Source organism: Coloeus monedula (genome assembly GCF_965178545.1).
Source record: "Coloeus monedula genome assembly, chromosome: 1".
In the NCBI taxonomy this organism is placed as follows: Eukaryota; Metazoa; Chordata; class Aves; order Passeriformes; family Corvidae; genus Coloeus; species Coloeus monedula.
The window spans coordinates 26,006,085-26,135,379 of NC_138781.1; the positions used below are offsets into that span (position 1 = coordinate 26,006,085).

The window sequence follows — 129,295 nt, forward strand, 5'->3', positions numbered from 1 at the left end:
GGACTTTGAACACTCAAACTTTGTGATCTCTTTCATCCAGCTATTCTTTCAGGAGCCTGGATACCCTAAAAAGATTAGCTAGGACATTAATTTTTAAACTTCCACAGATCAGTTTTCCAATTAATAAAATGAAGTCGTTATCTTCAAAAGAAAACAAATGTGCCTGTGAAATTCTTGCTGTATTTATTTCAATTTCCCTTGCTCACATTTCTACACATCCCACTGAATAACAAGTACAGCAACCACCACTAATACTAATGAAATAAGTGAAACTGGGAGTTTTTTCAGTCTTATCCAAGCCTGTGCACTTGACAAAGGCCATTCTGCCATCAAAAGAAGAGTCACCTTCCTTACTTAAAAGGCTTTTTATTTTGAATGCCTCAATTAATGAATGACCAAAGTGAAAGACCTGGTGGGCCAACTGGACCTACTGGATCCTCTCCGCCTTTTTCACCTTGAAAATATATGGCATTTGAATACAGCAACTTGCATTGTGTTTTTAACGTGGAATTGTATAAAATTAAGTGATAATCCCAACATACACAAAGAACAAAAGTATGATCTGTGCAAACAAAAGAATTTTCAGTAGAAATACTAAAACCTGGAGGAAACAGTCTTGCAACCTGTGCCCAAAACTTCAGCAATCATGCTGCTGAATCTGTATAATTTAGAATCTTTTTAAAGAGACATGTATTTTACATAGACTGAGAAGTATGAACTCCAGCTTCAAACGCCCTATGTAATGAATACTTTCTTCTCTTACCAAAAATCAGATAAAGCAATACTACTGGGTATGCATTATGGCATGGAGGAGTACAACACTACATCTGAAACAGTCTGCTAGGCTCCATTAAGCAACAGCTTCTGCAAGTTTAAGTAACCATAATCCAAACAAGTACTAATGTTAAAAATAGCAATGACAGAATATATACTTTTTTCTTTTTCTGTAAAGGGAGGAGCAGCAGTAGACTTAAATAACTAAATTAGTATTTGACATGTCTTTAAAAATCAGTGTTAACATCGCATTGCAATAGACAAAAAAAACCTCTGGCAGTATTTAGGTGTTTCTGCATTCCTGAAAGGATTTAGCCATTTTGGCTAGTTCCTGTAGCCAGACATGACACAAATACAACAAATCTCAGAGATTAACATAAACTAAATGAAAAGCCAGCCTTCCAGGAATCAAATATGAAAAAGCATAACAAAGTTGTAGGGAAAAAAGAGCTTCCAGTTAATATCTCAAAAAATATTAACTAACCATGGTATAACTTGATCTCTTACGAATTTTAACATATCTTTAAAGAAGAAAATAAGCTCAAAATGGAGCTTCCACTGTACAAAGTCTTTACATGATCAAAAATTCTTGACTAACTCAGAGACTTGTACATAGAGCAAACTTGGAATATTTTGCAGTCAGAACAAAAAAGAAAAAAAAATACATCATCCATGAAGATAAATTGCTGAAAATAGTTCAAAATATAACTGCATAAAAACAATTGTCACATATAAATTCACATTAGAAAAAAGCAGATCTTACAAGGAATATCACAGGGACTGATCACAAATGTGTGCAATGCCTTAGAGGCCAAAAAATGTAGGATTAAAATGAGACTTGATGAAAGTCAAGCTGAGTTAGATCCTTAATGATTTGGGGGTTTAAATGTGTAAGTTTATTTTACCATATCAGTTGCAAGGAATAAGGAAATATAAAAAGCAGCTGTTATGCAATGGTGATGAAGAGATTAAAAATTAGGTACAACCTCAAAACTAAGAAAATATTGTGTATTATTTACAAATAAAGATGCTGCTATTGGACAAAGACACAAATGTGGAGACAGCTACATGCAAATGGAAAGGATAAATCAGAGCATGGAAAACAGAAGCAAAGATCCAAGAGTTTAAAAGGTTCAGAAACATTAGAGGAACTCACAACCTCACTAATGAAATACTGCTGCAGTATTTATTTTGAGATCAACATAGAAAATAAAATTTCTGCGTGTGGTAGAATGATCAAATAGAAAACATCTATGTCCCAACAGTTCATGTGATCTGGGACACAGTGGTCTCTCAGGTAGTAACATTCTTTTGCATTCTGAAACACCAAATAGATCTTGGTTTTCTATTAACTTACTTTGCACCTGTCATTGTAGTAGCAGCATTTACTGGTTCAAAATATAATATTTAATTTTTAAATTTCTCTGAATCTTTCTTGTGCCAAAGACACAGGAAGTACCTCTTCTGTAGCTTGTGTATTTGTTAGTTGTGTATCTGGACCATCATTAGGACTCAAGAAATGAGTAAGATGTCTGACAGTTCAGCTGCTGGTGTCAGTTAAGCTGCTGATTCTCTAGTACCTAAAAAACTTACTCTTAGAATCAAAGTTAGATGATGTGATTACTGCAAGTATTAACTACATTTATAAACTGAACTCCCATACTTTCCCATGGAAATATGTTAGGAACACACAAACTGAATTTCATCTTTGTTATAAAAAGAACCTCCAGGTGATTATTTGAAACACATGTGAAAAAGCCACTATGTTCCACTTCAATGGCCGCAGAGGAAATGGAATGATGAAAATGAAACAGATAAGCATGAAAATCCAGGCTGCCAATTTTGCCTTTGATATATGATAGACTATTTAATCTGAATTACTTTTCATTTTTCCACATATTTGGGCTATTTTATTTATTAAAACAACTGCTGAGCTCTTAAAGATTACTGTTACTAAGGAAAAAAACAACTGTTCTATGAGGAAAAGTGCTCTTAAAATGGAAGGAATATTACAATTAAATCTGAGACAACTAGTTGTTGCACCATTACACAACATTTGTGGCTTAAATTAATGAACCCTGTGAAAATTTAACACATAAAATGTAGCTCTTTGGATAATACAAATTCTCCACTATGCTTAGAGACAAGAAAAAAGACAACAGACATTGACACAAATCATGTTCAAACACATTTTTAAACTAAAGGCACTGAATATTATTGAAAAGAGATTATTGAAATATGGATGAACAATGGTTTATCATACATTTTCTTAAAAATGTTTTGCTAAGTTATAAAAACATTGGAAAGGCCATTAAAATTTATATGCCATAATTCAAAAGAGAAAGTAGGAAAATATTCAATAAGGAAGCCAAAGTATATGCATTTCCTTTCTTTTATGAGAAAAGAAGCAAGAGAAGAAGTAAGGAACTAATGTCCTAAAGTAAGGAACTAATGTCCTGACTCTAACAGTGCTGAAGGAAACTTTAAAAATGTGGTATTTAAATATTTCCAGGCCAAATATCACTGTTTCTGTATGAAGAAGGAAGTTATTTTGAGACAATCTGAAATTGTCTAATTAGTACTTCAGTTTTTAATTTTTATTTCAAAAAATTTTAAAGCGCATTGAAAACAAAAGGAAAAAGGTGGAACTTCACATTTCCATGGCTTGCAGAAAAACAGGTTGTAAAATCCTAATCACCTAGGAGTGAGGAAATACGGTTTTGGGTTTTTTTTTTCAGGTAATTTGTATGTAAGAAAATTTCATTACTGTGTCATCAAATACTGGAAGAAGTTGCTCAGAGATGGTATGCAGTCCCAAAATCCCGTACTTTGGCTGTTTGAGCAGGTCTCCAGCAAGAGGGTGGAGGGCTAGACTGGATATGAGGGAGAAATTATGTACTGTGAGGGTGCTGAGGAACTGGAACAGGCTGCCCAGAGAAGCTGGGATGTCTCAACCCTGCAAGTGTTCAAGGCCAGGCTGGACGGGGCTCTGGGCAACGTGGTACACTGGGAGGTGTCCATGGCAGAGGGCTGCTATTAGATGCTCTTTGTGGACACAGAACCGCAGAATGTTTCAGGCCGGCAGTAGGTGCTCTGGCGCAACCCCGCTGCTCCGCAGGGCCATCCCAGAGCACACTCCGGGGCCCCGAGGCCGCCCGCAGCTCTCCGGCCCGGCCCGGCAGGGGGCGCTGCGGTGCCCGCGGCGCGCGGGGCGGGGCGGGGCACGCGACCGTCCCGCGCGCCAATGGGAGGGAGGAGAGCGGACAGGGCCCGGAAGCGCGCGCGCGGCGCCGCCCAGCGGAAACGCCCCCTCGGGCGCTGCTTCCGCTTCCCCGGCGCAGCCGGAAGCCCCTGCGCTTCCCGTTCCCCCTGCCCGGGCGGCGGGGCCGGCTGGCGGCGCCGGGCTGCGGCCTCCGCGGGCTGGTGAGCGGCTGCCGCGCCCGGGAACGGAGGGAGGGAGCGTGGGAGGGTGGCGGTCTCACGGCTCCGGTCCGCTCTTGCGGCCGCCTCCGCCTTCCGTGTCTCCTGCCGGGAACGGGCTGCGGCCGGGGGCTCTGCGCCCCCTCGGAGGCGGGCGGGGGCAGGCGGGGCGGTGGCCTGCAGGCACACAGAAGCGGCCCAAGTAGAGTAAATAATGCTGTTTTTTCATACCTCCGAATCTTGCATGTCCCTTTCCAGAGTGATGGAAGAGGTGTATAGGATCTGTGGGGTCTGTTGGCATGTAGGCACGTGCAGTGATTCTGGGCATGCAGCTACCGAAAGTGTAAATGGAGTTTTGACAGTAATGTGCCTGTTTGAATGTTGCTGGGCCAGATACGAACGGAGACGTGGTAACATTGGGGCGGGAGCTGGGATTAGGAGCTGTACAGTAAGATGACAATTTGCATTTCTGTTGAAATCTTCCAAGATAGAAAGCCTTTATAGGCTGTGGAACGGGCTTTAGACAAAACAGACGGAGTCTAATTTTTGTCACTTTTTAATTAGGCAGGGAAATTCTTTTCTAGATGTTTGAGGGAGTGGCGCTTTCCCAGCGGCACACCCTGACACAGCGCATCTCGGGTAATGTGTTCTTGCTTAATACTGGTGTGGAGTTTGTAAACACAGCAAATCCTGTTGTCATCAGTTTGTAGGTGGCCGTGTTGGTTCTGTCTCAGTACATACATACCAGCAAAAACCAACATGTGCTGTGAGGAGAACGCTTAAGGATTTGGCTTGAAGTCTGTTATGAGTTAAACCCTTGAGCTAAAAGTCATTTGGTTTTGTTGGTTTAATGATTATTTCAGATTGAAAAAGAACTTGGGTTTTGATAACATTCCTACAAATTATTTTCTCAACAGTTTCCATATGCATGGATATCACCTGAATCTTCTTCCCAGAGCTTAATTTGTGTGTCAATTTACCCTAGCCATGAGTGGCTCCAAACCTGATATCCTGTGGGCCCCACACCATGTTGACAGATTTGTTGTGTGCGATTCGGAACTGAGCCTTTATCACATTGACTCTGCTGTAAGTTCAGAGCTCAAGGCAGGGTCCTTGCGGTTGTCAGAAGAAACTACAGCTACACTACTGTCAATAAATTCGGATACACCATACATGAAATGTGTGGCTTGGTATCCCAAGTACGATCCTGAATGTCTCCTTGCTGTTGGACAGGCCAATGGCCGAGTGGTACTTACCAGCCTCGGGCAAGATCACAACTCAAAATCTAAAGATTTGATAGGCAAAGAGTTTGTTCCCAAACACGCCCGGCAATGCAATACCCTCGCGTGGAACCCACTGGATAGCAATTGGCTTGCTGCTGGCTTAGATAAACATCGGGCTGACTTTTCAGTACTGATCTGGGATATCAGCAGCAAATATGCCCCAGAGACTGCAGTTGCTACAGAGAAAGTAAGGCTTTCAGCAGGAGATGCGGAAGCAGGCCTGGTAGTAACAAAACCACTGTACGAATTAGGACAGAATGATGCTTGTCTGTCTCTCTGTTGGCTTCCACGGGATCAGAAGCTGCTGTTGGCTGGAATGCATCGAAATCTGGCTATCTTTGATCTTAGGAACACAAGCCAAAAAATATTTGTAAACACCAAGGCTGTCCAAGGAGTGACTGTTGATCCCTATTTCCACGATCGTGTTGCTTCCTTCTATGAAGGTCAGGTTGCCATATGGGATTTAAGAAAGTTTGAAAAGCCTGTTTTGACCTTGACAGAGCAACCAAAACCCTTAACAAAAGTTGCATGGTGTCCAACAAGGACTGGACTGTTAGCTACTTTAACAAGGGATAGTAATATCATTAGACTGTATGACATGCAGCATACTCCCACACCTATTGGAGATGAAACTGAGCCAACAATAATTGAAAGAAGTGTCCAACCATGTGAAAATTACATTGCTTCATTTGCCTGGCATCCCACAAATCAAAATCGAATGGTAGTAGTGACTCCCAACAGGACTATGTCTGACTTCACAGTGTTTGAAAGAATTTCTCTTGCGTGGAGCCCCGTGACATCCTTAATGTGGGCTTGTGGACGACATTTGTATGAGTGTACAGAAGAAGGAAAGGCTAGTTCCTTGGAAAAAGATATAGCAACCAAAATGCGGCTCAGAGCTCTGTCAAGGTACGGTCTTGATACCGAACAAGTTTGGAGAAATCACCTCCTAGCTGGAAATGAAGATCCTCAGCTGAAATCGCTTTGGTACACTCTGCATTATATCCTTTATTTTATTGTAGTTTTTGTCCTAAGGAAGTAATATACCTTTATATGTAAACTACTTACATAAAATGCATTAAAATCTTTAAATACAATGCAACGTCCTGTAAATACCTTGCATATCTTAACAGGATGTGACTTTAAATTTTTAAAAACATTTTTTGGGAAAAATTAAACTTCCTATACATGAAAATACTTATGAAGCAGTATACTGAAGATATGGATCAAAAACTTACAGGAAACAAAGGTCCCTTAGTTTATGCTGGCATTAAATCAATTGTGAAGTCATCTTTGGGTAAGAATGTTCCAACTTTGCTAAGTACTGTTGTATAATGCTTGAAAAATGACGCACTCATGCGTTGTCTTTGGCAATTGTTCAAAGATGCTATTTAAAAATATTGAAACAAAGTATTTCTGTTTGTGTTTTAATAATGTAAGTTAACAGTAATTTCCAGAGTTTTCAGTGTTCTTTGAAAGTTAGTAATTGTAAAAGCATAGTATCCTCAGAGGAAAATCTTTGAACTATTTAAAACATTTGAGTTTTGAAGTTTTGACTATGGCACTAGGTATTCTTGCTCCCTGCATAACTATTATATTTTTCAAAGCTCCACATCAGGCTGTAGTTCTAGAAAGGTGACTTTGCTGTCACTGCTAGTGTATTAAGTACATTTATACAACTATGTTTAAATAAGCTGGCCTGTTCTGAAGCAGTGATCACCCCTGGTTTGTCACATTCTGCCTCTCATGCTCGCTGAAGTTTTTCTTAGTATAATTTATTATTTGAATATTTCCTTCTGATTTCAATATATGTCTTATTAATAAATATGCTCCTTGGAGCAAAAAATGAGTCTTCAGTGGTGGGAAAGCTTCTAACACATTGATGCTGGCTGAGAACTGGTAGAGCAGATGCTTGACCCTGTATTATGTATCTTCAATGTGAACATACTGAAAACTCCTGTCAAATGTAACAAATGGTAGAAGAAAGAAAAAAGACTGATGAATATGTGTCAAACTTAGGTGCATAATTTTTAGCAGATCAAAATAATTTTGTGGTTGCTGCTTCTTACCATGGAGTTTTAAGCAATGTTGAAGTACTAAAATGTGATACTCAGCTTTTGGACCCTGCTTTATGATTGAAATCAAAGTGTTGTGTTGTGATGGCGATTGAAATTGTGATTTAAGCATAATTCAACTTATTTCCCATTTCTAGGAACAACAGAGAACCTCAGGCACAGCAGGAGTGGATCTGATAGACAGGCAGATATTATTCAGTATCTGAGTGAGGAGAGATCTTTGGCTTTGCAGCTTTGTGGGTGGATAAAGAAGGGAACAGACTTAGATGTGGAACCTTTCCTAAATTCATTGGAACAGGAAGGAGACTGGGAGCGAGCTGCTGCTGTAGCACTTTTCAACTTGGACATACGGCGAGCAATACAAATTCTGAATAAAGGGGCTTCCTCAGGAAAAGGTGTGTATTGTGTTTAGTCTTTTATTTTGGCTCTGTATTACATTAGATTTTTTCTGTTAACAGAATTACGGAAGATAGTTGGGAAGAGATGCCTGTTGTATTATGAAATTATTACTTGAAGCACTTGCATTGGAGCTTGGCAAATCCTGGTATTTCACTCATCAGACTACCATATGCCATACTGTCTAGTTAAAATAGATCATATGTTTCAGAATTTCATACTGATAAAAAACCCAGAAAGACATATGTTCAGAACTAGGGATTCTTTTTACTTCGATGGAATTGCTGGGGGAAAGAGTGTCTGTCTGTGCTTTCCATAGGGAGGATTCAGAGTGAAGACATGCTACTTTCAAATTTAAGAATAAAATTGAACTTTCTGACAGAATGAGTATTTAGATCAAATAGTTTTTGCGTTTTTAGGAAACTTCTTAGCTTGAAACTTTTATATAAAATTGCCATCCTCCAGCTAGGTCTGTCACACGATGGCTGGATATACATTCCTGTCTTTTCACTTCTGTGGATATGAATTATGATAATGAAAATCTTTTATGATAGTTATTTCAAAATACCACAAGCAGTGTGATGTTGTTTAAAGAGGTTGTCATGCATGTAGGTGCTAACTTACCTGAACAGAGGCATTTAAAGCAGAAGCTACTATACATGGTAGTGTATGCACATTAATTTCAGGTAGTGTTAATTCTACTGCATTTTGTGTTGCATCCTGACCAAACATTGTGTTTCAGATGGATGCTTTTATTTACAGTTTTAACTGGATTTTTTTAAAGTCCTTAACTTGAATAATATTATTTCACTGATTCCTTTGCATAAAACAGGTGATCTAAACCTTAATGTAGTAGCAATGGCTCTATCAGGCTACACAGATGAGAAGAACTCACTTTGGAGAGAAATGTGCAGTACTCTAAGACTGCAATTGAACAATCCCTATTTGTGTGCTATGTTTGCTTTCCTGACGAGTGAGTCTGGTTCATATGATGGTGTTTTGGTGAGTAAATTTCTTTATGTTAGGTTAAAATTTCTTTATGCAAGAGGAGCGTGTAGATATATGCACATATGTAGGGGGAGTCCTATATACTCCAAGAATTGATCAAATCAGAATGTATTCTTTTATTCTGGTGCTGGCAAATAGCATTTCTTTCTGCTAAACAGACATTTCATATTTGGTGAATGTTATGTTAGTAAACAAATCATGCACGAACAACGAAAATATCCATTATAGTTAACACATTTTTTTAGAGGAATTTGGTTTTTAGTATGGAGTTACTAAACCACTAGAAATACATTATCAAAATAATATAAGCAGTGGAAAGAAACAGAAGAGAGATCAATAATAGAATTGCAAAAAACAGACTAAATGCAGGGAAGTTTGCAGGACTTCCATCAAGCTATATTTGCATTGAATTATATTTTCTTTTCCCTTGCTTACTTGTTAAAATAATTTCACTGTGTTGAAACAGTAAATAGAATATTCCAGGTCTTCTGAAACTGATACAGAATTACCATTTAAAAGGCAAACTAAATCTTTAATCATGAGATAGTTTGAGCCTTTGGAGGAGTTAACATACTTGATTCCTGGTTAGAGAACAGTAGAAATACTTGATTCAGTAGGAATTATTTAGCCCAGGAGAGGACTCCTGTAATGCAGCAGCGCAGTTGGCCCAAAGCTGTTGAAAGCGAAGCTGTCATAATTTGATGCTTTTAGGGTAATGAAAAACAAAAATGGTTAGAATCCCAGAGGAGAGAAACCTGGATCTTTTTTTTTTTTTTTTTTTTCTGTCTTTGAGAGAGAGTATTGTTGTTCTCTGGATGTTGGGTAGTAATTTTATAGGGGTTTTTATTGATGAACTGGCAACTTCCACATGATAGGTGCTGTTTGTTTTTAATTTTAATTTTTCCTTCAGTGAGAAACCTGTTAAAATTTGAATGAAAGAGATTTTGCCAAGTGCATCTTGTTTTGGCAGTGTCAGTCACAATTTCTAATCTGAGAATATCAGGAGGGAAAAATATGGGCACAGCTAAGTGTGAGAATTAATACAGAGAAGTATTTTTTTTCTTCAGTGTTGCATCTAGTGAAATGATTAAAAAGCAGAAGGTAAATATTGATGCACTGCTGAAGCTCAAGTGTTAATATACTTATGATAAATTTGTTCTGGATGTTTACTTTGTGTTTGCTTGGGGTGTTTTGTTGCTTTGTTTGTTAACTTTTATTTGCAATTTAAGGAAGGAATGGAGTGGTCAGGCTAGTTATTTTGTAAATATAGTAAAGGAAGCTTGATTTGTTTTTCTTCTTCCTGTGACTTGGTGGGACTCTTGGCTATACATGCTGGAAGCACTAACTTCTCTACAGGACTTGCAAAGTTTATTTTTGTAGAGTTTCATAAACCTTGTAGGATGTGTTGTACCAGGCTTTCCTGGGAGATTGTTCCTGTATCTGCAGTCTTCTTCTGATACCCGTATCTGAGTACAAACAAGTAAGCTGATATTTAGAGTTAGCTTTCTCCTGATGTCATGCTTTCTTTGTACACAATCAATTTCATTGTATTTGTTAGATGGTAGTGCAAGTGCCCTGATTTTACAATGTATTGGAAAAATGGAAACATGCGTCTGATGTTGGTATTCCTATTTTTCTCTCTAAAGTATGAAAATAATGTAGCTGTACGAGACAGAGTGGCATTTGCTTGCAAGTTCCTCAATGATGCTCAGGTAAGTTTGTGGTTGCACATTTAAACAAACTTTTATACTGGGCTTAATTCAGAGGCAGAAGAAACTGGGCTAGAGGGGTGAACAGTAGAAATAATGAGTCGTGAGTGATTTGTTTTTTCTTGTCACAGTAGTATATAAGGTATGGTATCTGGTTTTTAGTTTGTATTTTCAGCACGATTTTTGATTTGGTTGTTGGTTGGTTGGTTTGGGGGCTTTACTGGTTTTATTGTTGTTTTGGAAGTTTTTGTGAGTATTCATTACATGGTAGTTTAAATGCAATTGCATCAACTGTACACCTGTTCTACTGGATGATATTTCTACTTAGTATTTATTTCCAGGCTTTAATGTTCTCTCAAATTAAGGTTTGGTTTTACATCAGGAATGTTCTATTTTAAATTCACCAAAGTATTCTAACACATAACCTCTCTTTGCATTTTCTATCAGGAAGCTTAAAGTTTGTGTATAAACATGTGGTTTCATGCACTGTCATACAATATAGTAATTTAACTTTTTCTGCATAACATCCAGCAACACAGCATTCTGTTAGCAGCAGACACTGTTTTTACTTATATATTTCTTCATACATATTTTTTATAGCTCAACAGGTTTATTGAAAAGCTGACAAATGAAATGAAAGAGGCTGGGAATTTGGAGGGAATACTGTTAACAGGGCTGACAAAAGATGGAGTTGACTTGATGGAAAGTTATGTTGACAGAACTGGAGATGTCCAGACAGCAAGCTATTGCATGCTACAGGTTAGTGTTTCACTCCAAAATAAAGTTTATGGAGGAAAACTAAACATAGTTTCTTTATCAGCATAGTGTTGAATTTTGTGAACTAAGAATTATTTTCTGTACTAAATTGGGACAATTGGGGTTTTTTTTTGTGGAGTCATCGGAAACTCAGTGTTAACTAACAAGCATGTGTCTTCACCCTCTCTGGTTGAGATAGCTTGAGGAGATAGCAGGGGAAAGAGACAGAAGAAAATCAGTCCTTTTCACTAGCTGAGCTGGGAATACCCATTTATCTGCTTATTGCTGGTGTGTTTCCTGATGTTTTCATTATTTTTTTTTTGCTTTCAGGATTTTGGTAGAGAACAAAGGTGAGGGGTTTGTTTGTTTGTTTGTAGGCTTTGGGTTTTTGTTTTTTTTTTTATAAGGGGCTTACCTTGGCCATTACACAGTAGCAGCTATTGCCAGCAGTGTATTTAACTGCATATGCAATCATGACAGTGATATAGACTGTGATATGTGACAGAACTTTCAAATCCTTCATCTCACAGATGTAAGTTCTTAGGAAGACATGGCAGCACAAGTATTTTCAACCAGAGAGAAACTGAAGAAAATCTTTATCAAACTCACATTACAGTTTACAGAAAATTCATCTTCTTCAGGATAAATGACACTATATTATTTTTTATATCTTGTAGTACACTTTGTAAAGCCTTTTGAAAAACTGAGTAATATGTATTGTGTGTCTTCAGTGTATAGCTGACATTTTTTCCTGCCTGCTTTAGGGTTCTCCATCAGATGTACTTAAGGATGAAAGGGTTCAGTACTGGATTGAGAACTACAGGAATCTTTTAGATGCTTGGAGGTTTTGGCATAAACGTGCAGAATTTGATATCCACAGAAGTAAGCTGGATCCCAGCTCAAAGCCTTTAGCCCAGGTAAATATAAAACTTATATGAAGTATGACCAGTCCAGAAAGGAATGTGGCATGGTACTTCCGTAAAAAAAAACCTTGCTGGCCATATCTGGGTTTTCATGAGGATTTATGTGCAAAAGAAAGATTTCAACTAAGCCTGCCCTAATAAAAAGAGGTGTCATTTTTTTTTTCAAGTAACAGGTCTTTCAGAAACTGTAACCGTATCAACACTTTACTTCTGGGGAAACCGGAAACTCTTTTGATTTTTTTTGATACATCAGAGATGTATCATCCAGCTGAATTCAGTGTCAGGGTGAGACTGATGCTGAAACCATGGAACTAGTTCAAATTACCTTTAATTGAAAAAAACTCAAAGCTGTTTTGAAGCCCTTGAACCTGACACTAAAGTGAACAGCAGCAACTTTCATTATCAGTTCTGAACATACGCTGACCCAAAAACTAACGCCCTTCCCAAATGCTATCTTCTTAACATCTGGTGGCAGTTTTAGCCAACGTGGTCTTACCGTTTACTCTCTTGTGTCTGCTAAGTATGTTCATTACAGGCTTTGGGGCCTGGGAGTTTCTGAGGAAAGCTGGTTTTGAATTCATTTATCAGTCACAGCTGTTTAAGCAGAGCTGTTCCAAGTGGGAGGGAGTTGAGTTTACTGCTCCTTCCTTATGTGGTTAACGTAAACAGCCCCTAAAGAGTTTAAAATATGTGCTCCTTGGTACAGTCACAAGTCACAACTTGTGAAGGATGCAGATAAATAATATTAGAGAAATCCTTATGTTGGGGACTGTAGTGTGAGTCATCTGACTGTAAGGAGGGAGAGACCAGACTTTATATAGTAAGTAGAATAAACCTAATTTCTTCCATTACTGAAGATACGGCTTTTATTATCTTAAATAATGTATTTCAAAGTTTTAACAGTTGTGCTTGTTTTTATGTGCGTTTGAAGTAAGTGAGCATAATTAAGGCCTACTTCTCAGGGCTGTGTGCCTCATCTATAAGCCAAGATGTTAAAAACTCCTTCACAAGTAGCTTTGGCTTACCAGGGCACTCTCTAGAATATCTGGTAAATAAATGTTTACTAGTATTACATACTAGCTTGAATGGATTCACTCACAGGTGTAGCAAAAGTGGAACCAAACCAAAAAATTAATGGGCATTTGTTCTCTTTAGGTGTTTGTGAGTTGCAATTTCTGTGGGAAATCAATCTCTTACAGCTGTTCAGCTATTCCTCATCAGGGGCGAGGTTTTAGCCAATATGGAGTCAGCGGTTCACCAACCAAGTCAAAAGTTACGAGCTGCCCTGGTTGCCGTAAGCCCCTTCCCCGCTGCGCACTTTGCCTGATAAATATGGGAACACCAGTTTCCAGCTGTCCAGGTATGACACAGTGGGTTTTAGTTATTCAGCTACAGTACTAGTTAAATTAGCAGTTCCTATTGGAAGATCTTCTGTTGCACTTTTTTTTTTCTATTTGTGATTATACTGTAAATATTCATACTCATCATTTTGAAGGGAGAAGGATCATAATTGAGAATTTGTTTACATACCATCTAATTTTATGATGAAACCTTTGTTTCAATTCTTAAGGGTCAGACAGTATGCATAGTTACTTGGTTCTGGCAGTTTTCTGTGAAATTGTCAGTCAAATTCCATGGTTAGATAGAGGTAGAGATCCAAGTATTGTGGGGGTCAGTATTGTGAGCTTTACAACTGAAAGAAATAGGGAGTGTGTTTTCTTGAGATTAATTGTAGGGATGCTACACAAATCTTCGAATATAAATGAATTAATTTTTAGGTGGAAGAGGAAGAGAGATGTGTGCTTTCTGTTACTAAGATGAAAGAAAGCAGGGGTCAGGCTCTCACAGCTAAGAGATATTATGACTAGAATATTTTAGTTCTTAATGCCTTTGGCTCAGCATTATATAATGTCTAAATGAAAAGGATTTTGACCATATTTTTAAGTCAGTCTTGTTACAGAGCCATGAGCAGCTGTACAGTTGTCATGTTTATTTATCTCTTCTCATTCTTTCACTGATCTTTGTTATGACTTCTATATTTTACTTGTTCCAATTCATAACTTAGATATTGTTGATTTTCTTTTTTTAAAGCAGAAGATTTCATGTGCAGCAGAATAGGCCCATAATTCACTGGAACGTAAATCAATAAAGCATAAATCACCATTGAAGGATATTCTGTCTGTAAAACTTGTTTAATAGGCAAGTTTAGCACGTCCATGAGATGTGAAGCAACAGCTCAGCAGTCTTAATTTTTTTGACATTCTTCCATGTCTTAATATTTTTACTGACTTCTCTTTTAAAATCAGGCTGCTTTTTCACACAATATCCCTAATTTCAAAACTATTTTAGTGATGTTGCTGGAACTGAAATATAAATGTAGTGTAATGATTTATAGCCATATTTGTGGGGGTGGGTTTTTCTCTGCACAGGAGGATCCAAGTCAGATGAAAAAGTGGATCTTAGCAAAGACAAGAAGTTAGCCCAGTTCAACAACTGGTTTACTTGGTGTCACAACTGTCGGCATGGTGGACATGCTGGTCATATGCTGAGCTGGTTCAGGTAAGTTCATGTTAAATTTTTGTTATTTCACATATGTGTGCTGCACTGAGTAGAACACGCCTCCTTCCCTGTATCTATCATTATAAAGTTTAAATAATAAAACTATGATACTGAGTTTTTCTGAGATACTACACCTCTGCACATAGTTAAATGTATAATTGCAAAATTATTTTACCTCTTTTCTTTTTTGGCTGTTGCTATTTAGGGACCATACCGAGTGCCCAGTTTCTGCCTGCTCTTGTAAGTGTATGCAGCTGGATACAACAGGGAATCTCGTTCCAGCAGAGACTGTCCAGGCATAAATACTATTAGAAAATGTGTGGCTCTCTAAGGGATGTCCATCATAGTCCAAGCATATATTTTAGACAAAGGTAATTTGTGACTTATTGTGAAAAAATAAATTGCTATCAGAGTAGTAAAATGATGTGTGTTATGACTGTGCTTGGTAGAAACAGGTATTCCTGAAGTGAGCCTCTAGGTACAGTGTGTGGCCCTTATACAGAGGACTGAAGAAAAGCACTCCTGGAATTGTGGACTCTTTGGATTTGCTAAGATCCAAAGACCTTTATTAAAAAAGTTTTCAGGATAATGCTGATTGGCCCCAAAGCTGAGTTTATATGCTGTGAAAGCAGACCTTCAAAATAAACACTTGAAAAGTGTCCTTCAGAAGATGGCAAAGTGGTGCTGTGGATTCCTCTGTTCATTGTTTGATCACACTCTCTTGTATGCAAATGATTGTTTCCTTATAAGTTCATTCAAAGTGCCACTGTCAACTGTATTCTAAAGATTTTTTTTTAAGAAAAATCCATTTCTTTCTGTTCCCAGGTTTTATGGTAAAGCAACATCTTTGCAATTCAGGTTCTTACTTAACCAGCCTACATATCTAGCTGATGCAAATTTTAATGCTTAAGAGTGGGGGTTTTCTCTTCTAGCAATGACTGTATCCTAGAGAAGAGTTCCCTGAGAAGTCATGTGACTGTTTCAGTGCAGAGTGCAGGTAAACTATAGGAGGTTGTATCTGATAACTTCTTAACTTAGTACTGTGAAGGTCTGAAATCTCAAGGACTGGAGACTTGTAAATACGTAAGTTTTAAACTGCGTGCAGAGTTTTGACTACAGAAGTATTTGCAGACTTTGAGATAATCAGCATTTCCCTGTACTTCAGAAATATACTGGGAAGTGTGGAATCAACCTGTATAAATCCTGCTTCTGGTCACTAGTGGACACTCATCTACTCCCAAAAGGCTGTGCAATTCTAAGTAATTGGTCAGAGTACTTCTAGATGTGTTACCTGCTGGAATTAAGATTATTTATTGACTTGAGAGAGCGTCAATGATACTTTGCTAATACTGTACTATGAGCTAATTGGTATTGTTGTCCTTGACTTTGTAGGCAACAAAATTCACACAAATTAGGGAAAAAAACCAAACCTGTTTTAAGGTATGTGATAATAACATCAGTTTACTTGGTGTGTGTTTATTTACAATATATGAGTTACTCAACACTTGTGTGCTATGAAATACTAAATGGAATGCTAGCAATAAACTGGTACTGTTTGCCAGGACTGTGAAAATTGGTGTTTTAAAAGAGAATATATTGTAATATACCACTCATTCTCTGTGTTCTAGTGTAGTTTCAAGAAGATAAAATGTGGAAGTGTTTTCTGTGGGTGTACAAGATTACATGCAGGACTTTGGGTTATATTTTCTGATTTAGTATTAATGTTGTAATGCATCTGCATTTATTTTGATCTAAAATTGGCAAAGATCTTTTTTTAAATTAAAAATCTAAGAGGTACTTGATATTTTTAGGCATGGGAGGGAGAGCAGTTCCTTTTTTTTCCTTTTTAGAATATTTATTTCTCTTTCCAGTATTTTTGCACACTTCATGTTGCTGTTGAAGAGCTCTTCAAAATGTTCTCCATTTATAAATGTAAACTGGGGCTTACTGTATGATACCCTATTTATATAAATACAGGCAATAAAGCTTTTGCTTTATGGAAATTAGGATTTTTAAGTGTCAAGTGTTTGGTTTTTATTCTTGTGTAGTATCATTCGATAAATTTTCCTGATAATTTCCATGTTGAGGTGAATGCAACTACCAATATAAAGTGTCTCGTTTCCTCATGTAAAGAAAAATCATCTATAACGTTTTCACCTCGACTATAACTGTGTGTCAAATTCTATCAAGTTAAATTACGTGGTCACTTTAATTAATACTCATCTTTGAAATGTTTTGAATTAAGAATATGCATATTCTGGCACAGTATCACTGTGAGTTTTGGCTGTTGCAATTAGTAATCAGGCTTTCAGGTCAGTAATTACACTGTTTGCAAAATTTACAAAGCAAGAGCTGTATGTTTTTTAATTACCAGATTTTTTTTCCTTGTTTTGCTTTAGAATTAATAAAACTGTAATTCTGGGGGTGATTTCTTGTTTTCTAACAAAAAGTGTAGCTACAAACCTTTTATTAGCTGCAGTTACTTTTACGTTTAGTGTTGCCTGGTATATCTCAGCTCAACTCTGCTGAAGGTGGCCTTGAATGCTAAAATGTCTTGATCCTGTGGCTCATGCTGATTACATTTCATTGTTTTAATTTCATTAGATGCTCCAGCCTTGTAGCCCTTCCTTGATTAAGCAGAAGCACTTTATCATCACACACACAGGCCCCTTGCTCACGAGCACTACACATGTTGTGCATGTGTCCATGCCCAAGCCAGGACAGCAGAGCAGGGTGAGCCAAGAGCCCAGCAAACAGGTACCAAGTCTCAGAAGTCAGTAATGAGTGGAGGGGGGGCAGTCCTGTTCCAAATAGCATAAACTTGTAGAAGTCTGTTTTGATTACAGCATTCACTTCGTACCCTCCTTCTCCTCTACCAGGTTCCCTCAATTCACCAGCCTCCTCCCAAAAAAGCCACCAGCTCCTCTTCACACCTTCCATTACTGGGCTGCTGTTGGCCCTGGCTTTGGTGACATCCCTCTCTGGTGTTTATGATACAGTTTCCCTGGTGTCTCCCCTTCAGTCAGCGACCCACGATGCCCCTACTTCCCGTTTTATTATCTATGAGGTCTGGCAGTTTCTCACCTTTCACTGTGTGTGTGATGCCTGGGGCCCTGTTAACCGTCAGGGCTAGTTGACAGCAGGCCCCATGGTTATGTCTTTCCCTTGGTATCTGTAGTGGCTGGCAGTTTTCCGTGTGGTAATGTAGGAAATTATGCTGGTAAATGCATATATGACCTGAGCACTACTCTAATACCAAAAATGTTTTACAATTCCTTGCATTGCTGTCTGGTTTGTACAGCCACATAGCCAGCACAGGTCATTTATTCACAGAGCCTCTGTAGAGAAGCAGATGAATAAAAAGCGCATAGGGGAAACTTTTAGTTGTGTACAGATTGCCCAGCCACCTTTCACTGCTGCAGGACTGCATGAACAAGAAGAGTCTTGACTGACAAAGGGAAACCAGCCTTTCCCACTTGCTGTATTCAAACTTTCCCTCACAAGACCTCATACCCCAGGCTGGTCTTTGTGAAGTGCTAAAGCCACCTAGTGGCAGGCTGCTCCATTGGGCATGGGTGGTCTGGGTAACTAACTGTACATAACATTTCACAGAGTATTATGTACACACACAAAATACAAATTTTCTAAAGCAGAATGGAACAAAATATTTTTAAATGCTAGGAAAATATGCATGCAGTTATTAAGAATGACATTTGATTCTACTGAGCACTAAAATTGTTTGGTGACAGAGCATGGTATCATGCCACATGGACCTTCTGTTCTGTTTGCTGTAGGAGACTGATTCCTACTTCAGAAGACCTCCTTCCTAGTGACAGTAACTGTGTCACTGTCTGTCTTCTAGGTGGGGAGAAAAAAATAGATCCCCTGTTAACTTGATCATCTCTCCAGTTTGTAGTGAGCTCAATGTGTAAGTTTTTGAAAACATATTCCTTGACTGAAAAAAAGAGATGTCTATAAAGGTACTTATTAAATCTAGCTACTAAACCTGAAACCTGTTTGTACAAAAGCTTAATGAACGTGGCTAAGGCTTATTTAAAATACTTTGAAATACTTCATTAATTCCCAGAGAATATTTCCAAATTTCAATTTTACTTTGGTTGTGTTACCTCAAGTGATGCAAACATTTTGCAGTGTTGTAAGTAGTCTGGATAGTAACAAAATTTGGGACTGTGTGGCAGTTGCTATGGTTAGTCACCATGACAAGCTGGCTGAATCCTGGTACTGCTGCTTAGACTCCAACCAAGAATGAAGGTTGTGATGAGAAGTCAACTGTGCTTGAAATCCCCAAGCCTAATTAGACATCTTCCAAGTGTTTAGCATCAGTGCAAAGGCAAGAACCTTGTATTCCACTTTGTTAAATTTAACTGTGTCAGGTAAAAGAGAACAGGAATCGCCACATATCACTGAAAATAGCACTCAACATTTAATGCTGACATGAACAGTTAAATGTAGTGAATCTTTTTTATTGAAGATGCATTTTCAAGATGCAAAATACCCCCCCATTCAACAAATTTGTATCAAAGCAAATTAAATCAAAAATCTTTATATTAAAACCCCACCAATTTTTTTCCATACAAGTTTCCTGTAATGTATCCTAGACCCTCTACCAAGTAGAAAAGGATGCTTATAAAATTTCAGTTTCTGACAAGTCTAATCTTGCAGAACACTCCTCATAGATGCAAAAGGGTTAAATATATACAGTGAGTGAGACACTCACAAAGTGTTCTCCTTGCTGAATAAATATATTTGCAAAGAAAATACTCTTCATAGGCAATACTTAGCACGTGTAACAGTGTCTTTTCAGTATATTTGTTGAAAATAAATGCAACTGTTACCATGCTGTCAAGCAAGAAACCACGGTACTGTTAGAAGCTCTAAATATATGCTAATAAAAATCAAGTGTTCCTCCCAGTACCAAACGGGAAGTATTCAGGGAATTCATGAATAATTTTTAGTGCTTCATTGTAGAGTTCCAGATCTGAAAAAGGGTAAAGAAAATGGTTATGATGCACAAGCTCAATTCCCCACAAGTCAATGATAACATTTAAGTACAGGTTATTTTAAAGCAGTGTAGCTGAGTGATTCCAGTCTCCCTCAAGCTTCCATTTTCCCAAGGCAGGAACACTCATTGCTTGTTTTCTGGAAGGTTATTTTTAGGCCTGCTAGCTGCACTACCACACAAGATTCAGGGCAAGGTGAGAACCACGTGGTCAGGAGTGGGAGAACAATCTGGCCACAGCAATGATCTAGACTGGCTCCAGCTTTGAGTCACTCCCTACAGTTCAACTGTAAACCACAGTATTTGGTACAGAACTTTTCTCATGACACTCTTCTTTTCTACACCCCGCTCCTTATCTGGCATCTTGAAGAAAGACCTTGTCCATAAGGAAAGGTAATCAGGCTTTCCCTTCTTATTTACTGAAGATGAGTTCAGAACTCAAAATGAATTTGCCATAATGTATATTCTTACTCACCAAATAAACTTTTATCTTCTCTGAACTGGACATATGATGCACACATGATGGTTGCCTGATTTGTTACTCTTCCCACCACTTCAATAACCCCTGAAATCTCCTCATCCAGCTAGAAAACACATCAAAAATGAAATCAGTAACACTAAATTAGCTGCTGCCTTTACTGCACAGCACTTAAGCTAGGAACTCTCCACAACTGACGGTTTGTTCATGACAGATTCTGTTCCATGTCAAACAATACAGTACTACTGAAAAGACCTGTCACCCTCCCCCCTAAAAAAACCCACAAAAACCTTGATCCACTAAGAGATTTACAGGTTTTGTAATAGCCAAGTCAATGCCAAAACAAAAAATATGAAGAAGCATCTGAGGAAAGATACCAGTTTGTAAGTATATAAAACTGTCATTTAGTCACTGAACAGAGACTAATCTAGGGCACAGAGAGCAGAACAATTCTGATTTTAAAGCACTGCATTCAAACCTGTGTCAGTTATGGAACTCTGTAAGAGCTAAGGAGGTATCACACACTCCAGAGAGCAGTTCCAGCGTTCCACATTCAGGAGGTATATTTGGAAATTATTTCTTAAGTAATCTGTCAGTAAGTGTTCAGAATACAAAGATACTGACACTAATAAGCCTTTGGTTGAACAAAGTAAAAAAAGGCTAAAAATTCTATCTTACTCCAAAATAATATAGCTTGAACATTTTCTTTAAGATACAAATTTTAACAGTGCAGTACTATTTTGGTAATGTTCTTCCAATACCTAAGTCTTATTTTTCACTTTCTAGTAAGTCTTCTGGAATAATTCCCTCCCCATAATTTTGGGGTCGAAAGAGGGAACTACACATGCACAAACAGAGAAATATATTGAAAGGGAAAAATGTTAGAAAGCATTTTGATTAGCAAATCTAGACGTTTCCCCACTGACATTGGGTGAACTGGAGAGATGAACCTGGCCTCATATTTTTGCACACACCAGTTTCTCCCAAGGCAGTGGAGCACAGACTGAAGTGCCCAGCACTACAGCTGTGCATTTATGGAATTCAAGCACTTACACTGTTATTATAGAATATTATAGAATCATTGGTCAGATGCTAACATCTGAATTTTTAACAACCCAAGGCAGGAAATGTTTTCACAAACTCAAGAAAGAGGTATGAGACATTTTGTTGTGGTTTGAAGTCAGCAATCTTCAATTTGTAAGACAAAACTCTTCTGTATCAAACTGCATTTTTCATCGACAAGGACAGACTCTTGTCTTGAAAGACAGAGAGAGTACCATATGCAATTATTTCCCATGGAGATGGCAAGGTTTCTCAGCATTTAACAACTCATTCAGAGAGGAGAATGTAAATATACACATGCGCTGAGTCAAGCTAGAGCATTTGTCATCACAATTTAAATAATTCTTTAATTACAACATTTCTTGGTGGAAAAAACATACTTAGAATCAGAAGAAAACACCAAAGTGTTACTCCTTCAGTGGTAGGTGATAACAAAGGAAGCAGTATTTTCGTTCAGCCGTTCTAATTATATCTTACACCCATTGCATTAATTGCTTAGGGGTTTTTTAAGAAAGAATGCTTCAAGCTAACTATGGAGTTTACTGAAACGCTATGACAAGTGTTCTAAGAGAATGTAGCAATGTTAACTTAAAAAACTCTTGAAAACACCATATTCTTTTTGATTATAAAAGCAGTAAGAAAATGGGAGACTGAATTTACAGTAAAACTAATAAACGTAGCAGAATATATTACACTGTGAACAACTAATAGAGTAAGAGAAAATAACCAAAAAGGGATGTGTCTGACAAGGAACGAGTTCTGTCTCTTAACACCAGCTGAAAATTGATAAAGACCAAGGCAGCTCATGGGTAAGAGAGCTACAGGTTAGCTGAAAGATGCAAGAAAGAGAGGCAATGAAATACAGGTGGAAAAACTCAAAACAGGGTAGGCATGCACAGGTTTCAGAAAAGACAAAACCTCCGGAATCCACAAGAGGCGACATCATTTCCAAAGCATTCCGTAACTTACAGGCTCGCTCAGCTCCACAGTCGTATGCTTGCCGAGTCCATCTGAAAGCACGACAAGCTTCCCACTAGGATGAATCTACAAAAGAACACTTAAGTCTACAAAAGACATTAGGCCTGTGCGCTCTAAAGGCACCTGGAAGCGTCACAGAAAAGCTTTGGCCGCCTCAGCCAGTTCTTTCCTGCAAAGCTCCGTCCGCCTCCCGCCCTGCTCCCAGGCCGGCTGGAGCCGCCGAGCTGCCCTGGGGACGGCGCCAGCCTCTCCACACAGAGCGACGGGGCAGCCACATCCCCGCTCCCAGACCCCGCCGAGCGCCCCACGAACCTTCTCGACGCGCCCCACGAAGCAGACGGGCTGCCCGATGTGCTGCGCCAGCTGCCCCGTGCCGATGCGCGGCCGCGGCACCTCGTGGATGTCGCCCATCACCGGCACCGCTTCCCGCCTTCCGCGGACCGAGGGAGGGACGGCAGCGCCGGGTACGGGCGGTCGGGGCGGGACTTCCCCTCCGCCCGAGGCGACCCGGAAGCGGAGGCGGAGGTTGGTGAGAGCGGCGGCGGCGGCGGCGGCAGCGGGCGGGTGGGTGACGGAGGGGCGGCTGACGGAGGGGCGGCTGTCGATGCTGCCGCGGCGGGGAGGGCGGCGGGGGCCGAGCGCTGGGGTGGCGGGGGGAGCCGGCCGTCAGCTTCCAGCCCTGTCCTGTCCTTTAAATCGCCCCATATTTCCCCTCCCCGGCGTTTTCCCTCTCCCTTCAGATAGTGGGTCCCCTCAGGTGTAATTTGGCAGCGTGCCCTAGCAGCCAAGAGGGCAAAAGGCGTCCTGGGGTGCATCAAGCACAGTGCAAACAGGGGTGATTTTCCCGCTGTAGTCAGCGCTGGTGTGGCCTCACCTGGAATATTGTGTAGTTGTGGGCTCTGCAGCTACATCCAAAGCTGAAGCAGTGGTGAAGGGAATGTCCTGTGAGAAACAGCTAAGGACTTCGGGTTTGTCTGGTTTGGAGAGAAGGAGGCTGAGGGTTGTCCGCATCACTCTACTCCTTCCTGAGGAGGGAAAGTGGAGACGGGATGCTGATCTCTTCTGCCTGGTATTCCAGGGTATGTGGTAATGATTCAAAGCTGCACCAGAAGAGGTTTAGACTGAACATTAGGAAGCATTTCTTTACTGAGAGGGTGGTCAAACACTGGAACAGGCTTTCTAGAGAGGTGGTCGATGCCTCAAGCCTGTCAGCTTTTAAGAGGCATTTGGGCAATGCCCTTAATAATATGCTTTAGCTTCTGAGATCCTCCCTGAAGGGGTCAGGCAGTTGGACCAGGTGATCATTGCAGATTCTTTCCAACTGAGCTATTCTATTCTATTAATTTCCTTTTATTTCATCGTTGAAATTGAGCTGTGCTCAATCCCCAGGTTTAGAACAACTGATGTATGTAAGACAGAGATAGCATCTGGATATAGCACTTGCCATGCATCGTGCCTTTTTCCATATGTTTTCCCAATCGGTCCCTGGCATGGAGAGGTTCCTCCCAACTGCTCTTGTGGCCAAGGCGACTCATATATCACAGTCTGCATTTGACATAGTGTTGCCAGCAGGTCGAGGGAGCTGCTACTTCCCCTCTGCTGTGCACTGGTGGGGCACCTGGAGTGCTGGGTACGAGGGCACTTGTGGACACACTGGAGAGAGTCCAAAGAAGGGTCACAACAACAATTAAGGGACTGGACCATCCTATATATGAGGAAAGACTGGGAGAGCTGCAACTGTTTAGCCTAGAGAAGAGAAGGCTCAGAGGGCTCTTATTAATATAAATACCTGAAGAAAGGGTGTAAGCAGGATGGTCAGGCTCTATTCAGTCGTGCCCAGTGAAAGGAACAGAGGAAAAAGGTGCAAACTGAAAACACAGGAGGTTCCTCAGGGAACATCAGGGAACACTTTTGTCACCATGAGAGTGATCAAGCACTGGTACAGGTTGCCCAGAGGGGTTGTGGGGGGGTCTCCATCCTTGGAGATAGTCAAAAGCCATCTGGATATGGTCTTGAACGACCAGGTCTAAGATGGTTCTGCTTAAGTAGGGGGTTGGACAAGGTGGCCTCTGAAGGTCCTTTCTAACTGTAGCCATTCTGTGGTTCTGTGATTTCCTTTTCTTTTCCAGGACTGGTGTTTCAGGAAATATTTGGGAAAATCTGACTCTGCTCTGGCTTAAAAGGGCAGTCACAGAACTGTCCACGTGCTGGCTGTCTCTTCTGACTAGCCACGGGCCAATTCAGCTTGCTAAGCAGTACAAAGTGGTTTTTGTTAGTTGGCTGGGGTAGTGTTGTTCTATGGCAGCAGCCTGTGTCAGCTTTCGAAGGAAAAAGCTACTGCCAGAAGCTGTGCAGAACCAGTATGTGACATAGGAGTGCTCTGGAGTTAAATGTTACATGAGATTTAGCTGGTTGTCATCCCTCAGTGTCACCGTGACAGTCACCTTTTCAGTATTATATTTGCAAGAGAATATCCTCATCTCCATAGCATATCTTCAGAGATTTGAAAGGAGAGATCTCATCAATGTAGCTGTTGGAGCAAGGTGCAGCAGGCTGCTGCACAGTGGCCCTTCTAGGGCTGAGGGGTTTGAAGGGTCAGCGGCTAGAAAAACACGTTGTACAAGTTCTTACAAACGCGTGTCTGTATCACACTTAGCAGCTGTTGAAGGTTTTCATTCAAAAGAAAATTGTTCGAAGGGAAAACAGTAGGCTTCAGCCTATTGAGTATTGTGTCTCATTAACACCTAGCTTTCTCTTGCGTTTTCTGTCTTCAGGGTTTTGAATGTTTACATCAGTTTAAATGCTGTTATTTCACTCCTGGCTTTGTTTTTGTCACCTGTGCTTTTATTGTCTGACTTGGTTGTGGCTGGTGTTTTATGATTCAGCCTCTTCAAGTGTTTTTGTATGATGGTAATTTGGGTTGTATAGTTCTTGTATTTCTGCTTTCCTTAAATTTTATGAAAACATTAAAACTAAATACTAACATGTTATGTAATACAGAAAAAAATCTTTGTTAATGTTTCATTATGCATGTATCCATTTCTTTAAAATTTGGGTTTCTTGTGATACTTTCCATTCTTCTGTTTTCAAGAAATATGAACTAAAAAAACATGACTAATGTTAATGCCAGAGAAAAGAAATTATATGTCCTTTTTTCTTCTTCTTCACATAGTAACTTAGACTAGTCCAAAAGCTTTTAAGCTGTTCTTTTGGTGTCACAGAGAAATATTTTCAACATGCATATTCTTGACTCTTAAATTGGTTGTTTTCATGATAAGAAGGATTGTACAGGGCTGTAAACATCTTGCTCTTTTTCTGATTGCTGCTTTATTGGTGAATCACAGCAGATGGTAATATGGAAGTGAGAATTGCTCCGATGCTCTCTGTTTTTTCTTCCATAGATTATATATCTTAAACTGCTAGATATGAAATATTCTGGTTCTTTCTTTAAGGTCAGTTTTGTGTCTTCTTCTGTCCCTGTTTCATCATTTATGTAATTATTGGCAGTGCCACTTGCAGTTCTGCTTTGCTGTATTACTGGGCATTGTCTCTTTATCCTAGTCTGCATCTTGGTGTTTTTAATATTAAATTATGATTCTCCTCCAGTATTGCTAACATTCAGGAAAGGCTGAAAAGTAATGGTAAATATACCAAGATCCTTGTTACATAGAAAAATTTTATTGGATTTAACATATTGGTTTGGCTCAAAGGTCGCCCATAGTTCTTGTCAAAGGAGACTGACAAAATGCAGGAGGAATAAATTAACCCCTTTGTGCAGCTCTGTAACTCATCTTTGTCCAGTGCCACGTATGTTCTCAGAGCCTCACAGAAAGACAAAATATTTTTTGCAGCCTCACAGAATTGCTGTCGCTCAGAGCTTATTATTTGCTAATGACTGAAGCCGTGCCAAAAGCATTATTCTTAACTATCAGTGCTTGTGTTCACTTTTTTTTTTTGTGAGAGAAACATGAGAAGGAAGGGAATTGCATATTCCTACCAAGGGAGATTTTTATCTTTAGGCAGTGAATTCAATTTCAGGTCTCCTATGGAAATAAAATTAATCCCATCTGGAAGGGAAAAGTGCTGTGCTGTATAGGAGCAATGACTGCAGGAATGTGGTACTGTCTCTGAATGGTGGGTGCATTTTCTGGGATTTTGTGCTGACAGCGTTAAAAAAAAACCCCAACTAAGTGCTTTTTTTTCTCAAATCTGTGTGACCATGCGTCCAGGTCCCCAAACTTCAGATTTAATTTTTACTCTGAAATGAAGCTTGTATGAAGCTGGTTGTTCTGAGCCTTCGTTACCTGAAACCTCGTCTTATCTACAAGTAGTAAAACTGCAGCCTGATTCTGCAAGTGCTTAAACTGTGTCCTTATCTTCAAGAGCACGAGTGTTTCCATTCAGCTCTGTGTTTCTTTGTTGGATAGGGGCTTTGTTCTGTTTTTAACATGTGATTCAAGAAATTTAGTGGTTGCATTTCCCGTTGCTGGGGAGATTTATGGTTACTTTTGAAGTAGCACAGTTGATAAGATTCTTAAAAGAGCAAATATCACAAATGCCCCTGCATTGCCTGTGTACAGTCTTTCCCTTACCTATGCTGTACTGTATGTAGCTCTCATTTTTGTTTCTGTGCCCCCTCTCTGTTTTTTAGTAATTCTTTTTTTTTTAGTTTATACTTAATAATGTATTCAACAAAGCTACCAAAATGCTGAAAGTAGTGGTTGGTGAATTTCTTCCACATGCCTTTCAAAGAGCCGAGATCTACAAGCACAACTTTTGTTTCTAAGAGGTTCTTAGAGAAGGAAACAGCCTCACTAAACATGTTGGTCTTTTTAATATGTGGGTTTTGTACCACCTCCCCACATTCACAGTCACAAAATACAGCATGTACTATTTTCTTAGTGCTGGACTGGTCATTTTGACAGCATAAGGACTTGAGGCCTGAGCTTAGGATGTACTTTTGTTAATTTTGTTTGGTTTTCTGCTTCAAGCAAACCTATATGTGGGTTTTGATTTTGATTTGGTTTGGTTTTGGTTTTTTGTTTCGTTTTCTGTTAGAGAAATGCTGCTGGCAGTGGAATTAAGCTGCTTCAGAAACTGAAAATTCCAAAATAAAGATCAACACTTATGTATGTAGATAAGATGAATTCTGTGGGTTTTAGAAAAAATTGGGATACTGTCAGTGAAAGTAAAAAAATCTAGTATGTGAAAGTGCTTGTAACATTAATTTGGCTAGATCAAATTGTCCTGATTGCTAATTTACTCTGAATTTAAATGCCTATTGTCTTTTAAGCAGTGAAGTTTAGGTATGTTAAGTATGCAGGATTTTAAAGACTAGAAGTGCATGGTTCCCTATACAAGTCTTTTGTGCCATGTATGTACTGATTAAGATGCTTTTCTTTGTGCAAGAAGAGAAGGGGGACATTATGTGATAGAGCTGAAAACTGTACAATAACGCAGATCTCAAAAGAGAAAAAAGTGTGATTGGAGCAACTGCAGCTCTGGCACCTCAAGCGACTGTCTGGAATCTGAGCCTTTACCAAAGCTATCTGTAAGATTTTGCACATCAAGTTGATTTTGCTTCTTGTTGTTGCACACTTAGGATGAAGGTAAAATTGCATTTTAAACTGTTCCACAACTGCCTCTCCTTCATACATCATTGGAGCAGAAACCTGACTCTTGAGCATTACAGCACAGGTTTTTACCACTTGAGCTATGGGACTGACAACCCTAATTGGTAGCAGGAGAAGACTTATTCCCTGAGGGCTGAAAAAGGAATATGCTGCTGGCGCCATGTGTTGAGCCTGGGTGTGGGGGAAGGTAAGGAATAAATGAGATAATTAGGAGTTTCTACTGTGTAAGCTCCATGGAACTGGAAATACCAGTATTTCTCTTGCTAAGGTAGGAAAACAAGCAAAAAGGAATAAAGTGCAGTTAAATAACATTTTTTTTAAAATTACTGTATTCCTGGGATTGGATCACAGAATGGTTTGTTCTGTTCTCATGTACATTAATGTAGTTTATTTGGTGGCTAGAAGTTGCACTGTGGCAGCATAAGCAAGCAGTAGCTGGCCAGGCTGTGGGGTATTCAGTCTTCAAGTCTTAGGTATCAGGCCACAGTTTGAATAGTTGCTGCTTTTGCCATGATCTATTTATACATGAAAGCCAGTGCTTCCACTTCATACAGGACTTTCTGGAGTGTGTGATCGCTTGTGACAGCAGAATTTTAGGCAGTTTATATGAATAGTCAGTACTGAGTTGCCACAGATCCCTGGCCAGGGCAAAAAAAAAGTCTTGCTTATGAATATTTGGGTGGGGAGTGGAGAATTCCAGCAAACAGTTAATCCAGGATTTTTATCTTTCTTCTTCTTCTTTTTTTTTTTTTCAATCTGCACATTTCACAGTAGCACTCTTCACTCTTTCCCACATTCTAAAGATTCTTCTTTGTTAAATTTAGTGTGAAATAATGTTACTGAAACTTGACACTGTATAGCTCTTTAATTCTTTACTCTGGAGTCCTTTCCTCTGTTGGGGGTGTATATTAGATGTTGCTATTGGTTTGTCAGTCCCTTCTCCTTAACATGCTGCTGTCTGCAAAATAGATCAGGATTCTGCTCCTCAAACTGTTTCAAAGTTGAAATGACATTATTCCACTTTTCCCAATTTTATATGAGTATTTTAATAGAGAAGATCTTCACATGCCTTTATTTAAACCTTCTTTGTGTCCAGCACGTAATGTGTTTCAGCCAGATCACAGGCTGCTCCATAGGATGGTGTTGTCCAGGGGTCCAAGTTCAGCCTTCAAGGGACCCTCATGGGTCTCTTCATGGGCTTTTAGTATGATTTTGTCCTATTTAAGCTACTCAGAATTGCTTCTATGTAATCTTCCAGTCCTGAGAAAGAGGGGATACTGAGCATTTTCTTTTGCAGTCCATATTTTTATCCCAGTTGTTTCCTTGTTTTGTTCTAGCAGTGGAGTTCTTAGCTGCCTTGGAAGATTCCTTTAATGAATTACTGTGGCAAAAAATTTGCTACAAATGATTTTACTGCTGTTTCTTTTAAGGAAATCAGTGGTAACTGTTATAATTAAATGTACTCAACTGTTAGGCTGTCTTTAAGATGGCAAACTGGGAAACTGAAAATAGTTACCACTATCTCTGAAGAGAAAGTTTGTCTAATAACAATACAGAGTAGCAGAAAAATATGGAAACATGTTGGATAAATGCTGAAAGGAGTTTTCTTCTTTAATTTTCATTTAGAGAAGTTGAAGGTTTGGGGTTTTTTTTTAATGATTCCACTCCATTCATAACTTTGTAGAAAAACCCTTTTGTACTTCACTTTCCTCTTGCCTTTTGAAGTAAATTGCTACATCAACAAGGTAATCTGTCTGACACAAAAATGCCTGATATTTCAAATTGGGTGATAAAGATTAGCTGTAGTATTGGGTATGTGGCCTTACTACATACCTATGGTCTGTTATGTGAATTTATTGTAAGTTCTGTTACCATCTATTTATTTAACATGTTTTGTCTTCATTTCAGATAACACCTTAGAAGACAGAAAGAACCCAAGGAGACTATGTTCAGCTTCTTCCGAAAAAGCCAAGATTCAAAGAAGGTTACAGTGCCAGAGAGAGAAGCAGATGGATTTGTTATTGTGGGTAGGTGGTGCTTCTGTATAAAGTGATTCTTTCATCTTTGAAATTTTGATCTTGAAGTTTCTTTGAGATGCTTAGACTAAATGAAATGTTAAGAAAAGCCATTATAAGAATTGTTCAGTATTCTTACTTTTCCTGATGAAGTTAATTTTTCTAGTCTGCTCATTTGGAGTAAATAGCTGAAGTTTTATTTACATAGGTCCGAACTCATATTCAGGAGCACTGAAAATGTAGTTTTTTGTTTCCCTTTCATGCTCTGAGTGGGGAGAAATTACATCCTTACAAAACAAGAAAGGTCAAAGTTTAGGCTTCTTGCTTTATGATTAGAGTTGTGGGAAGTGACTATCTTTCTGCAGTTGTTAAAGGATTGGCTTTTATTCAGGCTCCTTCCTTTTCATTCTACCCCTAGACTTTTTATATTAGAAGCCAGGAAGTGCCTATGCATTTCTGGTCATGGTGAATATAAATGCTGTTTCAGAATTTGACTCTTAGTTCGATAAAAATTAAGCAGTTTAGGGTTTTCAGTGTCTTCTTGTTATTCAAAAACTAATCTGAAGTATACATTCCTGTGAATTGGCTAAATTTTGAGCTTTGATCAAGCTCTTTCAAAGTTTTGCAGGTTGGCTTAAGTGTGCGGAAGAGAAAAAAAGTATCGCTGTTATGCTGAAACTGATCCTTTTCTTTTTTCTCTTTTGACAATTTGTTTTCCTCCTTGTGAATCTGTCATCATCGATATTCAGCTTCTGCTGCTCTGTTTTACTGACTCGTTCTTATCAGGAATCTTACAGTGTTTCTCTATTTAAGCATTACTTCTTCTTGAGCATTTTCAAGTCACAAAAGCCTCTAGATTATTGAAGTCTAACAGTATGAGAGACTATTGGAGCCCTTTCTGAGGAGAAGTTAGATTTTTGGCAAAAGTTCTCCATTAAAACAAATCTGTTTCACATCTGTGACTGCGTTGTCATGCTTAATGTCTGGCTTCCACTAGATTTTGTTCACCTGCACCAGTTCTGATGGCTACATCAAGTCACTCCATCATTTGCATTGTGGAAGGGTCAAAGGAGACACATCATCATCCCCCAAAAGTCTGGAGACCATTTAGCATTTCAGTTTCTGTAATAGGCAGAATTCTGCGCCCAAATGTTGCTATGTCCCACAGTTGCTGGTCCTGATTCTGCATTCAATTTAGCTTCATTCCTTTTTCCTGAAATGCTGTCAGTGACTATTTAAACTTTGTTCACATAAATTCACATAAAATTAATCTGTTAAATATCATCTTAAGAACAATCAATTTTGTTTGAGTCTTTTTAAAAATTTATTATTATTTTTTTGCTCAGACGGAAGTTAATTTAGCAGCCTGCAATGAAATGGACTGTACTAGGCAGAAGAGCTGCCATCAGCCTTATCAGTGGAGCATATCACTGTCTTGCAAGACAAATGTAGTTGCAGAATTATGGGTCAGGACTTAAGTAGGTATTTATTTGGAAGGGGTGTTCTTGTCTAGGGATAGTGTCAGTGGGGAAAAAAAAAAACCCAAACCACATCACTTATCCACTCTGTTAGTAACTATTTCGTTACTCAGATGGAATGTTCTGAAGCTTTTCTAAACTGGTGTAAAATATTCTGGAAATCCAATAGTAAATATCTTTAACACATCTCAGTAGTAGATTTCTAGGACCATTAGTGTGAGCACTATTGTAGGCAGTGAACACTCTCGGAGGGAGTGGGAATTTAATTTCTTGTGTTTTAAGTTGGTTCTTAAACCCAGTTTTTCATTCAGAGCATGTAAGAACAAAAAGCCTAGTTCACCAATATCCTGTGGACATGGGAGGAATCTTTCTGTATCAGCTGGTATTTGAAAAAGAGAGAAGAAAATGGAACACTTTTCTGAGAAAGCTCCATCACAGCTATTGCCCTTTCAAATCCTGAGGATAATTTTTTTTTTCTTTTTTTTTCATAAATTCTCTAAGTTCTGTTATAAATTGCTATATTTGAAAACTACCTTTCCTTGTAAAGTATCAATGCATTTGGGAATTCAATGTCTGACCAGAAAGGTGACTCATAAAAACAGCAGAATCAACAAAACCAACTTTGCAGCCTGGTAGCTGAAAGAAATTCTCTATTTTAGCTTTTGGGGCAAATATTGCATGTGTAGGAGTCAAGAAAAAATAATCTGTAATTCCCTCTCTACAAAATAAATACAAAATATAATTTCCTACCAGAGACTAAAGCATTTTTATGTCTAACTACCAGTTCACTTATTTTCCGGATACTGGTCATTTCATCTCTTCCTGAAGCTGTAAAAATGGTGCTTGTTCTATAACAGGCAGAACTATTACTCTGAAAAGGGAGAAGAGGCTCATGAAATAGGCATAACACATGCAGTTGGTTTTGATGAGTGAATGAAATGCAGAAATATGGAAAAACATTTCAGAGGTTTTCCTGATCATCACAAATGCTGAAAGCCACATCACATTCTGAAAGCCAGAATTAAGAAAACAAGTAATTTTCACTAAGCTTGGGAATCTCAGAGAGCAGTAGTACTTAAGGAATTTCTCATGTTTCGTGGCTTATATAAAATAAATTCCAACCTACTATTCATTCCTACTGTTGCTAGCCATAGAGAAAAATACAGGTTTAATGTGGTTTGGCACACAGCTAAAAGTCTCCCATCAACCTCAAACATCCAAGTGTCTTGTAGTCCTAATCTCAGTCTAAGATCAGGCATTGAAAATCTGAGACAGCAATGCTGCTTTTCCGTATGTGTTTGGCAAGACAATCAGAAACTCTGCAAACACCCTCATGGTGCTGATGGTTCCACTGGGGTGGGTGGTGAGTGTTTTTGCTTGAAGCAGCTGAAAGATCATAGAATCATAGAATGGTTTGGGTTGGAAGGCACCTTTGAAGATCCTTTAGTTCAACCTGCCTCTATGGGCGTGAACATCTTTCAATAAATCTTGTCGTTCAAAGCTCTGTGCAGCCTGACTTCAAACATGACTTTTCTGGGCAGCTTATTCCAGTGTCTCATCACCCTCATCATTAAAAAAATCCTATAAATAACTAAAATCAGTTAGAATATTGTTCTATATGTCCTCTTTCAAAAGGACTAAGGGAAGTTAATTTTGTTTTCAGGTTTAGTTTAAGAGCCAGATGTGCAAAGTCTTGTTTCCTTTTCCAGACCAAATTGCAGTAAGCCAGTGTGAGGGAGCAGCAAATGCTGGTAGCTCCACCAGCTGAGCTTGCAGCTGAGCAAGGGTGCCAGGAGTGCAGGGCCTTGGGCAGAGACCTCGCTGAGGAGCTGTGCAGTCCCGTGCTACCTGAGCAAGGACACCACAGCATGTCTGGGGACAGTGATCGGGGCAGCCGAGACCGTGACTGCCAGACAGGTCTGCAGGGATTAGGCACATCTGAGGCCAGGCCAGGAAGTCGGGTCAGAGGGTTGTGATCACCTGGGTTCCCAGACATCCCTGCAGAGTGCTTTTGGCAAGGACCAAGAAATGAGGTGTCTCCCGCAGCTCTTTGCCTGGCCCCTGATGGATGTGCTCAGGCTGTGCCATCTGTGCTGGCCATGGGCACAGAGAGCCAAAGCGCTGGCACTGGGAAGGGGCTGCTGAGTCCAGTGGTGCGCTTGGGGCAGGACAGCCAGGATGGTTGTGTTGTCTCTCACTGTGTCTGGAGGCAGCACAGTTCTCTGAGGAACTCTTGATCTGATGCTTTGACCATGCCTGAGTTCAAGGCTTTGTTTACTTTTGACTTGTGTTTTAAAGGCCAGTCTGTTCCATGGATTTAAGAGTTGTTGGGTTTTGTTTGATTTTCTCTCAGGGATCTTTTTATGCTGTATATTGGAATGGAGTAAATGGTTTGGAGAAGCAGCTGAGTTGCAGGTGCTGACAAATCTGATTTTTAAACATATTTAACTTCTGTTTCTTCCCTGAACTTAGCATAGATTTCTCTTTCAATTTTTTGGATGCAAATTAACATGGGTTTTCAATACTGGCCAATGTCTGTCATTTCAGTATTCTGCTCTCAGCCTCAGGAGCTGACCTCTTAACAAGTGGTAGGGAGTATTGGTACTTATAGGGAGCACTAAAGTGTCACCCAAAGGTTGTTTTCTGAGATTCAGCAATTTTGTTATAGAGTTTTTCAATGAGTAAGTACCTAAGGAAAAGTGAACAGGGACACGGATTCTCATCAGAGTAGAGTGACTGTCACAGACACAAGGAGCCTATGACCATGATAAGAAAGTTTGGCAGGAATTTTGTAATGAATGTACACTTCTGCACTGCAAACCTCCATTCTTTCTACTGTGCTTTCCTAGATCCATTTAGGAAGGCCATCTAGAACTTAGGAGTGAATTTTGGATTAACACTTACTTGTTAATATTTCGCACTATTGGAGCAAGCATGATTTCTGCCTATTAAGTTTCTTCTCAATAGAAAATAGTCCTAGACATAAGAAATTAAATGTTTTGAAATCTCTTCCAAATAAATAGAAGGATCTGTGGTATTTAAGTGAGTCTTGGATTTGTTCAGTTAACCCTTCTGTTTCAATGATGATGTCTGAAGAGAAGAAACTCTACAGAGCAAATGTGTTCGGGCTTGCACCAGCATCTAAAATGTCACAGGAATGGAGGTGGGAACTACTGTTTTTCATCCTGTGAGATGAAATACAGTATAAGGCAATTATTTCTTCCTTATTAAAAATGTAGACGAGAACTGGTACTAATATCAGTTGAAAGGTAGAAAATTCGGGAACTTCTTGTGAGAAGTAGGACATTGTTGAATTCATCATTGCAACCTGCTGTGGCAAAGTGAGGAACATAATGGGCTGCAAAAAGAATATGCAAGGAGTTTGATAAATTATAGTGGATGGTAACAGACATTATTATCTTAAAATTTTGGTGGTCAGGTATGACTTACTCTTTTAAAAGTTTAATCTCAGCAATGCATTTGAACTTTGGCTTTATTTTAAATGAGGTACTTTAACCTTCCTCTGATGTATTCAGTATCTATACTGTTGAGTTAAATCAGTATTATAATTGCTTCCTACAGGACCATCCTCATCTGTAGGCAGGAGTATCCTCACTCATCAGTGAAACTGTGAAAAGTATGATTTACATCCAGATGAATATCTCCCTTTGTTAACTGCAGTTATACTGCAGAAGAACATCCTTAACAAATGGGAAATCTTCTGTAGTGAAGATACAAAAAAGTAAAATAATCAACCCAAGTCAGCCTTTAGTTCTGGAAATCTGGACTGTTTTTCCAAGGAACAATCTTACATAAACTTGTTCCTCTTCAAATTGCAGTTTCTGTTTTGCCATGAATTTACTCTTCATGCAGATAGTTTTTGGGGTACTTTGGATAAAGTGCTTATTTGAATTAAGGAACACCCCCACTGTTGCCCAACATGTAAAAAGGCCTTACACTAGGATCCTTACTGTTTCCATTTTGATCTTAGTAGTACAGATCTCTACATATATTTTTAAGAGCTCCTTAAATGTTTGCCTCTGAGAAAAATGTATGTATGTATAAATTTTCTGGAGTGAATCTGTTATGAAAGGGAAATTTAATATACTGATACTCCTGAAACAAAGGACTACCCCCATACTAGTTCATTACTGCAAATCAAATACTTTTCTGCTTTCTTCCCTCTGCATACACAGCTCAAAGATTAAATGCATCAAGAGATTTGTAGAATCTTAGTGTTATTGCTGCTGTTTGTTTTCTAGGAGTTAGTAGTAATGTGTAGTAAGTCCCTGAAAGTCTCTACATTGCTTTTTCATTAATATTTAAGGAGCTTTTAGTGGTGCTAGTAAGGAAGCTTGGGCTGCTGTAGTGTTTCAAAATATACTATTACATTAAAGAAACGTACAAGGCATTGTGCCAGTTGGAAAAAAAGCGGTGTCTTAACGTCCTTTCATTTTCTGCATCAATGGGCTTACATTACCTATTTTTTTAATATAACAGGAAGTGCTTGTGTAGTTATTTCCAACCTTGTAGTTTTCGAATAACCAACCTACTGGTTTTTTATGGGTTTCGAGGTTAAAATATTTAATACTAACTTTATAATAATCTGAGATTTGGGGATATATTTTAATATTTTTTATCTAAAGAATATTTTATACGTATTAGCCTGTGCCACTGTAAGTGAACACTTCTGATGCGCACTAAGAAGTTACAGTATTTAAAGTGACCCATTTCCTGAAATACTTCTTTATGGTTTTTATACTTAAAAACCACAGTAGCTCATCTGGGCATTGAATTTTGCAGCCAGAGTTGATTGAAAAGGGAGGAAGAGGAATTCAGAAGAAGCAGTCCTCTCCTGTTACCGATCCTTAGTTGCATAAGGAGGTAATGTCTCCATTCAGTGATGCAGTCAAACTAATTCTCTTTGGGACTAATTTTGCAAAAAAACAACCTGCCGTTTTCAGTGGTGCCACTAGATGGGGATTTCCCTCGGATTGAGGGCTCGGAGGGCTTTGCTCTCCCCCTTTCACACACAAAAGTGCAGTAGTAGTAATTATCAGTGCACCATTTGATTAGACTGTAGGTTTTCAAGAGATTTATAAAAAGCTTTTTAAAGCCTAATATCAAATCTATAATGACATTCCAACCTAATAAAAACAATGAAGCTTGAAATGTTGACAGCATGTATCTAGATGTTGGCTTGTAATTCGTTCCAAACAGATCTGTTGAGGCCCATGTGGGACCTAAATAACACAAAGAAGTAAATTTGCATATTTTACAGCAGGGGGAAAAAACAGAATGCAAAAACATGAATAATTAGGAGCACAAGCTTCATGCTATATTAATACTGTTGAAAAGCATGTGTTGATTGTATTCTGAAAGCCAGTAGTGATTTGGTTGAGTGAACTCAGTCAGCATCTCTTATGCAGATTAAAGGATCTGGGTTACAGAACAACTGAAATTCATTGTTTTGCTGTATAAGGAGTTATATTTCTTAAAGGAAATGCATTTTTTTTTCCTCTTGGATTCTATACAGCAAAAGGAATCTTTCTTTTTAATGCCTCATCAAAATATGTTTTTATTGACAAATGACTGTGCATTTCTTCATTTACTTGTACACCTTTGGATTTTAAAAACAGTTCTCTCAGCTACAAATCAGATGTTAGTATATTTAACATTTTAGTATACATGACCTACTTACTTTTCATTCCACGTAATTTCTCTTCCTTTTTCTTTCTAGGCCTTGAGCCTGTGGAACATATTAATGATGTTTTCATGCTATGAATTTGATTATTTTTAAATTTGAAGAAAATGCCCTTCTTAAAATATTAGCATACAGGCCATTTTTGAATCTGAATATCATGAATGGTTGTGTTGGCTTTTGTTGATTGCAACATAAGATGTATAGCATACTTTTTATGAAAGAAAAGGTTATTTATTTAAAAAATGGTAAATAGTATTTAAAGGGATTCACTGTTTGCTTTGGTTGAATATTATCTTGGCCCCTTAACTCACAACTATCTCAAAAAGTTACCTGGTTTTGACCATGGACTTAAGGGAGGAAAAGAGAAAGAAGATGAAGACTTCTTGTTTAACTTGTTTTAATGCTGGCTAGAAAGAATTATGTGCTGCTGTATCAGACAGCTTTATTTTGGGGCTTTAAGAGACAAAAATGCACAGAACCAAACACTGTCAATCTGTCTATTAAGCACATCTTCTTAATTTGCATAACCAAAGGAAGAAAATGGTAAAATGTAGCAGTCTTTTTAGAAGTTGATGTAATTGTAAGAGGTTAAAGAGGCATCTGGCAAAAGGTTGTTTTGAGGTCACACATGCATCTGGCAGTTTGCTGCCAGCCCTCTAAGAAAATATTGGTTGGAGTTGCACTCCTGTTTTTCATATTAACTGCCTTCAGACTTGATGTATAATAGTCACTTTCTACAATCCAGGTCTCCAAAGGGCTCCTCAGAGGTTTGGTCCTACTGATTTTAAATTTTGCAAATACTGATGGAAGTAGAATATGCTTAAGTAAAAAAAATCCGTTTTTTGCTAGAAATTTTTCCTCAGAAAAGATGAAGACATTTTTTGGACATGACTGGTCTACAAGGAGGTGTTTACATAGTTGAGATTGTATTCTTTAACCTTTCTTATAGTAGGGTGATCACTTTTGACACCTGGGTTCTGACAATTTTGCTTCTATACATAGAAGTTCACTCTCTAGTAGCAGTGCCATTGTCTATTGGCCTATATAGCATTCTTAAAGCAATTTGAAGTTGAAATATAAGAAAGGAAAATACCTATTGCTTATTGAGCAGCAATATGGAGTAAAAACAGAGTAAAAAAGGGGTAAAAACTGTAAAAGATAGTATAAAAGCATGGATTTTCAAATGCTGGTTGTAAACTTTGTTTCCCAGAATACGCTGGTCATTAAATCACTTTTAGAATTAAAAGTTTATTTGCTTTATGATGCAAAGAAAATAGTTCAGGATATGAGAACATATTTTTAGGCCAAGTCTGATTTACCTATATACAGTGGACTTACAGCTAGAGCTAACTGAAAAACAGGAGGTGAAAAATGTGTTGCAGGAGCACGAGTTGCTGTTCTGGCAAGTGATAAATTCAGGTTGAAGTCCCTCTTTCAGCAATTTGCAGCACAGTTAGATGATCATTCCTTGCAAAGAGAGCCCTAGTTGTTAGCTCATGCAATCACTGCCTGTCTGGTTGGAGTCATTCAGACTTCTACAGATGTTAATCAGTGTTAATTTTCTCGGGAGGAAATGTTTTGTTGAACTGATTTTACACACACCCCTCCCTATCTCTGGCAAATAAATGTTTTTGTACTTTTTTTTCCAGTGGGAGAAGAAAAATTACTTTTCCAAAGATACAGTGTCTTATTTATTTTTAATTAGATATTATAAAGAAACTCAAGAAGGTTGTGTTCTGTGTTTTACAAGTGCTTCAAATCAGTCATGTCATAGGCCTCAATGTGAAATAGTACCATAAGTGTAAGGCTTTTACTTATAAAATTATAGATGGCTTGTCACTGTGCATAAAGATGTTTTTTCTTTAGCTGCTCCTTCTTGGTATACTAGTTGAGTACCTTTCAGTCAGGCCAAATAAATTAAAGGATATAGGGGATTTATCCATTCAGTTGTTCTGCATTTCAGTGCTATTTTGTCTGTTTTTGCCACAACACGTCTTTGAAGGTTGCCAAAGATGTAACATGCTTTCTGATCTCTGCTCACAGAGCTGAATGATCTTCAGCTTTTACATAGTGCTTTTCTCCACAAATGAGGGTTGTGTGGACAACAATGAAATTTACTCCCTTCAGTCAAAAAGAAGCATTTGCTTACAGCATTGACCATGGCTTGCCGGGAAAATTATGCAGTAATCTTTATTTTCTGACATGATCATTTAACTTTGTGCTTTTTATATATTTCAGGAAATTTCCATTAATTTTAGTAAATTAGTGCTATTTCCATTGTCATGGGGATATCCTACATGACAGTAAAAAATAAAGAAGAATATAAATACCCCCTAGAGTAGTGGGCTGCTTCATTTGTGCAGTTTGTTTATCTGTTAGCACACACCTTGCTGGTAGTAGTTACCCATCTACATTACAGGATATAATCCCAGTCTTAGTTCTGTATATTGTTTCCTCAATTTACACATGGTTATTTGCTACAAAAGCTGTGTATAGGGCAAAATTTATAATGGACAGAAAATCATTCAAAAGCTTAAGTTAGTTTAACTCAGAATATTGGTACAGTGTGTTTCTCTCTCTTTCCTCTTCCCAGCAATTGAAATAAATGTGGGACTTCAAATTCATTCAGCAGATGTGTACAGTCTCTTCATTTCCTTCTTGTTTTTGTCAGGGTGTCTAGGTGAAGTTAGAGGAATATGGATTAGGTGGATATGGATTTGGTATTTTGTCTGTAAGAATACAAGTACAAACTCTAGGGAGATCTCTCACAAGTGGAAGCATTGAGTCGTGAGTGGTGAGGCTCATTTGTTTTGGTGGTTTGGTTCCTTGTGGGGTTTTTTGTGGTTTTTGTTTGCTTTTCTCTTTCAGTTACCCCCAGATTAAAGATGAGGGGTTTGAGCCTGTAACTGCCATGTGCAGTATACAATTTTTTTCAGTTAAATTGGGCAAGCTTCCTTAAAATGATCCAAAGTCACAGACCTTTCCTGGAACAAAACAAAGCAAACCAAAAAAAGATTCTTGCTGTTAGACTGTGTCATTCTAAATCTTCTTTTGCTGAGATCTGTCTGGACCAGCAGTATACTGCAATTGTTCAGAATTTAAGCTCATAGTTTTTCTACTCCTACGTGAATAAGGGAGAGCAACAATTTAAAACCCATGAGATTCATTTTTTTCCTTATTTAGGTTGGTATGAAACTTCAGGGTTTTTTTGAGAGGGATGGAGTGGAACTTAATGGCTATTTCTTTGCCATTTTATTTTTCAGTGGGAACTTGCCTACATGATTTCTTCTGAATTATTTCATCCCTAGGTCTTGCAGAAGGGCAGGACTATGGAAGATTTGATTTGCAAAAACATTAGAAAAGCTATTGTAGCAGAAAGCAGTCAATATTATCTTTAAAAGATGGATATTAAATACACATACCAGTGCACCCTTCATTAGGAGGCAGACTTGTGGAGAGGATATTTTTTGGTTAAAACTGTTTTCTTTTACTAACCCACAAGTTATGTCAACGCTCTTATAAAAAGATGCACAAAGAGCTTTCATTAGATCTAAATACTGACTCCAGTTGAATATAAACTTCAGTTGGATGTACCAGCTCTTACAAAAATTTACTTCTACTTACCACTGAGCATCCCAAAGGTGAGGCCCAGTAAAGAACAAGTAGTAGTTTTCAACTCATGTATTGTGTTTTTAAAAAATAAGAAAGAAAGAGTGAACCAAGAAGTAGAATTAAGCATCTCTGAAATTTAGTTTACAAAATCTGTTTAGAGCATATTTGCCCAAAATGACCTACTGGAAAAAACAGAGACCATCAATAAGCTTGGATTCTAGGTATGCTTTGGAGCTGAAGTGTCTGAATCAAAGCACCATACCTCAAGCACATCTGTCCACTTGATTCAAAACCAAAAGCTGAAGTTACAGCATGTTCCTCTTGAAATATGTTTGGTGTGTATTTGTGCTTATTCAAGCATTCATCTGAGAAGTAGGAGACCTCAACCTCCAGTTCTGCATAGGCTTAGTGCTGTCAGATGCACATCTTCCAGCATAAAAGTCTAAAAGTCCAGTGAGAGGACTGCCAGTGTTTATACTGGCTGCACAGTGGTTCTACTTCAAAAATGCAAGACATAGGAGCTTCTGTGATACTGCATGAGTCATTGAACTTCAGTGGCCCGTGAGTAAGAAAATGGGAATACTGATCTCTGCTCCCTAGCCCATGTGTGTGGTGGTTTTTTATTTCTTAAAATGAAATGACTAAAGCTTTTAAAAAACAAAACAGCACAAAGAGACAGAATATGTTGCCAACTTCTAGGCATCAGGCTCAGACTTGTTCTGATTTGTTTTACCTCTGTCCTGGGCAACCTTTCCTTGTTGGGTGAACCAGGTCCAGCTTCAAAAGGAAGGGGAGAAAGGTTCCCAAGGAAATTAAAGTGTAGCTGACGGAGAGAGCTCCCTGTGGGAGCCAGGAGTCTGAAAATCATCAGACTACAAGGACCAGATCTCAGATCCATTGTTTCTTGAGTGGGCTGGCTTAGAGGGTGACAGTAAAAGCAGGATCTGCTCCACTTTTCCCTGGAAATTAAAGCAAGGGGAATGTGCCCATTATGCCTGAAACGTGCAGTAGGAGATGTGAGGGGAGACATGAGTTAAGCTGCTTCCTGATCAGATGCAGGACACTGGTGCAGAAGTGACAGCTAATGAATTTAGATTCCTAATGCATTTTGTGGCTTCTAAGACAGCTGCTTTCTTAGATTATTGTTTCAAGTATGCCTTTGTAGGCCTCCTAGCCATTCTAATCTTGTTGATAGCAAAATATGCATACTGTGTGAAGAAAATGAGTCGTGCTTTGTTATAATATGCTTTTCATGTAAAGTAGCATAAGCAGCAGTCAAATTCTATACTTGCAAGTCTTTGCTATTGCACTGAAGTACCTTTTCAGGAATATTAAGAAACGTTGAAAACAAAGAAGGAAGCTAATAATTGAGCATCATACTTTTAAGTGATATTCAGCTTGTCACAGCCCTGAATGCATTCATTAGCTGTCAAAATTTGATTTTAAAAAGCCCTACTTTGTTGCTGGACAGTGTGTTGCAGGCACAGCTGTTTGGTGGAAGAGGGTGCATTTTGTTTGCACATATTCCTTCTGCCGGCATTGTGATCCAGTGGGCACGGGCTCCTGGCCTTCCCAGGGGGCTGACAGTGCTGGTTGGTAAAAAAAATGGGATCTTGTTCTGTGTAAAATAATAGTATCACAGGATATGCTGAGTTGCAAGGGAGCCACAAAGATCAAGTCCAACTCCTGGTCCTGCACAGTCACACTGTGTGCTTGGGAGCATGGTTCAAACACTTCTTGAACTCTGTAAGCCTTGGTGCTGTGACCACTTCCGTGGGGAGCCTGTTCCAGTGCCCAAACACCCTCTGGGTGAAGAACTTTTGTCTAATATCCAACCTAAACCACCCCGACACAACTTCAGGCCATTCCCTCAGGTTCTGTCACTGGTCACCACAGAGAAGAGGTCAGAATCTGCCCCTTCTTTTCCCCTCATGAGGAAGTTGTAACTTCAATGAGGTCTCTTCTCAGTCTCCTCCAGGCTGAACAGACCAAGTGACCTTGGCCACTGCTCATACGGCTTCCCTGCAAGGCTCCTTACAATCTTTGTTGCCCTCCTTTGGACACTCTCTAACAGTTTAATGTCTTTCTTATATTGTGGCACCCAAAACTGCCCCCAGCACTCGAGGTGAGTGCAGAGCAGAGCAGGACAATCCCCTCCCTTGCCCGGCTGGCGATGCTGTGCCTGATGCCCCCAGGACACCATTGGCCCTCCTGGCTGCCAGGACTCTGCTGACTCATGTTCGACTTTCTGCCAACCAAGACCCCCAGGTCCCTTTCCATGGCACTGCTCTCCAGCCTCTCATTCCCCAGTCTGTCTGTACATCCAGGGTTGCCCCATCCCAGGTGCAGAATCTGGCACAATCCCTTGTTGAATTTCATACTGTTTGTGATTGCCCTGTTCTGTAATTTGTTGAGGTCTCTCTGCAGGGCCTCCCTGCCTTCGAGGGGTCAACAGCTCCTCCCAGTTTTGTACGGTCTGTGAACTTGCTTAGTATCCTTTCAAGTCTTGTGTCCAGGTCTTTAATAAAGATGCTGAAGAGCACAGGGCTGAGAATGCAGCCCTGCAGAACCCCACTAGTGACAGGTCACCAGTCTGATGTCACCCCCTTCACTGTAACCCTTTGTGCCTGACCCCTGAGCCGCTTCTCACACATTGTATGATGTGTTTATTCAGCTTAATGCTGGACATTTTTTCTGGAAGGATCCTGTGAGAGAGAGTATTGAAAGCTTTTCTGAAATCCAAAAGGATTGCATTGACTGGCTTCCCTTGATCAACTAGGTAAAGTAAAACTTTATAGTAAAAAAGTAAAACTTTATAGTACAGTGAAAGCTGTCCAGCACATTCTAATTTCAAGTTTGATTATAAGAAGTCATTGAGAACTTCAGATTAAATGTTCTTAAAATTTTATTTACCTGCATATTGCTTCTTTAAAACCTGTAGTGCTGCTGTGGAAGTTGGTTTAGATTTGTTCAGGGCCATAGTCCAATAGTGTTTGTCTTGTCTTTATCCTTGTACTCCTGAGCTAATTTGTCTTGCTGTGTTTGGGGTTTTTTGCAGTCTTCTGTTTTAAAACAAAAAGGCAAAGCTTTTTTTTTTTTTTCTTTTCAAAGACTCCCCTCCCCCTCAATTTCTCATTATATCTTTTACTGGAAGTACAGGCTCCTACCTGCTTAACATCAGCAGGTATCTTTCAGCTGCACATCTTGCATACTGACCTTCGTAACAGATACTCTAGAGCAAGAAGTGTTTTCTATTTGATGACTCAGATGTGAATTGAAGGATGTCTGTGTTAGTCTTTTGTGTTCTTATTTCAGAAGGTGTGATAACTGTAAGTGGTCTTATCTACTACTTCCTTTCTCTGTTTTTTCTACCCTTTCTCTTGGGTCCAGTGAAACTTCTGAATCCTCCGGGTTTATATTTAAGTCTTCAGCACATTCCTGGTAGCATAAGCCATCTGTTTGCTTACATTCTGTAGCTAAAGTCAATGAACTTCTTGTGCAGGGAATGAATTATGAAGTTAAGACATTTCTGGTGAGAACATGTCTAGGCACTTCTGATCTTGACTCTAGAGATCCGGCTTAACATGGGATACAAATGAACAAACTCTATAAGAGGGTCTTGTTTTAAACCTTCTATTTCCAGTCTACTCCTGCTATTTCCATTCTACTACTGATGACTTTCCTCATGTGACTCTCTGTTACCTTTGCCAACTGGAGAGTGACCAACACTTAATTTTGTTGTCTGTCTGTGTGACTTTAAGTGGCATAAGTGCTCTGATGTGATACCTGCAGTGTTAAGGACCAGCTGATTGATGTAGTGTTTCAAGAGTCCAGTCTATTCTGCCCTTTTGAGAGGAATGAACCATGTGCTACGCTGACATGCTGCAAGCAGATGGTGATACCTGGTGTACTGTGGGGATATTCTTTGACTTTTGCTTTTACTTTTACTTTATGTCTGGTAGGCTTTTTATTACTGTGAAACCACCCAAAAGAACAGAACCAGTGTTGAAAAAAGCTGGCAGTTTCTGAGGTCAGATTTTAAGTGTATTATTTAAGATAACTAAATGGATAAATGCTATATAAACCACCTCCAGAAATCATCTGAAGGTCAGAACAAAATGTTACAGGGTCCTTGTCCTTCTTTCTTCCCTCCAAAACAACAGCTTCCAACTAGAACTCGTATTCTGAATTATAAATTGAATTATGGGTATGAAACCTAGTTATGAAGTATAACATACAGGTAAACAGATAAGTAATGTGACCTCACTTGCTTTAGAAACATGCTGAAATGCTAGTCAAGCAGAAGCAGAAATACCCTGAAGTGTATTTACGTTGGCCATTTGTTAAAATCCTGTCTACCTTTAGATATTCCTTGCTTCTGACATATTTATTATGAAATGACAGAAGAATTTCAGATTGTACACTTGATGGACGAAGAGGTATCCCAAGGAAGAGTCTTCTATATTCTTACACTCCCCATATGCTAGTAAAAAGTTATTTTAGTTCTTAAATAGAAACATCTTATTTGTACACATTACTATACACCCTGAAGATAACCATGGTGGAGTCTTTCAGAGATGTGGTGAAGCAGCTCAGGAACAGTTTGTAGATTCCCATCAAACCTTTAGGATGAGTTTACTTGGAGTTGTATCTGTGGCCTTCCTACTTTTTCACGGTGGATTTATGTACAGCTATTTTTGTTGGTAAACCTGAGGTTCTCTTGCTAGTGAGCATAATTCATGCTACAGTCAGGGTGGAAGTGTTTGGATGTTTTAGATGTAAACTTTGTAGATAGATTAAATACAGTATGAAGGAGCAGCACTGCAGATGGGGGAGGCTTTGTTATATTTTACTTTATTGTAAACTGAATGTCTGGTTACCATTTTTTCCCTTCTAAGTTCCATCCATATTTTAGCATGGGAGGGTCATGTTGACTTTTTCCCCCGTGCTTAGCATACACACTAGACAGTGGAATTGATCCTTACAGAACACTACTAAAACTTTATTGCATGTACACCACCTGCTTCTGAACAAAATATTTCTAGCAGTCCATATGTATATTCTTTTCTATTGCCAATTAATTGCTTTCTGAACAGTGAACTGAAAGAATAGCTTCAATTAAAATAAGTGTGTGCAGCAGAGGTAAATTCAGCGTAGTATTAAAGTGGAAAAGATTCAAAGATAAATGTGGAGTTTATAAGTGAAGTGGAGCTCCACAGTTCTTGACTTTTTCCTGTGATATCTTCTAAGGGGAGGATTCTCAAGCAGTCAAATAACAGGAAAAGGCTGAAAAAAGACTGAATAACTGGTTTGGTCTCATAGCACCATTTAACTCTTGTATCCTGCTATTCTTCAATGAGAAAATACCAGGATAGAGTCAGGTGTGTCAGCATCTTCCATGATCATGCCCTCTTGACAAAGGGCAATTCCAGGATGTTAAACATTGTGTATGATGGAACCATTGCAACTAAGTCTGCTGTTAATGGCTTAGAACATGAGAGGAAATTGTAGAGGCACCAAATACGTCTTTGATTTACCTTTGAGCTAACTGATTTCAGGTGGCTGGTCTAGTAGGTTCCTTTGCCCTTGTAAATTAGAGTGCCCTTTTGGCCCCAATGCTAACAAATTTTAAAATGAAGAGGTAGACAGATAGAAAAAGCATATCTTACCAAGACATGATAGAAAGTATTAGCTATCCCTGTTCAAAATTCATCCTCTGTTGTTCGTAAGAGTTACATCTCATGGAAACCAATAGCTTTTGGCCAGTTTCCAGACACGCGGGGGAAACTTCAGGTTATAATTATGTTTTACAGCTTCTTTTAATTAAAAAAATTAAAAAAACCTTCATGTCGACCACAATTTACTTGTGTCTAGTGTTTTCAAGAAAACAAATGTACCAATGTGAAAATTTAGTTCTTAAGAAAGCAAGCCTAATCTTTAGGAGTTCTTTTATGCGAAATGTATTTCACAGAGACATATGATTATCTCTTCAAATTCTTGGTTTCAAGATTTGACCATAGTAAAGCTTTGTTTCTGTGTGTAAACTGAAAGGAATGATAGTCTACTTAGGAGTATGTTTACCTGTTATTTTTTGCATTGGATGAAAGCTGAAAGTTGATGACATGTATTTTGTATGCAGCTGTCTGTGCATTTTCAATATAGGAGGAAATACAATCAGTTCAGCATGACTGGATTACTATAAATAGTTCTAGAAAATACCTTCATTTCCTCTCCACATTTATTTTTGTCATATGCCTTACTGACTGTAACACATGATGTAACCAAAAGTGGAGTGTTATATTTTTATTTTAAAAATGCAGTGTTAAAACACAGAGTGGTGTCTGTATTTGAGAAACTTAACTATAAAATAGAGCCCACCTTGTGAAAACATTCTGGGCATGTTTTGCTCTTTTGTTTTAGGGAGGTAAGGAATTTAATAATTGCAGATAATAGTGATGAATGCAAGAATGTAATATATTTTTGTGCTAAACCCTTAAAAAGTTATTTTGGGAACTAAGCAGTACATTTCTGCATTAGTAGGAAAAATTATAAGATTTCAGTCCTCATTTTTGTCCTTCTAGTGGAAGCTAATCAGATAAAAATTATTTTACTGTAGTTCTAACTTAATATTATTTTTTAGGTGAAAAGTGGAAATTTTAAAGAGGATGATTATGCTTTCTGTGTGTATCATCATCTGCTAAACTAGTGTGACTTGCTCTTTTCTAACTAGGTGTGAAAATCATACATTTTATTAGTCAGATAAGTGTAGGCTGCAATAACACCCCACACATAAGGTCTCTGAAAGAAAAAGCACCTTCCAAAAGTACTCGTTTACGAGCAAACCCCATAGAGACTGCTCTTCTATGGCTTTATTGCCTTAGCCCTGCTCCCTTACCCTCCTTCAGTCCCATCCCTTCTCCCACAAATCTCTCCTTTCATGGTTTGGCAAGGAATGGCATTTCCAGGACTAGCTGGCCTGCTGGTCCAAATCCAGGTAGCCAACACACAGGACAGTGCCACCCCCAGACAAACCTAATGCAGCACTTGGCTCTGGCCCTGCTGGGTAGCAGCTGACTCCAGAGGCTGCTCACAGCCCTCTAACCCTTGGTTGAGCTGATCTGGTTTAGCAGCTCTCTTTTAGGGACTTGGCTGAAGCTTAATTGACACAGGCCAATGATCACAAAAATTATTAATGAATAACAAAGGGAAACTGCAAAAAGCCATTTTTAAAAAAAAAGTTTTGTACTACTTGGTTTTATAAAGAGTGGTCAACACTGTAATTGCCTCTATGTTACTAAGAAAGTAACTTTCAGGAAAGCTGCAAAAAGGTTACTTTTGTGGAAAACATTAGGACTGATTTGTGGAAAACGTTAGCACTGATTGTTCCCAGGGACTTGATTCTCAGTGTTGTACATGGCAAGTAAGTTTTCCATCATTTGTGCCTGTGCCAGGGGAAGATGACAAGCCACCTAGCCATATAAAAGCTGGATGTTAAGGGGTGTGCCTTCCTGTTATGAAACTTGCTACAATCCTGAAATTCAAAGTAGATGAGAATGTGTGCAAGACATTGAGAACAATGGAACAAGAGGGTAGGCACTGAAATAAATACGCTGGAATGTAGATTGATCAGGGTGACTCTCTGCTGAAATAAAGATGGGAACTTTGCTGTCCCTAAAATCATCTTATTAGTTCAAAGCCTGTCACTAGTGAGCTGACTCATTTGAGTAGAAACAACTACAGTGAACCTGTCTGAGAGCAACCATATGCCAGAAGCTGACCTAAGAGTATGATAAACCAATGATGTTTCATGGACATAGCTTTCCATTAAAAAAAAAAAAAAAAAAAAAAAAAAGTTGCTTGCTTTTGTAAATATTTATGCTAGCTAGGTGTCAGAATGGTTTGATAGCTCAAATGGAGTCCTTTAAACAGGAGGAAAGGCAAGTATACAAGAGAAACATAAAAAAGAAAAACCAAAAACAAACCAAGAAGCATGTTCTTTAAAAATCCCATTAACTGTGAGCAGGATGCCACTGCATTGTTCCCAAGAACTAAAGTTCCCACTTGGAATTGTAGTGAAGGTGATTGAGAATAGATGGATGAAGTGTGAACATAGTAGAAGAAAGAAGTCAAGTCTGCAGTGGTATTGCTTGATAGCTTCAGAGCCATCTAACTTTAAAGCCAAGTGTCATCTAAAGAAGTAGATCCTTTAGTCCATGGGCATTGTTGGAGAAAACACTGACATAATGCCTTTAAATATACAGATGCATTTTTCCACAATTAATTTAGTACTGTGTCCCTCAGTGAATTCAGGTTGGAGGAAGCTGGAAGACTTACTCCAATGCTAGCACGAAAAATGTCTAATTATCAGCAAACTCACGTGAAGTTAGAACACTTTGTAAGTTGCAAAAAACACTGTTAGTCTCCAAAAAAAGTAGTCATCTGTGTTTCTACTCCATGTGCAGGCTCGTCTTTTTTCTCCTTCCTCCCTGTTGAACAAGGTAGCTTTCACTAAGAATTGCAAAGTCTCAGTATGATTAAGTGGTTTTTAGAATGTGAAACAATTTTGTATACTTGACACAGTGAGATAAGGTGGTTAATATTTCCTATAGACAGTGCCTTCAAATTTATTTTTAGTAAAATGTAAGTATTTAAGAATTCCCAAGTGGCGAACAAAGCAGTTGCCACCCTGAATGTTTACAGTGGCAAGTTTAGCTTGTATGAACTGACTGGGGAGAAGACATTAATTCCTTTCAGTTTCTGTTCACCATGGTGACTTGTGAGAATGAAACAGTGCCGTTGGTAGAACTGGTTTGATACCGAAATAGTTCCTCCATGTACTTTGTCTATATTGCTGTATTCCTTTTACTGTGGAAACAGTGCTAAATTTGGGGGGCCTAGAAAATAATAGAATAGAATAGTTGAGTAAGGGCAGAGCAGATGCCAAACGATTGCCCATTTCCTGAAATCTTTATGCAGAATTTGGCAAAGCAATTCAAGGAAATGCTCAGTATAAAAATGAGGGAGCTGCAATAATTCATGAGATGGATTGTGTTGAGTAGGTCTAGAAGGTTGAGTGTAGGTCTGGCATTGAGAGCTTCTGTTGGCTCTGCTGACCAAAGCTTCATTTTAGTGTCAGCCAAGAAAGGTTGATTGACTTGTCTTTCCCTTTGGTTTTGCGCTTCAGTTGATACTAACATTTGGGCAATGGTGATAGTATGATGTTTGGCGTCTTTCAATAATGTGAGAAAGTCTCTTAGGCGTGCTGGGTCTCTACATTCTCATGTTACTGATCCAGATTGCATATGATAGGTCTCTAATAATTACAGATAGTCTTTCATACCTTGTTCCATTTCATTCTGTCTGAGTACAAAATGAACGCTCATTCTGTTTTCTATTGCACAGCAGGTAAGCAGAGAGACATCTATGTATATGAATTAAAATAGTTGGAGTTTTTAAGTGTTCAGGGAGTTGCAGAGCAAGAGAGCTACACTTGCCTATTTGGCCACACGCTGGCTACACTGGTGTCGCAGAACCCACTCGGAGTGGTCATGCTGGTCTTTCCTGATGGTGCATCTCAGGTGAAGATTTCCTAATAACTGGAAGGCAAATGGAGTTGTGTTCGTATCCTAGAGGGTGAAGCTCTAGGTGGAGCTATTCTAGGTGGAGCAGTTGTTTCCCCTCTGTGTACACAGTCCACCAGAGGGAGATGAACACCAAAGTTTGCAGGAAGAGGAGCGGTTTGTGGCAGCAGAGTTGTGCCCAGGCCAGCCTTTTGCACCTGAGAGTACAAATACCATGTTGACACCTTTGTGTGTCAGAATCAATACTGGAGTGGTGGGTGGTTTCTTGTATTCCTGAATGGAGAGCAAGGCCATCACTGTATTTTTAACTTTTCGGTTCTGTAGGCTTGCCTTAGTAAAACCTTGTAGGAAAGAGGATGGTAGTGATATTCCTATGGGTTTTCTTAAACCTTTCCACCTGGCTGGCCTTTGGACTTTGCGATTGATTTAATTTTAGGTATATCCTCAGTGTGTCTGGTCTGATGAGTCCAGACAGATTCCTGGTTCATTTTGCCTGAATTAGGTAGGTTGTCTGGACATGGGACTTTTGTACTTTTTAAAGTGCAACAGCGTTGAGCTGTGCCTGAGCTGCTGACCTGGCTGGGAGGAAAGGTTTGGTTGCCTTGACGTGAGTGACGCAGTAATGGAGCTGCATTGTCCGGCCTGGAGCTGCCGTGACTCCTGCCAGCAGAGAAGGGTTGGCAGAGGAGCTTGTTTGTGAGCGTGGAGCTGTATCGGCACATCCTCAGTCTCAAGGGCAAATGTCTCATTCCTGTCTGGAAAGTGATTGATTTAAAAGACTCCTGAGATGAGGTGGTTCTTTAGCTTCAAGAGCCAAATAGAAGTGAAAAAAAAAAAAAATTTTGACTAGTGTCTGCTACAGATATAATACTGTAACTTCCTTTATAGTGTCAGTCCAGTAAAATGTAACACAGAGAGGCTGTATTTGAACTAAGTTTTACAGTCGTTTTCAGCATGTTCATGAAAAGGAAGTTCTATTATATGCCTTTTTTGGGCATCAGTCTTGTTCCAAACCTGTTAGCTTAGTAAGTTTTCTTAAATCTCTTGTCATCTGGTATAATTTTCTTAGAAATGATGATTTTTAGTCAATCCTTATAATTGAAATTGGGAGTTTTCCTTAAAGTTAAGGATCTAATTCAAACAATTTTAAGAGTTTGTCATTCCTGAATGGCACATGTCATGACAAACTTTCTTCAGTTTCGTGTTCCATCTTTAGAATCTGAAAGCAGAGTTGTGCTTTTTGAGTGTTTTTAAAATTATTTTATTGCATCATATCATTAATCAAGTGACTAGAACACATAATCTGATTTTTAGTATTTACTATTTTTTCCTATGCATTAGTAAACAGAAGAAGTGGGGAAAAATTACTTAGATGTAGACTCCAACTCATTATAGATCTCTATTTTTAATGGTAGATCCTTCACATTGTCCAGGTACACCACAGTAGACTATCTGTGAACAGTAGAGTATCTGTGTGTCTTTTCCCATTCTTACTTGTTTACCTGGAATCTTCTGATTTTGTATTAACAATGTCAACAGTTCTGGTCCAAACTTCAGGTCTGTAGATTGTCCAGAATAGAACAGAAATTAACATCTGATGATGTACAGACTTGCCAATAAAATAAATTGTTGACTTTTCCTTGAGGATACGTTTAGCACTTTCTTAAAAAAAAAAAAAGTCACAGGTTTTATAGCTGAATATACTGGATATGGAAACTTCCTTGACTGAGAAAACTGGAAAAGACTGGGCTTCTCCTGCTATATGATTCTGATACCAGGGTACAACTATACTCAGTTTAGACAGATGTGATCATGGTGTTCAAAGTAGGAATATTTTGCTGTAGATGATATAATGTTCTTTAAAATTTATTTTTAACACTGTTAACATTAAGACTAAGTAATTTCCATTTTGTCTTGGTCTAAAGGTGTTTCATATTAATAACTAACAGAAAAAAAAAATCATATTTAACATGATTGTGTTTAACATAGCACAGCAAAATTAGCCAGGTTGGCAGGGCTTGATGAAGAAGTCTTATGAGAAGTTTTCCATTAACTGGAAAGTCCTGTAGATATCAACTTTAAAGGTAAAATATTAAAGTTGTGTACAACATGTTGTAAATAGTTGCCAAGTGTATTTACATTTGATTTTTGCCATGGTATTTCTGGTCAGCTGCTGACTTTTAGGAGAACAACTAAAATTGCAGATGTAGAATATTTTGAAAGACTTCTTTGGTGTTTGAATTTTTTTTCTTAGTTTGTCCAAGAGATGTGTTCTTTGACAAATAGCAGAGATCTGCTCCAGTTTATCTGTAATTGTTAAACCTGTGTTTGGTAAATATCTTGATTCTTTACTATTTATTTGATATCAAGGACCAAGTTTATTAGTTCGGGAGGTGTGGGGGGATCCAGGCTCTCATCACCAGTTGTTTCTCTCTTAGACTTATATCCCAATTAGGGAGTTTTATGTTTGGGTTGTTTTTTTTTTTAATTATAAATTTATATGGTAAACCACATCAGTTTTTCAGTATATCCTGTGATAAATACGTTTAGCTAGCACAGATCCTCCTCCTTGATCTTTCACTTCTGTGTTCAGCTGCTCCTGAACAACATACTAAAAATAAACTAACTTTACTGAGTTCGTTTGTTGACATTTGTATTCAATGACTCATTGTAGTGTGTTGCTATATGATTAAGATCTGTTTTGGCTTTTAATCATACATCCATGTGGTATACTCTTGAAAACAAGTGACTGAATGTTGAAAATTCTTATTTCTGTCACAGCAATTTATATGAAGTCCAAATCTCTGTAAAATACTAAACTCAGTATCTGTTGTCTCAACAGGTCAGGACTCAGCTACAGGGCATTTTTATTGCAGTAGAAGCTCAACGCTTGTATCAGCAACAACACAGCTAACTTATGTGACCCAATACAGACTCTGTAATAGACTAAACAGGAATTTTCATTGTTGTGTGACAATAAGGGACACTTTTGATACTTTACGAGCATAGGACATCTAGAATCTAGATTTCAGCTAATTAAATTCAAATGAAGCAAATGAGAGACCTTCTCATAAGATATGTGTGGTTTTTTAGTAAGATTTTTGTGCATGCAATGCCAAACTTTCTGTAAAAGGCTTGTAGGGCTGATAGAGAGGTTATATAAAGAAAATCAGTATATTATTTTCCAAATAGCATATATGACAATTTATATATAGCATTTGATATTTTCTGTGACATTTGCTATCTTGCGTGCTATTTTGGGATAAGCTGGCAGATGGTTTTCTTTTAGTCCATAGTTCCATGGACGTCTATATGTGTATCCCGTGAAAAGTGGCAGCCACATGCATTTCATGTGCCAACATCGCTGGTGTGGCTGCACACAAGTTGGATCAGGGAACTGATCAACTAATCAGGTACACACTGAGTGTCTGGCCTGAGGCTGATGATGCAGCCTGGCTGGGATGAGATGCGGGTGGAGAGAGAGGGGATTTCAGCTGCAGCTTGCACTTAATGTTGGTTAAATTGATTGTGAAACCAGCCCTCAAGGTAAACCCATAGACCATGTGTGTCCTTACTGCATTTTTGTAAACAAACATGCAATGAAGAAAATCTAGTGCTTCTTACAAAATAATTATTACAGTTGTGTGAATTTTCATAGTACAAGTTTCTCTTTTTCACAAGTGTGAATCAGAAAATGTGTGTAGGCAACAATGCGAGGGAGAGTTGTTTTCAGTAGTAGTCCTTCATCTGTAAACTGATCACTTTTAAAAATCATTTAAAAAAGTAATTAGCAATATATCTTAGAATTAAGTGGACAATATACTTAAAATAAATGAAAAATCAGTTTAAGTTAGTGCATCATGACTAGTATTGATTCCACTAACATAGTTATTCAGTAGTTAGCTCTCTTATGTGGCTTGCTGCTCTTACTGAATTTCTTTGTTTTGGTGTTACCCAGCTATATGTGTCAGGCTAAATCAATGAGGAGGTAGAGATCTCAGAATTTTCAGTAGGTGCAAAATTCTGTCCCAGCATGGGTTTAGGCAAATATGAGCCCTGGTTTCTTAGTAAGGAACATATTTTCAGCAGCTGCAAAATTCTTGGTAGGAAACCAGAAGTTTTGCTTCCATAAAAAAAATCATACCAACTGAATTGTCCACTACTTTATGGTTCACTTTGTCAGTTTATGGATGCTTAAGTAATGGTGTTTTTCCTGCAGTATCTTTTCTTGTTGGTTTAGTGGGGTTTTTTTGTTGTGGGTTTTTTTTTTTTTTTTTTGGTTTTGTTTTGGTTTTGGGGGGGATTTTGTTGTTGATGGGTTTTGGTTTTGTTTTTTGTTTGTTTGGGGTTTTTTGTTTGTTTTCATTTTAATTCTTCTTTTAGTGTTGCACTAGGGTGTCACTAAACTGGGTAAAGATTATTACATGCTTATCCTTTAGAACTGTTTTTCTTCCTGTGTTGGTTAACTGTAAAGATTTCAAGGAGTTGCAGAGAACAGTTTAAAGCTGGGACATTCTGCTTCATAGTAAGTTTTGCAAAATGGGAGAGTCCTCCCCATCTCAAATATAAGAGCTCTATTGTACTAGTGGAGTGATTGAATTGCTTTTTAAATTTTCTACTTATAAAATTTACTGCATGAAATTAGTTTTGTGCACATTTCTTCAAATCGGATCTTAATCATATATTTGTACTTTGCAGCTTTGTTAAGTATCACAAAAATGGAGCAGATTCTTAAATGTCAATGAAGCTGTATGTATTAATATACTTTTTATATGCATGGTATTATACTTTTGTTTACAGTGACAGTAGGGATGTTTTGAAGAATGTGAAATAAATATTTTGGGATTTTTTAAAAAAGAAAAATACTGTCTCACTTGTCTAGTCAGCTGATTCCAACTTCCTGCTAAATGACAGATTGTTTCCAAATCTGTTTTTACCAAAAAGTTATTTTAAACACAACAAAAAATATTTATTCCTTGAAACTGAAAAAGCAGAGTTTTTCTTTTCTATTTGACACATATAGAATGTACAGTTTTAGTTGAACAATATAAAGATTTGGGCTTTGATCTAGCCTTGCATGTGAAATGTCAGCATTCACAAAGCACTGATCCCAGAGCAGGGGACTTAGGTGCATGGCAGGTAGCATTTCTTGCTTGTCACTGCTCACCAACCTAAAGAAACTATGCTGATAAGGACACTGTAGTTTTAATCTTGTGCAGACATGCCTTAAGAAACTGTTATCAGTTTGTCAAGAATTAAATCTCACTTTGAGAAATACATGTACGTTAGAAGTCTGTAAACAGTTCCACTTTCAGGCAGTGTGCAAGTAGCAAATGAAGGAAACTGCAGAATGAAAGAAAAATCACCTCCACTTTACTGAATAAACAATGTTCTCATAGAGCATTGCTCAAGTAATAAATCTTTGTATTTACCAAACTTTCGTATAGTAGAAATAGATGTCCAGCTGATAAGAGTTTGTTTTTTATAGCTCCATTTATGACCCTATCACTATCCACAGGACTTGGAATGTAATAAATGACTCCCAGAAGTAGATCAACTAAATTACAGTTTAATGCAATAGTGCTGAGTATGCTGGAGGAGTGATTACGCTGTGCCTGAACACTCCTGGCTAGTTATTAGAGGAAGGGACACTGGATTATTTTCTGTGTGTCTAGTTCTGAAGTCCCTGCTGAAGCAAAATGCTTTTTTTTGGGGGGTGGGAGGGGGATAAGGATTTTATTGTTCGTTAATACAGGGACTAAAGCTTGAAAAGAATCATTCCATTACAGGGAAATACAAGGTAATAAACTGACTTAATTCCTCCTTTAAACATGAACATGTTGAAGGCCAAAGCAAGACATTTTTCACTTTAGGAATGAAATTAAAAAAGTTGCACATGGCCTTCAGAAAATTGCAGCTGCAGTTACTTATTCTTCTTTTTCATCCCATCCCTTTAGTCTTTGTAATAAAATTTCACCTCTGATTTAAACAATATCATTGCATAGTAGTAATTCCTGTTTGGTAATAACTCTGTTTTGTCTGTTAGCCAGTTTTACGATGCAGTTATTAGGGAAAGTCTCCCTGTGCCAAGAATTTGTCATCTGACAGACAGGTAAAGAGTTGCACAAATCAAGAAAAATATGAAAGATTTTGGAGCTTTTTTCTTATCTAAAAATAAAATTTGGGTGTTGTTGCTAAATGGCAACCTGGTGTACGTGTTCCAGAGAGCAGAATTATGGGAATTGTCTTGAAAACTCTCAATAATTTTTTTGTAATTTTTCCCACACATGACTAATTATTACTAATTTTTCTCCAAGTCATAGTCACAATATTTTCTAGTGCAAATAGGCTTAACATTTTGCTTTGAAAAGAGATGAAGAACATCAGTAGGGTCTCTTCTGCTGGCTGTTCCTCAGGGTTGGTGACCAGCCGCAGTGGGGAAGGGGACTGCTGGTGTCACATACCCTTACTGCAATAACATGCAAGACTCTTATTTGAGGTTTTGGCCAGATGGTGTCAGTTATGGAACCGAGAAGCAACCTCAAGAAATACAGAAGTTAAGGCTTGATTACACTGTGTTAACTGTTTATCCATACACATCGTATTAACAGCTGTAATTAATGACAACAGCCTTTTTAAAAATAGTAATGTCTAAGATGTGACTGTACTTTGTTTTCTGTGCTTAAAAATTATCTTTGCCTTACACTATGGATCCTTTGCTCTAATGTCTTTGAACTTAAAATTGCAGAAATTTAATTGAATTTGCCTCGTGTTTCAAAAGCAGATTAGTCTTTGAATTTTTAGTTCAGATTTCTCTTGCTAAACAACAGTATATGAGAACATACTTACATGTTATATTGAAAGCTTCTGTATTCCTTCTCTGCTTCTCAAAAGAAATGTTGAACAGTTGTTAGTCTGAGGTAACTTGATCTCAGTAACTGGTATAAAGTTTGTCTTTCAGATTTTTTTTTTTATTCATGTATGTTTTATTTTACATACTTTGTGTGCTTGTTTGGTAAAATGCCTTTAGGCAGAACAACTTTTATAGGCCTTATATCTCCTACTAACCATGAGTAATATCTCCTAATAATATCTCCTACTAACCATGAGTATCAGTAGACAAACTGGACTATTCTGGTAGTTGTCTGAGACCATATGGGGAAATATTAAGAGGGCACCTTGGATATTTCCCCCTTCACTCTTTCTTGACCACCATTTTACATTTAATACAATCTACTATTCGGGTTCTCTAGCAGGTTAGGCTCCTTATTTTTGTGAGATAAATAGATATAATTGTTATTATCCCAAAGATGGGTCCACTGTATTACTGGCCCCAAAGCAAAACATGCCCTTACACTGGCAAGTTGAGTTTATTTAAAGTGCCAGCCCAATTTAACTTTTCTTGCACACACACACTAAACGCAGCACTTGTATTTCTGTGTTGTTTCCAAGCCAATTATTTGCATACGTTTAAAAAGCAATCAGATCTGGTCTGTTAGGTCAAGATAATATGAACATAAATGACATTCTTACAAATAAGCTGCCCTAAAATATAAAGTAGAAAAACAAATGTAGTGTGAAATGCTATGGAAAATGCAGGCAAGGCATAATTAGCAAAGGACAGTAGAAATGCTGTTTTGTTAGGACTTGAATAGTAACAGTCAATTAAATTCTCACAACAGGAAACAGCAAAGCATTTAACAAAGAAACATCATCTCTTTCTACAGCATAAAGTCTATACAAAGAATCACAAAACCGAGGCAATTAATAGATCAGAAGTTATGAGTTAAAAAACTAGAGGGGACTGACTTCATATTTCTTTGCAAAGAAATCTATCTCTGTATATTGTAATAATTAATAGACTTAAATTTTTTTATGTAATATATGAATTATAGTATTTTATATAAAAGAAGCACATATACAAAGCTTAGCTGGATATGTATGTTGTGGTAAATAATGTGTAGGATGTAATTGTAGGCTTGATAACCGAGTCATAGCCATCATTACTCAAACTAACTGTAAAAAACTCAGATTATCAGTTCAGAGTTCGCTAGTAAGGATATGATTAATGTTTCTTCCCTTCCTTTTCCTCAGTACCAGAATAATGGAAGTGATCTAAGATGGATAAACAGAGCAGCACAGCAGCATTTTGTTAGATGCAAAGACAAAGTAGTTATAAGCAAATCAAGAGCTCAAGCTCTTGTAATAAAGTTAAGTCTTATAGTGAAACATTTAGCATTTCTACTTAAATATCTTGAATTGCTCCCAGAAAGCTTTGCAACCATCTAAATGCACTAGGCTCCAACTCAGGTTCTTGCATTGAATTTCTTGTATCGCATCATGTGGATGTCTGTAATAAGCAGATTTTCAGTATATAAACAGTAGAAGCTTTCTCCTCCTATAGTATGATCTTGCATATGAAAGGCAATGACTTTTCTTAGGGCCAGAATCAAGCCCCTTGAGAGGATACAAGGATATTTCAAGAGTAACACAATTAAGGGAAGAAATAACATTATCTGGAAATGTCCTGTTATCTGGAATTTCTGGCTTACTTCTCTGAAGCTTTTCCAAACATCACATGTCAGGGCAGTTGAGAAAGGTACAATTTTCCATTTAGTTCCCCAGAGCATGCAGGGATCTGCTTAGCAATTTTTTGAATTGGGGTTATTTTGAGAAAGTCTGATGCCAAATACATATCCAGTAGATTTTTAATAGCTGTGCTAAGTTGGCTAGTGATACCATGGGCTTTGATTGTGCTGCTTTTACTCTTGTTTACTTAGTATTTTGAGTGCCTTATTGCAAAGCATGTGTAACCTGGTGTTACTCCCCTGGTTATTTGGAAAAAACCCCTCAATTCCTTCCCTCTTCTCTTTCTCCACCCAAAAACGGGTGTGGGAGGGGGGAAGGAAATATTTAGCCTCATTTAAAACAGAGAGAAGAGGGCTAATGTAAATCAGTTCCAGAAACAGTGGATGAGGAGGGAACAGGGATATGGGGAACACAACTTGACTCTGCTTTGCCTCTTTTACCCACAGAGGAATGTTGCCAACAGGAATATGGACTTGTTGGAAAATAAATAAAGTGATCCTACTCAGAGCACCAAAAAAGTAAAATAAATCGGTCTGAGTAGGTGGTTTTCTCGATGTTTTTTATATTTGCTTCTGGGCTGATGCGGCAACACAGTGTTCATCAGACACAGCAATGCAGTCCAACAGTCATACACGGAGCGCAACGTGCTTAATGTGGTGGTGCTGCAGCCCAGTACGTGCAGGCAGATGTTGTCCAACAGTTAATGTTTAACTTCACTGGTTTGCCTTTGGTTTGCATGTTTCCAACTGTGTTTTTTTGTTCTGCAGTGTTTTAAGACATTTGTCCACTGTAGAAGTACTTTAAATGTAATGATGAGAAGCAGTGGCAACATCTTGGAAATTTTGAATGCCCCAAAACACTTGGTAATAAAAGGCTGAAAAAGTACTGGTATCTTGAGACACTATGGAGTCAAAGGCAAATGAAATTTAGGGTATACACAATGTGACATTTTGTATTAAATCCCAGACTGCAATTTGAAAAAGTAATTTGGAGTCTATTGGATATGAATAAAGTGTTTGGATTTTTTTTTTTTTTTAATTCCCCTACTCCATTTTCAGCAGAGCTCTAATAGTTTGGGTTTTTTTTCCATGGGGATACTACTCTGCCATGGCAGTTTAAAAATGCCAGCAGCTTCTACTGCAGAGAATTTTAAAGAAACATTCTACCTGTGGATAATTTTAAAACAAACCTTCATATATGTCCCTGGAGATACCCATCACTAATATTTAATATAAAATACCTGACTTCAACTGCCAAAGACCTGGTGCTTCTTGATTGGTATGTTTGCATATTAAAACTTTATGCAATAAGCAGTATTGAATTCTGTGTGATAAGTGATGAAATTTTAGAGCTCAGTGAATTGCTGATTTTTAGTTGATCTCCAGTAAGTGTCCATCAGTGTTCACACACCCCCGCTCTGAGGCACAGTCTAGGACTGACTTCAAGGGCCATTCTTAAAACATCCTTCTGTCTAAAAAAACAGGAGAGGTAATTTATGTTTAATGGGAGAATAATCTCATGGGGCTTTGCCCAAGAGGCTTCCACTTAAGGTGCAGATAGGACTGGGGAGTTCATTTAACATACCACTGCCACTGCAAGGGGCTGGCTGCTTCTCTCTTGCACCTGACTCAGTCTAGCCATTCGTCTGATTTCTTGGTGATTTGATTCGTTTCAGTAAGCTGGTGAAAAACAAGTCACCCACCCACACCCACACACGTGCTTTGGTGTTTCCTGCCTGCTTAATAATCTGCAGTGTCTCACTGAAGTGTCAGATGAGCACAGGCAGTTTGAAGGACCAGCTCTCTTAGTGAAGTCTTACTGTGGCCTAGCTGTCTTAAAACTACAGGCTGTGAATGACTGCATAGTGCATAATTTATAAGAAACTGAATAATGTTACTTCAGGTAAATACTCTGTAAAATCAGCTGGAGACACCATTCAGAGGTCACATGTGTTGAGTTGCAGTAAAAACACAAAGACTTTCTACTGCTGTTGAATAAATACTTGAGCAAAGATGGAAAGTACTAACAAGAGTATAAAAAGGAAGTGGCATAACTGGAAGATAAAAATGCATAGAAGAGATCAATTAAGAGCAAAAGAAGACAGAAGGTATTGAATGAAAGGGTGGGGGTTTTTGTCACACTTACAGTAGCTGTCAAATATTACCATCAAGAAAAGCCTGTTTAAGATGTGTCTCATAGTCCAAAGGAACATGGTCTTCCCAAATGTTGGTTCCCATTGGCCTTAAATTTTTCATGGGACCAAGCAGAAATATTGTACATTTTTCTGCTGTACCATAAATATAGAAGCATTTTTAAAGAAGCATTTAGCCCTTCCAAATCTAGCAGCCTCATATTTGCATTGCCTCATTAAACTGAGGAGACTTAAAACATAAATTGATCACTGAACAAATGTTTTATTAGTTAAATGGGGGCTTACAGGCAGTACCTTGCTGATTCTATCTATTAGTTACTTCTCTGACCTCTAAAATGTGCGTGTAGTAAGACCGGCCCTTGCCAGTTCTCTGAAATGCTGCAGATTTAGTGAGAAATATATATGAAAATGTGCAGAAGCCACTTGGCCACGAATCTAATGCTGGAGGAAGGGACGTCACTGTGCAAACTGGGTGATGAGTGTCTGTGAAATTTGAAGTGGAAACCTGTCCAGTGTGGTGACTCACATAAAATAGACAAAGTCTTCACATGAAAGCTTGTCTTCCAAAGGCACTGTGCTTTTGCTTTTCTCTGCTTCCCTGGTATGCCACTGAGTTCAGCCTCTTGGTCTTGTCTTCCAGCTCTTTAGCTTCCCACTTGCAGGGCGTATTTCTAGACTTACCTGTTCAGAACAAATGTGTGTAAATACTGCATGGAAAAAAAGCCACCCAACTCTATCACCTTACCGTTAAGCAATGTGGAAAATATTCCATTGTACTAAGAAGAAACTGGTGATCCTTTGCCATGTATATCTACTTATTATTAATATTAGTGTTTAACTACTGAAACATATCTATTGCCTCTTGAAATTACCTCTTTCTTTCAGTTGTCCACACTGAAAAGGACTTTTTTTTAAGAGGTTTGTAATGGAAAACCATGTTGTAGCCTTTCAAACTGGTGCTACTATACTCTTTCAAATATCAGTATCAGCACTGCCACTTTCGAATTAATGGAAGTGCAGATGACTGAGAACAAAGGGCTCATGTGATTTCAGTGGTTTTAATCCTGGATTATTCAGTCAGAGCTCAACCTTAAAATATAGTAATACCAAGTGGGAGTAAAATGCTTGGAATTTTATTGCTTTTCATATACATTTTCATAGTATACAATGATAATGTATCTAACTTTTTAAAAACGTTTATCTAGATTTACTTCCTTAACAAGGGTTATGATAATATCCAGTTGATTCCATTAATACCAGGGTATTTTATCAAAGTGGGAATTGAATCCCAACACTTGTTTTTTTCCTCTTGAAATATGGCTAGAACTGCTTATTTCTGATTCTGATCTTATTTTTGATTTAGACTTTGCAGGTTGTGCCTTGCACTTTGTCACAAAATCCCTGTCAATCTTAAATAGTTGAGATTTCAGAGCAGGTATTTTATGTCCTTGTGATGCCCAGTACAACCTTTCAGACCTGCTAAATGCCTAACAATGGCTGCTGTATATGCAGAATGCATTTTGAAAGTATATTGACTGGGATTAGTTTTTATCTTGCACATCTAAGTGTGCAAAATAAAAAAGAAATTTTAAGCAACTATTAAGAAGAATATATATTTGAAAATATTACTTCAAAAGGGTTTTGAGGTTTCACTTAGATTTTTTGCTTTAGTTTATGAGCTCCTTACTAGCTTTCTTTTGAGCTCTTAAAGAATGTCACCTGATTTATCTTACTAACATTGCTGGAGTAGCAAGTCTTCCATCTGAAGACTTTTTCTTTAAAAATTTGTAATGGTTTTCTCCCCCTCACCCTCTTCCCTGATGAATTCATGTGAGCCTTTTTTGTGCTCACAAGGTCTTGGCCCTTCCATGATTGAAAAAAAGGATTCAAAACAGGAGAACAGCCAGTAAATAAGTAACTTTGTCCCTGTAAAATTACTGGAGGGTTTGGAGGAGGCAAGGATCCTAGAACTTTTTCAAGTAGGCATTATTAACATATCTAGTGTAATGAGAAATTATTAAGAAACTTTGAATATATTCCTCGGTATATTCCCTCCTTACTCCCCCCCTGCTCCTTGTATGTTAGTCATTCTGAAAATAGAACACAAAAATAAGTTACTGAGTAGGAACTACACTGTTGTTTCTGAGAGTGCCAGAATTACTGCAGCCCTGACTTCTAGGGATTTTTCTTATTATTTATTTCAAAATCTGGCTGAAAGTTTTTCTTTAGTCAGAACATTAATTTTTGTCGGCACTGTTGCCTCGTTCATGAAGTCTGTGAAGATGTAATAATATTCTAGACTTCTATCCTTGTGTCATTTGGTTGAAATACGTTGGTTGCTCTTCTTAGAAGACCAGCCTGAAGGAGGGACTGCTGCGTATTGAACCTGGTTTGGTTCACTTTTCTCATTCTTAATCTGGACTGAAAATTGCAGGAAACTGGGGGAAGTTTTAAATACTATCTCTTAACTGGGGTGGTGTTTAAGGAAGTGCATGTAACTCTACAAGCACCTGAATTCCAGAAACATTTGCATGTCGGAGGAAGGGCTGAGGAACACCAGTGCATCAGGTCCGTTGATCCTGGATTTGGTGGGTGCAGCAACAAATGGCAGACTTTTCCTTGCCATTTTGTCTGCCAGACAACCTGCATCTTCCCTGTTCTCAAATAGTGAAATTGAAAGCTGGAAGCACAGCAAAAATCAAATGTAGATTCAAGCTGTTAACTTTTGCTCCTAAAAGTATGCATTTTCAACTTATGCTGTCTTATATGCAATCCTGCCAAAGTGAACATAAGTTGGTCAGGTACTAAGGAGTAACCTACAAAATGAAACAAATAGTTTTGCTTCAAGAAGTTGGAGATTTATACTGAATTTAACTGCCTTGAAGACTTGAAAAAAAGAAAACAAACCCAAAATCCAAACAGCTTGGAAGTAGCACAATAACTTTGTGACACGAACCAGGACTTGTCTAAAGAAAAACAAAACAAAACAAAAACAAATAAACAAAACTAACAAAACCACAAACAATCAAAAAAGCCCCAAACAAATCAGTCTTGTACTGTGAAATACAAGGTTTTGAAAGTGAAAGTAGTGTTCCCATTGAAATCAGTAACTATAATTTGCAGATAAACATTTACTTGGTCTCATATTTAAGAGTGCCTCTTTTTTGTTTACAGAACCTACTAAAAAAGATCCTGTAAAAACAATTTACAAATCTGTTAACCATTTCATATCGAGTGTCTTGGCTTATAAAGACAAATCTACCAAGTTCTTAAAATACTGAGATATTTTTAAAGATATACTCAAAGGTTATTCAGTGTTGTTAGATCATTACTCTGAGTTATTACTTTCAGACTTCATTTAAAAAAATCCAACAAATGTGTAAAATTTGCTTGTAATCATTCTAAAAATGTTGCAGTGATATTTGTAGCCTAAACCACTCATTAACCTTCAAGCCTTTATTAATTGGCAACACAAAATCAAACCTTTTCCAGCTTCTAAAAGTAGAATGAATCAGTAGACAAAGTTTTTGGGTTTTACTCTTTTTGTATGCTAAAATTTGTAATATAGTGAAGCCTTGTGTAATGTCTGGTCTATCCTTAGCCTGGTGTTTCTAATCTGGCTCAAGTACAGTACGGATAAAAGCAAAAAAAATGAAATAGTCATAGGAAAGCTACAGACAATATTTTAAAGAAAAATCCTTAAAGCAACTCAGATTTTTTTTCCGTTACTGGGAAATGTGTGAATTTAAACAACTTTAAGGACTTGGTTCTTATTTTTACATCAGTCAGTCAACATAAGCTTGAGGAAAACTCCCAATTATTTTCATTCAAATAAAATGGGAACTCTTTTTAGCTACATCCAATTTATTTCAGCCAGGATGTCAAATAACTTTAATATAGCCAAATAACTAAACACCAAAAATCTGACTAACCATTCAGTATCCCTGAAGTATAAAATTTAACTAAGGTGCAAAGTGTTTCCTGGCCTGACCACCAAGAAAGTGATACTAGGATATTGTAGGAAACCTGTGTAATTGTTTTGGTTCTGATATTTTCATTAAAGTGGTTTCAATTCAGAAGAAGAAAATTCTATTTCAGCATTTCTGTAAGTATGTTTTGGGTGTCTTACTGGTTTTTTTTGTTATCAACACTTACATTTTGTTGTGGTTACCTAAAAAATGAGGTGGCACATACAGACATTGTGCATCATAAGTTGTACTAAACATGGCTTTTATTCAGAATCCATATTGCAACTTCATTTGCTGCACCTTTGCTGGAATAAGATTGTTTTATTTCATATTTTGTAGAATATGAAATATGTATTTTTGGAGAGGAAGGAATCAGGAGTTGGTTGATATTTTGTCTTGATTAAAGAAATTACAATTTTTTATAATAATTGTGTTAGTGTATGTAAATAATAATAATAATAGTTGTTTTTATTGTTATTATTTCCATTCCTTGTCCTGTCACTGAACATAATATTTAACAGCATCAGTAGTGATCAATCAATTAGCAGTATCTTGGGTTGTTGGGGTTTTCTTTAAAGTTAAGCATTGCAATTTCTGTTTAATACATCTGCAAACTTGCTGTAGATGGTCATGAAAAGCATCTCCAGGAAGCCGTGTGGTGTGTGCATGCCTGGGGGAGGGGTTGGCTTTAGTTTTGTTTTTTTATTCATAGAGGAACATTGATGTAGAAATCAAAAGCTCTGAGTAAAAAGAAAACACTTGTTTCCAGAATAGTGAAGACTTTTTTTTTTTTCCCCCCAGTCTTTTAAAATTTGGAAGTAGTGTGGTTTGTTTTTATTGTGAAAACTCTCAGGAAGAACAATTCAGAGTCGGTGCCATTCTTCCCAGCTGAATGGCGCTTGGTTTGTGAAATGGAGCAGCTGCGGTAGTTTTAGCTTGGCTCACAAAACCATTTGCTTTTTAATCAAGAACTTCAGATTCTGTGGTGGTTGTTCATGATGGAGATGGCCAGCTCTGCCCTGAGAGACAGCTGTAGTATAATTGAGACACACTATGTGAAGCAAATATAAATGCTGGATGGATGTCTTAAAAGCAGCATATTCACTAAACTGTAACTGAATTTTTAAAAGGATGAGAAGCTTTTATGCAGGCAAGAATTTACTACTATGATGAAACATTTTCTGTATAGTGATGTTCTAGCATATATTGCATAAACCAGGGTTTAAATCTTCAGCATTAACATTCAAGTAATACAGTACAGTAATCCAAGTTTTGGCACAGTGTGTATATAACTGCATCATGAGAAATGCCGCACTTCTCTGAAAACACCATTGCAAATGTAGTTGAGGTCTCTTTCTTAAATTTGTCTGGGCTGTATTGTTTGTTGGAATGCAGGTATGCATGTCACACATTCATACAGATGCTTATTTTAAGAAATAAAGATACTTGTGTTTTATCAAATTGAATAGGAGGCCACTGGAGGCACCGAGGGGAGTCATTAATCTTTGGTGGCAGTTACACATTTAGAAAAACTTGTTCAAGCAGGTAAGTATTGTGAAAATAAGTGCTCCATCTTGTATAAAGTAAAACCTCAGACTGACAGTTTGTTTTAGAAGGGATTTTTCCAAATAGCAGTTTGACTAAGTCAAAAGTATCTTGTTTCGCATCACAAATCAAAGTGCTGCCCATATGTTAAAAAAAATAAAAGTTTTAAGGTTTTGTAGTAATTTTATAGTCACAGTTAATAACTATTTTGAACTTGGAGTGGGTAGTTGTATGTTTCATGCTGAACTATACACTTTTCATTCACATGACAAGTTGTTACGGATTTATTATTAATATCAGAATGTTTCACTTTCTTCAGACGGGCTATTTCATTTCCTTGCTGCTCTTAAAATAAAGTTTAGCTTAACTTTAAAAAAACCCCTATTCCTAAGTAGTAGGAAGATAAGGGGCCTTGTGGCAGAATATGATGTTGCTCCTAGATGTCTTCCTTTGTTTTCAAACACTTTGTCCCATTTTATGTTTCCAGTGTGTGCAGTCTCAAACCTCTTTGATGCTGACTAATTGGGGGGGGGTGGGAAGACAATGTAAACGGGTTAATCCGTTACACTGGTATTAATGAGTCAGCTGGATCCCTGCCATTCTCTCATTTCTGGTTCACTTAGCACTGATTAGAACAAATGACACTTAGTTTTGTGGGAAGCAAGCTATGAGGATTGTAGGTAATGCAGACCTCAGACGAGAACAGCCTGGTTTCAGGTCAATACAGGTAGGTAAATCCATGCCATGTGGGCTGAGATCAGAAATAATCCTGCTTCTGCTGGACCTCTGAGAACACTGAGAGCGGTGGTAGGGATGTTTTAAGCTCACATGTGATAGATCAAGAGGTGGTCATGTTGTTTTCTGAACTCCATTCTCTGGTGTGCTGCTGGGGATTTGAGCTTTGGATATACTCACCTGACACCCAAGCATTAGAAGTGAGATGGTGAAAGAAAGCAATTATAAGCATGTCTGTGCAACTGAGAGCCCCTTTCTTAAATGTGAGAACTCTTGTGACAAAGTTTTGAAAAGGTTTGATTGACTATTTGTACAGTGGTAATGATTCTGTGGTCTGTCCTGAGTGTTTATTTGGGATTCTGGGACAGTAAAATAAAGATACACTATTTCAAAGATGTATTGTATTTTCATTACTTTTGATTGCAACTGCAATTGTAAATTGATTATAGAAGCAGGTAGGGAAAAGGAAATTGTCCTTCAGGACACACTTGTAGTCCAGTTAATTTTCACAATGTTTTTTTATTACTTTAGAAACAAATTCCAGCAAGACAAACTCAGAATACTTCTCTTAGACCTTCTTTTAACAGGTACCAGAGCCTTTTCTTCCTTCCCAAATCTCTGCAATTGCTGGGGTGATCTGAGAGGCATGCTCACTTCCCATGTCTGAAACTTCTTGTAGCAGAGCTCTTCTTCTGATGGCAAACTTTTAGAACAGCTGCCTAGGTTTAGTGTACCCTTTGTGTTGGAGGATGGTGAAGAAGTCATGGATTAGGTTGTTTATAGGAGTGTTTGACTTAAGATGTCTTCATCTGAGAGCAATTTTTCCCATTTACGCACTGTGTGGAAAGATGCTTCCCTGCATGCGGAGCAGGTGTTTAACATAGGTGCCTCCTGGGCACCTTTTGGGGAAGCCTGGTAGCAATACCTGTGTGGGAAGCCTGATCTCCTACCTTAGAGATCTATGTTGCAGCTATTCCCCTTTCCCACTAAGTTAGCCCAAAACATTCTCTGAATTTGTACACTACGCCTGCATTTTGACAAACAACAGGCACAATCTTTTAACCTCCACGTTGCTTAGAAAGTTTGAGACTGCTTGTTTTTCAGGCCTTTGTTCCTATTTAATCCCTTTGGGACAGAACAGTAATGCAAAGGAGTTTTTTCTAACCACAAAGTTTTAAAGTTAAGTAGTTTGGGGTATCTCAAAGGCGAAATCCTGTATGTTGTCTTCTCCCATTTCTGATCTTCCTCATTTAAGAGTTTTTTGGCCAGTAGGGGTTTTGCAAGTGAGGATAATCTAGATTTTATCAGCTCACCACCACCCAAAAGCAAAGGTCCTACTTTCCTCCACTTCAGTGAATCTTACTTTGCTTCAGCTCTGTTGTTTGCTGGACTTTGTCAATTGGCTCAATTCCCAGAAAAAGATGGGTTAATAAGCAGAAAGTTCGTTTTTTTGTCAGAGTCAGTGCAAGGGAAGGGCCTTTGAGTGAGGGGAACAGAAATTCCCTTTCTTAGTGGTGGTGAGTGATTAGATGAGCTCTCGTGGTCTCACACAACATCACCTTTATTCAGGCAACAATTAAACATGGCTGATTGTATTGCATGCAGAAATAGTTGCTCTGCTGAGAAAATCACCCTGTCTTAGGCTAGCTCTGTATGTAGCTGGACTGGTCTTTGTCACCCTGAAGGAGGGCCAGTCCCTTTGTTCTGCTTCAGACTCTACTCTTTAGCTATTTAATTCTTCTGCAATTTTGTGAACTTTCTTCTGGGTTAGTGTTGTGCTGTTCTAGTAAGCTAAATTAGTTCAAAGGGGTTGAGTGATGGAGCAGGTATGGTAAGAGGGAAGACGGAAATGGGAGGTATGAATGGAAATGCATCCTTGGGCATTGGTGCTGCTCAATCGGCTCTGAGTGTCTCATTGCTCAGATATCTGATAGGGAGCCAGTTCTGGAACAAGGACTAAGGTGAGAGCAACTTCAGCCAGTGGCAAGAGTTCTTGTGGTTTAGAGAGAGGAGTGGACACCCTAAGGAGCCCGACTACCCTCAGAATGGAGGAGGGGAATGGCAGGAGCAAACAGCTCAGAGTGGAGAGGAAAAACAGGTCACAAATTTTGACAGCATTTGTCAACCATGTACATTTTCTACCCTATTGCAGTATTTGTGTGTGTAAAACTCCAGTCACTAAATCTGTTGTCCTCACCTCTTCTTAAAGGACCTATGAAATTAGTTGTCTTACGGAGAGGAGCTGTATCTTTGGGGAAGAAAATGGTGTCCTGTTGTTTATAGCCCTGGATTTTTTTTTCCTTCTGTTTTTTTCTACATATCAGGCTGTGTGATGATTGTGGGCAAATTTCAGTGTGATCTGATCCTGAGTAGAGCACACATAAGGCAGTAACTGCATAATGGAAACTTAATTCTCTCTTGTTTTGTGAAAAACCATTAATGTACTGTAGCAGCTGCCTATCAGATACAGGAGTACAGGTCTTTGTGACCTAGAATTTCATCTGCCAATTTGCAGCCAGTTGAATCAGTATGTGATAACATAGCCCTGTGTGCATGGGATGGGTTGGTTCATTGGCTTGTTTTGTAGGGAGACATCAGGGTGACGTTAGTTTGTGCTTTTCTCTGAGTACTGAGTTCAAAGAGGAGATGATAAGGAGTATGGCTAGGAATGGGAAAGAATATCAATATGACTGTTTCAGGTCTCATCTTCACAAAATTCCTCATGTTCAGGGTTCAGGTCAGTGCATCTTAAAACAGAATTTACAAAAATTGTATGACCTCACCTACTTTTAATACCTGCAAGAAATTCAAATACTTGGATGGATTCTTTGCATTGACCAAGCCAGACTTTAGGTTTTTCATAAAATTACTTTCTCCATGGTAGTTTTTCACACTAGTTTATGGAAGTCCCTAAAGAGCTGTCATCCAGACTAATACAGTTTGCATCCACAGCGGGCTTCTTAAACACAGCAACTCAGCATTGTGTACTAAGTGGCTGATTCCCTGGGGCTGATGGAGTGAAAATGAATGCAACTTTCTCGTGAGGAGAAAGCAAAAGACAGAAAACTAGTTGCAGTGTTGAACCCTTAGGAAAAAAATGGAGGAAAACTAGGAATATGTATTAATCTTTAGTTTCCTACAGCCTACTGGTAATCACAAAAATGAGCATTTCCTAATATAATAACTTGTTTGGGTTTTTTCCTTGGTTTTAAGAACTTCTTCGTGTTTTTGATGTGTGAGGTCTAGCACACTTTTGAAACCTTCCATGTTGATTTGTCTTATGTCTGGAGTGAAGACTACATTTAGATCTGAAATATTGTCTCCTGCTTTTTCATGGTGGAAAGCAGGACTGATTCTATGATAGGGTAGGCTTCCACAGGGCAGCTGAGCCACTTAACTGTCTAAACAAAGGGTCACCCTGCTTCTTGCTCCTGGAAGCAGGATTACTTTCCATCACTTGTGTGCCAGCTCTGCCAGCTAGCTCATTTGACATCTCTGATTTAGCTCACTAAGCTGGCAGAAAACTAACCCAGCAAAATAGGGAGTATGTGTTTATCTTTTTTTTTAGCCAGTTCAGTGAGCTCAGGTGGCTCACAAGCATTTGGGAGAATTTGGGGGCCACCACAAAAGAAAGAGCAGGAGCACCCATACTGAGAGGAGAGGCAGGACTGCTCCCTTTGGCAGCACTGCGCTGTTAGCCTGACTCAGCCATGTTGTGAAAGCTCACCCTTAGGTAATAATGTTCACACTACAGGTTGACTGCCAGTTCTTCAAATAGTAGCCAGAAGGGAGTTACCAGCTGTACGCAGTTTGTTTTTGTAGGGTAGCCTTGTCTGTTTTCGGTGTGTAGTGTTTTGAAACAGATACTTATTCTATTCTAATCATGTTATTGCATGAAAAAGTTCTGCAGAAAAATTACATGTGCAGGGCAGACCTGTCTGGGAGCTTGATGTTGAGCAAGTGGATAAGGAGCCTCAGAACATGGAAAACTTTGTACTTTAGTTTCTGGGAAAATTTGCCTGTTGCATTTGGAGGAGCTCAGAAACCCTTGTACTTGTAGTCTACCGAGCGTTGCAAGCTCGTAAGCCTGAGCCAGAGCGTGGTCCTTCATCTCTGTACATTGTGAAGTTTTTACCAGAAGATCTGGTAGCCCTTGTTAATGTAGTTTACACATCACCATGGATCTTAAGTGCCCATAAGCCTGGAGTTCCACTGAAACCTTGGCTGCAGAGTTCGAAATCTACCGTGGCTCACCCCTTCAGCTCCCCAGGGCCTCTGCAGAAGTGGGTGGATGGTTGCCATGTCAGGAAAAAAGAAATGCTCTTTTTTAAAAACTGCCCATCTGCCTTTGTGCTCTTGAAGCTGGCATGATCCTACATGGGTGCTTTGGCTTTACTTTTTTTGCAAATTGAAATCTTTGGTATTCAGCTGGAAAATTCCATTTCAATGTAGAGTTTAGGGAAGGCACTGATTTACAGTGTAGGTATAACTTAACATAAGCATTTGTAGCCCTCAGTTTCACACCATGAGCAGCTGATGATAAAACGTACAGCTGCTCTGCCTTCTTCATTTTCTCCACATATAAAAGGAATATAGTACAGAGTCCTGGCAGATTTTTTCTTTAAAATGAATTATTCAAGTACTGCACAATTATTACGGGTTTTTCTCTTTGCTTTGTGGGCAGTGTTAATGTCACTTTTTGGTGTACATGCAAACATTTGGGCATTTCACTGAATGATACAGCCAAAAACGTATCAGCTGGACTTCTACATCTTTAATCTTTGTAAATGGGTGTTTTAATGTGGTGGGGCTTTTTTAGACTTTGTAAAACAAATTCCTCTTTTCAGGAATTTTTATTCATCTCTTTTTCTCCTGCCCAAAATAACTTCTGCCCTCCTCTTTGGATACTTTTAAAGAATTATTCTAGTTCTTTTTTGTGGTGATAATTCAATTTTTTTTCCTAATAGATCTGCACTATTATGTTTGTGTAATGCAAAAATGCAGTTGAATAGGTAGAAAGGTTTTAAAGCAATGAAGCCAGACATACTAAAAATCTGTGAATATTTAATACTAATCATGTTGTTGCCTTTAAAGCCAAGGAATCTAGCAGTAATATGTTGTTGTAATATGTAACATTTCCATTTTGTTTGCACACAAGTCAAGAGTAATCCAGAAGCTCTGTGGTGCAGTTTCTTCTACAAAGCTGGCTTTAGAATAAAGTCCCTAGAAATACTAAACCAGCTTAAAGCACAAAAATTAGCAGAAAATAACACTTAATCCTAGTTAATCCACATTATTGACCTATGTACTCTAAATAAATAAATAAAATTAAGTAGTCCTTTAATCATCATTGTGGAGCTGGTTATTCATGAGAGAGGTCTGATCCAAAGATCAGCTACTGTGCAGGCTTCTGTCCTTTCTCAGGACAGGGTAAATGGATTTATGTTTCAGTTTGTGAGGAGACTTGGTTGGTTAGTTTCAGATCCCTTCATAAGTCTGGAATCAGAAGATGGTACTAATATAAAGGAATTAACAGTGTAAGTCAAAAGCAGTTTTTCAAGGAGTTATGGAAGCAGAGATATTTTGTTCTATTGAATAATTTGTTGAGATTTCTTTTGGCTGTAGGTTTTCCTTTTTTAAAATATTCAAAACCTCTCTGTACCAATTTTAGGTATGTTTATAAAGTTGTGCTTATTACTACAAAAAAAATCCAGAGAATTTATACTTTTTAGAGAAAACCCCCCTCATGCTGTTCAGGAATAGTCTGCAAGCATGTGTCAGAAATGCAAAAGCAGCAGTGGATGTACCATAAGGTTTTCTGCTCAGAATTGACATTATGTAGTCACAGTGACATAAGATTTCCAGGCTGCTGTCTAGAAAATAACTTCCAAAAAAAAAGTGGGGAGGGAATCATTTTGGAACCACAGTAGCCTTCTAATAGAATCTTAGGTATTGTGATTTAACTTTCTGCATCAGTTGTATTGTGCCTGTATGTCATGCAGACATAAGTGTGTTTCAGGGTATCTATAAAACGTTGTGTGTGGTCCTTATGTTTTAAATTAATTCTGCTTAACTTTGTTTCAGGGGTTTCCATGTCTCTGAGAGGATAGTAGCATTTGGGTATGAAATGATTATTACTTTGGAGATTTCTCATAACTATGCTACATAAAAGTTACCTTAAATGAGTGTTCTGTCCTATTATCAATTCCTCTCCCACAAAGTATTAATTCAGCTTTCTGGTACTTTCAGAGCTTCTAGAAGACAAAAGGTTCATAACAGCTAACATGAATGTTGTAGGCAGCTTCTCACTTGAGGGCTGGTTATTGGGATAAGGCTGTATGTGATGATCAGTTCATTTCAGTGCATCATGGGACAAAGATATAAGTGGCCCTAATATGAGTCAACTGAATGATTGATTTACAAACTTTTAGGTGGGATTTTCCCCCTCTTCCTTTTTATAAAAAATGTATTTCTTGTTTCAAGTAGCCAAAATGCTATCAAGAGATAATAAAACACAGCATTCCCCAGAATAGTTTATCAAGGACCTCCTTGAGGATCTCCTAGTCCTTCTGCCCTTCTAGAACAGCCCTGAGCATTTCCCTGCTTTATTACAGTGGCCTCTCTTGCCTTCCCTTCATTCCCAATGACCAAACGCAGCAGTATTTGCCAATTGACCAAGCAGGCCAAGAATAACAGAGCAATGGGTTTTTCCTGCAGCTGGGGCATTACTCCTAGTCTCTTTTTACTACCCAGCTGCAGATGGTTATATTCTGTAAATATCTAAATATCTCCAAGCCTTCTATCTCTGTGCCAGTTTCAACCACATTTGACAACGTTTTCCTATGTTACCACGGACAGAAGATTGGTCATGTAAATCTCATTCCATAGGCAACCAGCTTAAATTTGCATTGTTTGTTTTCTAAAATAATTTACAATTATGTAGCAAGCTACGTATGCAAATATCAGGCTATCAGCACCTCAGTTTTTGACAGGCAAATAATTTTAATGCATGTTGGACCTACTGAAATGCAAGTTACACAGTGTAACCAAGAGACTGAACAGGCAGACCACAGCAGGTTTTTAAGTGCTAGGAAAATCTTTGTCCTCATCAAAGTGGGCTCCAGTGTGTGCTGTTTGCTTTCTGCACAGGATTGCCTTTAGAACCACATCATTAATAAAACAGGAGGAGGGGAGTTTTAATGTCATAGTTAAGTGAGGATACCAAAATAATCTTAATTTCATAGTGAAAAGTGGAATGTTATAATATATCTATTTACTTTTGGAAAACAACTGAGCCTGTAATCTGAGATAGGTTTTATAGATGGGATTAAGTAGTGACAAGGAAATGATGCTGCCAAAACATGTTAAAGAGGAGGTTGCTTGCCAGCACTACTCTGTGTGAGCTGTACTATTGTCTTCCTCTGAGTTTTTTGTTATTACTGACGTTTCCCCAAGGCCTTTTGCTGTTCATCAGGAACTGAGAAGGTAAAGAATTTTATTGCTTTGAGATTAAACTTTTTATCATCCTCACAAGCAAAATAAGAAAATGCAGGAAGGATTTTGAAGATCGTGACTGTTCTATTATCTCAAAGGTAAACAGGAGAAAGTTAGGCAACAGAAACAGAACAAATAAAGGGAAACAATGTTGTTTTTATTTCCATCCCTTGGAAAAATGGTCTAGTGGAAGATTGTAATCCTGGAAGAAAATTTTGCTTGCAAACTGATGCTTCTTTTGCACTTGTTGCACACCAGCCTATTGATACAGCAGAGTTGGATTATGTGAAGTGTAGACTTCTTCCATTACCAGCAAGTAGATTTGAGAGTGAAGTGGAAAGAGATTATATGAATTAACATTAAACTGTTCTAAGTATCTAAAAATTTAAGTTATTTTTTGATTTATTCCTAGTCTTAGAATAATGTACTTGTTCTGTGGGATGATTAAGCTGGTCTAGATGACCATGACAATCAGGTATCACTGAATGACTATGTCTAAAATAAAAAGAGAGGTAATCAGTTTATAAAACTTTTCTTTTCAAAAAAGTAAATTAAATGGTTTGCTTCCCCAGAAATGTGTGATTCACTTGGCCTTGGAAGATTACATTTGTTTTGATATGAAGAGGAGGGGCTTAACTGACAGATGAAGTGAATGACAGGAAGATTTAGAGGTTCTCTAGGAATGTCAAGAACTGTGACTTAATGCATGAAGAGACTGGCCTATGGCATCTCATCTATGCCTTCCAGGCAGATTTGCTGATACTTATTTTTAGGGCCAATGTTCATGATAAATACCAGCATACAATAGATACATGGGGGGCTTATCCACACAGTATCAGTTGAACATGGAACAGTAGTGAATAGTTTTGAGGTTTCCCTGAGGCACTGGCACACACACGGAGATAAGCACAAATCTTGGGTCAGATGGCTTAGAGGATGTACATTTCTCTTATTTAGCTTTTTCTTTCAACTTTTTCGTCATAAAATGACTGAACATTTCATAAGCCCTTACTTGGATCTATATTGATTGCTTCAGTCCTAAGGTTGTATTGAGTAGCTGGTAAGTCACATCACTTGCTCACTCTGTTAGCACAACTAGATAAGAAAGGTGTGGCAGCATCTAAGGTAATCAACTCTAGAACAGAATTTCCAAATAGCAAAATGGAAAAACGAGATCTCTGGAAAGATGCTGTGGTGAGGGGGTTCCGTGTTTTGGTGGACTACTGAGAAAGGCTGGCATGCACATATAAGGGATGAAAAGTACTTGCATGGATACATCACACCAGAAAATCAGAATGAGATTAATTCCTGGCATTTCATTATGCTTGACATGAAAGTCTCATAACTTAAAACCGAAGTAAAATAACATGTGGCTCATGGACAAATTTCTACAGCTTGTTTTGAATGTGACTGTGAACCTGAAGGTAACATACAGTAGAGGGATAGATAAAACTGAGAGATGCTGAGGAATCTCTGTCTTTGGAACCTCAAAATTCAGCCAGACAACCTGAGGTACGTAGTTCCTTTCACTTTGAAGCTAGCCCTGCGCTTAACTGGAGGCTGAACTAGTGTGATCTCCAGGATTCCTTCCAACCAAAATTTTGTTACACAACTTTGGCTTTGGATTCACCAGCTTTCTGAAAGAGTTGGGCACCTCTTAAAAGAGTATTTTCAGTGGGGGTCAGAGGAGCTGGAATGATTTAGCCTCAGTGAAGTGGCTGGAGATGGAGTTAGATCTAAACTCTAAGGGTCCTTTGTTATAGGATTCAGGAAAGCTTTGAAAGAAGTCAAACTTCTAAGAAGTTGGAAATACAGAAAAGCACAGAAATAAAACACTTTTTGCAAACTTAGAAGTATGTAGATCTGGGATATGGAAACTCTACAGGAACCTCTCATATTGTTTTTCTATTGCTATCTTCTGAAAAGTTTTTGTTTGGGGAAACAAAATTTTTCTTAGGGAAGTTTTAAATCTATGGTTTCACTGTGATCTTGATAGTGGGATGCAGGTTGAGAAGACCCTGACAGAATTGTTTAGGAACATGGAGACTCTACATTAAGATTGCCTGCAGAAGGACAGGATACCAAAATCAGACTGGGTGGCAGTGTGGAGCGCCACTCCCACACTCTTCAGTGGCATGTGCTGTAGCTGGATTTGCTATTCTTCTTAATTGGGAAAGGGCTGAACTTTGTTGCTTCATGTCTGCAAATGCAAAACCATTCAGGGTAATGTTTACCTTGTTACATATTCCCCCCTGCCTTTTACAAGTTTGAAGAAATCAGTTTCAGGATTCTCAGTTCAGGGTTTATATAGACTTTTCTTGTGGTTCATCGGGAGAATTAGAGAAGATACTGGTTAAGTTCTACTCCAAATCAAAGATTTATTTGTAGAACCTCTTAATGCACTGTTGAAACTCAGTGTAAGGCTGCCAAACACTTACCAGGCCTCTGCCTTAGCATGGGCTTACACAGACTTCCTTCTCACTCACCCTTATGCAGCATAAACTCTTAAACTCTTGTTTTGCTGGAAGTTGCAGCTGTGGAGAATCTTTCTGCTGATATATTGGTTTTTTTTTAGGGGATATTATTAGCTTGTTGAAATGAAACTGCTGTTGATATGAAAAGCTTTAATATGAAACCAGGATGAGGTGACCTGAAACTAGGATGACTTCATTGTTTTGCCAACTATATATATTCTTGTAAGGCTATTATGTCTTGGCCATGTACACATGGAAGATAATGAAGATTAATATGTAGTTTTATAGCACTAATACTAGACTGAGTGATAGCCCTCTTTTAAAAAAAATGGAGGAACCAACAATTCATCAATGAGCCATTGAAGAGGACAGCAAACTGGCCAGTGCCTTATTTGATTCTGGTGGATCATTGGGTGATGTGTTGATCACCAATGGAAACTGTTAAATTACTTACAGCTTGTTGTGTACAATCCATTCAGGGCGGGTGGAATAGATGATCTTTAAAGCTCCTTTCCAACCCAAAGCATTCGGTGCTTCTAAGGGTCTTCCCTCTGTCTTCCCTGTCTTCTGGTAGTTGTCTAGATCCCATAAAATCCGCACGATTCTATGTTTGGGGTACTGCCATCCAGGTTCCTTGGCACCACTGCAGTGCAGTCCCCAGCTCACTCACTGGGTGGAAACTGGCTGGTAAGTGGAAGCTGTGAGACCCTGGAGGTGAGTGCTGGAGAACCAAGCAGGGCTGGAAGAGACTGAGCAGAAACACGTTTCATCCCTGCTGAAAGACCTGGAGGCTGAGAGGAGAGCAGGACTTGAAAAACTGGTGCTATCAAACCCATTTGCATGGAAGTAGGATCACAGAGAGTGCCGAGACTCAGATGTTGAGAGGGAATTACAGTACTTTTTAAATACCTACTGAGACTGAAAGCACTGTCAGTATTGATGGACTGAAGCCTGAAGTTCTGCTTGTTTATCCTGGAGCAGGGTAATTTAAAATTGCTGTGTCCGGCCTTTCTTCCTTATCTCATGGAGAGAGGGGAAGATTTATGAGTAAGAAAGAGGGAAAAGAAACTGTAGTAAAACTTAGATGCTTCCACAGAGTCAATCTCTCCTGTTTTCAGATCTTACTAATTCTCTCCTAAAACTTTTTGTCTTTTTGCTGCCAAGTAGAAGCCAGAATATTCTTTGTTCTTACCATCTCTATGCAGGATATAGAAGATAATGACAGGCAACAAAGAGTTAAGCAACTAACTAAAGTATAATGGAAAATAGCTGTCTTCCTTTTGAAGCTGAAGGTGACATTTGAAAATCCATGTATTTGGTAGCTAGTTATTGCTTGCTGTGTTGTACGTGCTTCAGTGTCTCACAGGAGTTTTGCACAGGCCAGGACAAATGGCAGTCTACATTATAAAAGATTCTAAAATACATTTACAATTGGTTTTAATTTATTAAACTGAGGGTGGGCTATGCTTTTAAATGCTGTCTGTTGATCAAGAGACTACACAGCTTGAGGTTAACAAAATGCTGGAAAAGGAAAGAGTATAAATAGAAACACCACTTCCTTGTTGAGTAGAAGCCAAACTTGTGGTTGAACCTTTCTATATGAGAGTTCGCTGAGGTCCAGATAGGCAGCTGAATGCAGATTTCTGAAGACACCAAAAACTCTTGAGTTCTGAGGGAGGATATACATAGTACATACTAAGGACTGGACTAGGTATTTCTTTCCTGTGGAACACCTGGCTGCAGTTCTTGGAAAAATATACCAGTGGAACTTGGAGAATGTTGGTGTAAATCCAGCACCAGCTTAGTGAAAGCAGAAACGTATGTCTGACCTTTCAGTGCAACAGTGATTATTTGGGCCTGGAAGAGGCTTAATATAACTTAAAAACAGCCTCCCAAGACTAAGGATTTGAAATACCAACTTATCTGGACAGTAGGATAAATATGCCTACTACTTTCTTTTCAAACTTTAAATATTTTCCTATTGGTAAGGAAGGGAATATTTTACAGCAGTGAGCATGATTATTTTTTTCCTGATAAATTTTCCCGGTAATGTTCTGCATATTACAGATAATGCTACTGATACTTAGACCATATTACACTGCATGAAGTGCCCTTCATTTCTAATTCTTAGAGACTTTAAACAGTCTATGTCATTTTTTGATATATGGCTTAGATTTATTTTCTAGAGTTTTAGGACTAAAATTTGCACAATGCTTAAATGAAGGAGTGTATGAGCCAGAATCTAATTGTTTTGTAAGACAAATAATTTTGTCTTTTTTCTCCTGATTAAAATACAGCTTTAAAGTTGATCTAGTTCAAACAAATTAATTCAAGAAATCTTATGGCCTATATTCTTACAGGAAGCTAGGCTAGGTGATTACCGTGGTCCCTGCCCTTATCTATGAACATATTTGCAGTTCTGATGAAAGACTTTATGGGGGCCCTTTCTACTAAGGTCATGTATTTGTGATCTTTCCTCAGAGCCTGATCTCAGTTGCTTAGCAAACTGAATTGGCAAAAATATAATTGTATACCTATTTACATCACGATTGTTTAAGAGGACTTGTTTGGGTTTGTTTGTGGGGGTTTTCCTCCTAGTGTTTGGAGAGGAGTGGTGATTTGGTTGTTTGGGTTTTTTTCCCAGTCAAAAGCTATCAACCAGAATGTTTGAAGTGCTCAAAAGAACCTGCATAGTTCCTGTACCCAAAGGTCTGTGCTCTCATGGATGTCTGTCTGTTGGGTGTTTGGCATCATCCCCCTTCCTCACATACTGGTAGGTGGGTAGGAAGAGATTGCAGGGTTGCAGAGGAGAAGAGGAAAACCCACATTCAGAAGGAAGAATTTTGAAGGCTGAGCCTGAAGAGGGAAGACAAACTATGACCTCCAGTTAAGGAAAGAGATTAGACTGTAGGTCAATGGGAAACCAAGGCATGCTGAACAAAAAAAAACTGTGGGTGGCTAAACAATATGAATCAGCTATGGCAAGCTAGATAGGGTTGGGAATTGATAGAGCTGAGGAGGTATGTCACAGTTAATTAATTATTTGGGCTAGTAGAAATAAGGATGACTAATCTGTTTGAATATTTGAGATAGAAACCAGTGAAAGAAGTATACTGAAAATACCAGTTTATCTGGAAAAATATTCCATCCTACTGGATGTCTTAGACAGCTTGGTGTCTTTGGCAGCTGCCTACACTGTTATAATTCCATTAACTCAAATAATAAAAGTCTATAGGAAGAGTCATGGCTTATCCTTGCAGGACCATATGCCTGATAATTTGGCAAGGTATTGGGGGTTTCCCTATTTTTTTTTTTTTTTTAACAAAGAAAAACTTTGCATTGAAGTGCAGTTTTACAGAGGCAATTCGAATTGTGAAACACTATAGGTATTCCTACATTTGGCTTCCTTAAGAGCTTGTGAACTTTGGGAGCTGGATGACAAAGTTCTAAGTAAAAAATTTCATTTCTCTCTAAATGAGTGATTCTTCCTTTCTTGTGATCATTTTTGACCTTTTGGTCCTGATTACAAACCAAGACTCTTTTCATCTTAAGGAAAACTAATCACAGGGAAAAGGTATATTCTGGGTAGCATTAACACACATGAATTTTGTGGTTTTTTAGTGGTTTTTTTCATATTAAAACTTCTGAGTGCTTTCTCAGGAATGGTTTGTAAAGACAAGGAGTAAAACCTTGGTTCCTGTGTTTGTTGAATCTCTGGTGTAACTCTTTCAGTATGTTTATGCAAACACCCAACTTCACCCAGTATGTCCCTTTGGTACTGACTGCCCACAGAGCGCTGCCCTTACATGCTCGGTCAGCGTTGTCCAACTCGCTGCAGTGCACTTGCACCTTCACAAGTCTTCCTCAGACAGCTAAGTTCCCTGATCTTGGGAAAGGGTATCCTGTGGAGTCTTTCCTCTTGCATTGTTCATGGAATGTAGGCCTAGAATGGAACACAAAAATTCATCTTCCTTGTCTTGGCATGATTGAAACCATTCACAACAGATGTTTCTTCAACCTATCTCTGAAGTCCTTTGGATTTTAACCACTGTTTAGAGAAACCGTTTCCTTAGGTTGTTCAAAGTGTTTTAAGTAGTTTTACTCCTGGAGAAACTGATCTAGCCTAAATTTATTACAATTTAAACTGGTTTGCAGTCTCAGCCACATCAAGTGTACTAAAAGTATGCCTTACTGCCCTCTTTGTGTATCTGTTAACCATTTTCACACCTCCCTGAGGCAGGGTACATTTACAAGACTTGTAATAATTTTTGTTTGCACGCCTCTACTTCATTACAAATGTAAACTAATTGTTTAATATTAGTGATTTTCATGACTGTTATTTACCTCATTATCTTATAGGTGTTACACATTGTGTTTTTCAAGGTACTGGGAGTGGAATGGAAGATTAGCTGAATCCCCATCTCCTTTGTTCTCCCACATCCCTTTTTTATTTAAGAGCTCTTGTGAATACAAGTCCTTTGGAGTATTTTATGTAGAGAATTACTAGTTTACTAAGCAGCATTTTTCAACTCCAGAAAAGGTCTTGGAAAGTGAATGAAATTAATGAAACTAATAAGCATTAAAGACCTGTGACAAAGATGATGATGATGATGATGATGATGATGATTCTCTGCATACACAGCTAGGAATAATACTTGGGTATTAAAAGAAGACACAATGACTAGGTATTAGTGCTTGTTTTCATAGAAAACTTTACCAAATATTGCATTGTACTTGAGGACCTGACCGGTTAGACCTGGGGGTCCATGATAGTATGGAACAAACATGCATAGACCTGGGTCATTGGCTTTCCAGCCTAATTGGGCATAGGCAGAAGCTGGCTGCTGTTTCCAAAGGCTTCTGCCTGGTGCACAGCCTTTAAGTAAACCTCTGGAGAAAATGGAACAGGAGAGCCAGAACCACTGGTTTAACAAAGAAGTTAACAGTTACAGTAACTAGAACCTTTTCATTTTGAATTGTTGCTATAGGACTCTTTAAGGATACAGATTTTGAAAGTGCTCCATTACAGAAAGCAGTATGCATTCAAATTAAAATAAAAACCAGAATTATGTAACTAAATCTTTAGTCTTTCTCAGTTGTGTGCTTTTGCTAACTATTTACTGACTAGTACTAACAGCAGAAGGAAATAATCTGCAAAATATTTACAACTTCTGGGACACTCTCCCATTGACAAAGAAAATTGGAGAAGATAGGATAGGTGGATGTTTGTTTTGCAACATCTGAGAAACAAATTCTGGTTTTGTTCTTTTTTTACTACCTCTGCCTTTTAAATAAAATTGATAATGTACCTTTTGTCTTAAAAATAAAGGTGAAAATAATCTTGTCTCTAGTTTATTGCTGTGATGAGTGCCAGCTGCAGCTTTTGGGATAAACTGAATTGTGTCTTCTCGGTAAAATCCTGGGCAGAGGTAGCCACGTGTATGCAATGGGAGGAGATCTGTGCCCAGCCTGCCAAGCAGTCTTTGTCCCCATGCAGTCAAAACCAGGCCATTTCTCAGAATGCTTTTCTCTCTTTCTGCACTCATGCACAGATATCAACTGTGTGGAAATGAGGCTATGAATGAGGACAGAGTAACAGTGCTTTTAGCCTGACATTGGATTGGGATGTGATGGATATGCAGCTGGTTATCTCCTTTGCACTACATAGTCACTTTGCTATGTACCCTTTGCTAATTATTAGAACTTAATGGTCCTAAAGTGTGCAAAAATAGGGGCCCTGCTTTTTTCTTTTCTCCTTTTTTTCCCCATGAATTTTTTCCTTTAAATAATTGACGTAGATTTTTCCCTGGGTTTTGCAGATCACTTCTCAATGTTTTTCTCTTTACTCGTGTTCAAAATTGTAAATATAAATGTGGCAACCGACTCCCCCTTTCTCAGGGTATGATTTGATTTTAGGAAGACTGAAGAGATTTTCTTACTCTATGTAAAATATGAAGGATCTCAGTGATTTAAAAGGGCTTTTTTTTACTTTGGTAGGTGACACAGTTGATGATCAAAGTCGAGACTCAAAGGATAAAACTTCATTTCCAGAGACCAGACCGATGTACAATCAACCTCCACAGGTAGGAGACTATTTCCTTATGCACACATGATGAAACTTCCATAGCAGTTCATTTAAGAAACATGAATGTCCTGCAGAAGATGGTTTCACCACATTCACATCTTCCATTGGCTGAGTGGCTCTCAGCCTTCCTTGTCATCTATCATAAAAGCAGCACCGCTACTAATTAGATGGCAATAATAACAAGCCCACTGCCGTGGATTTGAAAAGGAAACAGCAGAAGGCTGGGCTGTATGGTATTGTTGAATATCTTATTTTTATACTTGAATTGTGCAAGCATGAAACTGTAGCTAGAATATTAATGAATTGCGTAGAAGCATTATTGTGGTGAGTAGTGATGGAAAATGTCACACATTTACATAAGTCAGCTATTTCCTCAACTACCATTATGAGTAACATGTTGTAAACATGTGAGTTTTGTCTTTATTGTGTGTTTCCTTTCTGTTTCTCTACTGTGTGGCTGTAAATCTGAGCTTCTTTTTCTTTTGTTTAGTTGATACATGTTTACAGGCGAGGGCTTTTCAGAATATTTCTGCATATGCTGTGCACATATTTTGTTTTCCATGTACTCTGAGAATGTTTTTGTACCAAGTATGAGCCTGTTTTCCATTGCCATATAATTTTAGATATTTGCAAGGTGACTCAGAGATGTTTGGCTTGGAGTTTTTGTGCTTTTGTGGTGCTTCTTTTTTTTGGTTAACCTATCTTTTCTCTTTTTTCCATATTTCACCTTGGTACTGGTGAGATATGTGTCTATCTGTCTCTTTTCAATGCTGTTTCGATATTTATTATTGATAAGTCCCTTGGTATAGTAGAGGTGTGTGTGACAATTTTTCCATATCTAAGAGTGGTCAGTATGTATGTGTGGCCTGTAGTCTTCTTTTTTAATTTAAAATTTAAAACTGTGTCCTATACAGAAATCTTTAATTTGTCGTAAGTAATGAGTGGTTTGCCTTCTGATAGTGTGGAAGTGTGAACTAAGCAATTAGTTCCAACTAATTGCAGAGTTTTAGTCTGACTTTAGATCCATGCATGTCTGAGCCGAGGTCCTTTGCATCTGAAGTCCTGCAGATCTGGGCATAATTAACTGATTTTGTAGTTACCTACTGGACAAACGTAGTTTCCCTTAACGTGATGTTCTTGCTGGGGATGGTGAACTGCCAGTTATTGTTCAGTTCTTTGGAATTTCAGAAAAAGAGGAACTTGTATAGATTTTAAGTTTTGTGAGTTAGAGAGAAGAAGCAAAGTTTTCAAAATAAAATTGCAGATATTACAGGGAAAGTGAAACAAAGATTTATTTTCAACTTTCTATTACGATACTTATATGTCATAAAAATACTCCTATGAACCGGCTTGTGACAGAGTAAGTTAAATTAAGATCCAGCACTTGGTATTATTTAGGCAATTCATTCCAGTCTAGATTTCAGTATTTGGACTTCACATTTACTCAAAGGAATTCTCATGTTCTCAAATTAAGTAGAATAATTGTGAATCATGGAAATTAAATGGATAATTCTGGCCATTAGGAAAGCATTATTCCTCCTTGCAGTGGTGAGTATATTTTTGTAAATTTATGGGAGAACTTTACCAATTTATGGAAACTGGAAAAGCACTGTATTACATATTCAATATGTCATAGAGACATAGAACATCAATTGTAATAATAACCCTGTTAGTATTAAAACACAAATTATTGATAAACATGGAAGAGTATGTTAAAATATAGTTGTTAGACTGCAAAGTGGCATCAGATATTTGTCATGCCGAACTTAAGAAAAGAGCGTTTAGTTCATCAACTGCATCTTTCGATTGCTGGAAACCTGTTTTTATTTTTAAATATAAACTTTTTCACTACTTATTAGATATAAACTTTGTGGAATATGAAAAGTGCTTTTGGAAATGTGATTTAAAGAAGAATGAAGTAACACTTTGTTCATGGATTTTCAAAGGGGAAATGAAGTTGAGTTTGATTTTTTGAAGAAATTATCTTCTGGGGTATTTTTTGATAATGGCCACCATCTTTGGAATTTCCCATTTTCTTAGGTACTACTGGATTTGTTTGCTGTACAATCACTGAATTGTCAAGTGTGTATTTTTGTATAATCTTGTATAAATTATTTAAACTAATGCAGAAATAAAAGTTTACATCAAGATCATCTTGCCACATCTAGAAACATGTAACAGAACCTCTTGTAACCTTGCTGTACCTCAATCGGCATTGTTTTCAGGTGTTTGGATATTGCATGCATGTTAGGGGAATTGCAGGTATTTAAAAACTTCTTGGAGGAAGGGTGTTCTCAAAGGCCAGCTTTAGCCCAAACATTTTGTCTTCTGCTTCAGACAGAAGCTCCTGCTTTGAACAATCCCATATGGAGTGTGTTCTCCCTCTCCATGAGTATGGACGGCGGGTTGGGAGGGTCATCTCCTGATGCTGGTCAGTCCTAGGGGGACATGTTGTCCAGCAGGGTAGTGAGTACTCTGGGCCTAATCAAGAATGTCTGATCCCTCTGAAGTTGCTTCAGGCTCATGAACTAAAAGTCACAGAGACATTTAAGTGCTTTTCTGGATTGGGTCCAAAACGGTTAGTGCTCTGCAGGGCCGAGAACTTAAATTAGTCTTATTAGTGACTAAATTAGTAGATTAGTGATCATGAAATACAAAGCTTCTAATTTTAACTGCAACACAATCATAATAGAAAGAGACACTATGGTTTGGGGTTTATTTATGCTTGTGATTTTTCCATTATTACCGTACAATGTCCAGATAATTCAATCTTCTGCTTTCATTGGGAATTTGAGGTAATAGAAAACAGTGGAATGGAAAGGTTAGTTTTGATATATGAAGAGTGCTAGAAACCCCAATAATGTGGTGGGGTTATTTTTGATAATGAGCTATTCTATTGGTAAAGCAAATTAGTGCAACCATGTATTTTTGCCCTGCTGTGAGAGTGATTATGTAGCATATCTATTAGGAAACAAAAAATATTTTTGACAGATGGTATGGCTTTGAATTAGGATTTATGAAGATTATTGTATGTCTGGTGTCCAGGACACCTGGGATTATTACATTGATGTAAGAAACAACAACAAAAAAAATTACATTTCTGGTAATCGCTGCAGTGTTTTGTATCTCCCTACTGTTACCTTAAGAAGCAGCTCATGTGTGTTTGATCTTGCACTTCTGGATAATCTGACATGCGCTCTTTAGCCAACAGATGTCAGCAGATTTAATGGGGGAAAACTGGACCAGTAAGCGTATTAAAATAAACTACCAAAAATGAGAGCCATCTTTAGATTGTAAATTAGGATTTTTGTCTTGCTGTGTCTTCTTTTTTTTTTCCTTTTGTTTCTCCTTATAGTCCTACTTCTCCCTCACATACTTAATAGCTATTGCCTTCTATATAAGGAGCTTGTTACACGTTTTCTAGGGCAAGAGAGAATCCCCCAAGGGATTGCTTAATCCATAATTATCTAATTTATATGTTGTTGTTATAGGCACTCTTAATTATATACCTTGCTGTGATTCTTATCATCTTAGGACTTAGTTTCCTTTATGAATTGCAATAGTTCTGTTATGATTCTTGTGCCCTTTCTTTTCATAATTTGCTGTTGAAAGCTTAGAACACAGCAGATAGAAAGTCCATGGCTGCTGAAGTAAATTTAAAATTTTCTATGATTTTATGCATATAGAAACAGGTGTGCACCATTTTGGGCAAGTATCTAAATAAATTAGGAAAAATATTTTTATGTCTGAATTGGCATTGACTCATAAAAGTCATCCTTTATACAGCTGCTGTATAAGGATTCTGAATGGATATAAATAACAGTTTCCTAGATATCTCGTTAGGGGACATATGAGTTAATTGAAAAGGCAGAAATACTATGAGATATAAAATATCAAGGAAGAGATAATGAGAGGTGAGAATCCATAGAGTAGGGGAAAAATAACTTAATTTTTTTTTACCCTTCTAGTGAAATTAACAAGTATTGCTGAAGTTGGTAGACTTTTAAGATACCCTTTAGAGCAGATCAGCTGATACAATTCCAGGGCATGAATAATATTACTGTTATCTTGTTTTCCTTTTTTTTTTTAAATTAAAATTAATTGCTTCTGTCAGACCTATTATTGACTGTTTTTCCTCAAGTTTGTCTGTCTGGATTATTTTTACAAGTTACTGGAAAAGGAGTTGCTACTGATCATGTCTCTGTTCACTTATTAACCCTTGGTTTATGGTTCAGGGGGTCCCATATTTAAAATTGCAAAAAGGGTGTTCTGGGGTAGATTTGTTGCATCAGTTTAATTTCCCTACATTTACTTTAGAAAAAGTAGTTTATATTTCAAAATTATTGTGATCACATTATTTGTGATTAATTTGCTCTCTTTTGACAAAATCCCATATCTATCAAAAATGTTGTTGCTTAACTTGGCTTTTTTGGTTTTTTTTAAAGCTTTCTTAAGGTAGAATTCTAGTCATGGCCTGGTTAGCCTAATTGCTTGTCATATGTCGTATTAACTCTAAGATCTTCTTTTTTGTATATAAAACCCTTAAAGCATGTTGGTCCATATTTTCTCTCTTCTTAATTACGTATGTAAGCAATAATCACTTAATGAAATTATCCACTCTTAGAGGGACTGGAATAAGATTGTCTGCAGCAAGTCATCAAGCTCTTCTCTGAATGCTGGTACCATTAGAAGAAAGATCTTATATTTTACTCAACTGTCATGCATGATCATAAGCTGTAAGAAGTGAAGTTTTAACATTACCTTTAAAGAAGGATGACTCATGTTCAGCCTTGGCAGCTGCAATGGACATCAGCTTTCTTAGCTTCCTTCATCCTTTGCGTGTATAGTAAATAGCTGGGACTTCTTTGGGGAGTCCATGTGCAGCCACAGATGGAAAGTGCATATGAAGTAGAGCTGCCATGTGATAAGAAAGGCACATGATATGGTTGTGATCTTACTGAGAACTAAGGTAAATAGCCCATTCAGCTAAAAACCAAATCAAATATTGCATAGTACACCTATTACATGTTACAACTATTACTGTGCAATAATATATTTACTTTGTAAAGCTTCATTATATCTTAATGTTCATAGTGCTATCTCTTTGATAATTTACCAAAATATTTAAGAGGTCTTTTCATTCTAGGAAGATCTCCAGAACATGTAGACCAGTGGGCTTCTGTTTGCCCTTAACAATTGGACCACTCAGGGGGAAGGGGAGGGTTTATATGCACATTATGCATAAATATATTAGGTATACGTACATACACATGCAAAATTTAAGCAACATGATTATCCGCGAGAAAGTCTGCTCCTCATGTCGTAAAGGATTAGTTGCAGTGGCCTCACAAACAACATTTTATAAACTGCAATTTGTGCAAGCTGTTGAGCAAGGCTCAACCAGTAAGACCCGAGGGTGCTTTTCAAGACTGTCACCTTGTAGGGTTTTTCTCACTTCTAAAGTGAATAATTGGACTTGTTGTCTGTGTAACGTGACACACAGCTGGGGTTAGTTCAGATACTTAGCAATCACAGTAGCATCATTAATACTACGTCCATTGTAATTTTTTTTAAAGGAAAGCATTATATTTTTAGATATAGGGAACTTGAATGGAAATTGAGAGATGTGAATTGACGTGGTTGTCACCAACTTCCTCTCTGAACTTAGGAAACAGTTCATTTTAAAAAACGTAATGCAGTGCTGTCTTACACTTTTCTATAGCACTTTCCAAGTGTGAAGTACTGTTAAACTCTTTGTTTAACTTCAGCTGAGATTTCAGTACAAGAACTGCGGAAGTTCTTGCAGACCTCTAAGGTGGGACATGAATGTTCTGTCTGGCCAGCAAATACATGTAAAAACAATGAGTGGATTGGAGCATCCCCCTCTCCCACAGCCTGCCTGTGGAGTCCAGAGTCAGTGCCGCAGTCAGATTGCACAATTTGTGAGGTTTGAGCAACAGAAGACAAAATGACATCCTGTAGGAAAAGAATGACACACAGGCATGGTATATTTTCATAATTCAGTGCCTATAAACAGAAAAGTGTGTACCCACATGTAAAAAGTTAATAAAATAGTATAGTTGGCCTGGTTTGCAGCCTCTTCACTTGAAGAACCAGGCTTTAGTAAAGGGATATATACACCAAATGGTGATCAAGGCACGTGTATGCAGAAGCACACTTTGCATACCTTCCTATTTAGTTCGGGCAGAAACTCGCTATATGTTTGATTTAATTACTTTGCTTATTCAGTTACATTGATTGGTTATTTGTAGCAAGAGATGCTCAAACTAGGTGCTCAGATGTTCCCATCACATTTTTTAGCCTTTCTCTAATTTTGGGATCTTCCGACTAGCTTAATCCCAGATAAAACTCCTGATTATCCTGTATCTCTTGCCCAAATACATACTAAAAGCCAGTAATGCTGGTTCAGTTTGCTGCTGTCAACAAATTGATCAGTCAGTCATCCTGCCTCTAGGAGAAACCCTTCTGGGCTTTCCAAATATTAAAATTGATCTAAAATGCAATGTAGATCATACATCACTCAACGAGACTGTGTGCAAATATGGTACAGTGATATTTACAACATGATGTATTAGCATAAAATGGTGGGTGAAAGACTGTAGTGTAGGGCAGCTCGTTAACAATTACTCAAAACACCAAGTAAGGAAAACAGCAATGTCTTTAGCTTAGTTGCACTGCCACTTTCAGAGGGAAAAGAAGAACAAAACACAAAACTCACCACAAATGACAGGGAGCAGTCCAGGGATTTGATTTATGGCATGGTTCAGTGTTACACAGCTCCTGTTCTTTTTGTGAAAGACTGTGCACTGGGAAGCACATATTCAAATTTTGTTCTAAAGCACTTTTTAAAAATACAAAATAAAATGTAAGTTATTTGTTTACCATATTCTTTTCTTCCACAGTACTAAAATTTTTAAGAATGTGTTTCTAGAGTTGTAATGTGATTAAGCAGTCCTGCTCGGTAAAAACAGATCTATCTTAAAAAAAGAAAAATGTACCCTTCTTCTTTTTCATTGTGATCCAATTATTTTCCATCCATCGATCGAGAACAAGGAGGGTTAAAGAGGCCACCTTATTTAAAAGAGGTGGACCAGTATTAATTTATTTTTATTTAATTAATTAATTAATTTGCCTTTTGCTGCTTAAAGAGTCATGGCACTTTTATTCCTGAATCGGAAAATCCTGATCAGTAGGTGCTGAGAGCAACTCAGTCTTGTTGCTGTTTGTAGACTGAAGCTTTTACAAACTCTGGCTCCTGGTAACCTGTTTACTGAAGGTGGTGTTGACAAGTGCTCCAGCTACAGACTGTTTATGGAGAAAATTAAAATCAAATATCCATCCTTCCTTTCTCTTACTGACCCAAATCTCTGTGGAGAGAGCAGGTGGAAAGTTGTGTGAGATGACACTTGCTTAATTCACTTTTTTTGGCATTAAAATACTTTAAGTTTGTAAACATGACATATTGCTAGTCTTGCCACATGCTTGGAATTTAAGCAGCATGATAAAAACCTCAGAACATATCACTTAGTACAGCAATTTTTATTCATGCATCTGTGTGAGAATCCATTTAAGATCCAGGGGTTTAGTTATTTAACAAAACTCCTGAAAGCATGGCTGAGGATGTTGTTCCCAGGTATTGCTGGAAGAAGTTTTACCTGAGTTCAGACTAGTAATTCTTTTCTCTTCACTCTATTTATCTTCTTTTCTGAAAACCAAATCCAAGATAATTTCCTTTTCCTTTCCTCTTACAGAAATTGTTACCCCTCTGTCTTTTTCCTCTCATTGATACTGACATTCTAGGGAGATATTTCATTGATGTTGCTGACTCCCTCAGTTACTCAAGGAGAGATTTCCTTTTCTTCTTAAAAAAACCCAAAACCGACAACAAAACAACCTTCTGATCTACACAATTTTAGTTGCTCTAATTTGCTGAAGAATGTATTGGCTTTATTTTTGTGTGAAACTATGTTTGCTAAATATTTTCTTACTGTTTTTTTATTTTTTTATGTTAATTTGTCAAAGGTTTTTTGGTGTTTTGGTGTTTTTTTTTTTTTTTTTTGGTAGACAGCTTTCTTTTGCATTCAAATCCTTGGATTTTCATACACTTAGGACAATAATGAGAGAATGCAGTCTTAGCCCTCTTTTTAGACATTCTGCTCCATGGGCATTTACCATCTCAGAGAAGCTGTCATCTTTTTCCTACCATAGCAGGTTACCCTGTTGGAGCTTCTACAATAGCTGGGGTTGGGAACAAGAGGTAGAGAGACATAAATGCAGAGACCCAGTTTGTCTAAGCTGCTGCTGTTCAGGAGATTAACCTTCCAAAAGTCCTTAGGATATTTTTTTGCTTGAAGCAGTAGAGAAAATACCACATCTTCTTGTCACTAACTACATAGACCTAATGTAGCTGCTAAATTAAAACAGAATATTTAAATACTGGTTTTTAGTTTTAAATTTTTTTAAATTATGCAATTAAAGTTTTGTATTAAATTAATTTCTTAGTATATTCTCTGTCTATATTGAATGTCAGTTATCTGAGTTTTGCATTACATCATGAATGAAGATAGCAGCAAAATAAATGGAAATACTTTGTGCTTCTGGATGGTACTGAAGTTACAAAACAAATCCATTATCAGCATTTATCAGACTTGCCTGTTCATTTTGTAATATATTGACTTGTCCTTCTCTTCTGGTTTGTGGCTGTGGAATGCAGTGCTGGATGTCTAGAGCTGTGTGCATTTGCAATTACAGTTCTTCTGGCTTGCAGTTCACTTACTATAGTAATTTTCATTAACTTTTTAATCTTCCAGCATACCTGCTACAGAAAGAAAGGAAAAAAAAATCTGGCCTAGTTAGTACCATTTCCTGGCAGTGGCAGAAGCACAACGTGCTAAATATTGTTCATGTTGCTTATTATGTTGAGATCTTTGCTATGAATAGCTTGCATAGTACTTTGAAGGAACAGAGGAACTAGATAAACTGTTCCTTGTTGAACCCACACCCCTTTCTTTCTTCTAAGATAATTTTTATTACAATATTCATGTTACAGAGGGGACTGTTGTCCAAAATTCACCTGTAACGATGGTGCCCTAAAACTCAGGGGCGTCCAGAGAGGAACAGGGAGGCAGCAAGGAAAGGAACCCTGCTATTGAGAAGGCATAAGTGTTGATACAGGTCTTCAATTATCAGACCCAAAAGTGATGAAATTGGTTGGGATACAAGGAAAGATAAGAGCATAATTACTTTCGTTAATGGTGGGAAATTAAGACTTAAAATTTTTAATAAAGCTTTAGAACATTTTCTGCTTCCTTTTTGTTTCTGTTTTCTTTTAGGTTTGCAGTCTTCTTTTCATGTTGCATCTTACGCCAGTTTGTTCACAATGTTATAGTTTCTCATTATAGATGCCCACATTTGAGATGTTTTGGTTCTCTTTCTTCAAACTGTTACTGAATGAAATAAATAATAGGAGTTAGGAATAAGAAATAAAAAATCACTGTACAATTTTGGTTATATTGAATTCAATATATTTGCTAAATTTATCACTAATGCCCCTCAAAATATTTCCTGTGACATATTGTTATTATAGGGGATTGAGTGAAAACAGAATCTTCATCTTGTACTGCTCTGAATTTGCACAGTTGGTAACGAAGAAAATCATCTTTTTTCTTCTAGGATGACAAAATGAGGTAGTGGGTTTAGACACTAGATATGAAGTCTTTTGTGGTATTTAAGAATACTTTTCAGGGTAGAATTACATTCTGTAAGTGTCTCATAAATAAAACTCACGGGCATCTCTAGTACTTACTAGGACAGTTAAGGTAACACACGTTAACCATGGAACATTCGGAGTATCCAGAGTTCAAATGGCAACCTTGCAGTTCTTCCCCTCTGCAGAGATTAACAGTTTTATGGCTGTTTGAGAATCACATAGTAATTACAGCAAGTTTATTCCGCATTTACACTAAAGAATTGTTCTGGTAATTACACTTTTCTAATTGCTTTAATGCCAATAAGGATTCAGAAATGTACATCATTGTTGATACTTAAAGTGTGGTTTAGTGAATATTCCCCAGCTGTTCTTTGCAGGCCAAGATACTCCGTGAGGAGCTTTGCTGTAATAAAGAAAATCTATAGAATGTCAGAACCTCTTTTCATTGTTTCTTTAGAATTTCTTTTCTTTAAGATTTCAGTGGCATTAACCTGACCTTGATTTCCTTCTAGTTAAGAAACAGCTGAAAAGCATGCTTTAGAGGAGAAAGAAAAATACCTAAAATGTATGTCACAAATTAGTAAAAATATTCTTAAACTCTTATTTATAAAATTGGTTCTGTTTTACTCTGAAGAGCAATATTGATAAACTTGTACAGGTAGCAGGAACTCTTTAAGAAAGACAAATTACTTCTGTATTACAAAATGAGAGTCTTAAGAAGCTTGGAAACAAGAGCCTAAAGCAAATGGGAAAGCTGATTTCCACTGAGAACCATTCTTGCTTTTAAAAGCCTCTCCAAGGACTCAACTCGAAGCTTTCAGCCTGTAGGTCTGCCCTGCTGCAACCCCTGACAGCACCAATCTTTGGCCACTGTTACAATCCCAGACACTGCATTTCTGCTAATAAAGCAAGCAAGCAACCAGAAGAAATTTGGATATAGCAGAAAGCTACTGCAAGGTCTTCAGCACTTCTTCTTACATCTAATTTTGCTCTCCCAGCTAGGAATAACTTTTTTCTTGAGTGTCTGGAGGGGAGGGCTGACTAAAATTTCAAGTGAATCTTGAAAGAATAGCAGCTCTCATTATTCACACGTGGTTTTCTGAACTATCTCAGGCATCTGTATTGTGCTTGTCCAGGTGGGTTTGTTTCCTTATTACAGTTCTGTAAGGACGTAGGTCACATACTTACTGGTGTGTTGGGGTGATTTTTGTTAATGTTTTGGGTTGGGGGTTTTTTGGTACTTGAAAATTATCATTTTGTGCGCTTTCCCCACCGCCAGCAAGGTTTTACTGACCTTTGTTTGGACATCAGAAGGAATTTTGGGCATCAGAAGGAACTTTCTCACAGAAAGGGTTGTTAAAATTGGAATGGGCTGCCCAGGGACTTCATGGAGTCACCATCCCTGGAGGTGTTTAAGGAAAGCCTGGCCATGGCACTCAGTGCCATGCTCTGGTTGAGAAGGTGGTGTTTGGCCATAGGTTGGACTTGATGATCTCAGAGGTCTTTCCCAACCTAATTGATTCTCTTCCTCTAGCTTAAATGTTTGAATACAAACCTTGTGAGTAATTTTTCTTTCCCCCTCTGTTCATCTTTGCCATTACCATTTTTATTTGAAAAGTGAGTTGTTGTCATCAATGGAGGTACTCATTCCAGAATTCCTACAAATTTTCTGAGGAGGTCCAGTGAATATCCTAAAGCATCAACCAACACATTGGAGGAACAATCCCATATGACAATTTCCATTTCCAGGTACATCAGTAATTACTACATAGATACCTTATGATACACTGTTTCCTGTGATACCACAAACTTGCCTGAAACACAGATAATTCTTTGCCACCAGTAGCATAGCAGGTGTCTGTCGTAAGTATTATATTGCTGGATATTTACTAAATATTCTGAAAGTGCAGACTGAAGATACTGTTTGTTTCTCAAGGCTGTTTTTTAAAGAAAAATAGATCTGTTTCTGGAAAAAAACCCCTTTTTTACAGAAAGCGTAAATTTTTTTAAATTAATAACTTTTGATAGAAAACCTTGTTCAAGGGTTTGGATTATAATAATGCTGGCACTAATCTTTGATTCTCCTTCAGAGCACTGTAAATCCAGCTTCTCAGTACATTGGAAAATGTGCATTTTTTCTTCCTTACGAGACTCTTGGCAAACTTTATGGGAAATACAAAGACATGCATCGAATTAGATGTTTTTTAAAAACAGCTGAGAAACATCTTTTTTAAGAAGAGAAAAAAGGAATCATTTACTTTAGAGGATAATTTTATACTTGGTTAGTTTCAAAATAATACATTGTTATCAGAGCACAATTAGTATCTGGTGGCCAGCTACTATATATATTTACATAGTGTTTCTTTTATCCCTGTTCTTTTGGATTGCAAACCAAGAATGTAGAAGACACCTTGCTTATTTGAATTAAATTTTATTGCCATACCTTATGTAATTTTTACTGATTTTTTGACTCCTTGGTGTATGGTGAAATGTAAATCAGTGATCTTCTCAGTCCATTCAATTAATATTTCTCATAACAGGATTGTGTGTCATAGCATTTGGCAGTGCTTAGTTTAGCTAATGTCCAGATAATATGCTCTGAATGGATTGTATTCTGGATAAATAAGTTAGGCATTTAAGTAGAAACCAGTGTGACTAATGTGCAATATCAAATTCTCTAGGACTTGCAGTTCTATATATGCTTGAAGAATGCATGCATAAAGCATAAGCCATTTCCTAACCTTGACCTTGGTTGCATCACATCATTTTGTGCTGGTGTTTGCATTGGAAGCAGTGTGGGTGACCTCGGCACCAATGGGTGACTGGTGTTCCCTACCAGAGTGTCCAGTTCTTCACCACATTTCCTGGAAGCCTGCTGGGGAGACTGGCTTCAGCAAGGCCTTTTCACTCATGTGGCTTCTCCAGCACAGGAACGAAATGCATCTTAGCCCATGTAAAGGGTATCTTCTTGTTTTGGAAGCACAAAAACTTGTCTGGTTTGATAGGGTCTTGCACAGGAGGCCAACGTCTAAATATCACTGCAGGAATGCTCAGAAACAGCCCTGCATAGCAAAGGGCAGTGACTGCTTGTGATGACTGCACTAGGCAGAACTGAAAAATTACTTCTTGCTACCTGAATTCTTCAGGACAGGAACGTTTTTCTTCATATAGATAAATAAAATGGGACTTGTTATAAATTAAAACAAGAATGCAAGCTTTTTAAGATAATTAAAAATAACTGTTTTCATTGGAGAGTAGTGGATTAAATGTGAAACTGAAATAGAAAATCTAGACTCCTTTTCCCTTTCTGTTTTAAACTGATCTTGTCATGTTAGGCCCACGACCTCCTCATGAGGGGTTGAGTAAACTGAGACCCAAAGATTATTGGATTTAAGATCAAATTATGGCATTTGTTAAACTGACCTGACATTTTGCTTTGTTTCTGACTTACCTGTACTATGTTTATCTCAACCATTTTGGGCTTTCTTTATGATACTCTTTTGACTATTCAATAGTATCATAACCTGTTAAGACTATTAAGAGCCTCACTAGCAGTATGCAGGGACTGAGTTTAGTAAAATGATGCTTTCACAGTAAAATAATTCTGATGTAATTCATCCTTCCTTACTGCAGTCTTGCTTTCAGATATGGAGTGGGACTTGGGAGTAAGCAAAGCTGGTCCTTGCTGTGTCACTGTCAGTACATGGTATCTGCTGTGTACAGAAGGGGTTTTAATTTCTGGGTCTGCCCATTTAGCACCATTCTAACAAATGTAAGGTTTATGGAGGAAAAAAGATTCAAGATGCTTTGTTCTCGCTCTGACTTGTTTTTCCCTCTTTGAAGTTAGTTTTGCCACGTGATGGTCTAATTTGCATTGTAAATTGTGTTCACCCAGCTTGGGGGACAATTAAGATATAAACAGGTATTCATAAAAGTATAATTTGCCAATCAAAATAAACATTAGATTCTAGGGATTTCTGATTATCATCTGAATGACTGGAATAGGACAGCGAGTGAGGGATCATTTTTCCCTGAAATCTGGGAGGGGAGGGAGGCAGAAAGGTTTTAGAAGATCTAGTTTAATTGATTCCTAGATGTAACCCTGGTTTTCATCTGGGGTTTTCTGGCCCCCTTCAGAATATGGGAACGATGTAATACAAGCAAGTACCAGCACCTCAGTAAATGATCCACAAGTTATTTCTTTCAAGAGGGAATGTAATAAATTTGTGCAGAGTAGAAATTAAGAGAAATTTTTAAGTTTACAGCAGCAACGAATTTAGGGACTCACCTGAAGTGCTGTGGCATGTTCTTTCAGATAAATATTAACATAAATAAATGTTCTGATTGTTTGGCAGTGTTCTTAGCAAGATAATATGTCTATACCAGAAGATGTCTATGATTTTTGTTCTGATGCATACCTTGGGCCCTGGCAAGAAGGAAGACTTCTCTCAAAGTGTTATCAATGAGCAGCCATAGAAGCTAATACCTCTTGGAGATAACTATATCTTATCTTGGAGATAACTATATTGATTAGAAAATAAAAGTACAAGAGGTTTTAGGGTTTTTTCTGAACTTACAGTACTATTGGCCATGTTTTTTTGCTCACAGCTTATAAAGTTAGAGTAGGAGAACTATGCAGGCTATCTTCCTGACTTCTCTGCCAGCTTTCCTATTTTCTCTGTCCTCTATAGATACCAGAATCAGTAAGGAAACCCTTACTGAAGAAAAGAAATCTTCTCTATTAGCTCTTGCCTCTGCTGCTGCATGTAGCTTTCTGAAGAGTTGTTAACCACATCTGAAAATGGAGAACTGAGAAAAGGAAAGCCAGGGAAAATAAAGAAATACCTGTAAACTGTCGCTGTAGGAACTGTGTAGTAACAGACATTCCAGTATTACAGTAGCATGGAGAGTATTGCTCCTCTTTTACATTGGATCATAACCAGGAAGGTTAGTAGCTGTATGTAGCAGTCATTCCTTTTAATGAACTTCTTAACCTTCAGAAATTTTGCATTATTATCCTGTGACATGATAGTAACAGATGTTGGGAAGTTTGTCTTAAGCCTTAGGTTTCAAATCATTGTGAGTATGAACAAAAGCTTCCAAGTGAGGTCCATTTGAGAGCGTGCAGCACCACTAACCCTCGTGTCCCAGCAGGCTGTGGAGGAGCACGCGTCCGCTGCCACTCAAGGCAAGTGCTGGCAGTGCCACAGGCTGGCAAGATTATTTGTGTCATTGTTGACTCATTGTTGGCAGGTTAATAGAAGGTTTAACACTGGTTTATCTGCCCTACCAGATGAAATGTTGGGTTGTGTAAGGAATGACTAGTATTCAGGTCATGTTCAAGTCAAAGCCAGTCCTTTCTTTGGGAAGAAAATGGAGTTTCTTTTTGCCTGGCTAAATACTCCAGGCAAGAAGACAAAGCACCACTCCACCACCCATACTGCTCTTCTGTCAGTCAGCAACGCCCTCAGGTTCTCTGGAACAGCCATGATCTGTGACATTCAACTTCAGCACAGGTCAGATCTTGAGCAGCACCACACCCCTAAAAATCATGGATGCAAGCAACCTCCATATGACTGGATCCATTTCACTCTTATGATCAGGTGAATACCAAATTAGTGTTTAAAGCTTTTCAGTGCACTGCCTTCCCTAATAGCTGTGTAAACTTTGGATTTTTCTGGCTGCATGTTGAGTGGGGGGGGGTTGAAAAGAAGAAGTCAGGACTTCATCAAAGTCAGACATTCCTGTCTGTGTTCACAGCTCTGACATGACTTGTTAGGCACTTTCAAACACATTATTGAATATTTCTGTATGTGTCAAAGTAGAAATCCTCATAACAAACATCTTGCTCCTAGAGATCACAGAATCATCGGGTGGTTTGGGTTGGAAGGGACCTTAAAGATCATCTAGTTACAACTCCCCTGCCATGGGCAGGGACACCTTCCACTAGACCAGGTTGCTCAGAGCCTGTTATCGGGAGCATCATTATGGGTGCCTAATGTGAGAGGTATCAGTTTGCATAGGATCTTATTGCTATAAATAGTAAAACAAATTATATTTGATTTCTAGAGGCAGAGTAAATAGTCTTTTCTTTGTTCTTAAAATGGTAAAGGTTTCAGGATAAACACTTAGTAAGGTCATATTGGTAGGTCAGGATCAAAGCTTGCAAGCCTATTGGGTCCAACATTATTCTCTAAATTGTGTTGACTACTTCTGTATGGCAAGTTTTTTTATTTCCTTGTTGGTTATGGTTCTTGGGTTGTTGGTGTTTTTTTTAAGTTTTAACTGTGTTTTTCTATAAAGGACATGTTTGGCACTGCATATATTTCCCTATATAATAGAACTTACCAGCCAGTCATGCAATTCTATTTCACACTGGAAAGCAACATCATTAATCCTTTGAAATAACTGGGATAGGAGCGTTCGTAATGGTGAAAGTCATGCCTTTCTTGGACAACTTCTGGAAAGTCATAGGGGGAACAAAAGATGGAGCTTCATCAGTTTATGAAAGGAATTGTATGAAGTAATTTCCCCTAAACAAGACTGAACATAATGACAAAAAGTCCCACAAGCCTTATGGGTTTCATAAATGCAGAGTAATGTTGGGTAGCCTGCCTGAGTTCAAGAAGCGTTTGGACAACACTCTCAGGCACAGGGCGTGACTCTTGGGGTGTTCTGTGCAGGGCCAGGAGTTGGACTCAATGATTCTAATTTCCCTTCCAATTCAGCTTATTTATTCTGTGATTCTGTGATCTCAGTAATCATTACAAAAAGTCTTATTTTTGTTTTAGCCTTAATTCTGGTCAACCGGAGCCAAAGAATTATATCAACATGTACTAAGAACTGCTATTTTAGATCTACCTAAACTGAACTCTGAAACTGCTTTTATTTATTTGTTTGTTTGTTTTGTTTCCCTTTACTAGTAGGTCCTTGTGGTTCTAAGTGCAAAGCCATAGCTGCTTGATTTGTAGTGTGCAAATTTCTGTTCTTCTGTTCTCTTTAGATAAATACAGGGCACCGGTCACAGTTGACTGTATCAAGAACAGAGGTGGGAAATCAAAGGAGTCAGACTTTGGAAAGCAGCCCTTTCATGTCAGACCTCCTGAGTGACGTCCCCTTTGCCCTCGCACCACATGTGTTAGCAGTGCAGGGCACCCACAGTGACGTTCCTGACCGACTGCTCACCTACGACATCAATGATAATTTATCAAGATTTTGGTATGACTTTACACTTGAAAACTCAGTGCTTTGTGATCCATAATATTTTCTTTATTTCTTGTGCCTCTGTCAAGGAACAAGTCTTCAAGGGAAGATAAAGACTTACTTTAATTGACTTAATATTTTGGGGGCCTGCCACTGGTATATCAAATGGATTATTATTCACAACTGTGATATATTTCTTAGCTTTAAGTGAACTATAACTTAGTATGTTAAATATTCCATTTATTTCCAAAGAAATCAAGCAAAAGTGTTTCAGCCTTAGTAGGAGACTGGCTGCTGGTATCTACTTCCCGTAGGTAGGCTGCAGACACAAACATTTCATGACTTTAAGAGGAAGTCTATGTCTCAACTGTTTTGTTATTTCAATTTGTTACAAAACACATAGATCCTGTTACTCATATTAAGATCACCTCTTGATTTTGTACAGATAGACACCAATATTAACACTAAAGCAATGCTGCTCTGCTCTGCACTACTGGACAGACAGCTTTTCAGTGAAACCAAGTTTTAAAACTCAGAGTTAATTACAAGCCCTTAAGTAATCATTAAGACTGAACAGAATTGGTTAAACTTTCCAATTTCAAAGTGAAAATCAGTTGCTTCCTTCCCTTTTCCAGTAGATGGTATTTTGTCCATCTCATTTTGTGCCTGCCTGGAGATGTTGTCCCCGCCTGCCTGTTGGCTGCTGTTTGTTCTCATTACCACATGTGTTCCTGATTTATATACAGATCAGCTTTTCCATTTTAACCTCTTTGCCCCCTGAAGAAGGAAATCTCAGGACACGTACTTTTAATGGTCACACCCTTCTTTTTTTAATTTGTGTGCCAGAGGTACAGATGGCAATGTTTAACAACAGGAAAACATAACATTGTTTCTTATCCAACTAAATTAAACTGCTAAATACCTAAACATGCGTTCTCACAGACCACTGTGTCCCCACTCACAAGCTTTGAGCATGTTTTTACCGACTATGACCAGAGCTGCTGTTCCACCAGCAACAGCTCTCTGATGTCACATCATGATTTTTGATGAATAATGATCTGTGGCACACACTTACTTTCTCTCTTGGGGTACAATATATATATTGTGCTAAATGTTAGTGGATATTTTCCTATATTTTTTATGCTCTGTGGCAGCTTAAGGTACATATATTTTCAGATTTGGATTGTCTTACAGTATTTGATACAAATACTGTAAAATGATGAAGAAATTACATTGTGAATATGTCTTAGGTTGTTAAATTTTCATGGTTTAGATTTTTTTAAATGTGCGTATTTAATATTTTTGACAGCTGTGTTCTTAAATGTTTTGAAGTTATTGTTTCAAGGGGAGTATTTGTGCTGCACTCCAATAAAAAGAAGTTAAGTAATAATGAGTTATTTTTATGTGTGAGAGTTATTACGTGGTTTCACCTGTATTGTTTACTACAGCTCTGACCATTCAGCTTTCATGGGAACTTGAACTTGGAAATTCAGTTTGAAAATCTTTTCAGTGTCATTTAAAAATTGGTGTCCTTCTAATAAAATATATCACACTCTCATCTGATGGATTCTGTGTGCTGTGTTGGTGACTTGCAGTGGTTTAGGTGGCATCCATGACACTGCTTGGAGAATAGTATGGCTGGGAGCTGGGAAGTACTCAGGCCTCCTAGAAGGAAGAATTAGTTTTATGAAGTTATTCAGAACTGTTTTGTTTTCTGAGTTTTTTAGTTAACACATACCCAAAAGCACTAAAATAATTTTAGTGATTATTTTATCTGCAACAGTTAAAAATTTGATCAGTCCACAAATAGGGTGTTTCCATTCAAGTTGTCCATTTTGACTCTGAAATGTTTCTGCAACTCAGCTGGTCTAGAAGCAGAGCTGTAAAGCACTCTTGAAGACCAAACAAACTCACAATACTGGTTCTTTCTTTGCTAGCTGACTTGGCATGTAATTTTTTGCATTCATTTTTTGCCTAAAGTTAGACGATTTATCTAAAATAATTACATCTTGTCAGATTTGAGATCTGTTGCACTCACAGCTGTCCTTTCAAAAGTAAAGGAGCAGCAAAGGAGAGTAGGGAGGAGGTTGTATTCACTATGATGAGAAATGTGGACAGTAGGTTTAAACATTTGGCCTTCATCTTTAATCGCCCCCTGTAAAGGGTGAAATTTACACCCAGCAAAATACCACTAATGAGCAAGAGTACTGGGAATGTGTCTCCTGACTGTCCTCTCTTTAGTACAAGCTGGGGCTCAAACCTCTCCCTTGCTTGAGATCGTCCCTAAAATTGGATTAATGCCTTATGGCACGTGGTCAAAGGTAAATCAAAGAACCACTGCATCCAAAGCAGCCTGACAGAAGGCTGACTGGGAGATGGTTCCTGGAGACAACTCCCTGGTGACAAACTCAGAAATGGAACCAGACAATGCCATGTCCAGCAGGTCAGTCAAGGCAGTGGTTACAGATCCAGTTTCTGCTGTTTTCTGTAAAGTGTGATCCAAACCATGATATGACAGTCAGCAAATATATACACTTGTGTGGTCACAGAGGAGAGGGTTTCACCCTAAAACACCTAAGGGGAAAATGCAAAGAGCATATTCACCACAGCAATTACAGTATCTCAAAATAACACACAGCTTATTGCATTTTTAGCTGGAGAACCTCTTACGTTCACAAAAGCACTAAAGCAGCCTCCTGGGCAAGATGAGCGGGTTGTTCTGAACAACAGCATAAAACTGGAGCTTGAGAAACTGCCCTCCTCCCCACAAGCACCCTTTTGTTATGACACGATAATTCATCTTGCTTTAGGTTTTCTCTGCTCAGCCTGGTAAGGAGAGGAACCAGAAGTGCAGCTCCTAGGGGTAATTCCTTCCCTTCCTGAGTAACTGCGACTCTTCTGCTGATGACAGGGCAATTCCAGATGAACCAGATTTCTTTCTGAAGCCAGAGACTTTACAACAACAAAGAGGCAGAATATCGTCCTTAAATTCCAAAGGCAGACTTCTGTTTGGTGCTGTAGGAAGACAAAGGTTTAGTAAACCAAGCTGAGTTCATTCAGCCTACCCTGCTGTGCTGCAACTTTTCATCAACATTAAGCTTGGCTTTCTGTAATGAGCTCATGAAGTTAGAAAGCATGTGTGTTAGGCCTGACTTCTTCCCATCAATATTTCAAATTCTTTAAATTAAGAAAAAAATTTTAACTCCTTGTATCTTCCATTGAAACCATGTTTTTTCTTTACCAGTAGATATTTATGTACTTTCAATCTCCTAGAGAACTGCTACCTCTTTCTTTTCAATGTCCTTCTGAGAGATGAATTCCCACAGACCCTTTCTGACCTGCCCAAATCACAGCCATGGAAACTGAATGAAGTGCAGATGGTAAGAATATGATGACACTATCACACTGGTGATCTGAATCAGGACATAAGTCAGTATCATGTCCCATAGTCTTTTTTTTGTGTACATGTAGCAGACAGCACAATAGTGTCTAATGCCTCTGTACTTTAACATAAGTAATGGGAGAGTAACAGTGGATCACATACTCCTTTGAACATTTTGGAACAGATACTTCTCTTTAGTCTGCAGCCTTCCATGCAGTATTTTACTCCAAAAACCAGTCAGTGAATATTCAATTAAAGTTTACTTTCTGATACAGTTTCAGAGTAGCACAAAGAGCTTTGTTGTATCAGTGTTTTCTCCCTTCTGCAGAAGCAAAAGTCTGTCTGTATGGTTCATAAAATAAACCAGAAGTTGTAAAGCTTTCAGCAGGTTATGATGAGATGTTGAAGAAGACTTTTTTAAATTCTGTAGCAAAGGAGAGTATCGAGTGATGGAAGTGGAAGTTATGGTGACCCCAGAAGGATGCAGCAGCTGTAGACCAGAGACAAGAGAGGGCTTAGTTCTGCCAGCCAATTCAATTCACTTTTCCTTGCTGCAAAGATGAAATAAACTCTTGAGATCAAAGATCTAATTTACAAGGCTGTCCTCTCAAGTCAGTTGACACATGTACTTCAATAACAGAACATGAAAGAAACTGCTCACAAGCAAACAAACAAACAAACAAAAAAGATGAGCCTTGATTATAAACATCCTTCATCCAACTGTTTGTGGCTATCAGCATTATGGTTAGAGTAGCCTCTCACATCCAAACGTTCATGTAAGTGTTCTGGGAGGTCAGCTTTGAGCATCCATCTAAATCTCACTGGAAAAGAAGCAAATGGGCTCAGAAGTAAAGCCCCAAGTGAAATAGTCCATCACAGAGAGACAGGAATTACTTATTTAAAGCAACTGATGCTAGTATAACTTTAGTCTGACCACTGTGTCAGCCTTTTTATGAAGAGTTCTGCTATTTGTCTGTTTTCCTTAAGAAAATGAAGCAACGTGATGTATTGTGAGCTGTACTGTAATTTCCCTTTTCAGCTGCTTTCAAAAACTGCTGGTGCATTTGCTTGGCTTATTCTGCTCTTAAAGACACTTCTAGATTCCTGCACTTTGTTCCTTTAGATTCCTCTGATTTTGTCTATGGTATGTTTAGATAGGGCTTATGTAGAAGACTTAATATTTGTTTTATCAATTGATTCAAAGGATCTTTTTGTTGTTATTATTTGACTTTTATGTCTTCTGCAGTTTGGCTAGTTCTCCTTCAGTTGTCTCTCAAATACAAAACATTTACACTTCTCCCTCCATTTGTTAGGGTGGAATAGAACATATGCATTAAATTTATCCCAGAAAGGACTGACAGATTTTATTTCAAGTAATATTACAGTACTTGCAGGTATTACATAATAATCATAGTATAATTATGGCTAAAATTGGACACATGGGGTTAATGTTCTCTATCTTTTAATGTAGTTCAATTCAAGTTGTAATTTAACATCAGTTTTGGGGGCAAAGTAGGAAGGTGTCGTAATGGCAATTGATACTGGATCAATAGAGGAATTTAAAACTTCATTTTTAACAGATGTAGTTTGCAGTATGTAGGTGCAGGTAGTTGCACCTATCCAATGATCAAGTTAAAATAGCTGCTTAAAAACTAGAAGTTGCCATCAGGTTATAAAATGGCATCAACTAAGAGGCTATTGATTGAAAAATGAAGTGTAGTGTTTTGCTGTAGATCTCTCAGATGTTTTACAGTACAAGTCAGTATTAAGATACATCTTGAATCTTAATATCATACATTGAAGACAAATTTTAATCCTAGGACAGCTGTAAAAAACTGAGTGAGTGAATGAAAAAAGATGGCTGACATATTTTTGTTTACTTAGAGGCCAGCTAGCTAAATTATTTCATGTTGCAGTTATTCCTGCAAGAAATTTTGTATAGCACTGTTGTTATAGCTATTGATTTGTACAAGTCTGAGAGAAACTATAGGAATAAAACCATTTTCCAGGTTTTGTCCAAAACTGTTCACCTTCATATTTAAGACTTCTGAGCCTTCTCAAACTAGCCCTCTTCACCACCACCTCCGATGGCTGTCTCTTCTCCCGAAGAAAGCTGCGCCCTATTTTAGAAACACCAGTATGTGGGAGATACTCTGCTCCATCCAGCTGGGACTGACAGATGATTTCTGGCATGGGGCATATCCTGGTAGACAGACATCTCCAGGGCTGCAGTCCTTAAAGAAAAGGATGTTGTACATAGATAACCTGTGGGTAAAAGCAATGCAGACCTGACCCACTTCCACTCCTGTCTCCTACATGACCACCCACGTGATCACAGATACCTGACACAGCTCCTGTAAGCATGAGAGGTGCTGCTGAAGTCAAACTCTGTCTTCTTGGAAAACAATTTGCCTTTTTTTAACCTGAGCAAATTCATCTTCTGGTGATCTGCCAGTCTTAGCAGTTTGCCTATGCCATTTCACCCTGCCTAGACGAGAAGGGGAGATTTCAGACATGGTGCTAAAGGCTATCTGCTAGAATAGGAAGTCATCCCAAGACTGATCTGTTCACCACAGACGTCAAAAAGACGTTAGATAGGACTTGCTCTGCAAGGATCTGCTGTAGCAATGGAAGTCTCTGGCTGTTTATAAGACTACATGCACAGTTGTCTCAAAAAATCACTTTTTGGTATTAGATTGAGTTTTATAGTCTTCATGGTACACAGCAAGAAAAGTGTTCCCAAGTGTGTCCTTGGCAACAGCAATTTAACTGTACGAAGATCGTTTTCTCCAATATAGGAGATTATTTTCTTCTATTTAATTAGGAAGAATAAAAGTCACCTAGTACACCCTTCTTAAACAGATGAGGTAATTCAAATGAAGGATAAAATCTTACTTGGAAATTTGCAAATAGGCTATTCTGGTTTTAGATAAATTGCAATTAACTGAACAAGGCCTTTCTGGCACGTTCTGCCTCATCTTGCTTCAGAGAGTTATTCTGGCTTGTGCACAAACTAATATTCTGCTCCCCCAAAGAAACTATGAAGATAATGTTGAAAAAGTTCTCCTTTGAAACATCATCCACTTCTGATATATCACTGTAGCCTGGAGATCATGACCCAGTAATTTTTCAGTCTCCAAGAGAAGAGTCCACTCTCTTTTAGGATTTACTCTGAAATTGGTATCAAAACAGGTAAACTGTGCAAAACAATCTCAGCAAACTGGATCAGTGTAGGCATTGCCAGAGCAATACAAGAGGCGAGAAGGCATCCCCACAGTAGACCACTGGCAACATTGGAAATTAGGATATACTAAGCTTCTGATCTGAGAGGGGAAAAAAAAAAAAAAAAAGAGGTGGCAATTTCGCACTCTGCTCTTACATTTAAAAATACCGAGGGTCTGCTTTGCAATAGCTGACAGAAATGCTTTTGAGAACACAGTAACAAAGCAATGCTTGACGTGCTCTATTTACCTTTTCCCCTTGTATGTATCTATTGATCATACAACTCCTCTGGCCTAGACAAAGCCTCTTCCATAGTGTATATTACATTATTAAGATGATGAAATTTGAGGTAAACAGAGAAGAGGAATGATTCTTATCTGAGGATTTCCTCCCTTGAGCCTTTTGTCCCAGATACATCCAACCTGGCCTTATAGGTGCCTTTCCGAAGTGCCTGATGGTGTGCTGGCTCAGGCCAGGCCAGAAAGTCTGGGCAGGGAATTTCTCAGACACAAATCTTCTCTTTTTCTGCTTTCTCCATGCTGATGTGCTTAATTACAATCCCAGGCATCCTACTTTCCATCTGCTGGGAGGAGAGATGGGAAAGAGGAGCTCTTTGTCCACAATTAAGATGAGAATAACCCTCTGGCTTGTCCTCTCTTCCTTTGGCTGTCTATGCAGGGAGCCAGCTGCTGCCAGCGACAGCTCCAGCAGCATGCCTGGAACAGGACAAAGTTATCTATCTCAGCTTTTTTGTCCTTCTCTCCCTATGAATTATGTCTGCAGAGATCAGAACTGTCACTAGCAGTGGAAGGCTGTATTATAAATGGGAATTCATTTACTTTTAAATAAGTATTTTGATTTGTTAAAAGTGTTTAAGACCTGGTCATGTGGTCTGGGGAAGATTCAGTGGCCTGTTTTCTTTACTCCAAATATAATGAAAGAGCTGGTCTGTTGCCAGCCATGGAGGAGGGAGGAGGAGGAAATTAGAATATGCAGCATTTAAGGAAAAAGTCAGATAAAAATAAAACTTAATTCTGTAGATGCAGTTTTACTCATGAATTGAACTGCAGTTCAGAGAAGGGAGATGTAGAGGAAGTTAATTTATAATGACCACATCCTAAAATGGACTGAGGTAGAATTCAGAACATACTGCTTAGTTGTAGGCCAGCAATCAGAGTTTTTCAATCTGCTGCTTCCTCCAAATGCGTGAAAAAACAGCCTTGTGTGTTCACATAACTGCTCAGTTGCCAGTTGGTGCCTACATCTTGCCCTCAGCACAGTGATATTTTATGCACAGACAAAAAAAGCAGTTAGAAGGGAAAAGAGATTTTTATATGGACTTGTATTTCAGCAAAGTTGTATTTTACACCATCATAACTAAGAACAGGATTTGTCCTAAAGATCATAGCAAAATTAATGTAAAGGGTATATATACATACAGTGAATGTGGTTATATATTATGTGTGTGTCTATATATGTAGGTATGGGTAGATATAGAGGGTGATTGTTCACAAGGAGTAAATTCCACATTGAGTGAGATTGGTCCTAAGTTTCTCCAGAAAAATTTTCTTATGTACTTTAATTCAGATTCAGAGGCTTCATATGGCTCTACTGCCTGAAAACCTGTGTTGTTTTGCCATATCTGCTGTTAACAACACAGTCCCCATGAAAAAAATACAACTTTTTTTTTATGCCACATTAAAACATAGTACTTGAAATTTTCCCAGTTTTAATTTGTGTGAAGGGGCAAAGGGACTATTTACACAGACAAAGCTGCAGTTTCCAGACCTGAATCTTTGCACATGGTTCTGTGTGAACCATGTGCCTTTAAGAACTGCTCTCTATCCTCGTAATTCCTTATTATAGGAAATTGCAGTTGGCAGCAATCAGGTTAAGTATTTAAATATTTTATATTTAATTGAGGGGATTAAATTCACATTTCCAATTTAAAATGTTTTCCCATATTAACTACAAAACCTGCTTGTATGTTTTAAAGCTTTTTAAAAATGTCAATACTGACTTAATGTGAAAACACATTACTATCTTTTTCTTATCATTTAAAGGCAGACTCATTCTCTAGCAGGCACCAAATTATTTAATATTTTGACTGCTGCCTTCTCTTCATTCCCCTTCTCTATCCCTTTCCCCATGGTTTACTTTAAGTGTCATATGTGGAGAAAATCCTCATAATTAAATTGCTGGCAGAATCTGGTTAAGAACGGTGATCCCTCTTGGTAGAGGATCACATCCAACTCTTTTTTTGTAGTCTAGAGTTTCCTTTTTTTTTTAGTCTAAATGACTTAGATATTTCCAAGTACAAGGCTTGGGGAAAAGGAATTATGCTGACCTCTTCTTTGAAGTAAGATTAAAAAAAGGACAGGGAGAAAGTCTGTTAAAACGTGGCTGCCTTCCATGCTTTTTAAAAATGTGCTGTTTGTGTGTGCAATGCCTGCCAAGGAGTCTGTCTGCATCTTGTGTGTTCCAGTCAACAGTGCATGCCCTCCAATTACATCTCATCTCCGTTTTCGGGCAACTCCATCTCACCTTTTCTCTGCTCTTAGCAAATATCTGAGAATTTCATTGGTGTAGTCATCTGTGTCTTTTTTGTAGTGGTTTCAACTCTCAGGCTGCTGGGGCAGCTGAACCCCAGTGCTGTTGATAGCCCAGGTGGGGTGTTACTTGGAGCCAATGGGATGGATTTTGGGGCAAGAGCTGGATTCACGTTGTCCTGAAGTTGACTTTCTTTTTTAAATCTAGACCACTAAAGCCATTTCATTCTAATCTAAAAGAGCATGAATATTGCAACGCTAAGCATAGCATGGGAGTTCTGCTGCTTTGCAGGGGATATTCTCCATGTGGAGTATTTCCAGAAGCTCAGCAAAGTGGCTGTTACCTGGGGTTCCTAAAAGGCAGCCAATGCAGGAGCTGTGCTTTGCAGGCCAGCACATTCTGCTAATTGCTGCCTTCCCTGCCACAGACTGGAGGCTGCAGTCCCTCACTGGGCTCACCTGCTGATCCTGGAGACAGAGTGATCATTGATCTCAGTGGAAGCAAGGAGATCAATTGAGAACCTGGAAGTTTTTTTGATTACTAAGGCAAAGTTTTGCTCCTGTGACTGTGTCCCATTTCCAAGCTCCTGCTGGATCTGAACTGTACTTCTCATGGACACAGACTCCTGCCTCACAATTGCTAGTAATTATGCATCTCATTCAGGGATCAGAAAGACTTACTTCTTTCCTGAGAGACACACCCAAGTTGTATCCTGGGTGCACATCAAGACGAGGCCATGGCATCTGCTGTTTTTTCCTACTTTGCCTTCATTTGGAAGAAGTGTGTGCAGGTACAGGAGGAGTTGTTCTGCATTTTGTCGAATCCCCACCTGAACCATCAGAGGTCCAGGCCCTTAGGACACAGCTTTCTGCATCCCAGAGCAGCCATTCCCAAAGCTCACACTCAGTGGCAGTCTGATGGCTTTTAATGAGGGGCTCTTGAACCTCAGGGTTAAATCCTCACCTTCCTCCTCTGTTTAAACAGAAGGATATGTATTCAGCCTTTATATAACTGGTTATAACTGGTTATAACAAACTGAAGGTTTTAAGGAAAACAACCCAAGAAATATCATTTGAGTACAGTCCGTTCATAGCCAAATACCATTAGAAAACAAATGTTTCCAGGTGTTGCTCGGAGTGAAGGATGAAGTAAGCCTGATGGCATGGGCAAACAAGTTCTACACGCTTGGGCTCACCACAGCAACCCTGCAGCTCCCTCAGTGCCTCAGGCAGAGCAGAGCAATCTCTGCACGTGGTGGAAGTGTCACTCCTGGGCCGGAGGTGCTCGGCAAATGTTCACATCCCACTGGGACCAGTGCCTGTGGGCACTTGGACAGGCAGCAGTTTCTTAACCTGCTGAGCAAGGATGCAGTGGGAGCAGCAAGTAATGGAATAGCTGGCTTTGAAATTCATACAGGAGTGTTGCATCCATGGAGGATGGAGGTTTTCAGAAAATTATCCATCCTCTTAAATAGAGATCAGTTTAAGATGGCACTCAGGGTACACCACCTTGTTATTATTTGGAGTAGTGATGCTTCTCACTACCCGTGTCCATATTACAGCAAGTAATGCTGCCCAAGGAGAGTGGATCTGTAGAGTAAAAAAAGCCAAGACTGAAGGCTTAACACCCACTCTTACACACATTTCTAGTGTAGACTGCTGTTGCTCTTGCCCTACAGGCTGAATGTCCTCTGGATTCCACATCACATATTCTGATTTAGTTTCACCCAAAGGGAAACTAGCTTGCAGGCTCTGAGAGAACGTTGTGATTGAAATGGAAACATGGTAAGTTGGAATTTTCTGGAGACAAGGTCCTGAGCTGAAATGCTGACATGTACACATCCCTTATGTCTAAATAGGACTTCACTGCAGGAGCTCAACAAGCTCAGACTCGAGCTCAGGAGATGCTGAAGTTGTTCTTGTGAAATCATAAACCAGGGATTTATTATGGCAATTACAGAATAATTATGTAATTACTACAAAGGTGGGATTTGTCATAAAATCAGTTATCCTCTTAGCTTCTCAATGCAGATCAGGTAACAATACTTTTATTCAAGAATACTATCTAGTTTCCTACATTAATTTGTTCTCTGGATATAATGAAACACTATAATAAATTATTCTGAAATTGCTCTTATTTCTCCATATTTTGCCTTTTATACATGTAAATGTTGTGGTGATAGATGTTGTATTTTTTGGATGATTTTTTAAAATTACTATTCCGAGTTGAAAGGAAATGAACTCAACATGGAGTGAAACATAAAACAGGTCACTTCTGGGTTTATATTACTTAAAACTATAAAATAATGTAAAATGTCTTTTCCACATTTAATATTAATTTTGAAAACAAACCTAAAAAAAAAGCTATTTTAAAATTTAAAGCTATTTTTAATTACAAACTACTCTTTTCCTTACAAGTTGAAAGTCACCAGAATAGTAAAGCACGTAAAGAGTTTAAATTTTGATGTTATTGACTTTCCAGTGGAAAATATTCTCAGTAAAGCTGATTAGTTGCTTCTTTAAAAGCAGGAGGAAGAGGAACAATATTTAGTTGGAAAATGTCTGAGCTATCCAAAAGGAAAACAACTATAAAGTTTTAAAACCTCCTCCAGGTTCTTCACCATCATTGTCTGAGATAACCTTCTAATTACGCCTGGCACCATTTGTGAGCTTTGTGATGGGGATCTTTTAACTGAAAAAAAGAATTAGGAATGTGAATTGTGTTTTGTGTATGATATACATGCTTTCATAACTTTTTCCTAATCATACCATGAGATGTAACACAGCCTGGTAGTGCCTGCTAAGGGTTTGGGTCCAAAGAAGAAGCACTTTTCACTATACAGCCTTCAGATGTAACTCCATGGACTCCTTTATTGATATACGCAGCTTTATGTGACCCCCATATTTATATGGCTTCTATGTTGAGAAGCTTTATATTTCTCCTGTGAACAGTCACCTCCCCTAATCCATACTGGATGGAACAATTTGAAAATAACGCTATTAATGGGAAGGTGGTCACACAGAAAGTATAATCACATTTGATTTTAGAAAATAATAATAAACTGAGCATGCTGCCTGGATCTCACTTGCCTAATTCCCTTTTACAAAAGGATATTTGGGCTATGGATAATTTAAAAACAAATAGTATTATATTATTGATCTCTAATCTCCATGGTTACTGGGCTCCTCCAGTTCCATCTTGGCTTCTACGTAATTAAACCTCCTTGCATGTGTAAAGCAGCATGAGCCAGAGTAGGCTGGAAATGTGGGAATCATTACAAAACACAAAGAAGGAAATTTCCTTTATTTTACACCTTGGCATAAATGACAAAGCTGTTTTGTCTTTACACATGGAGCTGGTGAATAAAAAGCAATGTGCTCAAACACCATAAACCAAGTTCTTGCAAGTAAGAGTGCACTGAAGTTAGTGGTGTGCTGGTCAGATTTAGGTGCTGATCTTTGTCCATGGTGTTGTTATAGACCTTTCTGGAATTTTCCACTTGTCATACTGGGATTGGTGAGAATTCCACCAGCTTGAGAGTCACTCTCTTATAATGCCACTTTAAAGTAGTGGTAAGTACTCAGCCTTGTACAGTTAAGTTTTTAAACATTTTTTTCTTCTTGCTGTATGAAGACCCAGACAACCAACAGGAGTGTTATTATTATTGTTAAAAAAATAAAGCATAAAAGTACCTATAGATATAATGCTAAGTACCCTAAAATTGAGCTTTCCCACACAACTACCTCTATTTTTCAGTTACAGTAATCTCAGACAGTTCTTGGAGCAACAGTGTGGGAAACTTTAAAGCAAACTTTGGTGAAGTTTACTTTTTTAACAAACATGTTTTCAATACCCTTCTATGTCACCTTTGAACTGACCAGAAGCAGGTTAGTCCTCTTCTAGATACCTTGAGTCCAAGCTGTCTAACTACTTTAAAATGCAAATAGAAATTAGTGGAGGAAGTTTTTGGCTCTTGATTGAAATAACTTCAAAAAAAGAAAATCTCTCTTAGTCTCCACATGCTGATTATTCTTTCACTTTTCCTTATCAGGTTCTTTTCTGTTTACTTTTAGTTTCCCTATTTCTGGATTCAGTTTCCCCTAGTTTCATCTTTGTGGAATATTTATCCTGCTACAAGCTATTCCCCAAGGCTGTGGATATCTGCTTTCCAATCTAACTGCAGAGGTAACTGCTCTGAAGGACATGGCCACCTTTTCCGTGGCAGCTACCAGCAGGGTCACTGACTGCTCCTTCTCCTTGCATTCCTGCATATTTTCAAACAGTAAGGTACTGCCTGTTAGCCTAGTCAATATTTTAATACTCTCTGGCCACTCTCCTCTCTATTTCATAAAAGGCCCTTTTAAGATTCCTTCCCAAATAAAGCATGTTAATGATTTTTTTATTCTTTTTCCATTGTAAGTTTACTCCCAAATATGGTATTTTTGGCATGTGTTGTATCTCTAAGGCTCCTAGTGGAGTGGATACTTACAAGTAGGGGTAGATATTAAAAAACAAAAATGGGATTTGCAATGAATGTTCTTCCACATAATGCATCTCAGAAAAAGCAGCAAAAATGAAAGCATTTAAATGCACAAGAGCCATAAAGTTGTTAAACCAAGATGCTTAGGTACTACTGTAGCCACAGAAGGACCATAAGCAATAAAGATCCACTTTTGGAACATGAAGTACATACAAGACTATAGAAAACAAATCATTCGACATATGGAAAGAGAATTTGTGGATGTTTTTGACTACAGGAAATCTCAAAAGTTGACAATAGGAGTCATTCCAGAACTGCAGTTAAATGACACTTCCATGAAAAACAGTGAAGCAGCAATATAATTCTATGTTTCTACATAATTGCATCATTCCCTGCCCTGAATGTCTAATTACCTGAAAAATTCCATCTTCAAAAGGAAAACAGTGGCCAAGATTTGTGCTCAAATGACCCACTAGTGAGAACTGAAAATTGGGGTTTGCAAAGTCAGGTCTTTGGAAAATTACCATGAGATGTATATATTAAAAATTATAAAAAATGTCTCCAGAAATCAGAAAGACTAGTTTTGTCTTCACTCCTTCCTAAATAAGAATAATAAACTGCAAAATATGCAAGGCTAGTTCACATTAGAGAATTCTCATAAATTATATATTACATAGTTGGACATTAAACTGTTAATACAGGAAAGCTTCAGAGTATGGGTTTCCAATTTCCACTTTATGAATTTTTGTCAGCACAGCTTCCTGTGGTCAGATGACGTATCCTGTCAGTGCCAGGCTTTTTTCCCAAAATACTTAATTGAATTTTAATGACGTGCAGAATCTCACACACCGGTGCTTTGTTGAAAGGCAGTGCTAGAGACCATTCCAATTTTTTGTTCCTGATTGTACCTTTGTGATTTCTTACTATATTAATTCTTGTAAGCACGTCTAATTTTCTCACCAAAGACTTAACCCACGTGAGCCTTAATTAAAGACATTAGCAGTCATGGAACAATTAACGTAAGTCTTCCACAAAAAGAATTGGTCTGCAGGGAAGAGGAGTTGAGCAGTGAGTGTACTGTGTGCTAGCACTTTATTTACAGAGGCCACGCTGAGAAAACCCAAAATCAAATCAGTAACAGTTTGCCTAAAGAAGAAACTATCAGGCTTCATGGACTGAGACACTAAAGTCGTCCTCTTGCCTATTATTCTTGATACACAGCCGCTGTCCTGGAGCTTAATCAGAATTCATGAAGCTGCTAAAGTCGAGAAAGATTATTGATCTTATTAAAGATGTAACAGCACCAGACTGAGAAGATGGAGCCTCCAGAGGAAAGAGAGGATGGAAGCCTCCAGGGGAAGCTGAAGCAGCTACACTTCACTCTCTGTTTAGCTCACACTGCCACGAGAAACCAGAGGCATTTTTCTTTCATAGATCAGGAGCTTAAAAGCCAGGGCACAACTGCCCCGTGTTGAGCACCTGCATCTCTCCACCTACAGCTGCAAAGTATGCCTTCCTGGTCATCATCAACAATGTTTTAATTAACTTTGGAGGCTTAATTTCTTCTTCAGTTAATCCCATCTAATGGTACTGGAAACAAAGGAGTGGCTTAGGTGTAGCTGGATGGGAATTTAGAAATTGTAGGTTACAAGGACATTACAGATGACCTAACTTGACTGACAGAGCTGGTACTAACACAGAGAAATCATCTAGGTATACTTTTGAATCCTAGGGTTTTTTCTGTATTAACTCTAGAGTCCAAATTAATTGCTATATTTATAGAAAATGATGAGTGATAACAGTGGAACTAGAACTGGGGGCATTTTTTTTTCTATCAGTAGCCAAACTGAAAAAATAAGTTAACTTTGTTTAGACTGACCCAAAATACTTTTTCATTTTTTCACGAGGAAAAGAAAAACTGCAGAAGTCCCAATTCGAATAAGCTGTTTCTTTTGACAGGAAATTGCTTGTTTTATTCAGAAGTAACTAGAAAAGAAAGGAATCAAAACACTCAGTTCACAGAAATTTAGAGTTGAGGGTTCCCCCTGTTGAACACCTGCATGGCTATGCTGCTTCACTCACTAAGATGCAAGAAACTGGGTTAAATTTGGAGGAATCTTTCAACCTCAGGAGCCAGGATATTTGGAGCTGAACCTCCCTCAGCCCTTCCTGCTACAACTCTTCCATCCTCCCTCTATATAAAATGAACAATAAATATTAGGTTAGTCCGAGCCCATCCCTGTAAGATACAAACTCCTTACTTCTGTTCCTCGTAATTTTTTTCCCACTGCCAAAGGATCAAAGGGTTGGAAAGAAAGATGGCACAGAAGGAGAGGCACTGGCTCTTGCCTCCGTTCCCTGTCCAAGTAGGGCAGAGGAGCATGCAGCTGGACACTTTCAGGATGATGACCTTGACCTCCTCCTCCCCTTTCCTGTGCCCTGCCCTTGGAGGTGCTGCTCCACCCTGATGTTGCATGCACAAAATACACCAGTATCAGGAGGAGGGAATGGGAACCTCACCCCAGAAAGGAATATAACATGGTAATTAAAGGACTAATTTAGGTAGGAAATTTAAAAGTTCAATTCAAATAATCTCATTAAGAAGAAGGTCTTGGCCATACAGTTCCCAAGTTCTGCATCATTCAAGTGCCAGGTATTGCATCATATGAGGCACAAGCCTTTTCATTTCCTCCTCCAGCTTTATTTATCTAGGTAAAAAAGCCAGCTGAAACTATTTGGCAAATCTGATTCAGATTAAAGTGGGGAGAAACTAAACCCAGTACTTTTGATAATTACTGTAGTCATCTAAAACATTCACCCAGCTGAACACCACAGTGGTATTCTTACAGCACACCTGTGCAGGCAGGATTGTCAAGCTAAACTGGAATTCATTTTATCTCTCCACTGCAGGTGAAAATTAAAACTTAAAACCAGAAAGAAGTAACACATGTCTCCTGGCCAGCAACCACTCTCTTGATAACAGGTGACATGCAGCTGCTCTTATCAGGGTAAAAGCTGCTACCAGAGAGCTAAGAAAGAATTTTTGGACTAATTTCCATTGCAAAAGGTGGCAGATTGGTGCTGCATCAGCTGGGTGAGCTGTGCTGCTTGGAGCAAGCCTTTCTGGCTCTCTACTCTTTCCAGAAATGGTGGTGTGTCCTTATGTGCCAGCCCAGACTGTTCTTTGGTTGGTGAGGGGGAGCCACATCCTCCAGCGGGGAGAGAGAAGGATTTGCTCCCTGTGAGCTGGACCACAGCTATGCTGTGCTCATGTGCTGTGCAAAGGGCTCATGATGTGCTTGAATTTCATGTCAGGGATATATTTCCCAAAAACCATGGAGCAGGTTAATCTTTCAGTTCCACTCTGTTATTCAGGTAGTGTCATAGATAATTTTTTCACTTACAATATGTAAGTTCTGTACTTATGATCTATCTGACTTACTTGAGAGACACTTAATTGTGAAAAGGGGACACAGCTTCATCAAGAAAGTAATTAGAAAAAGGCCATCTCAATATTAACAAGTATTTATGAAGTATGCCCCATTGCAAAGATGAATTTTATTTTGATTTTCCTACATTAGAAAAGCAAGCTTTTGCCTCTTGCAACACTCCTTTGAAATCAACCTTAATGGTTTCTATGGAGTGAGGTCTAACCTTATCTTGCAGCTGTGGATCCACGTGTGTCAACCCACAAATGTCATGTATGTTTTAGGCAAATAATTTCATGCAAAGTGTTTTATTTCAAGACTGAAACATTGTTCCAGGACAGGTAGTATAGGAGTGAGGCCAGGTGAGTGGACCTCTGAAAGATTTTTTCCAAGGCAAGGAAGGGACCGTGATAAAGCTCTCTCTGATCTTCTAGATGTGATTTTACAATGACCAATGAAGAGAGAGATGACTTACTTTAAGATACAGCAAACACTGTGTTCCCACTACTAATCCATGCAAATCCACTGTCTGTAGAGCGCTATTTGTCCTGCACAAGGAGGGCAAGATAATCTCAATATATTGGCTGAGAGACAGGAAATATCTGTTCAGAAAAAAAAAAAAAAAAAAGGCAACAGGACAACTATAGAGTATGTACTATCAGCAGTAAGTATACTCAAAAATAAACACTTCAAAAGGGCAGAATTGCCTTAGATGGGACTTCGTTGTCTTTCCAGATTAAACATACTATAACCAGTACCACTATAACCAGACATCTTCTTGAGAAATCATACATAGTTTGAACCATTTAGGATTGATTTGGGAAAACATGAAAAAGCATCTCATAGAAAATCCATAGACATAGTTTTATTGGTGCAAATAGGAACACATTTTCTCTATGGATGTCACACGCTCAGTAACTCAGGAGGAAAATAAGGTATGTGGATACAAAACTTAACTCATAATTCTGACTCTCATCATCCAATTAATTTCTTGTAGAAGTTTGTTTCTCAAATATGCCATGGACTACACCAGACTTTCGATGTACCATTATTATTTATAGGATAGCAGTAGATTGAAATCAAGGTTTCTCTTTCCAAACTGCTGATACATAACAGAATTTGGCACATCAACAAACTTCTTTGTTTTTCTTAAAAGTCTGTTCATGTAAAAGAATAAGCAACTCCTTTTCTCTACTGAATCTATATGAATTAAAAATAGTGTCCTTATATAATCAGTGTTTTTCTCCTAAAGATTCAGGTTTCCTTGTTCTGCAGAATACTTTTCATTAAGGCACACCCATAAACACTGGAATGTTGGAGGATGATGTTTTTTGGAGCTGCTGCTGTGTGCTTGTGAGTATGCTACACACTTAAAAGAAAATGGTGGTTTCAAGATAAACCCAAATGTCTTATAACAGCTTTTTCCTGTACTTTTAATTTCTGCTACTTTTGAATGTGTTAAATTTTAGTTTCTATGTAGGCTCAGCCCAGTACTTTTCTACCAAGTGTGTAGGGGAGTGATGCACTACAGGCTGTAATTTAGGGGCAGGTTGGAACTGCCTGAAATATGTGTATCTTCATAATTTATTCCTAAAAAGCTATTATTACCTGAACTCTCTCTAGTTTCAGCACTAAATATCCTTTCCTTCCCTCTGCACTGGGGTAGAGAGGTGGTGGGAGGGAAGCAAAGTTATTTTTACTCCTGTGGCTGCCAAGCTGCGTGCCAGAGGCTCCAAGAGCCCACGCAAGCTGAGGGATAGAGCTGGGCTGCCAAGGGCTGTGCTAGCTCTGGGCAAAGCAGAGAGTTTCCAAACACTAAGACATCCTCAGAAAGATGGTGTTGGACTACGGGCACACTCAAACCCTAAATACTAAAAGCCTACCTGCCTATTGTAAACATTTAAAAGTGAGAGGTGTGTATTAACGTGGTGCTCAGATGTCACAGCAATGTCCATTCCATGCATCAAATCCAATGCCTGCACCAAAGGACCAAAGTGATCCTACCTGTGTATGTATTACTGTTTCTAAATACTTTTCTACTGCAAAAGCTCAGCCAGTGGGATCTTTGCCCTCATAAACGTCATGGTTATTTTTACATAGTGGCATAGCCCCTCCTGTACAGTTATTTAAGTTCTTAAGTTTTTCTATGAGACCAATGCCTATTAAAATTCTTTATTTGCATATAATAAAGTGGGATTTTAGTGTTATTTAACATAGCTAGCTTGTATATATGGCAAATAGCAACAAAATACAGAAATTTAAATGTAATGAACTGTTTGAGGAGAATGTGTTAATGAGAACTCTTCCTTGGAAAGCTTGCTGCTTGAAAGAAGGAAGGCTGTTTTATCTGGGAACCTAAACCTCCATATGATAAGATATGTGATATATTCCAGATTTTTGGACTATTGGATGGACAAGGTGAGCTTCTAAATCTTCCCTACTCCATGTGTTTGATCATATCACTGCTAAAATTAGGCAGCAAGAAGCTTAATTTATAGTAATGTAAGAATGAAAGCAGATAATGACATTTACACAGCAGTTACGGGCTGTTCATCCACAGGGCTATTGAGGGAAGGGGGAAATGCCTGGGACCTGGCAAAACACAGCAAAAGTGGACTTCCACTTGCATAAAACACAGAATAGGACTTGTGATTTTATTTTCAAAATCTCTTTGTGTAAACTCAATTATTACTATCTACTAGGGAGCAATTTTGAAAATGTCATCTTGTTTTCATGTACACAGACACATATTTCCTGAGTGGCAGAAGACAAAAACTGGATCTCTGAAAGTTGCTTGAAAAATAATCAGTTCCCACACAAATTCAAGATAATATTTAAACTTTTTGTCACTGTCCAAGGATCTTAGTATTATTTTACACTTCAAACACAAGACTGGAAAGAGTTTTGAATTTTTTACGTATCTGTCACATTGATTCAAATTACATAATAAATTTTTACATATCTGTCATATTGATTCAAATTATGTAATAGCTTCTCCATGTTTAAAACCTAAAAGTAGGTTTAATTTATAAATACAAACATTTAAATAATGCTATCCTGAAATCAGCTTCACACACTTCTGCCTCTTCTTATCCATGTTATCAGTTCTTTCTTTTTCAAGAGAAGAGCTAATTAACAAATCCACGTTCTTTCTCCTTTCATTCACTCTCCCACTTTCTTCTCTCACTCCCAATCCCTTTTCCTGGCAATTCCTATCAGATTTTCATTTTACACCTCCTCCTTTACCAGTAATGCTGTAATTTTCTATTTGTAGGGGTTTTTTTCCTTGTTCTTTTTTGTCATTACTCTTCACAAAAATCCCAGTACACATGGAATGATATCTGTCTCATCTACATTTTTAAAAATCCTACATTTGACCTAATTTTGCTCTCATATTTCTGCTGAGTTTTCCTCCTGTCTATAAGTTTTAAAATAAAATAATTCATTGCCTGAAACTATGACCTCAGATGGCTTTCTGCCAGCTTCACCTTTTCCCAAGTTGTCTTAAATTTCAGCTGTGTACACCCTACTCAGCTCTTCTGAGGTCATTATTAGTGATGTGGCCAAATCTCAGGACTCCTTCCACCTCCACAGCCTGTGATGTTAATGATCATACTGTGACTCAGAAATATTGTCCTCTCTTGATTCACTGTCGGAAAGACAGAAAGATTTTTTTTTCCCTTTTCTTGTTTTCTTTTTCAAATCACGCCAATTCCTTAACCTTTCTTTCAACTGTGGGAGACCTCCATCCTAAATTTCAACACATTCCTTACCAGGCTCATTTTTTACCTTTATTCTACTTGTGTGTTTTTCTAGGTGATTTCTTGCAATTTCATCAATGCAACTGTCATATCTAGAATGCAGCTTCTCCACTTTTCATTATCCATACCTGATTTCCCCTTGAGCCTAAAACACTGAAGTCAAGATAAGCTTCCAGAATTCCCTCTCTGATTTTATCATCCTCTCTCTGTATCCTTTCCTGGCATTCCTCTTCAGTGCCATTTTGAACAGAAGTTAGTAGCATCCATTGGGCACTCATGTATAATCTTACCTCGTATCTCACTGTGCAGTTTGTTGTTCCAAGCTGACAATGCCATTTTCAGTTGCCCTTACATTTTTGTCTCTCAGAATTTCTTTCATATCTATCTATCTATCTATCTATCTATCGATCTATCTATCTCTATCAGGCTTTCACCTAGACAACTATGCCCAAAATGGACTTTTAAAAAAGACTATGAAGCCTTCCTTCAAGGCTATCTCAAATGCCCCTACTTTCATGATGCATTCAGGAAACAGAATTGATATCAGGCTGTGGCATTTTCAGTGAGGAGTGCTTGTTTTAATTTATTTGTAGATTTTTAAAAATACTGTATGCTACGTTTCACAGTATAAATATCTGAACTATACTAAATACATACTCTTCCTCTCTTGCTCCCATCTTGTGGGTATTTTTTCTTCAGTTTTTCTTATAAGTACTGCAAGTTTTTTGCATTAAGAAGTGCTTTGTGGGCATGCACAGCAACCAGTACAATATCCCATGATATGACAAATAATACTAACTTAGTTTTTTTTAGCTCTACTCACATGACGCTGATGAGATTTCAAAAAGCCCTTACCCTGCCCAGACACCCGTAGCAGCATATGCACAACAACAAGACTCAGTGCTAAATTATATGATGGCAAAAAAGTAATTTAAGTTCAAAGATGTCAGATGGTTTGATACATTAATATTGTCAACTCATTTCATAGCATTGAAATACTGTAAAAATGTAGTTTGAAAACAAAATCTTTGCAGTATTGCACACTTCTATCAATATCTTTTCACAATCAGGATCTCACCCCTGTTTTTAGGATAGTGATGTAGATAGGGATTCCCACTGATGCCAGTCAGAACTGTCTGTATCAGGACAGAAAAAGGGGATGAAGACGTATTTATTTTCTGTGTATATACAATGCCAGACATAATAGGATCACAAGTAACTAATAGGTAAGAAAATAGATGAAATAAAGTTGGTTAACAAATATTTTGAATTTAATTTCTTAAAGGTGTGAGAATCTCAGACCATTTCTGATCAACATATTCTAATTTTATAGAAACAAAAAAAATACCAAATACACAAAGCTCAAGCGCACTGGATTGCATAACTTATAAATCACTTCAAGAGACATAAGTGTGAAAGGTGATATGAAAGTGCAAGTTGTTAACCACCGTTGCAGCTGACTGAGTGTTTTGTTTATTCTCTAACCAGATTCTGCTTTGGGAGTCTGTACCACAACTAATTAACCATAATGCTTTATAATTGTATAAACAAAATATGTAACAGATCTTTATGATATATAATTAATTCTGCCCTTAAGGAAAGCTTTTATAAGTCAAACCATGTGCTGTTTGAGAACTGCCTCTTTATGTTCTCCCTTAGAAGGCAGGTATATGTCCCTGCCAGCAGAGCTCTGGGAACATTCTAGAAAATAATGTTCGTTAAGGCCAGCCAGGTGTTTTCTTGCAGACTGACTACTGGGAGCCCCATCTCTGAAGCTGAGGTTGCTGCAGCTGCCTCTGCTCCTTCCTTTATGCAGACTACAGTGAGGAAAGGCACTTTGGTACAGAAAATTTTCTGTTTTAAAGATCAAATTCGCTGTTGTCATGCAGTAGTTATTTGTTTAATCCTGAGTTTTGTCAGCCTTACTTTTCTGTATTTTTTTGTGTATTAAATTCCAGGCTGAACTCGATCATTGCTGCAAGACCAGAACAAGAACCCAGACAAACACAAATAATTTGTTTCTGAATTATGACCCATGAATAAGCACCACTCAATATGGCTAGAAGATGGCCATTCTCCCATCTGCTGTTTGATGCGCTTGTCCTTCCTGTGGAAAAAAAAAAAAAAGAAAAACCAACAACAAATGGACACACATGAGTTCAGGAGACCTGGGAGGTCAGACACCTGATGCCACTGCATGAAGACCTTCTTTCTTCAAGTGACAGAACAGACAACATCCGTTCCTAAGACTTGTTCAATCAAAGGTGTGAGTCACCCTTACATTGGGCCTGGAGCTTTGTGTGCCGCAGGCCAGAGCTGGTAGCAAAATCTTGAAATACCATGCTTAGCAGAGCTGAAGGTACAGTGAAAGACTCCACTAGGCTGTTTGCAGAGAGACCCTATCTTTGTAAAGTGCTAATCAGAGCCAGCAAATTTCCAAGCATCCCAAGGTGAGAAACTCTCATCCACCTAGTACTCTGCTGATGGTCTTGAAGGAGATCCAATTCTAAGGACCACTGTGCCTTGGGACATTGGTTCACTCTTTGGACATCTTAAATGTACATAATAAAAGAAGGTAATATGAAGATAAGTTGTTTACTGGAAGAAAAAAAGGAAAGAAGGAGAAGAAACGAAAGAGTGAGCAAAGAGCAGAAGCCTCCTTGATCTAGCCATCACTTGGCTGAATGGGAGGCACAGGTTCACATTACACTCCTCTGGAATGATAATCACACCCTGCTTTGAGCCTGACACACCACTGGGAGGATTATCTTTGCAGGGCAGCCCAGATCCTTCTCGCTGATAAAGTTGCTGTATCTGAAGAGTATTTGGCAGAACTGTCACCATACTCACAAACAGAGGAGCTGACTCTCCTAACCTCAGAGGCTTGGTAGAGGGAGTAGTCTGCATCAGCTCCTGTGCCCTCCAGATCAACTCTACAGATCACCTATGTAACTTGGAGAAGAAAACGCTGTTTCCTTGGGGAGCTTTGAGGTGATTTTATTAATGGGTTTCCACACCTTTTGAGGTAACATTTTTAAGGTAATGAGCTTTTTTTTCCCCCCATTGCTTTCCCACCCACATCCACTTCTGAATACACAGCTTTCTTCTGTCTCCTTGTGAGCTAAGAAGTCACCAAAAAAGATCATCTTTTTTCCTTTTCTTTTCAAAATTAAGAGATACCTCTTCTTCTACCTTTGCATGATCAGCTGCACTTCTTATTCCCTTTCTCTAGACTTCTTACAATGTCACACATCATTGTTTTTCCAGACACATCTTCTGTTTAACACTCCCTCTCATGTAACAGAGATACACTGTGTATTGGTAGAGCCAAAGCCATAACTCGGTACTATAGAGGAAGGTCTTCCCCTTGAGACCTTTCATCATGGGCTTATAAAAACTGAGCAATTACATCAGAGTTCAGTTTCTGCATGATGACACTGATTCCCACTGTTTATTGGAATGCTCTATTTCCACCGGTAGTGGTTACATTATATCTTGAGCATCAGGGAAATAATGCATGTCTACATCTACTTGGCTGGCAAGTACAAGTTTGAATTTCTTCAAGTAATGTGTGTGCTTTTTGTCATTTAGGACTAAAAAGAATATGAAGAAATTATCCAAAAGATGTGCTTCATTGGAACTGCTCTGATCTCTCAGAGAAAGAACTGTCTTTATGGCCAAATAATGCTTATAGATAGATTTCCCAAACAATGCTTTTCTTTCCAAGGCCCCATAAATCTCAGATTACTTTTGAGAGTAATAAATGTTGCAATAATGCTGTTCCTGATTACAGGCAAGACTATAACAGCTCTGACTGGTAGTGATTCCATAATTATGTTTGATTACAGACAGGCTCTGTGCGATGCAAGGGGGTTATTTGTTGCCTTCTATCAGTCCTGGATTCCACTGGATTCCACTGGAGACCAAAAGCATGCCATGCCAGCATACACAGCTTACTCAGCTGCCTTCCTCAGAGCTTTGTCACTAAAGCACAGCATTTAATAGCAGGACCTGTGATAGTTGGGTGTGCAAAACCTTTTATGGAACTGTAATTAAGCCACTACGCAACTATGTCAGTGATGGCCACTACCTAAGAGGATCCTGAATTTCAGCAGCTCTTGAGGGCTTGATCTTGTATACTTTATAGTGTGCATGGGATAAAGTTACTCATGACTTTACTCTATTACAATGACAGTAAGAACCAAAATGACAATGAGAAATAAACTATATCTGTAACATTGTCCACGCTTTCTATTATCAAAGAATTTGAAGAAAGGAAAAGCTCCATTAAGTCAAGTAGCCCTCCCTGTATCAATGAACAACAAAAAAAATCATGCCTTACAATTTATTCTCCAGTGCTTTGTTTATTTGGTATTAAATGACTCATGGAATAAGGTTTCCACCTCTCCCTGTGGGAGATTATTCCAGCTGCTGAGACCTACTAGCAGCTCCCTTTCTTTTTTTTTCTCTTTTAATGATGCTGAAGTTTTGCATTCTGTTTTAGTTTGGGATGTAAAAGAGACAAAGGAAATTCACATCCCCAAACTTTCTTTAACATGCTATTAAAGCTTTGACATGGACTCAGAAATCCAAGGAAACATGCAGTTAAAACAGAAATGCATCATGTATTTCACTTAAATACCTCAATAGAACACTTTTAAGCTAACTGCACACTTCCTTGTTTTTACAGGTTTGTTCCTTACAGTTATGTAAATGCACTTTTATTGTATGTAAATTAGCATTAGGCAAACTCTTAAAGCCTGTTTTGTAGCTGTCGCACCAACAAACCACATTTACAAATAAATATTTGTTTCTACAGGCAAATATATTACCTACCTGGAAATAATAATTATTTCCAGCTTTTTGACTCAGTGCTGGGACTCTGCTCTGGCCCCACAACCTGTTGTATGCACAGAATGGAACATTCTAAGAATACTCTGCTTATAGAATAGCATACCCTAAAATTCATTAAATGTGGCTCTCTAATGCATTTTATTGTTATTATTCTTACCAGGCTGCAAAATCTATTTAAAAAGAGAATATTCTCCTGCTTTGAAGATTCAGAGATGGAGTGTTTACCTCCCAGTAGTAGTTGTGGAGTCCACCATGTCACTCAACAGCATCCCATTTGGCTGGTAAAGGAACAGTGATGATAAGTTCCAAATCAAGTTTAGTGCTGTTTGTTGTACCTAGAAAGAAAGGTCATGGTGAACAAGGCTTTATTTGTCAGAAACAGCGAAGTAGGATAACTGGAGGGGTAGAAGCAACCCAGGAAAGGACTCTCTGAAATGAAGGTTGAAGTTCCCTAACCCTCAGATTTGCCTTTTAAATCAGTATTGTCAAAATGTACCCTTATTAACACGAGCACAAATCTGACAGTTAGGGCACTGGTGTGGTAAGAGCATTCATGCTTAATGCAGCTCAAAAAAAACCAACACAAAACCAGATACAGACCAAATCAAGAAATCTTAATAGAAAGATGTCAGGGACTCTACTATCAGACACTTATTACTCTTTTAATGGATCATAATGGCTTCAAATCTACCTCGTTAAGGGGATGCTGCTCATTTAAAAAGTTAAATGTCATATAAATCTAAGTACTATACAGTACATTTGTGCTTTCCTAATAGCAAGGTAACTGCTCATATGAAATGGTGCTTCTCCTTTCTTTTATTATATTGGTGTGATTGGTAATAGATATAACAATATCATTATATTCAAATTGCTGCTGCTATTTGCTTACTGTTTCTACCTTTTCCATTAAAGATACGATTGCTGTACATAATATACAGTACATAAGCACTCTGCAAACATTTTTTTTCCTCACAGATAATTCTATGATGAGCATGAAACTATTTTAAGGAATAATTATTTTCATTATGTTAACATGATGTGTTGCATTGTTTTGCTATTATTAATTATATATTTTAGATAAGAGACTGGCAAGATAAATTATAGTAAAGAACCACTAGAAGTGCCCATTACATTTGACATGGCAGGTTATCAGAATACCAACCATTTTACCATGTTTCAATCAGCTTCACTTTGGAGAATAGCAACCACACATACTTGTCCAAAAGTGTCCTCATAATGAATGCCTGAAGTGGAAAAAAGGGAAAATAAACCTGCAAAATCCCTCAGCTCCTCTTTTGAAAGAACTTGGGCTTAGTCCCAACTGTGCAAATCAGACTTTTTTCCAGATGACGAACTAGGGAAGGGAGATGGAGATGGTGGTTGAGTCAAGTAACCAAACTCAGAATAGTAATGTAGGGCAGGACTGCTGCCTGGAGAAAACCCAGCTTCCCATGGGATACTGGTTAACTTGCTAGCTAAAGGAAAGTGTTGAATGGAATTACCTGTACCAATGAATAGAAAGAAGAACTTCAGGCTGAAAGTGGAGCTGGAAGGAAGGTTTGGTGATTTTAGCTGTGTGTTGAATGTTCGCCTTTATGTAAAAGCAGATGCCTAAGGAATACATAATTCAAAAGTCCCAAGTGGTTGGCCTATTTTCCTGAAGAAGAGAAGAGAATGTAGCAGTAGGTCTGATTCCAGATGAGATAAGACTTTGTTATAACAAAGGTAATGTTAATGGGCAGGTTCTGGTTTAAGTGAGTTATTCAGTATCACAAAAAGGCTTCTGACAGATAGGAAAAAAAAGACAATTATCCAAAATGGTATTCAGTTTTCTTAAGGGGAAATCTTACAGCTGGCTCTTACTCTGTAGTTTCCTGGCTTGTTCATTATGCAGTCCTCACTCCTAGTGACAATCCTTTACACTGAATGAAATAAAGTTAACAATAGCATTTGACTAAAAAGAAAGTACTATAATACCTTCTGTCTGAAATTCAGCTGTAAACTTGATTCTGAAATTTTCCAGTTTGTGAGTATTCATAAATACTGAGTTTGACCTAGTGTAAATACTGTTGGACCATAGGTCTAACAGCCCTTTACTTAATGCATTTTCCCCATATCTAGGAAAACAAAGACATGAGAAAAGGAAATCTAACTCCTGACTACATGCCTGACCCTAAATTGGATGATCAGCAATGTTAAGGTAAGTCCTCAGTAGTGGGTTTCCTTTTGTTATTGGAAGACAACTTGAGCATGTAGAGATTTGAAAGTGATCATGAGTTGGAATTCTCTTCCCTGGTGAGTGTCAACAAAGCCAGCAGTGGGGATAATGATGTATCAGCAGCCCTGGAGAATTCAAGGGCTGGAATGCAAGGTGAGTCCCGAGAGGCTTAGGGATAGAGAGTGCTTGGCTGATCTGAGGAAATCATATCTGTACCACTGAACATTTGGGAGCTGTGAGAAGATGGAGTGTGGTTGATGAAGGCAGTATCTGTCTGTCAAAAAACCTTGTAGTAAAAATAATTCCATATATATTTTTTCGCCATTACCATCATACTCTAGCTAGAACTTTGTTTAAAGGCAAAACAGGCCGAAAACTAAACCAACACCTCCACAGTTTGAGACAGATATTTTCTAGGAAAATGGGCCACTGCTGCTTCAGCAGAGCTGCTCAGCTCCAGATAGCAGTTGCATTTCACGTGGAGGCCCTTACTACAGGGGATGTTCCCATTCCTGCCTAGGGATGCTCCAAGTCCACAGAGGCAAGCCTGTTTTAGTTTCAGTTTTGTAATTTGAGAGCTGCAGTTTGGGTCATTAGGGGTCGTTCTAGTCTTCAGCCACATATAATGCTTTCTGGTCATCATCTCTTTCAGAATATTACTGTGATGTAAGTACTTCTTGTTATTTCTCTCTTCCCAAATGTAATATTCCTAACTGTATATTCCTTATATTCATTACACATAAGTGAAACACAGGGAATGGACCTGAACATACATGAAGATAAATGCACCCATTACTATTTTGTGTTAGATGCTGTGTGAATACCTCAGAGACAGTCACAAAGGACTTGATTCTAAGTGGAATGGGCAAAGGGCAGCCAAGAAAAAACATAGAGGGAGATAAGAGAGACATAACAATAATGAAACAAGCAGGTAGATACACTGGGAGCAGAGTATTGATGG

At 38.2% G+C, this 129,295-nt stretch overlaps 3 protein-coding genes across 3 annotated transcripts; 2 read left to right on the forward strand and 1 right to left on the reverse strand.

The window, feature by feature from the left end:
* The first annotated feature begins 4,079 nt into the window (after positions 1-4,079).
* Positions 4,080-17,328, forward strand: MIOS (meiosis regulator for oocyte development). Its single transcript, XM_082288646.1, has 11 exons — positions 4,080-4,197; positions 5,112-6,478; positions 6,676-6,774; positions 7,690-7,947; positions 8,781-8,950; positions 10,603-10,668; positions 11,266-11,424; positions 12,186-12,338; positions 13,500-13,704; positions 14,774-14,903; positions 15,109-17,328. Exons 2-11 carry the CDS (start codon positions 5,182-5,184, stop codon positions 15,203-15,205), a joined length of 2,634 nt encoding a protein of 877 aa, XP_082144772.1. The 5' UTR covers positions 4,080-4,197; positions 5,112-5,181; the 3' UTR covers positions 15,206-17,328.
* Positions 17,329-19,425: 2,097 nt separating this feature from the next.
* Positions 19,426-22,908, reverse strand: RPA3 (replication protein A3). Its single transcript, XM_082288706.1, has 4 exons — positions 22,754-22,908; positions 22,433-22,507; positions 20,399-20,507; positions 19,426-19,902 (listed from the first exon to the last, which is right to left on the reverse strand). Exons 1-4 carry the CDS (start codon positions 22,850-22,852, stop codon positions 19,820-19,822), a joined length of 366 nt encoding a protein of 121 aa, XP_082144832.1. The 5' UTR covers positions 22,853-22,908; the 3' UTR covers positions 19,426-19,819.
* A 75-nt stretch (positions 22,909-22,983) lies between these two features.
* On the forward strand, positions 22,984-102,109 carry UMAD1 (UBAP1-MVB12-associated (UMA) domain containing 1). The gene is made up of 4 exons (XM_082288694.1): positions 22,984-23,005; positions 29,983-30,101; positions 83,419-83,504; positions 100,240-102,109. Exons 2-4 carry the CDS (start codon positions 30,020-30,022, stop codon positions 100,495-100,497), a joined length of 426 nt encoding a protein of 141 aa, XP_082144820.1. The 5' UTR covers positions 22,984-23,005; positions 29,983-30,019; the 3' UTR covers positions 100,498-102,109.
* The last annotated feature ends 27,186 nt before the right edge of the window (positions 102,110-129,295 follow it).

Excerpts from the sequence above, each read along its gene's own strand:
- MIOS (XM_082288646.1), top strand. The coding sequence starts at position 5,182 with ATGAGTGGCTCCAAACCTGATATCCTGTGGGCCCCACACCATGTTGAC. Across the intron at positions 8,951-10,602 it reads GTTCATATGATGGTGTTTTG|TATGAAAATAATGTAGCTGT; the intron begins GTGAGTAAATTT and ends TTCTCTCTAAAG. Across the intron at positions 12,339-13,499 it reads GCTCAAAGCCTTTAGCCCAG|GTGTTTGTGAGTTGCAATTT; the intron begins GTAAATATAAAA and ends TGTTCTCTTTAG.
- RPA3 (XM_082288706.1), bottom strand. The coding sequence starts at position 22,852 with ATGGGCGACATCCACGAGGTGCCGCGGCCGCGCATCGGCACGGGGCAG. Across the intron at positions 20,508-22,432 it reads CTGTGGAGCTGAGCGAGCCT|CTGGATGAGGAGATTTCAGG; the intron begins GTAAGTTACGGA and ends TGTGTTTTCTAG. Across the intron at positions 19,903-20,398 it reads AGAAGATAAAAGTTTATTTG|ATCTGGAACTCTACAATGAA; the intron begins GTGAGTAAGAAT and ends ACCCTTTTTCAG.
- UMAD1 (XM_082288694.1), top strand. The coding sequence starts at position 30,020 with ATGTTCAGCTTCTTCCGAAAAAGCCAAGATTCAAAGAAGGTTACAGTG. Across the intron at positions 30,102-83,418 it reads AGATGGATTTGTTATTGTGG|GTGACACAGTTGATGATCAA; the intron begins GTAGGTGGTGCT and ends TTACTTTGGTAG. Across the intron at positions 83,505-100,239 it reads TGTACAATCAACCTCCACAG|ATAAATACAGGGCACCGGTC; the intron begins GTAGGAGACTAT and ends TGTTCTCTTTAG.